General features: G+C 52.1%; 7 protein-coding genes and 1 long non-coding RNA gene across 30 annotated transcripts in view; 3 read left to right on the top strand and 5 right to left on the bottom strand.

The window, feature by feature from the left end:
• Positions 1-188, bottom strand: part of LOC105488038 (tripartite motif containing 28) — a 6,573-nt gene extending 6,385 nt beyond the window's left edge. The window contains exon 1 of the mRNA XM_011751683.3: positions 1-188. This exon is cut by the window's left edge and continues 848 nt beyond it. The gene's annotated coding sequence lies outside the window, so the exon portion shown is untranslated.
• A 28,452-nt stretch (positions 189-28,640) lies between these two features.
• LOC105488040 (zinc finger and BTB domain containing 45) lies at positions 28,641-35,746 on the top strand. Of its 7 annotated transcripts, none has more exons than XM_011751689.2 (3): positions 28,641-29,393; positions 31,599-32,877; positions 34,961-35,746. In XM_011751689.2, exons 2-3 carry the CDS (start codon positions 31,599-31,601, stop codon positions 35,215-35,217), a joined length of 1,536 nt encoding a protein of 511 aa, XP_011749991.1. In that variant the 5' UTR covers positions 28,641-29,393; the 3' UTR covers positions 35,218-35,746. The 7 variants fall into 7 exon arrangements, with proteins under 7 accessions (XP_011749991.1, XP_011749988.1, XP_011749989.1 ...); XM_011751686.2 differs by lacking the exon at positions 28,641-29,393 and adding an exon at positions 29,418-29,524; XM_011751687.3 differs by lacking the exon at positions 28,641-29,393 and adding an exon at positions 29,427-29,649.
• A 1,575-nt stretch (positions 35,747-37,321) lies between these two features.
• On the top strand, positions 37,322-76,803 carry LOC105488041 (solute carrier family 27 member 5). Of its 10 annotated transcripts, XR_011618015.1 has the most exons (13): positions 37,322-38,045; positions 38,400-38,609; positions 39,338-39,496; positions 45,991-46,115; positions 47,008-47,202; positions 47,289-47,379; positions 48,016-48,214; positions 48,489-48,586; positions 64,917-65,057; positions 67,687-68,535; positions 69,134-74,103; positions 75,206-75,297; positions 76,185-76,803. XR_011618015.1 is itself a non-coding variant. In XM_011751693.3 (10 exons), exons 1-10 carry the CDS (start codon positions 37,358-37,360, stop codon positions 49,191-49,193), a joined length of 2,073 nt encoding a protein of 690 aa, XP_011749995.2. In that variant the 5' UTR covers positions 37,322-37,357; the 3' UTR covers positions 49,194-49,367. The 10 variants fall into 10 exon arrangements, 5 of the variants coding, with proteins under 5 accessions (XP_011749995.2, XP_070944241.1, XP_011749996.2 ...); XR_011618013.1 differs by lacking the exon at positions 75,206-75,297; XR_011618014.1 differs by having other exon boundaries at positions 75,206-76,803.
• LOC105488044 (zinc finger protein 446) lies at positions 59,815-72,705 on the bottom strand. Of its 3 annotated transcripts, none has more exons than XM_071088144.1 (6): positions 72,364-72,705; positions 72,098-72,287; positions 71,743-71,837; positions 70,201-70,285; positions 69,920-70,009; positions 59,815-59,987 (listed from the first exon to the last, which is right to left on the bottom strand). In XM_071088144.1, exons 1-6 carry the CDS (start codon positions 72,703-72,705, stop codon positions 59,881-59,883), a joined length of 909 nt encoding a protein of 302 aa, XP_070944245.1. In that variant the 3' UTR covers positions 59,815-59,880. The 3 variants fall into 3 exon arrangements, with proteins under 3 accessions (XP_070944245.1, XP_011750005.2, XP_070944244.1); XM_011751703.3 differs by lacking the exon at positions 59,815-59,987 and adding an exon at positions 68,711-69,763; XM_071088143.1 differs by lacking the exon at positions 59,815-59,987 and adding an exon at positions 68,711-69,646.
• Positions 76,646-83,881, bottom strand: LOC105488190 (zinc finger protein 324A). Its single transcript, XM_071088141.1, is given in 5 exon segments — positions 76,646-78,285; positions 78,287-79,569; positions 80,776-80,892; positions 81,631-81,757; positions 83,717-83,881. Coding segments are annotated over 4 exon segments (1,692 nt in total). The 5' UTR covers positions 81,752-81,757; positions 83,717-83,881; the 3' UTR covers positions 76,646-78,114.
• A 5,569-nt stretch (positions 83,882-89,450) lies between these two features.
• LOC105488043 (zinc finger protein 324B) lies at positions 89,451-99,051 on the bottom strand. Its single transcript, XM_071088142.1, is given in 5 exon segments — positions 89,451-94,241; positions 94,244-95,527; positions 96,370-96,486; positions 96,887-97,013; positions 98,929-99,051. Coding segments are annotated over 4 exon segments (1,641 nt in total). The 5' UTR covers positions 97,008-97,013; positions 98,929-99,051; the 3' UTR covers positions 89,451-94,122.
• Positions 99,052-104,348: 5,297 nt separating this feature from the next.
• On the bottom strand, positions 104,349-125,136 carry LOC105488047 (uncharacterized). The gene is made up of 3 exons (XR_011618009.1): positions 124,394-125,136; positions 115,469-115,740; positions 104,349-108,047 (listed from the first exon to the last, which is right to left on the bottom strand). It is a non-coding gene; the product is annotated as an uncharacterized lncRNA (long non-coding RNA).
• On the top strand, positions 125,110-136,483 carry LOC105488045 (zinc finger protein 132). Of its 6 annotated transcripts, XM_071088127.1 has the most exons (4): positions 125,236-125,622; positions 127,935-128,045; positions 128,173-128,362; positions 130,152-136,483. In XM_071088127.1, the coding sequence occupies exons 3-4, from the start codon at positions 128,308-128,310 to the stop codon at positions 132,041-132,043; spliced, it is 1,947 nt and encodes a 648-aa protein (XP_070944228.1). In that variant the 5' UTR covers positions 125,236-125,622; positions 127,935-128,045; positions 128,173-128,307; the 3' UTR covers positions 132,044-136,483. The 6 variants fall into 6 exon arrangements, with proteins under 6 accessions (XP_070944226.1, XP_070944227.1, XP_070944228.1 ...); XM_071088125.1 differs by lacking the exons at positions 125,236-125,622; positions 127,935-128,045 and adding an exon at positions 125,110-125,234; XM_071088126.1 differs by lacking the exon at positions 127,935-128,045 and having other exon boundaries at positions 125,235-125,622.
• Positions 136,484-137,909: the final 1,426 nt, after the last annotated feature.

Below are 137,909 nucleotides of genomic sequence, written 5' to 3'. Positions count from 1 at the left end.
TCACTGCCGCAATTTAATCCGCCAGTGGGGTGTGCGCACCTTTATAGAATGTGATTCCCCTCTCAGCTCCACCTCCAGACCACACCGAAGCGGGCCGCTGTGCGCCCAAGCGCATGGGCAGTCCGTAACTCTTCCTCAACCCGCGTCTTTTCGCTCGCGTAGAGTCGTCTCCAGCCTCTGCGTCACTAAGCGTTCGGGATAGGGGGCAGGGCCAATGGAGAAGTAGGCGGGGCCAAGACGGAGTAAAGGGCTGTGCCCGGGGAGAGGGGAGGACAGGCTCCATCCCAGGAGGGAGGAAGCGCCTGTGTGAGAGCAGGGGCTGACTTTTGAATTTTAACCACGTTATGGTTAAACTTGAGAAACACAGAAAGTTGCCTAAATCAAATGTAGATCACAGACGGGCGCCGTGGCTCATACCTGTAATCCCACCATTTTCTTAGGCGAATCGGGAGGCTCCGTTTAGCCCAGGAGGCCGGGGCAGCAGTGAGCCGGGATTGTGCCACTGCACGCCAGCCTAGACAACAGATCGAAAAAAATGTGGCCGGGCGCGGCGGCTCACGCCTTTAATCCCAGCACTTTGGGAGGTCGAGGCGGGTCGATCACCTGAGGTCGGGAGTTCGAGACCAGCCTGGGCAACGTGGTGAAACCCGGTCTCTACTAAAAATACAAAAATTAGCCGGGCGTGGTGGCGGGCGCCTGTACTCCCAGCTACTCGGGAGGCTGAGGCAGGAGAATCGCTTGAACCCGGAAGGCGAAGGTTGTAGTGAGCCGAGATGGTGCCATTGCACTACAGCCTGGGAGAAAAGAGCGAAACTCCATCTCAAAAGAAGAAATCTTTTTGTGTTTGTTTTGAGACGGAGTTTTGCTCTGTTGCCCAGGCTGGAGTGCAGTGGCGCGATCTCGGCTCACTGCAACCTCTGCCTCCCGGGTTCAAGCAATTATCCTGCCTCAGCCTCCTGAGTAGCTGGGATTACAGACATCCGCCTCCACACGCCCGACTATTTTTTGTATTTTTAGTAGAGACTGACTTTCACCACTTTGGCCAGGCTGGTCTCCAACTCCCCACCTCAGGGGATCAACCCGCCTCGACCTCCCAAAGAGCTGGAATTACAGGTGTAAGCCACCACGCCGGCCCCCCTACCGCCCCCCGCAAAAACACACACACAAACTATAAATCACAAGAGGCTACAGAGCAATGAGTCTATGAAATCCCATCCAGCCCCCAAGGCGTCCCGTCCGCATGATTTAGTCAGTGGCTACCCTGACTTTGATGCTTTTCCAGATGGGGAAACTGAACCTCAACAGTGGGGAATCCCCAGGAGGGAAGGAAGCGGGTCCGTGTGGGGAGAATCCTGTCTGAGGAGGAAAGTAGGGTTTGTGTGGGGAGAATCCTGTCTGAGGGAAACAGGGTCTGTGTGGGGAGGTGAACCCTGTCTGAGGAGGGAAGCGGGTCTGTGTGGGAAGAATCCTATCTGAGGAGGGCAGCAGGGTCCGTGTGGGGAAAATCCTGTCTGAGGAGGGAAGTAGGGTCTGTGTGAGGAGAATCCTGTCAGTAGGGTCTGTGTGGGGAGGGGAACCTTGTCTGAGTGAGGACGGAAACAGGGTCTGTGTGGAGAGAATTCTGTCTGAGGAGGGAAACAGAGTCTGTGTGGGGAGAATCCTGTCTGAGGAGGGAAGTAGGGTCTGTGTGAGGAGAATCCTGTCAGCACGGTCTGTGTAGGGAGGGGAACCTTGTCTGAATGAGGAGGGAAGGGGGGTGTGTGGGGGGAGAATCCTGTCTGAGGAGGGAAGCGGGGTGTGTGGGGGGAGAATCCTGTCTGAGGAGGGAAGCGGGGTGTGTGGGGGGAGAATCCTGTCTGAGGGAAGCCGGGTCTGTGTGGGGAGAAGCCTGTCTAAGGAGGGAAGCAGAGTGTGTGGGGGGAGAATCCTGTCTGAGGAGAGAAGCGGGGTCTGTATGGGGAGAATCCTGTCTGAGGAGGGAAGCGGGGTGTGTGGGGAGAATCCTGTCTGAGGAGGGAAGCGGGGTGTGTGGGGGGAGAAGCCTGTCTGAGGGAAGCGGGGTCTGTGTGGGGAGAATCCTGTCTGAGGAGGGAAGTGGGGTGTGTGGGGGGAGAATCCTTTCTGAGGAGGGAAGTGGGGTGTGTGTGGGGGGAGAATCCTGTCTGAGGGAAGCGGGGTCTGTGTGGAGAGAATCCTGTCTGAGGAGAGAAGTGGGGTGTGTGGGGGGAGAAGCCTGTCTGAGGAGGGAAGCAAAGTGTGTGGGGGGAGAATCCTGTCTGAGGAGGGAAGCGGGGTCTGTATGGGGAGAATCCTGTCTGAGGAGGGAAGTGGGGTGTGTGGGGGGAGAATCCTTTCTGAGGAGGGAAGTGGGGTGTGTGTGGGGGGAGAATCCTGTCTGAGGGAAGCGGGGTCTGTGTGGAGAGAATCCTGTCTGAGGAGAGAAGTGGGGTGTGTGGGGGGAGAAGCCTGTCTGAGGAGGGAAGCAAAGTGTGTGGGGGGAGAATCCTGTCTGAGGAGGGAAGCGGGGTCTGTATGGGGAGAATCCTGTCTGAGGAGGGAAGCGGGGTGTGTGGGGGGAGAAGCCTGTCTGAGGGAAGCGGGGTCTGTGTGGGGAGAATCCTGTCTGAGGAGAGAAGTGGGGTGTGTGGGGGGAGAAGCCTGTCTGAGGAGGGAAGTGGGGTGTGTGGGGGGAGAAGCCTGTCTGAGGAGGGAAGCGGCGTCTGTGGGGGGAGAATCCTGTCTGAGGGAAGCCGGGTCTGTGTGGGGAGAAGCCTGTCTAAGGAGGGAAGCAGAGTGTGTGGGGGGAGAATCCTGTCTGAGGAGAGAAGTGGGGTGTGTGGGGGGGGAGAATCCTGTCTGAGGGAAGCGGGATCTGTGTGGGGAGAAGCCTGTCTGAGGAGGGAAGCGGGGTCTGTGTGGGGAGAATCCTGTCTGAGGAGGGAAGCGGGGTGTGTGGGGGGAGAATCCTGTCTGAGGGAAGCCGGGTCTGTGTGGGGAGAAGCCTGTCTGAGGAGGGAAGCAGAGCGTGTGGGGGGAGAATCCTGTCTGAGGAGGGAAGCGGGGTCTGTATGGGGAGAATCCTGTCTGAGGAGGGAAGCGGGGTATGTGGGTGGAGAAGCCTGTCTGAGGAGGGAAGCGGGGTATGTGGGGGGAGAAGCCTGTCTGAGGAGGGAAGCGGGGTGTGTGTGGGGAGAAGCCTGTCTGAGGAGGGAAGCGGGGTATGTGGGGGGAGAAGCCTGTCTGAGGGAAGCGGGGTCTGTGTGGGGAGAATCCTGTCTGAGGAGGGAAGCGGGGTGTGTGGGGGGAGAATCCTGTCTGAGGAGGGAAGCGGGGTCTGTGGGGGGAGAAGCCTGTCTGAGGAGGGAAGCGGGGTCTGTGTGCGGAGAAGCCTGTCTGAGGACGGAAGCGGGGTCTGTGTGGGGAGAATCCTGTCTGAGGGAAGCGGGGTGTGTGGGGAGAATCCTGTCTGAGGGAAGCGGGGTCTGTGTGGGGAGAATCCTGTCTGAGGAGGGAAGCGGGGTCTGTGTGGGGAGAATCCTGTCTGAGGAGGGAAGCGGGGTGTGTGTGAGGAGAATCCTGTCTGAGGAGGGAAGCGGGGTCTGTGGGGGGAGAATCCTGTCTGAGGGAAGCGGGGTGTGTGTGGGGAGAAGCCTGTCTGAGGAGGGAAGCGGGGTGTGTGGGGCGAGAAGCCTGTCTGAGGAGGGAAGCGGGGTGTGTGTGGGGAGAAGCCTGTCTGAGGAGGGAAGCGGGGTCTGTGGGGGGAGAATCCTGTCTGAGGAGGGAAGCGGGGTGTGTGGGGGGAGAATCCTGTCTGAGGGAAGCGGGGTGTGTGTGGGGAGAATCCTGTCTGAGGGAAGCGGGGTGTGTGTGGGGAGAATCCTGTCTGAGGAGGGAAGCGGGGTCTGTGGGGGGAGAATCCTGTCTGAGGAGGGAAGCGGGGTGTGTGGGGGGAGAATCCTGTCTGAGGAGGGAAGCGGGGTGTGTGGGGGGAGAATCCTGTCTGAGGGAAGCGGGGTGTGTGGGGGGAGAATCCTGTCTGAGGAGGGAAGCGGGGTCTGTGGGGGGAGAATCCTGTCTGAGGGAAGCGGGGTGTGTGTGGGGAGAAGCCTGTCTGAGGAGGGAAGCGGGGTGTGTGTGGGGAGAATCCTGTCTGAGGAGGGAAGCGGGGTCTGTGGGGGGAGAATCCTGTCTGAGGGAAGCGGGGTGTGTGTGGGGAGAAGCCTGTCTGAGGAGGGAAGTGGGGTGTGTGGGGGGAGAATCCTGTCTGAGGAGGGAAGCGGGGTGTGTGTGGGGAGAATCCTGTCTGAGGGAAGCGGGGTGTGTGTGGGGAGAAGCCTGTCTGAGGAGGGAAGCGGGGTCTGTGGGGCGAGAATCCTGTCTGAGGAGGGAAGCGGGGTCTGTGGGGGGAGAATCCTGTCTGAGGAGGGAAGCGGGGTCTGTGGGGGGAGAATCCTGTCTGAGGAGGGAAGCGGGGTGTGTGGGGGGAGAATCCTGTCTGAGGAGGGAAGCGGGGTGTGTGGGGGGAGAATCCTGTCTGAGGGAAGCGGGGTGTGTGGGGGGAGAATCCTGTCTGAGGAGGGAAGCGGGGTCTGTGGGGGGAGAATCCTGTCTGAGGGAAGCGGGGTGTGTGTGGGGAGAAGCCTGTCTGAGGAGGGAAGCGGGGTGTGTGTGGGGAGAATCCTGTCTGAGGAGGGAAGCGGGGTCTGTGGGGGGAGAATCCTGTCTGAGGGAAGCGGGGTGTCTGTGGGGAGAAGCCTGTCTGAGGAGGGAAGCGGGGTCTGTGGGGCGAGAATCCTGTCTGAGGAGGGAAGCGGGGTCTGTGGGGGGAGAATCCTGTCTGAGGAGGGAAGCGGGGTGTGTGGGGGGAGAATCCTGTCTGAGGAGGGAAGCGGGGTGTGTGGGGGGAGAATCCTGTCTGAGGGAAGCGGGGTGTGTCGGGGGGAGAAGCCTGTCTGAGGAGGGAAGCGGGGTCTGCGTGGGGAGAATCCTGTCTGAGGGAAGCGGGGTGTGTGTGAGGAGAAGCCTGTCTGAGGAGGGAAGCGGGGTGTGTGGGGAGAAGCCTGTCTGAGGAGGGAAGCGGGGTGTGTGTGAGGAGAATCCTGTCTGAGGGAAGCGGGGTGTGTGTGGGGGGAGAATCCTGTCTGAGGAGGGAAGCGGGGTGTGTGTGGGGAGAAGCCTGTCTGAGGAGGGAAGCGGGGTGTGTGGGGAGAATCCTGTCTGAGGAGGGAAGCGGGGTGTGTGGGGAGAAGCCTGTCTGAGGAGGGAAGCGGGGTGTGTGGGGAGAATCCTGTCTGAGGAGGGAAGCGGGGTCTGTGTGGGGAGAATCCTGTCTGAGGAGGGAAGCGGGGTGTGTGTGAGGAGAATCCTGTCTGAGGAGGGAAGCGGGGTGTGTGGGGAGAATCCTGTCTGAGGAGGGAAGCGGGGTGTGTGAGAGAACTCTGAGGGACGCAGGATCTGGGGGAGAGGAATCATGTCTACGGGGTGAGCAGGGTCTGAAAGTAGAGGCCAACCCGCCTAGGGACTGTCAGCGCGTTGAAAACCTGGGTGGGTGCATTGAGGCTGCCCCCGGGGAGGGGGTGGGCCTCAGCCCCTTGTGCAGTGCCCCTGGGGCCCTGAGGTCTCCGGTCCAGGTGACAACGGCTGGGGGCGGGGTAGGTGACAGCTTCCGGAGGATGTTTGGAGGCCGCGAGGACTGGCGCGAACCACCGTGAAACCCATTCGCCACTCCCAAGGCGCGCACAGGTAAAGTGGGCAGCCGGGCGGGGCGTGAGGGTAACGGGGCACAGCCTCCCCAGGCCCCGCTCCCAGGTGTCCGCACGTGGCTGCAGCACGGGTGCGTCGGCCGCTGGGCCGGGTGTGGCCTTTGTTCCTGATGGGGACTGGGGGCCGCGGGGCTTTGTCCCCGCCTCTGCCTTTGTTCCATCTCTGGCGCGCGGCCCCCCAAATCTGGGCCCGCCCCCTCCGCGGCATAGTCACCGCCTCCGCGCCCAGCCTGCCCCTTCATAGGGCCACGCCTCGCGAGCCGGCCCGCCCCCTCCAGCCCACCACCCTGAAGAGGCCCTGGCCTCTGGCTTCCTTCCTCTGATAACAGGGAAAGTTGATGCCACGGCTGACACCTTAAGACCGCTTGAGCCCAGGAGTTGGCTGCAGTGAGCTATGATCGCGCCCCTGCACTCCTGCCTGGGATGGCAGAGCGAGGCCCTATCTTTAAAATAAAATTTAGGCCGGGCGCGGTGGCTCAAGCCTGTAATCCCAGCACTTTGGGAAGCCGAGACGGGCGGATCACGAGGTCAGGAGATCGAGACTATCCTGGCTAACACAGTGAAACCCCGTCTCTACTAAAAATACAAAAACTTAGCCGGGCGAGGTGGCAGGCGCCTGTAGTCCCAGCTACTCGGGAGGCTGAGGCAGGAGAATCGCGTGAACCCGGGAGGCGGAGCTTGCAGTGAGCTGAGATCCGGCCACTGCACTCCAGCCTGTGTGACAGAGCGAGACTCCGTCTCAAAAAAAATAAATAAATAAAATAAAATAAAATAAAATTTAAAAAGAAAGAAAAAACAAAGTTGGTGCTGGCAGTGCACAGGGCGAGGTGTGGGCGTCCTTTAGGAATATTTGCTGTGGCCAGGCACGGTGGCTCAGGCCTGTAATCCCAGCACTTTGGGAGGCCCAGGTGGGCGGATCACCTGAGGTCGGGAGTTGGCCACCAGCCTGACCAATATGATGAAATCCCGTCTCTACTAAAAATACAAAAATTAGACGGGCATGGTGGCACACGCCTGTAATCCCAGCTACTCTGGAGGCTGAGACAGGAGAATCGCTTGAACCTGGGAGGCAGAAGTTGCAGTGAGCTGAGATTGCCCCATTGCACTCCAGCCTGGGCAACAAGAGCAAAACTCTGTCTCAAAAAAAAAAAAAACAAAAGAGGCCGGGTGCGGTGGCTCAAACCTGTAATCCCAGCACTTTGGGAGGCCGAGACGGGCGAATCACGAGGTCAGGAGATCGAGACCATCCTGGTTAACACGGTGAAACCTCGTCTCTACTAAAAATACAAAAAACTAGCCGGGCGAGGTGGCGGGCGCCTGTAGTCCCAGCTACTCGGGAGACTGAGGCAGGAGAATGGCGTAAACCTGGGAGGCGGAGCTTGCAGTGAGCTGAGATCCGGCCACTGTACTCCAACCTGGGCGGCAGAGCGAGACTCCGTCTCAAAAAAAAAAAACAAAAAAAAAAAAACAAAAGGAATATTTGGTGAGCATTTTCCACGGCCCTATCCTGCACTTGTCCCCAGAATCACCTGAGAGGGGGATATGTGACCCACACCTGCCTCTGGCCTCTAGGGCAGGCAAGGGTACCAGGGCCAGGTCAAAATATTAATATTATAGTACAAAGTGTGGAAATGTCTCTCCTAGGAGCTGCCCCAAACACTTGCAGGAAGGCAGTTGAGCAGAAACAAGTCCAAGGTCCCTGAGGCAATAGGGAGGCAATAGTGAGGAGTAGTGGGAGGTGCTCAGAGAGGTTACTACACAGCTAGCAGGGTCTGGGGTAGGTTGGATCCCCTGCCACCCTATCATCGGCTGCCCCTCATAACAGGCCCTCCCCTAGGCCCTGGCAACACGCCTTGGGGTTTCAGTGGCCCATCAAGGTCCATGCTCTTCTCTCTGCACAATAGAGAGGAACTGTAAGAGTACCCCTTTTCCTCCCCCTGGGCCCAGGACCTTCATCCCCAGTATGAGGCCGCCCCACAAGCAGCAGGTGTTACCCAACGCCAGCAGCAGACCTTGGTGCATCACTTCTCCACCAGGTGCCACACCACTGTGGAGCCCCATTGTCCACATGGAGAATCTGAGGCTTCAGGAAGTGCCAGGACACCAGTGGGGGAAGGGAGATTAACTAGAAAACAGGCTCAGGCTGACTCAGGGACAGCAGAGTGGGGCTTCTTACGATTGGCCAAGCCAGGGTGGGTATATAGGAGAATAAGACTAGGGACCTCACTCAGAGGTCCATAAGTATATGGCAGGACACTAGTGCACCTTGGTTGGCTCTGCTTCCCAGTTGGACCAGCAAAGAGGTCAGTGTCGCCTTATACTTCTGTCTTCCATGCTCCTTGCCAACCTTTTACCGCATCTCTCCCTTCCCAGTCCTGGATCATTGGGAACTGTCAATATTTTGGCTTTGCAGACAGGGCGTAAGACAGGTGTAGCAATATGCAGTGGTCAGGTCACTCAGACTGCACCCAGGCCAGCTGAGGACTGCCTACTGCCTGGTTGTGCCGCCTACCTGAATATAGCCATCGTTACCCTCTCTTTCTTCCTCAAACCCCACACCTGTGTGTGCTCTCCTTCCCACCCTTAGGTGTCACCCCCAAAGCCACTTTCTGAGGAGGCATTGTGGCTACATCACTCAAATTTATTTTTTCTTCTTTTTTCTTTTTTTTGAGATGGAATCTTGCTCTGTCGCCCAGGCTGGAATGCAGTGGTGTGATCTTGGCTCACTGCAACCTATGCCTCCTGAGTTCAAGCGATTCTCCTGCCTCAGCCTCCTGAGTAGCTGGGATTACAGGCGCCCACTACCACACCTGGATAATTTTTGTATACTTTTTTTTTTTTTGAGACGGAGTCTTGCTCTGTCTCCCAGCCTGGAGTGCAGTGGCGCAATCTTGGCTCACTGCAAACTCCGCCTCCCAGGTTCACGCCATTCTCCTGCCTTAGTCTCCTGAGTAGCTGGGACTACAGGCGCCTACTACCATGCCCGGCTAATTTATTTGTATTTTCAGTAGAGACAAGATTCACCATGTTAGCCAGGATGGTCTCGATCTCCTGAACTCGTGATCCGCCCGTCTCAGCCTCTCAAAGTGCTGGGATTACAGGTGTGCCCCATCATACCTGGCCAACTTTTGTATTCTTAGTAGAAAGGGGGTTTCACCATGTTGGCCAGGCTGGTCTGGAACTCCTGACCTCAGGTGATCTGCCTGCCTACCTAGGATTACAGGCATGAGCATGAGCCACCATGCCTTGCCTTTTTTTTTTTTTTTTTGAGATGGAGTTTCACTCTTGTTGCCTAGGATGGAGTGCAATGGCATGATCTCTGCTCACTGCAACTTCTGCCTCCCAAGTTTAAGAGAGTCTTCTGCCCCAGCCTCCCAAGTAGCTGGAATTACAGGTGTCCACCACCACACCCGACTTATTTTTTGTATTTTTAGTAGAGACAGGGTTTCACCATGTTGGCCAGTCTGGTCTCAAACTCCTGACCTCAGGTGATCCACCCACCTCAGCCTCACAGAGTGGTGAGATTGTAGGTGTGAGCTATCGCGCCGGGACTTCTTTTTTATTTTATTTTTATTTATTTATTTATTTATTTTAGAGACGGAGGCTCACTCTGTGACCCAGGCTGGAGTGCAGTAGTACGATTTCGGCTTGCTGCAAACTCCGCCTCCCGGGTTCACGTCATTCTCTTGCCTCAGCCTCCCGAGTAGCTGGGACTACAGGTGCCCGCCACCACACTCGGCTAATTTTTTGTATTTTTAGTAGAGACAGGGTTTCACTGCGTTAGCCAGGATGGTCTCTATCTCCTGACCTCATGATCCGCCTGCCTCGGCCTCCCGAAGTGCTGGGATTACAGTTGTGAGCCACCGCACCTGGCCTATTTATTTATTTTTTAAACGGAGTCTCATTCGGTCACCCAGGCTGCAGTGCAGTAATGTGAACTTGGCTCACTGCGACCTCCTCCTCCCAGGTTCAAGCAATTCTCATTCCTCAGCCTTCTGAGTAGCTGGGACTACAGGCACGCACCACCATGCCCAGCTAATTTTTGTATTTTTAGTAGAGACAGGGTTTCACCATTTGGGCCAAACTTGTCTCAAACTCCTGACCTGAGGTGATCTGCCCACCTCAGCCTCCCAAAGTGCTGGGATTACAGGTGTGAGCTACCATACCTGCCCTCAAATTTCTGTCTCTGTCTTCACATGACTTTCTTTGTGTCCTCTCTTCCTATTTATATATTAAATTTATAGAGACCATTTTGCTCTGTCACCTAGGTTGAGTGCAGTGGTGCCTCGAACTCCTCACCTCAAGGGATTATCCAATCTCAGCCTCCCAAGTACCTAGGTCTACACCATGTCCAGCTTTTTTTTTTTTTTTTTTTTTAGTAGAGATGGGGTCTTGTTATATTGCCCAGGCTGGTATCAAAATCCTGCTCTCAAGCAATCCTCCTGCCTTGGCCTCCAAAAGCGCTGGAATTACAAGCAAGAGCCACTGCACCTGGCCCCTCTTCTGTCTTTTCTGTCTTTTTTTTTTCCTTTTTTTGAGATGGAGTCTCACACTGTTGCCCAGGCTGAAGTACAATGGCGCAATCTCAGCTCACTGCAACGGAGATTGCGGTGAGACAAGGTCGTGCCACTGCACTCCAACCTGGGCAACAAGAGCGAAACTCCATCTTAAAAAATAAAAATAAAAAATCCGATTCTGGTGACAACTCTAGGGTATGGCCCTGCTGACCTCTGACTTCTGACCTCATCACTCTTCCAGTCACATAGGAGACCTGTTGTCCTCAACTCAGGGCCTTTGTACTTGCTGTTGCCTCTACTCAGAATGTTATTCTCTGGGCTCTCTTCCTTCCCATTTCAGCTAGAGAGAATCACAAGGATATTAGCTCCAAATCGTACTCACTGCTGCATCCACTGTGTTTAGCCCAGAGCCTACTTCACGGTGGATCAGTCATTAGCAAATGTGTGAAAGGACATGCAAATGGATGAAGATGATGACCATCTTGAGCCAGTTTTGTAGACCATAACATGAGGTTTGGTTTCTATCACTTTAAATTTTTTTTTTTTTTTTTTTTTTTTTTTTTTTTTTTTTGAGACGGAGTCTCGGCCGGGCGCAGTGGCTCAAGCCTGTAATCCCAGCACTTTGGGAGGCCGAGACGGGAGGATCACGAGGTCGGGAGATCGAGACCATCCTGGCTAACACGGTGAAACCCCGTCTCTACTAAAAAAATACAAAAAACTAGCCGGGCGGGGTGGCGGGCGCCTGTAGTCCCAGCTACTCGGAGGCTGAGGCAGGAGAATGGCGTGAACCCGGGAGGCGGAGCTTGCAGTGAGCCGAGATCGCGCCACTGCACTCCAGCCTGGGTGACACAGCGCGAGACTCCGTCTCAAAAAAAAAAAAGAGACGGAGTCTCGCTCTGTCGCCCAGGCTGGAGTGCAGTGGCCGGATCTCAGCTCACTGCAAGCTCCGCCTCCCGGGTTCACGCCATTCTCCTGCCTCAGCCTCCCGAGTAGCTGGGACTACAGGCGCCCGCCACCCCGCCCGGCTAGTTTTTTGTATTTTTTTAGTAGAGACGGGGTTTCACCGTGTTAGCCAGGATGGTCTCGATCTCCCGACCTCGTGATCCGCCCGTCTCGGCCTCCCAAAGTGCTGGGATTACAGGCTTGAGCCACCGCGCCCGGCCCACTTTAAATTTTTTTTTGTTTGTTTCTGGTAATTGAGTTAAAATGTATGGCCAGGCATGGTGGCTCTTGCGTGTAATCCTAGCACTTTGAGAGACCAAGGCAGGAGGATAGCTTGAGCCCAGGTGTGATCTCTGCTCACTGCAACCTCTGCCTCCTGGGCTCAAGTGATTCTCCTGCCTCAGCCTCCTGAGTAGCTGGGATTACAGGCACACACCACCATACCCAGATAATTTTTGTATATTTAGCAGAGACAAGGTTTCTCTGTGTTGACCAGGCTGGTCTCAAACTCCTGATCTCAGGTGATCCGCTGGCCTTGGCCTCCCAAAGTGCTGGGATTACCAGCATGAGCCACTGTGCCCGACCCCGTCTCTATTATTAAAGTATATATTTTTAAATGTAAAAAAAAAAAAACAGGCTGGGTACAGTGGCTCATGCCTATAATCCCAGCACTTTGGGAGGCTGAAGCAGGCGGATCACAGGATCAGAAGATCAAGATCATCCTGGCCAACATGGTGAAACCCCGTCTCTACTAAAAGTACAAAAATTAAGGCTGGGCATAGTGGCTCATGCCTGTAATCCCAACACTTTGGGAGGCCAGTGGTGTGAACCTGAGCTGAGATTGCGCCACTGCACTCCAGCCTGGGTGACAGAGCAAGACTCCGTCTCAAAAAAAAAAAAAATTAGCTGGGTGTGGTGGCACGTGCCTATAATCCCAGCTACTTGGGAGGCTGAAGCAGGAGAATTGCTTGAACCAAGGAGTCAGAGGTTGCAGTGAGCTGAGATCGTGCCACTGCACTCCAGCCTGGAGACCTGGAGACAGAGATTCTGTCTCAAAATAATAATAATAATAACAATAATAATAATAATAATAATAAAATTCGGCCAGGCGCGGTGGCTCACGCCTGTAATCCCAGCACTTTGGGAGGCCAAGGCGGACAGATCACGAGGATAGGTACCATAGAGACCAGATAGAGACCATACTGGCTAACATGGTGAAACCCCGTGTCCACTAAAAATGCAAGAAAATTAGCCGGGCGTGGTGGTGGGCACCTGTAGTCCCAGCTACTCCCGAGCCTGAGGTAGGAAAATGGCATGGACGTGGGAGGCAGAGCTTGCAGTGAGCCGAGATCGTGCCACTGCACTCCAGCCTGTACAACAGAGTGAGACTCCGTCTCAAAAAAATAAATAAATAAAATAAAATAAAATTGACATAACATGAAATTTATCATTTTAACCAGTTTAAAAGTGTACATTCTGTGGCATTTCATGCATTCACAATGTTGTGCAACCACCACCTCTATCTATTTCCAAGTGGTTATCATTACTCCAAAAGGAATCCCCATAACCATTAGCACTCGCTCCACAGTCTGCCTCCAACCAGCCCCTGGCAACCACTAATCTACTTTCTGTCTCTAGGGACTTTTTAACTCTTTGGTGGAGGCTTATGGTATGTAGAGATGCATGCAGGGAGCACCTCAGATAACCAGCTGTGATAGCAAAGAACAGAACATCTCCGGCTCCCAGAAGTCCATGTCCCTCGTAGCTGACACCCTAACTTCACAGACAAGCTTTGCCTACCCACAAAACACATGGGGCTTTACTTCTCTGTCTGGCTTCTCAGTGCACATTTATACAGCCATGTATGACCTTAGTTCCTCCCTGGCCCTTGTTGTGTAGGGTCAATGCTATAATATCCTTCAGTTTGCTTACATGTTCTCTTGACTGCATTCTCCCTCCGGCTTGGGCTGTTAGTAACACAGCTGCTACAGTGGGCAATACCGTATGGGGTTTTTGGCTGGGTGCTTCTTTAACTGTAATGAGAAGCTAACAGAAGGTTTTAGCAGAAGGTGGCATGATCTGATTCCCATTTCAAGGGTTCCAGTTGGGTAATGGGTGGGAGCAAAATGGAGAACAAAAGATGAGTGTTCAACTAGATCTTCTCAATTGCTCTTTGGAATCACTAGGATTCCTCTGTTAGTTTCCTGTGGATTTTGTAACATATTGCCACAAACATGGCAGCTTAAAAAAAAACTTTATTCTCTCAAAGTTCTGACGGCCATGAGAGGATCCTTCTTTGCTTCCTCCAGTTTCTAGTGGTCTGGGCTTGTCACCACATCACTCCAATCTTGAAGGCTAACAGCTTCAAATATCTCTGTTCTCATTTCATATTGCCTTGTCTTCTATGCATCATTGCTATGGACTGAATTGCGTCCCCTAAAATTCATATGTTGAAGCCCTAATCTCCACTGTGATGATATTCGGAAATGGGGCCTATGGGAAATAATTAGGGTTAGATGATATCCTGATAGTGGGGCTCCATAATGGGACTAATGCCCCATAAGAAAAAATGCCTTGGCTGGGCGCGGTGGCTCAAGCCTGTAATCCCAGCACTTTGGGAGGCCGAGACGGGTGGATCACGAGGTCAGGAGATGGAGACCATCCTGGCTAACACAGTGAAACTCCGTCACTACTAAAAAATACAAAAAACTAACCAGGCGAGGTGGTGGGCGACTGTAGTCCCAGCTACTTGGGAGGCTGAGGCAGGAGAATGGCGTAAACCCGGGAGGCGGAGCTTGCAGTGAGCCGAGATCCGGCCACTGCACTCCAGCCTGGGCGACAGAGCGAGAGTTCTGTCTCCAAAAAAAAAGAAGCCGGGCGTGGTGGCTCAAGCCTGTAATCCCAGCACTTTGGGAGGCCGAGGCGGGTGGATCACGAGGTCAGGAGATCGAGACCATCCTGGCTAACATGGTGAAACCCCGTCTCTACTAAAAATACAAAAAACTAGCCGGGCGTGGTGGCGGGCGCCTGTAGTCCCAGCTACTCGGAGGCTGAGGCAGGAGAATGGCGTGAACCCGGGAGGCGGAGCTTGCAGTGAGCCGAGATCGCGCCACTGCACTCCAGCCTGGGTGACACAGCGCGAGACTCCATCTCAAAAAAAAAAAAAAAAGAAAAAGAAAAAGAAAAAGAAAAAATGCCTTTGGGAGGCCAAGGCGGGAGGCTTGCCTGAGGTCAGGAGTTCAAGACCAGCCTGGCCAACGTGGTGAAACCCTGTCTCTACTAAAAATATAAAAATTAGGCCAGACGCGGTGGCTCACGCCTGTAATCCCAGCACTTTGGGAGGCTGAGGCAGGTGGCTCACCTGAGGTCGGGAGTTTGAGACCAGCCTAACCAACATGGAGAAACCCTGTCTCTACTAAAAAAATACAAAAGTAGCCAGGCATGGTGGCACATGCCCGTAATCCCAGCTGCTCGGGAGGCTGAGTCAGGAGAATCACTTGAACCTGGGAGGCAGAGATTGCAGTGAGTAGAGATCACGCCACTGCACTCCAGCCTGGGCGACATATCAAGACTTTTTCTCAAAAACATGGCTGGTGGTGGTGGCTCACGCCTGTAATCTCAACACTTTGGGAGGTAAAAGTGGGAGGATCACCTGAGTCAGGAGTGTGAGACCAGACTGCCCAACATAGTGAAACCTTGTTTCTACTAAAAATACAAAAAATAAACTGGGCGTGGTAGCACGCACCTGTAATCCCAACTACTCCCGAGGCTGAGGCAGGAGAAATACTTGAACCCGGCAGGCGGAGGTTGCAGTGAGCTGAGATCGCACCACTGCACTCCAGCCTGGGTGATAAGTGCGAAACTCCATCTGAAAGAAAAAGAAAAGAAAAAGTATGGAAGAGCTCCACCCCAGCTTCCCCCAACACAGCAAGAGGAGTGTCCGCAGAATGAAACTTACTTTGCCTGCACCTTGATTTTAGACTTTCCCTTCCAAAACTGTGAGAATAAATCTTCTGTTGTTTGCACCATGTAGCCTTATGTTATTTCCTCCTCTGCCTTTCTCTTACGATTCATGTTCATTTACATGTAGGGTGCACCAAATAATTCCAGGTAATCTCCCAATTTCAAGAACCTAAATCACGATTACAAATACCCTTTTTCCTAATAAGGTAACACTTCCAGGTTTCAGAGTTAGGATGTATATATCATTGGGGGCCATTTTCAGTTACTTCAGTCCCAATTTCACAGATAGGAAAACCAATTCCCAGAGAGTAGAACGGGCTGTTCAGAGCTCCACATTGTGACCGGTACAAATTCAACCCACTCCCGGACTTGGTGGTGCCCTCGCCCCTTCTGTTTGCTGCCTTCCCAAAGCATCCTGTAGCTTCCAGGGAAAGGAAGGAGAGGGGAGGACAGAAAACACTCAGAGTCCACAGTCTTATCCCTTTCCCTGCTAATAGGGCTCCTGGGAAAAATGGCTGATTCCAGGACGGTGCAGGGACAGACTATACAGGGAAAGTCCCAGCTGAGCCTGAGAGGTGCCCAAAGAATGGTGGAAATATGTTAAAAGGACATAGATGCCAAACCTGATCAAACAATTGGAGCATCAGAACAGTGACCGTCATTGGCTGATGCACAATAAATCCACACTACCCATGAGTCTTTAAGTGTTCTCCAAAAAAGAGAGATCCAGAAAAATAAACCCATCTGTCACCATATGATGCTGATTTTAAGCCAGCCCCTCACTCTGAGAACTTGGCATCCATCCTGCCTTTCCAAGGTGAACTGTATTTCAGGGGAACACATGGCCCCAGTTCTTGCTTACCGAAGAATGCCCACTGATAATTAGATGCTAGAATTTGAAAAAGCCTAATTTCCCAACCCATAATGAAATCCCTGCACTGGTCAGGATTATCTGCTTATGTTATGAGGTACATGGAGGGTGTGGTGTCAACATGGCTGCGTAGGGGGAACCTGTAAGTGGACAGGGGACAGTCAGGCTGTCAGTGCCCCACATTAGGGTTGATGACATGATCCCACCCTATAAGTGCTGTATGTATTTTATGACTTATAAATTAGACATCAATACAACTATTTAAAAAGGAGAAGGAGACGAGGTTCAAAGAAGATATACAAATGGCCAATAAATGCTCCACATCAGTGTTCATCAGGGAAATGCAAATCAAACCACAATGAAATACTGCTTCACGCCCACTAGGATGGCTATAAAAATAACTGAAAATGACAAGTGAGAGTGAGGATGTGGAGAAATTAGAACCTTCATACTTTGCTGTGGGAATGCAAAATGGTGTAGCCATCATGGGAAACAGCCTGGCAGTTCCTCAAACAGTTAAACACAATCCAGCAATTCACCTCCAAGGTATATACCGACTCAACTTGAAAACAGGTGTTTAGGCCGGGCGCAGTGGCTCACGCCTGTAATCCCAGCACTTTGGGAGGCCAAGCCAGGAGATCAAGACCATCCTGGCTAACACGGTGAAACCCCGTCTCTACTAAAAATACAAAAACTTAGCCAGGCATGGTGGTGGGCACCTGTAGTCCCAGCTACTCAGGAGGTTGAGGCAGGAGAATGGCATGAACCTGGGAGGCAGAGCTTGCAGTGATCTGAGATTGTGTCACTGCACTCCAGCCTGGGTGACAGAGCAAGACTCTGTCTCAAAAAAAAGAAGAAAGAAAGAAAGAAAACAGGTGTTCAAACAAATCCTTGTGCAGGAATGTTCATAGCAGCACTATTCATAATAACTAAAAGTAGGGCCAAGCACGGTGACTCACGCCTATAATCCCTGCCCTTTAGGAGGCCGAGGCAGGCAGATCACTTGAGGTCGGGAGTTTGAGACCAGCCTGACCAACATAGAGAAACCCCGTCTCTACTAAAAATACAAAATTAGGCCGGGCGCGGTGGTTCAAGCCTGTAATCCCAGCACTTTGGGAGGCCAAGACGGGAGGATCATGAGGTCAGGAGATCGAGACCATCCTGGCTAACACAGTGAAACCCCGTCTCTACTAAAAAATACAAAAAAACTAGCCGGGCGAGGTGGCGGGCACCTGTAGTTCCAGCTACTCGGGAGGCTGAGGCAGGAGAATGGCGTAAACCCGGGAGGCGGAGCTTGCAGTAAGCTGAGATCCAGCCACTGCACTCCAGCCTGGGCAACAGAGCAAGACTCCATCTCAAAAAAAAAAAAAAAAAAAATTAGCCAGGCATGGTAGTGTGTACCTGTAATCCTAGCTACTCGGGAGGCGAGGCAGGAGAATCACTTGAACCCGGGAGGCGGAGGTTGCGATGAGCAGAGATCATGCCATTGCACTCCAGCCTGGGCAACAAGAGCAAAACTTGATCTAAAAAAATATACACTAAAAGTAGAAACAACACAAATGTCCATTAGCTAATGAATTAATTAATGGATAAATAAATGTGGTGTATCCATAAAATGGAGTAGCGCGTGTGTGTGTGCGCATGCGCACACACTCTCATGGCAAGGTCTCTGTCATCAGACTGGAGTGTAGTGATGCCATCATGGCTCACTGCAGCCTCCACCTCCCAGGCTCAAGCGCTCTTCCTGCCTCAGCCTACCCAAGTAGCTGGACTACAGGCATACACCATCATGCTTGGCTAATTTTTGCATTTTTTGTAGAGACAGGGTTTTGTCATGTTGCCCAGGCTGGTCTCAAACTCCTGGGCTCAAGTCATCCACCTGCCTTGGCTTCCCAAAGTGCTAGTCTTACAGGCGTCATGAGCCACCACACCCAGCCATAATGGGATCTCATTCAACCATAAAAAGGAAGTCCTAATATGTGCTGCAACATGGTTGAACCTTGAAAACCTTATGCTAAGTGAAATAAGTCAGATATAAAAGTCACATATTGTATGGTTTCATTTATGTAAAATATCCAGAATCTGGGGTGGGGGGCTAGGGGAGGGATAGCATTAGGAGAAATACCTAATGTAGATGACGGGTTGATGGGTGCAGCAAAGCACCATGGCACGTGTATACCTATGTAACAAAACTGCACGTTCTGCACATGTATCCCAGAACTTAAAGTATAATAATAAAAAAAAATCCAGAATCAGCACATTTATTTAGATAAAAGGTTAGGTTAATGGTTTCCAGGGACTGAGGAGAGGGGAGAAAAGTTTTTATTCAGTAGTGAGGAAATTGTTTTAGAACTGGATGGAGGAGGTGGTACAGCATTGTGACCATACTAGAAGGCACTGCATTGTTCACTTTAAAATGGTTATTTATTTATTTATTTATTTATTTATTTATTGAGATAGGGTCTTGCTCTGAGTGCAGTGGTACGATCTAGCCTCACTGCAGCCTCAACCTCCTCGGGCTCCCATCTCAGCCTCCAGTATAGCTGGGACTACAGGTACATGCCATCATGCCTGGCTAAATTTTTTTTGTATTTTTTTTTGACACAGGGTTTGCCATATTGCTCAGGCTCTCATACTCCTGGGATCAAGAGATCCCCCTGCCTTGGCCTCCCAAAGTGCTGGGCTTACCGATGTGAGCCACCACATCCGGCACCATCCTTGTTTTCAAAAGATGCTTCATGAGAAAGGATGAGTTCATCGGCCAGGCACAGTGGCTCAAGCCTGTAATTCCAGCACTTTGGGAGGCCGAGATGGGCGGATCACGAGGTCAGGAGATCGAGACCACCCTGGCTAACACGATGAAACCCCGTCTCTACTAAAAAAGTACAAAAAACTAGCCGGGCGAGGTGGCAGGCACCTGTAGTCCCAGCTACTCGGGAGGCTGAGGCAGGAGAATGGCATAAACCTAGGAGGCGGAGCTTGCAGTGAGCTGAGATCCGGCCACTGCACTCCAGCCTGAGTGAAAGAGCGAGACTCTGTCTCAAAAAAAAAAAAAAAAAAAAAGATTAGTTCATCAATGTCTTCTTTTTTTTTGACATAGAGTTTCACTCCTGTTGCCCAGGCTGGAGTGCAATGGCGTGATCTCTGCTCACTGCAACCTCTGCCTCCCGGGTTCAAGCAATTCTCCTGCCTCTGCCTCCCAAGTAACTGGGATTACAGGCACCCACCACCACACCTGGCTATTTTTTTCTCTTTTAAATGTTGTTATTATTATTATTATTATTGTTTTTGAGACAGGGCCTCACTCTGTCACCCAGGCTGGAGTGCAGTGGTGCGATCTTGGCTCACTGCAACCTCTGCCTCCTGGGTTCAAGCTGCAAGGCTCTAGTATCGGTTCGAATATCGAGAGCGCGCCAACAACAACACAAGGCGGTGTGGAGCAACATGCTGCTTTTTTTTTTTTTTTTTTTTTTTTTTTTGAGACGGAGTCTCGCTCTGCCGCCCAGGCTGGAGTGCAGTGGCCGGATCTCAGCTCACTGCAAGCTCCGCCTCCCGGGTTTACGCCATTCTCCTGCCTCAGACTCCCGAGTAGCTGGGACTACAGGCGCCCGCCACCGCGCCTGGCTAGTTTTTTTTGTATTTTTTAGTAGAGACGGGGTTTCACCGTGTTAGCCAGGATGGTCTCGATCTACTGACCTCGTGATCCGCCCGTCTCGGCCTCCCAAAGTGCTGGGATTACAGGCTTGAGCCACCGCGCCCGGCCACTGCTTTATTTTTATTTTTATTTTTGAGATGGAGTCTCGCTCTGTCTCCCAGGCTGGAGTGCAGTGGCACGATCTCTGCTCACTGCAAGCTCCGCCTCCCAGATTAATGCCATTCTCCTGCCTCAGCCTCTCGGACTACAGGCGTCCGCCACTGCACCCGGCTACTTTTTTGTATTTTTAGTACAGACGGGGTTTCACCGTGTTAACCAGGATGGTCTCGATCTCCTGACCTCGTGACCCACCCCCCTCAGCCTCCCAAAGTGCTGGGATTACAGGAGTGAGCCACTGCACCCGGCCAACATGCTGTTTTAATGAGCGCCTGGGTGCAGAGGGGCTGAGGCCTAAAATGGCATCAGCCCCAAGTAAGGACAGGCCAGGAGTTTTATAGTCTCCTGTAAACAGGAAGTGTCCTAGTCCGATGTAACTGCTATGTGGTACCCAGGGCTTCTCTCCCTCCATCTTCAGGGGTATGTGTCTTCCGGCCAGCTCTCTTCCTGCTTCTGCTATCTTGCTGATGCACACTGCTGGCACAAATGGCCTTGTGTCTTGGGACTGGGCCTGAGAAGGGAGGAGTTATTTATCCCCCCAAGCTTTCAGGCCCCAGGGAGAATCTTTCACAAGGGATTCTCCTGTCTCAGCCTCCTGAGTAGCTAGGATTACAGGCACGTACCACCAGGCCCAGCTAATTTTTGTGTTTTAGTAGAGACGGGGTTTCACCATGTTGACCAGCCTGGTCTCAAACGCCTGACCTCAGGTGATCCACCCTCCTCGGCCTCCCAAAATGCTGGGATTACAGGCGTGAGCCACCATGCCCGGCCCAATGTCTTAAACACAAAGCAGGCAGGGTGGAGAGCAGCCCTTGTAAAGAGGGAGGGGACAAAGTCAGGGTGTGGCAAGTCTGGGCTGATCCCTCCTGGACTATGGCCTTGGCCACCATGGGTCCAGCAGGAAGATGGCTGGGAGAACAGGGCTGGGTGGCTGTTCTGCCTCAGTTGCCCACCTTAGTTGGGAAGCACTTCTCAGACTAGCCACTCGTGAGTGGAAAACACTGAACGATCTGACCAGAGAAAATTCACAACACCCGGGTGGCACAGGAACCTGACACAAAGTGACAGGGCTGGAGATGGTAGGGACCAAGACTTCATGTTGTGTGATTCCACTGATAGGAAATGTCCAGAGCAGACAAATCCATGGACAGATTCGTGGGGACAGGGGTGGGGACACTCAGGAAATGGGATGAGCAATCTCACGGAGGTGATGTAAATATTCTAGAACAGGAGAGTGGTGAAGGTTACACAACACAATAAACGGACTAAAAATGACTGAATTGTGCACATGGGAAATTATATGGCAGAGTTTGTGTCTAGAGGTGAGAAAGGCTGTCCCCTGGGGCCGTAAAACTGGAGCTGCCAGGCTTACACCTACCGTGGGTGTTGGAATTCCTCGCTCCAGGGCATCGAGGAGCAGTGGGTGCAATAGAGGAAAATTGATTAAATGGAGAATGGCTTTAACCTGGCTTCAGTGGATGTGTTATCTTCTGGTGATGGAGCTGAGCTTCGCTGTGGCTTTTCGGGATGGAACCATCCAGGTGTCCCACAATAGGGGGTTGGGGCTTTCCCCTTCACTTTAGAGCTTTACTCAAAACACATTTTGTGGCCAGGTGTGGTGGCCCACGCCTGTAGTCCCAACTTCTCAGGAGACTGAGGTGGAAGGATCCCTTGAACCTGGAAGGATGAGGCTGCAGTGAGCCGTGATCATGCCGCTGCACTTGAGGCTGGATGACAGAGTGAAACCCTGTCTCAAAAAAATAATAATAGCCAGGCATGGTGGCTCACACCTGTAATCCCAGCATTTTAGGAGGCTGAGGCAGGTGGATCACCTGAGGTCAGGAGTTTGGGATTAGCGTGGCCAACATGGTGAAACCTCATCTCCAATAAAAATACAAAAATTAACCGGATGTGGTGGCAAGCACCTGTAATCCTAGCTACTCAGGAGGCTGAAGCAGGAGAATCACTTGAACCCAAGAGGTGGAAGTTGCAGTGAGCCGTGATTGTGCCATTACACTCCAGCCCGGACGACAAGAGCCAAACTCTGTCTCAATAATAATAATAAGAAGAAGAAGACGACGACCAGGTGCGGTGGCTCACACTTGTAATCCCAGCACTTTGGTAGGTCGAGGTGGGCGGATCACGAGGTCAGGAGATCAAGACCATCCTGTCTAACATGGTGAAACCCCGTCTCTACTAAAAATACAAAAAATTAGCCGGGTGTGGTGGCGGGCACCTGTAGTCCCAGCTACTCGGGAGGCTGAGGCAGGAGAATGGTGTGAACCCAGGAGGCAGAGCTTGCAGTGAGCCGAGATTGCGCCACTGCACTCCATCCTGGGCGACAGAGCGAGACTCTCTCTCAAATAATAATAATAATAATAATAACAACAACAACAATTTGGTGTGTGTGTGTACAAAAACCAGAACGAAACAAGAACATGGGTAATTTGAGAATGTGAATTGTATACAATCAATGCTCCAGTCTATACTATATTGTCCTGTGTTTCTTGGGTTTTTTAAAAATTTGTTTGTTTGTTTTGAGGTGGAGTTTTGCTCTTGTTGCCCAGGCTGGAGTGCAATGGCGAGATCTTGGCTCACTGCCACCTCTGCCTACTGGATTCAAGCAATTCTCCTGTCTCAGCCTCACTAGTAGCTGGGATTACAGGCCCCTGCCACCGTACTCGGCTAATTTTTGTATTTTTAGTAGAGATGGGTTTTCACTATGATGGCCAGTCTGGTCTCAAACTCCTGACCTTAGGTGATGCACCTGCCTCGGCCTCTCAAACTGCTGGGATTAAAGACGGAAGACACTGTGCCCAGCCTGTTTCTTGGGCTTTTTAATTTATTTTATTTATTTATTTTTTTTGAGACAAAGTTTTGCTCTCACCCAGGCTGGAGTGCAATGGCACAATCTCGGCTCACTGCAACCTCCGCCTCCAGGGTTCGAGCAATTGTTCTGCCTCAGCCTCCCCAGTAGCTGGGACTACAGATGCGTGTCACCACGCCCAGTGAAATTTTATATTTCTTTAATTAATTAATTAATTTATTTATTTATTATTTTCTGAGACAGAGTCTCACTCTGTTGTCCAGGCTGGAGTGCAGTGGCATCATCTCAGCTCACTGCAACCTCTGCCTCCCGGGTTCAAGCAATTCTCCTGCCTCAGCCTCCCTAGTAGCTGGGGTTACAGGCGAGTGTACACGTCTGGCTAATTTTTGTATTTTTGGTAGAGACGGGGTTTTACCATGTTGGCCAGGCTGGTCTCGACTGGCTGGTCTCAAACTCCTGACCTTGTGATTCACCTGCCTCAGCCTCCCAAAGTGCTGGGATTACAGGCATGAGCCACCGCACCCAGCCTAATTTTTGTATTTTTAGTAGAGACTGGGTTTCACCATATTGGCCAGGTTGGTCTCAAACTTCTGACCTTGGGATCCATCTGCCCGCATCGGCCTCCCAAAGTGCTGGGATTGCAGGCGTGAGCCTCAGCAACAATTTTTTTTTTTTTTTTGAGAGGGAGTCTTGCTTTGTCACCCATGCTGGAGTGCAGTGGCATGATCTCGGCTCACTGCAACCTCCGCCTCCCGGGTTCAAGCAATTCTCCTGCCTCAGCCTCCCGAGTAGCTAGGATTCTAGGCACGTGCCACCACGCCCAGCTAATTTTTGTTTTTTCAGTAGAGACAGGGTTTCACCATGTTGTTCAGGCTGGCCTGGAATTCTTGACCTCAGGTGATGCACCCGCCTCAGCCTCCCAAATGCTGGGATTACAGGTGTGAGCCACCACGCCCAGCCTTTGGGTTTTTTAAACTCTTCAAAGTTAATCCAAGGGCACAGGACTGGTCAAGGTTCTGGGCCCCTGACAAAGTGCTCCTGGTTGTGTTGTTTTGAGTATTGTCTCAGCTTAGGTCTCCTTCCTCCTGAGGTCTCAGGCCTCTGTCCACAGGGCTGGTAGTACCTTCTTCTTTTTATTTTACATATGAAAGCACATTAAATCTTTTCTCTCTTGTAAATTTTCCTTGCCCCCACCCACCTTTCTTGACAGCCCTCAATACCTGTCTGGATGCTGTTACTTTTCTGATAAATTCCAGCCATTGCTTCTACCACCTCCTTGGTTCCACCAGGGCTTGGGGCTGGGCCTCCCTCCAGCCCCTCTCTAAGTTTCCTCAGGGGACTTTCTGGAGTATACAGGGGATCCTGCCGTTGCCCCTTCCCACCACCTCACACGACTCCCATGTCTTCTCTGTCCCATCAGAAGGGCTCAAGTCTTCACTGCTGCTATTTGCCTTGCCAGGGACGACTCCTCAGCCTCCACTCCTATCTGCCTTATACCAGGAAACATTTCTGCAGGTATATGCTTAGTGCCTGCTCCTGGGTATACTCATTTAGTACTTGAAATGCCCCCACAATCACTGTGCATGGATCATGGGACCTCTATTCCACACCTGGCACAACCCAATCCCACTAGGATGGGACCAGGTTTGTGGACACAAGGACTTGAGTGTGACTGCCACAGAGGGGAAGTCTGGATGAAAGGCTGCCCCGGAAGTGATGGATGATGGAGGGAGGTTGGGACCCTGACTGAGATGGAATCAGGCACAGCCAAGAGGTCCTGCGAGACTCCTTGGTGGGAACTGTCTGTTCTCTGAGCCATGCTGTCAGAGGGGCCCTGCCTTAGCCAGCTGAGGAGGCCCAGTCACCCTGGAGCTCAGTTTCTTCTGCTCCTTTCACATCTGCGGTCATTGTGCTCTCACAGAGTCTTCCCTCAATGGCCGCCATTTCCCATCTCAGGCCTTGGGCTTAGCCTGGAGTTTTTAATATTTGCAGGCCACACTGCCCTCCTCCCTATTTGTCAAACCTGTGTTCTCAGGTACACATTTATTCCTTGAAATGCCCCCACAACCAGTGATAAGGTCTTTGGGTTCCTATACACACACACACACACGTATACATATATACACACGTATACATATATACACATTCTTCTTCTTTTCTTCTTCTTCTTATTATTTTTGAGACAGAGTCTCTCTCTGTCGCCCAGGCTGGAGTGCAGTGGCGCGATCTCCATTCATTGCAAGTTCCGCCTCCCGGGTTCACGCCATTCTCCTGCCTCAGCCTCCCGTGTAGCTGGGACTATAGGCGCCCACCACCACGCCCGGCTAATTTTTGTGTTTTTAGTAGAGACGGGGTTTCACCATGTTAGCCAGGATGGTCTCGATCTCCTGACCTCGTGATCCGCCCGTCTCAGCCTCCCAAAGTGCTGGGATTACAGGCGTGAGCCACTGCGCCTGGCCTATTATTATTTTTTTGAGACGGAGTCTCACTCTTGTTGCCCAGGTCAAAGTGCAGTGGCGTGATCTCGACTCACTGTAATATCTGCCTTCCGGGTTCAAGCTATTCTCCTGCCTCAGCCTCCCGAGTAGCTGGGATTATAGGCGCCTGCCACCTCGCCCGGCTAATTTTTGTACTTTTAGTAGAGACAGGGTTTTGCCACTTTGACTAGGTTGGAACTCCTGACCTCAGGTGATCTGCCCACCTCAGCCTCCCAAAGTGCTGAGATTACATGCATGAGCCACCACACCAGGCCCTTTTTTTTTTTTTTTTGAGACGGAGTGCAGTGGTGCGATCTTGGCTCACTACAACCTCTGCCTCCTGGGTTTGAGGGATTCTCCTGCTTCAGTCTCCCAAGTAGCTGGGACTACAGGCGCCCGCCACCACACCCAGCAAATTTTTGTATATATATATGTGTGTGTGTATATATATACACATATATGTATATATGTATATATATGTATATATGTATGTGTTTATATGTGTGTGTGTGTGTATATATATATATTTTTAAGATGTAGTCTTGCTCTTATTGCCCAGGCTGGAGTGCAGTGGCACAATTTCGGCTCACTGCAACCTCCGCCTCCCGGGTTCAAGCTATTCTCCTGCCTCAGCCTCCAGAGTAGCTGGGATTACAGGTGCCTGCCACCACGCCCAGGTATTGGCCAGGCTGGTCTTGAACTCCTGACCTCAGGTGATCCACCTGTCTCAGCTTCCCAAAGTGCTAGGATTACAGGCATGAGCCCCCACACTCAGTCAATTTTTGTATTTTTAGTAGAGACAGGGTTTCACCATGTTGGCCAGGGTGGTCTTGAACTCCTGACCTCAGATGATCCGAATGCCTAAGCCTCCCAAAGTGCTGAAATTATGAGATTACAGACATGAGCCACCACACCCGGCCTTGTCATAAGATTTTTTTTTTTTTTTTTGAGACGGAGTCTTGCTTTGTCACCCAGGCTAGAGTGCAGTGGCCGGATCTCAGCTCACTGCAAGCTCCGCCTCCCAGGTTCACGCCATTCTCCTGGCTCAGCCTCCCGCGTAGCTGGGACTACAGGCGCCCGCCACCTCGCCCGGCTAGTTTTTTGTATGTTTTAGTAGAGACGGCGTTTCACCGTGTTAGCCAGGATGGTCTCGATCTCCTGACCTCGTGATCCGCCCGTCTCGGCCTCCCAAAGTGCTGGGATTACAGGCTTGAGCCACCGCGCCCGGCCTAGATTTTTAGAGAGAAAAGGAAAATAACCCTTGAAGCTGCAGCTCTCACCTCCCTTGGCTGCCTGAGAGAGGTCAGGGTCTGGGTTTCTCCTTCCGATGTTCATCCTAGCCTATTGGGCAGGCTCTTCCACCCACATTTTGCCCTAATCCTCCAGGCCCCATCCCTTGGGGTTGAGACTTTCTCTAAAGCCACCCGCGTCCTCTCCTTCCTATCCTGAGTCTGTCCCTTTCTGCCCTTCACTGCTGTCAGGGCAGCTATTGTTTCCTGCTAGGACTCCTGCGTTTGCCACCCCACTAGGTGCACTGTCTTTCCTACAGCCCCTTAAACATACTAATGGGGCTAATGGGACATGGCTTCCCCACCTCAACGCACTGCAATCTTGCCACTCAGCCCAAGGTTCACACATTTGTCTTGCCCAAGGGAGGGCCATCCTCCCTCCCTAGAGACCTCATGCATGCCTTCCCACCTACCCTTATGCTCTTCCCAAAACAGCCCAGTGAAAGCAGACCCCGTGGGTCCAGCAGGCCATGGTTTGAGTCTAAACAAAGACAATGATGATGGCAGGTTATTAGACTTGTGTTTTCTGTTTGTTTGTTTTGTTTTGTTTTGAGACAGATTTTCACTCTTGTTGCCCAGGCTGGAGTGCAATGGTGCAATCTCAGCTCACTACAACCTCCACCTCCAGGGTTCAAGAGATTCTCCTGCCTCAGCCTCCCTAGTAGCTGGAATTATGGGCGCCTGCCACCACACCCAGCTAATTTTTAGTATTTTTAGTAGAGACAGGCTGGGCACAGTGGCTCATGCCTGTAATCCCAGCACTTTAGAAGGCCAAGGCAGGCGGATCACCTGAGGTCAGGAGTTTGAGACCAGCCTGGCGAACATGGTGAAACCCCATCTCTACTAAAAATATAAAAATTAGCCAGGCATGGTGGTAGATGCCTGTAATCCCAGCTACTCAGGAGGCTGAGGCAGGACAATCGCTTGAACCAGGGAGGCGGAGGTTGCAGTGAGCCAAGATTGCACCATTGCGCTCCAGCCTGGGGGACAAGAGCGAGACTTCGTTTAAAAAAAAAAAAAAAAAGTAGAGATGGGGTTTCACCATGTTGGCCAGGCTGGTCTCGAACTCCTGACCTCGGGTAATCCATCCACTTTGGCCTCCCAAAGTGCTGGGATTACAGGTGTGAGCCACCGTGCCCAGCCTAGACTTGTGTTTTAATGGGGTTTCCCACCTGGCACATATTTTCCACTCCCGACCTCCTGACCTCCAAATACCACATCTACAACACAGCCACCCAGTAGCTGCCCTGGGTGAAGGACAGGCATCCTGACCTTGTCTGTATTCTAGAGGCTTTGTTCTAGTCATACATTTGGACAGTGGGTTCCCGCTTTCACTTCGGAGTCACTCTGTCCTCTGGGATAAGGGAAGTGAGAACTGCTCCCTGAGGAATGAGATCATGAAGGGGCCTGGTAACGGCTGGGAAGGCACAGAAATAAAGCTTTCATCAGAAATGTGAGGAATGCGTTCATCAGATGGGAAACAAATAGTGGCATTTATAGGACTCTCACTGTGTGGAGGCCCTGGGTCTCACCAGATGTATTTTCTACCGTTACTGTAACAAATTACCAGAAACTTCATAGGTCAAAACAATATCCATTTATTAGCTCACCATTCCATAGGTCAGAAGCCCAAGTAGGTCTTCTGTGGGTCTCATAAAGGCTGAAATCAAGGTGTGGTATGGACTGAGTTGCTGTCTGGAGGCTCTGGGGAAGAATTTGATTCCAAGCTCATTCAGGTTGTGGGCAGAATCTAGCTCCATGCACTTCTAGGGCTGAAGTCCGTTTTCTTTTCTTTCTTTCTTTTTTTGAGACGAGTCTCCTTCTGTCGCCCAGGCTGGAGTGCAGTGGCACGATCTTGGCTCACTGCAAGCTCCGCCTCCTGGGTTCATGCCGTTCTCCTGCCTCAGCCTCCTAAGTAGCTGGGACTACAGGCGCCCGCCACCACGCCCGGCGAATTTTTTGTATTTTTAGTAGAGACGGGGTTTCACCGTGTTAGCCAGGATGGTATCGATCTCCTGACCTCGTGATCTGCCCTCCTTGGCCTCCCAAAGTCCTGGGATTACAGGCCTGAGCCACTGCCTCCGGCCATGAGGTCTGTCTTCTTACTGGCTGTTGTTGCAGCTCTTCTCAGATTCTCAGCCTGACACTTGTCCCTCTCATGGACAAAACTCTTCTCCTACTTCAAGTTTCTCCACCTTCCTCTTCTGCCTTTAAGGACCCTTATGATTACCTTGGACCTAGCAAAATAATCCAGAATCATATTCTATTTTAAGATCAGCTAATGAGTAACCTTAGTTATGTCTGCAAAAACCCTTTCACCATGCAGTGTAACTATTCATAGGTGAGATTATCATATTTACAGGTTCTGGAGATTTGGGCACGGAATCTTGGAGGTGGCCATTTTCAGAATTGTTCCCCATAACAGATCGACTTGCAACGTCCCAGAATCTCACAGAGTCTAGCTCAGGAGAGGCCCAGAGCAGGGTGAGGCAGTTGTCTGTTCCTGTCTGCGTTGTAGTAGAAGGTGCCAAGGCCGAGATGGGGTCCGCTCCCCAATCCCACCCACAGCGGGCGGGCCTGGAGTAGGGGTAGCTCGCCTGCGCCTCCTGGCGGCCAGGGACCGAGACCTACTTCAGCTCTCACCCGTGTCACAGGAATAAGGCCACTTTCCCAGTTCGCAGTGGGGTTTAAACTGGCCAGAACAGGTTGGTGACTTGGGCCGGGAACTGCCTTCCCATTCTCCATCACACGGCGCCTGCGGATTGATCACGCAGGCCCCGCCACACCCCTGATCTCCTGGGCGACGCCGGAAGAGTGCTCTGGTCCAGAGATTCCTCGCAACGCGGCAGCCCTAGCCTCTTCGACTTTGGTTCCGACTGAGAGCCGCAGTCTGACGGCAGCTCATCGCCATAAAAATACCGGAAATGTGCTTCGGTAGGGTTTCCCCTGCGCCGCCGCGACCACGGGCTTTGGTTCCGCCGGCATAGGGGCCCGGAAGTGCGGCCTTGTAGTCCGTGAGAAGGAGGCGGCCACAGTAGAGCCTGGTGCCTGAAGAGGAGTCGGAGGTGGGGTCGGATGGGCATCCCCCTGCCGCAGGGCGGGCGAGGAGGCTGGGGCGTACCAGGGGAGGGGCACCTGCGCTCCGCTAGAAGCGCACGCTGCGAACGCGAGGGGGCGCTGCAGGACCGGGGTACGGCGCGGGCCAGGGTGCGGGGTGGCCGCGGCGGCTCAGAGGGGTGCTTTGGGCTTAGGGTGGTGCGCGGGCAATGGAGCAGAGATTGGGAGAACGCGCTCGGGGTAAAGCACACGGCGCGGCGAAGGCGTGGCGGGAGTGTGCGGCGCCGGACCCAGGAAGCTGGCCTGGGCGCCGGGTCTCGAAGGCTGGCCTTTGTTCTGAAGTGTCCAGATCGGCTTTGCGGCGTCGGGACTGAGGAATGGAGCCCGCCGCCGGGCGGGGCGGGGCGGGGCGGGGCAGGGCGGGAAAGGAAGGTTCAAGTCTCTGGGGTTGATGCGTCCCTATCGGCCGGACACAGATTAGAAGCCTTTCAGGTGCTAGGTGAATACAGATGGGGCGGGTGCTGCATGCTGAGTTAGCCTTTGCACGGGCACAGGCCTGGCTTTTTTGAGGCTCAGAGTGGGGCCGGGGGGCGGGGTGGTGTATCTGGATCTGTGGTCTGGAAAGGCTCCCTCTGGCTGCCATGTGGGGAACAGAAGGGGAGGCCAGGGGCGTGGAGAGACCAGCCAGGTTTCTTCATCCGTCCAGGACAGCGGGAACGGGGCAGTGGAGGTGCTCGAAGTAGTCTGAGGGTCAAATGTTGGGCATGCAAGAAAGGGAGGCGTCTGGCTGAGCAAAGGGACGGCGGATTGGGCATAAGGAGTTGGAGGGGTTGAATCTTGAGACCCCAGTAGAGCCCGGGGTGTAGGGGCAGCATCAAGCCGAGCCCACTCTGAGACACAGGCTGGTGGAGGCTATACGGATGTCAGAGTCCAGAGCTCCTACCCTCCTCCCTTAGACTGGAGGTGTGTGCAGTATGGGTGCAGGATGAGCTGAGTATCTCATCCCTTGTTTGACAGAAGGGGAAACAGGCCGAAGGATCACGGTTTACCTGCTTGATGGACGGAGTAGCAGAACTCCTCACATTCCAGAGTCCTCTGGGCACTACTCTCTCCCCTTTCTGGTACCTGATGTTGGGCCTTGTCCGGCTTGCTCAGTGGGCACCTATCCAGTCACACACCCCTGCTCATTCCACACTTCCCCTCTCTGTGCCACACCCACACCCTGGGCCCCACAGGCCCCATCGAGATGGCAAGAAGCTGGGGCTGCAGGAGGCACTTCCCTGCCTGCTATGCTAGGGGCTGCCAGGGACCAAGTACTGGTTTCCCTGGGGCATCTCCCAAGGTAATGCCCAACCTTTTACCCTCAGCCCTTAGTGACCAGGCACACCGAGAACCATGCTGCCCAGGAAGCAGGTCATGCCATCCCACTCCTGCGAAAGCCTCTGTATATACTAGTTAAGGTGACCTGGTTCTGAGGCAGCAATCCTGCCTCTGCACAGGGTCTCATACTGGGGGGATGTGGCTAAAGGAAACCAAAAGGAGCTGCCAGCAGGGGTGGAGGAGAAACTAGCTGGGTAGTGAGCAAGGTCTGCTCTGGGTGAGGCAGGTTAGCCAGTTGGGATGGGGGTCCTTGGCCTCTTCTACACACAGGGCTGCCCTCTTGGAGGGGCACATGGGGAGGCCTAGGGTTACTGGAGTTGGGATGGGGTGGGGTGGGTGGGTGAGTCAATGTAGAGTAGGCCAAGCCCTGAACCTTTTCGGGGGCTGTAAGCAAGACCCGGAGAGGGGCAGACCTTTCACATCCCCAACACCCTCTCCTAGGGGTGTGCTAAGGTTTGCCGCGTTAGTAGGGGGCTGTAGAGGGCCTGGCCGGGACTGAGATGGGAGGAGGAGGGAGTGCTGGAGTGTCCTGTGTTGGGAATGGGGACTGTGAAGGGCAGCTGAGGAGGGATGGGTTAGTGCGCCTTGGAGTGTGGTGCACTCTTGAGCCCCATCCTGCAGCAACGGGTGAAAAGATAGGGAGGTTGGGACAGAGGGGGGTCCTCAGTTGACCTCTTCCGGCCCTCCTCTTGTTCTGTGCAGATGGCAGCTGCAGAGGCTGTGCACCACATACACCTGCAGAACTTCTCACGCTCTCTGCTTGAGACCCTCAATGGGCAGAGGCTAGGGGGGCACTTCTGCGATGTGACTGTGCGCATTCGTGAAGCTTCACTGCGTGCCCACCGCTGCGTGCTGGCGGCTGGCTCGCCCTTCTTCCAAGACAAGCTGCTGCTCGGCCACTCTGAGATCCGTGTGCCTCCGGTGGTGCCCGCACAGACGGTGCGACAGCTGGTCGAGTTCCTGTACAGCGGTTCGCTTGTTGTGGCGCAGGGCGAAGCCCTGCAGGTGCTCACGGCCGCGTCGGTACTTCGCATACAGACAGTTATCGACGAATGCACGCAGATTATCGCCCGCGCCCGAGCCCCAGGCACCTCTGCGCCCACGCCCCTGCCCACCCCTGTGCCCCCGCCACTCGCACCTGCGCAGCTGCGTCACCGTCTGCGCCACCTGCTGGCTGCGCGCCCTCCGGGGCACCCTGGTGCTGCGCACAGCCGTAAGCAGCGCCAGCCCGCGCGTTTGCAGCTGCCTGCGCCCCCAACACCTGCCAAGGCCGAGGGGCCTGATGCTGACCCCTCACTGTCCGCGGCCCCTGACGACCGTGGCGATGAGGATGACGAGGAAACTGACGATGAGACCGATGGCGAGGACGGCGAAGGTGGCGGCCCGGGCGAGGGCCAGGCACCTCCTTCCTTCCCAGACTGTGCTGCCGGCTTCCTCACTGCTGCTGCTGACAGCGCCTGTGAGGAGCCCCCTGCACCCACTGGCCTCACTGACTACAGTGGTGCCGGGAGGGATTTTCTTCGGGGAGCTGGGGCAGCTGAGGACGTATTTCCAGACAGCTATGTATCCACTTGGCACGACGAGGATGGCGCTGTCCCCGAAGGCTGTCCCACTGAGACCCCTGTCCAGCCGGACTGCATACTGGCTGGACCCCGCCCGCCTGGTGTGAAGACCCCAGGGCCACCCGTCGCACTCTTCCCCTTTCACTTGGGTGCCCCCGGGCCACCCGCACCACCCCCTTCAGCACCATCAGGGCCAGCCCCTGCGCCCCCACCCGCCTTCTACCCCACACTCCAGCCCGAGGCAGCCCCCAGCACTCAGCTGGGGGAGGCCCCGGCTCCCTCTGCTGCTCCCACCACGGCCCCCTCAGGCACCCCTGCTCGCACAGCAGGTGCTGAGCCACCCACCTATGAGTGCAGCCACTGTCGCAAGACGTTCAGCTCCCGGAAAAACTACACCAAGCACATGTTCATCCACTCGGGTGAGCCAGGGCGGGAGAGGAGAGGGAGAATCTCTCATTGGAGAGTTAAACCTAAGGGGGAATTCAGCACTAGTTACAGGGCACTGGAACTGTTCTGTTACTTTTGGGTAGCAGGGGGCCTGGAAATTGAGCCTTTCTCCAAGTGCAAGGTATGTGGGGGAGGAGAAAGTCCCACTCTGTGGAGCAGCAGGCACTGGCTTCTGTGGAGGGGGGCCTGAGGCTGGGTTGGGAAGCAGGAGCCTGTCCTGGCCTTTGGAAGGGTGGTGGTGGAAAGTTTAGCAGCCTAGGATGCATGGGATGGGCATGGAGTCTTGGCAGGGGCTCCTGGGCAGGTTGGGAGACTATGCTCCAGGGAGCCTCCTGTGTCTCTCTGGTTTCCAGCAGTCCTGCCATGGCAGTCAGCAAGGGAGGGTGGGTTTACAGGCCCAGGGGTAGAAAGCCCTCAGAGAGGTGGTGCGATGAAGGAACTCCTGAGACTGGGGCAGGAGTAGGAAAACATGGGTACAGTGTGGGGACCCCACAGCTGCAGAGGACCCCGAAAAGCTGTGCGGAGGTTCCCTCGGACCTTGGCCGTGTCAGGGAGGCGGCTCTGCAGTGCTGCAGGAGAGGTAAAGAGTGGGAGGATGGTACTGAGGAATGTGAGGATGCTCCCTGGGGGCTGAGATGGAGGACAAAGGAATGGAAAGCAGAAGCCTGCTGGGCATTGTCAGTAAAAGCAGAAATTTGGCTGGAAGGCCACAGTGGTAGTGAGGGAGGTTTCTGCATGGGCTGGAACTTGGGATTTGACTGTGAGTGGTGGGGAAGCCATGGTATTCTAAGCTGGGGAGTGACTGAGATGTCAGTTTATAATCACCTCTGGCTGCCTTGGGGACAACTGGGAGGAGCCAGGGAACTGGGAATAAGGGAGTTGGGTGATTAGTCTCCAGGGTGGTGCCAGAGGCCCCAAGGTAGTGCTGGCTGTGTGAAGTGTGTGATCTGAGTCAGGTGCCTGGGCCCGGTTAGTCTGGGGTACCCCCTGGCAGGCACTGCCTTTCAGTACCGTGCCACTGAGAGAGGTTTTTTTTTTTTTTGGAGACCGAGTCTCCCTCTGTTGCCCAGGCTGTAGTGCAGTGGTGCGAGCTCGGTTTACTGCAACCTCTGCCTCCTGGGTTCAAGTGATTCTTGTGCCCCAGCCTCCTGAGTAGCTGGGATTACAAGCGTACACCGCCACACTTGGCTATTTTTTGTATTTTTAGTAGAGAAGGGGTTTCGCCATGTTGGTCAGTCTGGTCTTGAACTCCTGGCCTCATGCAATCTGCCTGCCTCAGCCTCCCAAAATGTTAGGATTACAGGTGGGAGCCACCATGCCTGGCTGAGATACGCATTTTGTTAATACCTGATGAATCTAGGGGTGGACTCAGCCTGCCTCCCCTCCCCTAACCTAGAATGAGGAGCTCTATCACACCAAGGACATTATAGTGGCCAGCGGGCAGGGGTTCTGGGCAACTGGGGCTTCCTGCAGGAAAGTGGCAGATGTGCCCAGGTCCCTCCTTATGAAAGGGCAATGGCCTTGTCAGACTGAGTTTAGGAGACTATATGGGCATTGGCGAGGGGGGCCAGGTCCGAGTGTCTCCCTGTGCCGGGTGGGTAGGGGCTGAGGGGGAGATCCCTGAGGGTAGAGGGAGAGCCCAGTGGGCAGTCCAGATGAGCAACAGATGTTCCAGACAGCCTGGGTTCCCTGCAGGCAGGGTACTTGCTGGATTTAGGGGAGCCCTGTCAGACAGTGGCATCTCAGGATAACAGAAAGGGGGTCCCTGCCAGGAAGGGATGGGAGAGAGGTACCTCACAGTGTATGAGGGTCCCTGTTGGGCAGGAAAGTCCCAACATGAAGGGAGGTCCTGGAGGGGAGGGGGTGTCCCTGCTGGGCGGGAAGATCCCATAGTAAGGGGAGGGTTCCCCGACAGGCAAGGGATCCCGGGATAGTGGTTTGGGAGGGGAGGGGAGCTCCTGCCAGGTCCAGGCGCCCAGGGTGGGGGTGGGGTGGGGTGGCGGCGGGGAGCTGTAGAGTCTGACTTGCGTTCGCGGCCCGCCCTGTCGTCCGCAGGGGAGAAGCCGCACCAGTGCGCCGTGTGCTGGCGATCCTTCTCGCTGCGCGACTACCTGCTGAAGCACATGGTCACGCACACCGGCGTGCGCGCCTTCCAGTGCGCCGTTTGCGCCAAGCGCTTCACGCAGAAGAGCTCACTCAACGTGCACATGCGCACTCACCGGCCCGAGCGCGCGCCCTGCCCCGCCTGCGGCAAGGTCTTCTCGCACCGCGCGCTGCTGGAGCGCCACCTGGCCGCGCACCCTGCGCCCTGATGCGGCTGGGGCCTGGCCTCGCCCACGGTGGATCCGAGGCCTCCCGCACGGTCGGCCACCCCCGCTACGGGACCCGTGGTTCCCGCCACTAGACCACGCTCCCTCCTGAGCGCAGGTTCTCTCTCTCCCTTCACCCTTTCTCCATACCGGGGCCTAAGTCCGCCTTACTCCTCTCCTCCATGTACTTGAACCCTCCAGGTGGTGCCGAGCTGGGGCTGGTTAGGGACCAGACCACCTCTGAGAACTAGACCATTTCCTGCCTAAACCGGGCGCTCAGGCGCTGGGACCCGGCCCAAGATATGACTCCGGTTCTCGCCCCGCCCTCTCCTGGGGTGGGGGTGGGGGTGGGGGCTGGTGCCGCTCCCCTGCCCCGGTGTGAGGCTGTTCAAGGTCCCTAGCTCCCTACCCAAGCTATCCCTCCCTCGTGGGGCGCCTAAGGAGGCTCAAGTGGACCCATCATATATGGGGGCTGGGCCTCGGGACTCTCACTCTAATAAAGGACTGTAGGCCATGGGGCCTAAACCACGAAGCTGTGAGCACCTGGATCAGTGCGTGCCTTGCTCTCATAGACAAGCTGTGGGTGTCGGGGCTCAGCGTCCTTGTTCTTGGGCGGCACCCATGCGGCCCACAGGCTGTCCTGGGCAGGGACAGGATGGTCCACTTTGCCATCTCGGACCTCTATTCTGTAGGGGCTAAGATGGGCTACATATATAACCGGCATTTGCTTCTCTTGTATCCCTGAGTCCTGTGGGGAGGAGGATAGGCAGGCCACATCTGAGATGGGTCTCCGAGAGGGAGGCCATGTGAAAGCCCCATCACACTCCTGATTGCTGCTGTCCACGACCTTTGAGGCCCCTCCCATAGATCTTCCAGCCAGGGTCTAAGGGCCTTTTGGACTTGAGACTTCCCCTCCCCCACTCTGATGGACATGGCTGAGCACCTTACTTGTGGTGAGCCCAGGGGGATCTTTGGGGCCAGGTTGCCCTGAGGGTATATGAGCCCCCATATATCTGCCCTTAGTGCTGGGGGCCAAGTTCAGGGAGGGCTCTGATGGCTGTATTGGGGACAGGAAACAGTGAGGGGTGGGATCCGGGGGCTGACTGCTGGGCAGTTGGGGACACTACCCCAGTGGCCAGCCATGTCCCAGGCCCCTGCATCCAGTGGAGAGAGCAGCCACTCTTCACCTTTCCCCTCTTCAGCACAATAGTGGCTCCTAGCCTAGGTGCCCTGCCCTAAGGATTTCGAGCTGGTGGAGTGGGGTATGTCCTGGAGGGCCATGCCCCAGCCTGACCTGCCAGGCTCCTAGGCCAATGGCAGCTCCTCTGGATTTACCTTCTGGGACTGCCTCCTCAAGGTGAAATGCCAAGGCTTTGATGATCCAACTGAGTGCATCATGGGCTGACTTCAGTCTCCTGAACCCCAGGACTCCATCGTCATCAAAGCCAGAGGTGGGACAGAGAGTCACAGAGCAAGCACATGGGTGGGGGGCAGAGCTGGTTTGAATCCAGGCGATGCGAGTGTTCCTCTATTTACTGAGCACTTGCTGGATGCCTGTCAGGAGGCTACGATTCCTTGGATCGTGGACAAGGGGCTTAGCCTGGCTGAGGCCCTCTCCCCAGGGTTTAAGTGGGTGTCACAGGAGGACCTCCCAGTGAGGTCCATCTTGCTGTCCTGTTGCTTTTCTCTTTGGCCTGATTGGAGTGTTCCCAAGGGCAGGGATTTCTGTGCTCTGAGTGCCTGATACACAGCAGGGATGGGAGGGGAGGCAAGGGAGTTAGACGCCAGCCCCGGAGGGTGGATGGGGCAAGCAGGACAGCAGGAAGGAGGCTAGTGGTGGTGCCCAAGGGGCAGAGACCTGGGAACCCAGAGGCCAATGATGGAAAGGGGTCAGACCTGGCAAAGGAGGGGGCTGATAGGGGTGGCAAACAGGCAGAGAGGGGCTGGAGCCACACACAAGACCAGTCAGAGCAAACAAACATGTAGAGGAGAAGGGCTGGGGGCAAAGTCCTGGAGAGAGGACCAGCCACTGTCAGCAGTGCCAGGGCCGCCACCCCTGGGGAGGAGCCATTGGGCTACTCTGAGGGGCCAGAGGTGAGCCTCAATATTCCACAGCTGCTGCTTCTAGGGAGGAGCTAGTACCATGGGTGTCAGGCGACGGTTGGCCTTGCTGCTGCTGCTGCTGCTCCTGCTCTGGGGCCTAGGACAGCCAGTGTGGCCAGTGGCTGTGGCCTTGACCCTGCGCTGGCTCCTAGGGGATCCCACATGCTGCGTGCTACTTGGGCTGGCCATGTTAGCGCGGCCCTGGCTCAGCCCCTGGGTGCCCCATGGGCTGAGCCTGGCAGCTGCAGCCCTGGCACTAACCCTGCTGCCAGCACGGCCGCCCCCAGGGCTACGCTGGCTGCCGGCTGATGTGGTCTTCTTGGCTAAGCTCCTCCACGTGGGCCTGAAGATCAGGGCATGCTTGAGCCGGCAGCCACCTGACACCTTTGTAGATGCCTTCGAGAGGCGAGCACGAGCTCAGTCTGGCAGGGCAGTCTTGGTGTGGACGGGGCCCGGGGTTGGCTCAGTCACCCTTGGCGAGCTGGATGCCCGGGCCTGCCAGGCGGCATGGGCCCTGAAGGCTGAGATGGGTGGCCGTGCGAGCCTGTGTGCTGGGGAGCCCGCCGCCCTCCTGGTGCTGGCTTCCCAGGCCGTTCCAGCCCTGTGTCTGTGGCTGGGGCTGGCCAAGCTGGGCTGCCCAACAGCCTGGATCAACCCGCATATCCGGGGGATGCCCCTGGTGCACTCTGTGCTGAGCTCCGGGGCCCGGGTGCTGGTGGTGGACCCAGGTGAGGGCCTTGGAGCCAGTGGAGAATGGAAGGGAGCGAGGGCAGGGACTGTAGGACAGGGGTCCTGGTGGGACTGGCAGAGGCCCTTGGTCCCCACCTGCCCACTTTCTCAGGCAGTTATAATCAAGACTTATGAGCAGAAAGTAGTTCTCAAGTCACCAGAGTTTAATTTTCCCACAATGGCTATTTCAATCCTTTTTGACCAAAAATACTAATGATGGGATTCTTTACCGAACAACATGGACGCTTTTCTATGCTAGCTGCAACTCTGCCTGCATCTCTGGGTCTCAGATCCCGCCTCGTGACCTCAAAGGTGAGCCTTGCCTCTGTTTCTCCTCTGACCCATCCCTGCAGACCTCCGGGAGAGCCTGGAGGAGATCCTTCCCAAGCTGCAGGCTGAGAACATCCGCTGCTTCTACCTCAGTCATACCTCCCCTACACCAGGGGTGGGGGCTCTGGGGGCTGCCCTGGATGCAGCGCCCTCCCATCCAGTGCCTGCTGACCTGCGTGCTGGGATCACTTGGAGAAGCCCTGCCCTCTTCATCTACACCTCAGGGACCACTGGTGAGGGTGCCCATTAGTACCAGCCTCTGAACTCTCAGGCTGACCTGACCCCACACTTGACTTGTGCCTCAGTGTTGACCTCTGAAACCACTTTACCATCTGATTTTGACATTTGTTTTCTGCTTGTTTGGCTGTTTTTTGTTTGTTTGTTTCTTTGTTTTGACTCAGAGTCTTGCTCTGTCACCTAGGCTGGAGTGCAGTGGTGTGATCTCGGCTCACTGCAACCTCCACCTCCTGGGTTCAAGCGATTCTCTTGCCTCAGCCTCCTGAGTAGCTGAGATTACAGGTGCCCACCACCACACCTGGCTAATTTTTGCATTTTTGGTAGAGACAGGGTTTTGCCACGTTGGCCAGGCTGGTCTCTAACCCCTGACCTCAGGTGATCTGTCCACCTCAGCCTCCCAAAATGATGGAATTACAGGTGTGAGCCACTGTGAGAGCCTTGATTTTGACATTTGGCCTGAACTCTGACCCCCAATGTAATTTGAGAGGTCAATGCCAGAATGCTTCCTGTGTCCAGTAAACAGCCACTGAAACCTTTGGTTTTAACATATTACTCTCAGTCCAAATTCAGCCTGTGAACCCAACCACAGATCCCTATACTTGACTGCTCTCTGAGAGCCTCAAACCCCAATGCAGGCCTGGCTGTTAGAGATCTATCCCTCTGGTCAGGACCCTCTCTGTGCTGTCATTTCACCACTCTGCCCTTGCCACGCCTTCATCCCAAGGCCTCCCGAAGCCAGCCATCCTCACTCATGAGAGGGTACTGCAGATGAGCAAGATGCTGTCCTTATTTGGGGCCACAGCTGATGACGTGGTTTACATGGTCCTGCCTCTGTACCACGTGATGGGACTTGTCGTTGGGATCCTCGGCTGCTTAGAGCTCGGTAAGCCCACTTCTGAGGATCTCTCCAATCAAAGGACCACTGGAGTAAGTGTCAGGGTGGGGCTGTCAAGGCAAAAAGACACTCTAGGTTACCCAGCACCCTGCGTTCTCACTTTCGAGAAGGGACACCCACCAATGAGTACCAGGGCCCCATGGACAGAAGCCTGGACGCCCACACAGTCCCTAATGGCTGTGCTTTGGTCAGGAGGTGACAAGACCTGATATGAGTGACAGTCACAGGCATCCAGGGAAGGTGGGGTGCTCAGGAGATGATGGGGATGCTGGCCCAGATTTGTGACATGGCCGCAGGGGGAGCTGGAGTAGGAGTGCTCTCAAGCACTCCATAGGGCTGTCTCTTTGGACTCTTGATTCAGAATCTAGACAGGGACTTCTCCATAGCTTGTTCTTTTTTCTCTTTTTTTAAATTTAATTTTAATTTTTATTTTTATTTTTGAGACGGAGTCTTGCTTTGTCGCCAGGCTGGAGTGCAGTGGCCCGATCTTGGCTCACTGCAACCTCTGCCTCCTAGGTTCAAGCGATTCTCCTGCTGCAGCCTCCCGAGTAGCTGGGATTACAGGCACCCACCGCTATGCCCAGCTAATTTTTGTATTTTTAGTAGAGATGGGATTTCACCATCTTGGCCAGGCTGGTCTTGAACTCCTGACCTTGTGATCCACCTGCCTCGGCCTTCCAAAGTGCTGAGATTACAAGTGTGAGCCACCGTGCCTGGCCATTTTCTCTCTCTTTTTTTTTTGAGACAGAGTCTCGCTGTATCACCCAGGCTGGAGTGCAGTGGCATGATCTCAGCTAACTGCAACCTCCACCTCCCGGGTTCAAGCAATTCTTCTGCCTCAGCCTCCTGAGTAGCTGGGATTACAGGCATGCACCACCATGCCCAGCTAATTTTTGTATTTTTACTAGAGACAAGGTTTCACCATGTTGGTCAGGCTGGTCTTGAACTCCTGACCTTGTGATCCACCAGCCTCGGCCTCCCAAAGTGCTGGGATTACAGGTGTGAGCCACCGCGCCCGGCCTCTTTGTGTTTTCAAACTTTTATCATGGCTAGGTGTGGTTGCTCATGCCTATAATCCCTGCACTTTGGGGTGCCAAGGCAGGAGGGTCACTTGAGCCCAGGAGTTCAACACTAACCTGGACAACATAGTGAGAGGCCTTCTGTTTAAAAAAGAAAAAAAAAGGCCGGGCGCGGTGGCTCAAGCCTGTAATCCCAGCACTTTGGGAGGCCGAGACGGGCGGATCACGAGGTCAGGAGATCGAGACCATCCTGGCGAACACAGTGAAACCCCGTCTCTACTAAAAAAATACAAAAAAACTAGCCGGGCGAGGTGGCGGGCGCCTGTAGTCCCAGCTACACAGGAGGCTGAGGCAGGAGAATGGCGGGAACCCAGGAGGCAGAGCTTGCAGTGAGCTGAGATCCGGCCACTGTGCTCCAGCCCTGGCGACAGAGCGAGACTCCGTTTCAAAAAAAAAAAAAAAAAAAAGAAAAAAGAAAAAAAAAAAAAAGCCGGGCGTGGTGGCTCAAGCCTGTAATCCCAGCACTTTGGGAGGCCGAGATGGGTGGATCACGAGGTCAGGAGATCGAGACCATCCTGGCTAACACGGTGAAACCCCGTCTCTACTAAGAAATACAAAAAAAAACTAGCCGGGCAAGGTGGCGGGCGCCTGTAGTCCCAGCTACTCGGGAGGCTGAGGCTGGAGAATGGCGTGAAACCTGGAGGCGCTCCAGCCTAGGTGACAGAGCAAGACTCTGTCTCAAAAAAAAAAAAAAAAAAAAGCCAGGCATGATGGTATCAGGGGAACCCGCCCCCCGTATTTCAACATAGGTTCTTTCTATTTTCCATAAGCGTCAGCCAGCTGAGAAATAAGGAGAAAGAGTACAAAGAGAGGAATTTTACAGCTGGGCCACCAGGGGTGACATCACATATCGGTAGGACCGTGATGCCCACCTGAGCCTCAAAGCCAGCAAGTTTTATTAAGGATTTCAAAAGGGGAGGGGGTGCAAGAACAGGGAGTAGGTACAAAGATCACATGCTTCAAAGGGCAAAAAGCAGAACTACTGATAAAGGTCCAACAAAGATCACAAGGCAAAGGGCAAAACAGAACTACTGATAAGAATCTATGTTCAGGCCGGGTGCGGTGGCTCAAGCCTGTAATCCCAGCACTTTGGGAGGCCGAGACGGGTGGATCACGAGGTCAGGAGATCGAGACCATCCTGGCTAACACGGTGAAACCCCGTCTCTACTAAAAAATACAAAAAACTAGCCGGGCGAGGTGGCGGGCGCCTGTAGTCCCAGCTATTCCGGAGGCTGAGGCAGGAGAATGGCGTGAACCCGGGAGGCGGAGCTTGCAGTGAGCTGAGATCCGGCCACTGTACTCCAGCCTGGGCGACAGAGCGAGACTCCGTCTCAAAAAAAAAAAAAAAAAAAAAAAAAAAAAAGAATCTATGTTCAGCGGTGCATGCATTGTCTTGATAAACATCTTAACAAGAGAAAACGGAGTTCGAGAGCAGAGAACGGTCTGACCTCATATGTACCAGGGCGGGATTTTTCCCCACCCTAGTAAGCCTGAGGGTCCTGCAGGAGACCAGGGCGTAGCTCAGCCCTTATCTCAACTGCACAGGACAGACACTCCCAGAGTGGCTGTTTATAAACCTCCCCCCAGGAATGAATTCCTTTCCCAGGGTCTTAATATTAATATTCCTTGCTAGGCAAAGAATTTAGTGATACTGAAAATACAAAAGTAGCCGGGCGTGGTGGCGGGTGCCTGTACTTCCAGCTACTAGGGAGGCTGAGGCAGGAGAATCGCTTGAACCCATGAGGCGGAGGCAGGAGAATGGCGTGAACCCGGGAGGCGGAGGCAGGAGAATCGCTTGAACCTGGGAGGCGGGGGTTGCGAAAAGAGTGAAGCTCCGTTGCAAAAAAAAAAAAAAAGCGAAAATAGTTTGATGACATCTCATGTATCTTCGCCCAGCCTCAATAATTTTTTTTTTTTTTTTCCTTGAGACGGAGTCTCACTCTGTTGCCCAGGCTGGAGTGTACTGGCGCGAGCTCAGCTCACCACAACCTCTGCCTCCTGGGTTCAAGCAATTCTATGCTGAGGCTGAGTCTCGTGAGTAGCTGGGATTATAGACACCTGCCACCACACCCGGCTAATGTTTGTATTTTTAGTAGAGACGAGGTTTCTCCATGTTGGCCAGGCTGGTCTCGAACTCCTGACCTCAGGTGATCCACCCGCCTCAGCCTCTCAAAGTGCTGGGATTACAGGTGTGAGCCACTGCACCCAGCCTTTTTGTTTTCAAACTTTTATCATGGCTAGGTGTGGCTGCTCATGCCTATAATCCCTGCACTTTGGGGTGCCAAGGCAGGAGGATCACTTGAGCCCAGGAGTTCAACACCAGCCTGGGCAACATAGTGAGAGGCCAGGCATAGTGGTGAGCACTTGTGAGCAATTCTCCTGCCTCAGTCTCCCTAGTAGCTGTTATTACAGGTGCCCACCACCATGCCTGGCTAATTTTGTATTTTTAGTACAGAAGGGATTTCACCATGTTGGCCAGGCTGGTCTCGAGGTCCTGACCTTGTGATCCGCCTGCCTCGGCCTCCCAAAGTGCTGGGATTAGAGGCGTGAGCCACGGCTCTCAGCCAATTTTTTTGTTTGTTTGTTTTTTTGAGATGGAGTTTCGCTATTGTTGCCCAGGCTGGAGTGCAATGGCACAATCTCGGCTCACCACAACCTCTGCCTCCTGGGTTCAAGCGATTCTCCTGCCTCAGCCTCCTGAGTAGCTGGGATTACAGACATGTGCCCCTGTGACCAGCTAATTTTTTTTATGTTTTTAATAGAGACGGGGTTTCTCCATGCTGGCCAGGCTGGTCTCGAACTCCTGACCTCAGGTGATCCACCCGCCTCAGCCTCCCAAAGTGCTGGGATTACAGGTGGGAGCCAGCGTGCCCAGCCACTTCCCTATTTCTTTCTAGAATAGATCGGAGCAAATCCTTGACACTATCTTTATGCTTGTAAATATTGCAGTACATATCTCTAATATATAAGCACTTAAGAAACTGTAACCAAATTATCACACCTATCAACATTAATAGTAACCCCTTAATATTATATGATGTCAACTATGTTCAGATTTCTCCAATGGGCTGTTTTGATTTGGTTTTGTTTTTAGAGACAGGGTCTTGCTTTGTCACCCAGGCTGGAGTGCAGTGGTATGATCTTGGCTCACTGCAACCTCTGCCTCCTGGGTTCGAATGATTCTCATGCCTCAGCCTCCTGAGTAGCTGTGATTACAGGTGTGGGCCACCACGCCCAGCTAATTTTTTTGTATTTTTAGTAAAGACAGGGTTTTGCCCTGTTGGCCAGTCTGGTCTTGAACTTCTGGCCTCAAGTGATCCGACCACGTTGGCCTCCTAAAGTGCTGAGATTACAGGTGTAAGCCGCTGTGCCCAGCCAATTGGCTGGGTGTTTTTTTTTTGTTTTTTTAAATATATAATTAAACAGTCTCCCCATTGTATTTGCTTGTAGGTCTCTGTTCCCCTTTCGTCTGCATTTCTTGTTAAATTGGAAACTTTCTCTAGAGGTGTTGTTAGATTCAGCTTCTTTTTTTTTTTTTTGAGACAGAGTCTTACTCTGTCACCCAGGCTGGAGTGCAGTGGTGCAAGCTTAGCTCACTACACTCTCCCCCTCCTGGGTTCAAGCGATTCTCCTATCTCAGCCTCCCAAGTAGCTGGGACTACAGGTGTGCACCACCACACCTGGCTAATTTTTGCATTTTTTGGTAGAGATGGGGTTTCACCATGTTGGCTAGGCTGGTGTCAAACTCCTGATCTTTCAGGTGATCCACCCCCCTCAGCCTCCCAAAGTGTTGGGATTACAGGCATGAGCCACCGTGCCTAGCCCCCTGTATCTTATTAATCCATGTGTCCATACATCAATACATCCATACATACATCCACCAACCCACCCATCCACCTACTCACCTACTTCTTCACTCATCCATTCATCCACCCACCCACCCATCTATCCATCCTTACCCTTATCCATCTTTCCACCCCCTGCCTCTGCATGTCACCACCCACCCATCCATCTACTGAGTCACAACTCCAACTGTCCATCCATCCATCTACTGACTCACTACTATGTCCATCCATCCATCTACTCACTCCTCTGTCCATCCATCCATCTACTCACTCACTACTCTAACTGTCCATCCATCCATCTACTCACTCACTACTCTAACTGTCCATCCATCCATCTACTCACTCACTACTCTAACTGTCCATCCATTCATCTACTCACTCACTACTCTAACTGTCCATCCATCTATTCACTCACTACTCTGTCCACCCATCAATCTACTCACTCACTACTCTAACTTTCCACCCACCCCTCCATCTACTTACTACTCTAACTGTCCATCCATCCATCTGTTCACTCACTACTGTAACTGTCCATCCATTCATCTTTCCATTCATCTACCATATCCATCCACCTGCCCACCCATCTGCTTAGCTGGGCATTCATTTATCACAATCAAGAGTGATTTGAGCTTTGAGTCAGTGACAAGTAAAAATAAAAATTAAAAAAGTGGGCCGGGCGCGGTGGCTCAAGCCTGTAATCCCAGCACTTTGGGAGGCCGAGGCGGGCGGATCACAAGGTCAGGAGATAGAGACCATCCTGGCTAACACGGTGAAACCCCGTCTCTACTAAAAATACAAAAAAATAGCCGGGCGAGGTGGCGGGAGCCTGTAGTCCCAGCTACTCAGGAGGCTGAGGCAGGAGAATGGCGTAAACCCAGGAGGCGGAGCTTGCAGTGAGCCGAGATCGCGCCACTGCACTCCAGCCTGGGGGACACAGCAAGACTCCGTCTCAAAAAAAAAAAAAAAAAAAATTTAAAAAAATGGCCGGGTGTGGTGGCTCACACCTGTAATCCCAGCACTTTGGGAGACTGAGGCAGGTGGATCACCTGAAAGGTCAGGAGTTCACGACCAACCTGGGCAACATGGTGAAACCCCGTCTCTACTAAAAAAATACAAAAATTAGCCAGCCGTGGTGGCGGGTACCTGTAATCCCAGCTACTCAGAAGGCTGAGGCAGGAGAATCGCTTGAACCTGGGAGGCAGAGGTTGCAGTAAGCCGAGATTGCACCACTGCACTCCAGCCTGGGCAACAGAGCGAGACTCTATCTCAAAAAAAAAAAAAAAATTAATTAATTAATTAATATTTGCAGCCCTTATTTAGCATTGATCACTTTATACCAGGCACGGAGCTTTCCAGGCATCCTGGAGACAGCATTTGAACCCAGGCCTGCCTATGCTCTTCTAATGACAGCAGTCCTGGCTGGGCCAAGGACACAAAGATGAACTTAGTATTGTCTTGTATTTCAGGGTGTGGGGGTGGGTGAACACAGGTGCTAAAAGCAGCTTCTTACAACAACTTGGAAGCATGACCTGAAACACCGTCCCCTCTCATCGCCCAGGAGCCACCTGTGTTCTGGCCCCCAAGTTCTCTGCTTCCTGCTTCTGGGATGACTGTCGGCAGCATGGTGTGACAGTGATCCTGTATGTGGGCGAGCTCCTGCGGTACTTGTGTAACATGCCCCAGGTGAGGCTCTAAGATTAGGGCTCCATGGTGAACACCCAAGTATGAAATCTCAGATGATATCTCAGGTAAAGATTCAGGTACTGAACTCAAGCAAGTCCCTCAGATAATCCACCTCAGGCAAGAACCCAGACAAGGAGTTCCAGACAAGGCTTCCAACAGTGGTTTCTCTGATAGCTGTGCTACCTTGAGCCTCAGTGTCCTCATTTGGGAAACAGGAATAATAGCCCCTACACCTATCGTGAGAATTTCCATTAAAAATTAATTAATTCGGCCGGGCACGGTGGCTCAAGCCTGTAATCCCAGCACTTTGGGAGGCCGAGATGGGCAGATCACGAGGTCAGGAGATCGAGACTATCCTGGCTAATACGGTGAAACCCCATCTCTACTAAAAAATACAAAAAAAAATAGCCGGGAGAGGTGGCGGGAGCCTGTAGTCCCAGCTACTCGGGAGGCTGAGGCAGGAGAATGGCGTAAACCCGGGAGGCGGAGCTTGCAGTAAGCTGAGATCGCGCCACTGCACTCCAGCCTGAGCGACAGAGCGAGACTCCGTCTCAAAAAAAAAAAAAAAAAAAAAAAATTAATTAATTAAAATTAAATCTCCATGAAATTAAAGTTCTAGGTAACTACTCTTAGGTGAGACCCCAGATGAGGCCTCCAGTCATCTCTGGTAACGTCCCCTAGGCAAAGCTCTCAGGTCACCCCTGCAGGTAACCCTCTATTTGAAAAGACTCCAGTAACTACTCTCATGTAAGTAACCCAGGTAGATCCCTTAAGTAGTCACCTTCCAGGTAACTCCCAAGGTAAGGACCCAGGATAACACCCCCTCTAGGTAAAGGTTCCAAGGCATGCCCCAAAGCACCTCCTCCTCACCCTTCTGGGGACATTCCTGTAGCAACCAGAGGACCGGACACATACAGTCCGCATGGCGATGGGCAATGGACTCCGGGCTGATGTGTGGGAGGCCTTCCAGCAGCGCTTCGGTCCCATTCGGATCTGGGAAATCTACGGCTCCACAGAAGGCAACATGGGCTTAGTCAACTATGTGGGGCGCCGCGGGGCCCTGGGCAAGATGAACTGCCTTCTTCGAGTGAGTGTGCGGGTGCCTGGTGTGCAGCTGCCCCGACTGAGGCTGAGCCCACAGGACCTATGTCGACACCCCACCCTCTACCCCAGATGCTGTCCCCCTTTGAGCTGGTGCAGTTCGACATGGAGGCGGAGGAGCCTGTGAGGGATAATCAGGGCTTCTGCATCCCTGTAGGGCTAGGTATGGGGGTTGAGGAGCCTTTCCTGGGTGGTGGGGGTGGCGACCCTCAGTCTTTTCTTTGGCTGGAACGAGCTGCCCAAAACCTTAACACTGGTGCTCACTAAAGGGGTATGCAGCCTTCATCTGGACCCTGAGCCAGTGGCCTGTCTTACCACCATCTGGGGCCTCTGCCTCAGCTTCTCCGCTCTGCCCAGCTCCCCTGCCTTGATCTCTCGCTCTGATTTACTGGGTCTCTGGGTGTCCCTCTGATTTGTTCTCTTGAGCTTTCTGTGGAAGACGGCATTCCAGCCATTGGTCTCTTGTCCTGTACCTTGTTAGTGTCTTCTCCCAGGGCCTTGCAAGGTCCTGGTCATGTGTATTCTCACTGCCATTTGTCTGTCCGTCTCCACCCCTTGTCATCCTTTCCCTGTTTCTCATGGGCTCCCCGATACCGCCTGACCTAGACTTCTCCTTTTCTGTGTCGCCCGTCGCCGTCTCTCAGGGTCTCTGTCTCTGAATCTGTGGATCTCCCTGTCTCTCTTTGGGTCTGACCTTGGCAGGGCGCTGGATGATGAAGAGTCCACCGTTGTTGAAAACCTCCAGCAGGGGATTTGGCTGGTGGGCTCCAGGGGTTCTTGTTCCTGCTCCTACCCCCAGGGGAGCCGGGGCTGCTGCTGACCAAGGTGGTAAGCCACCAACCCTTCGTGGGCTACCGCGGCCCCCGAGAGCTGTCGGAACGGAAGCTGGTGCGCAACGTGCGGCAATCGGACGACGTTTACTACAACACCGGGGACGTACTGGCCATGGACCGCGAAGGCTTCCTCTACTTCCGCGACCGCCTCGGGGACACCTTCCGGTTCGAGGCGGGGTTTCTCAGGGCGGGGCTGGGCCAGGACCTCGGAAGCCTTCAGATCCTAGAGGGAGCCAGGCTGAAGAGGCGGGACTTTCCTATCGTAAGAGGGCGGAGCTTGGAGTCCGGACTTCCCACGCGAAGGCGGGGCTTCTCGATTTTAGAGGGGGCGGGGTTGACCGGGCCTCCTAATCCCCAAAAGGGGCAGGCGGGGCGGGGCAAGAGGCGGGGCCGCTCCTTGCCGGGGGCGTGGCCACAAGCGTCGGCTCCAACCCCGCAGATGGAAGGGCGAGAACGTGTCCACGCACGAGGTGGAGGGCGTGTTGTCGCAGGTGGACTTCCTGCAGCAGGTTAACGTGTATGGCGTGTGTGTGCCAGGTGCGGAGAGTTCTCATTTTAAACTTCCAACAGCTTTGTGGGTGGAGGGGTCGTTATTCTGATTTTACAGGTGGGGAAGCGCTAGGGTACAGAGAGGTTTAGAAACTTGCCGCATCTCACAGCCAGTGAGCAGAGCTGGGCGAGGCTGGAGGGTCAGCTGTGGGCCCTCCAGGTGGGTCAGCCGAGAGTGACCAGACTGCTCCCTAGGGTGTGAGGGTAAAGTGGGCATGGCTGCCGTGCAGCTAGCCCCCGGCCAGACTTTCGACGGGCAGAAGTTGTACCGGCACGTTCGCGCTTGGCTCCCTGCCTACGCTACCCCCCATTTCATCCGCATCCAGGTGAGGCCAGGGTGGCAGGGAAGGTGGGTGGAAGATCATAGCCGGGGGGGGAGGGGTGTCACAGTGAGGGGACCATGATCACTGCCGTGCAGGACGCCGTGGAGGTCACGAGCACGTTCAAATTGATGAAGACCCGGCTGGTGCGTGAAGGCTTCAACGTGGGGATCGTGGTTGACCCTCTGTTTGTACTCGACAACCAGGCCCAGTCCTTCCGGCCCCTGACGGCAGAAACGTACCAGGCTGTGTGTGAGGGAACCTGGAGGCTCTGACTATCTGGCCAACCCACTGGGGCAGGGATCAAAGCCAGACACCCCCACCCCAACACATTCTTTCAACCTGGGCCTGCGTGAATCCCAGTCTGGCCATACCCTCAACCTCAGTGGGCTGGAAATGACAGTGGGCCCTGTAGCAGTGGCAGAATAAACTCAAATGTGTTCACAGAAGTCTGTATGTCTGCGTGGATGAAGGAGCAATGGAAGAGTGCAGGGGCTAGTGCCCTGAAGACCTCAGTTTAGGGTCTTCCCTCTCTCCCAGCCAAGAACCTCAGCCATCCTTGTGGGATGACCCTGTCTGTGTAAGGCCACGGGCGTGGGAGGAGCCGGCCAGCCTCGCAGCTGCTCTAAGGTAGAGAGATGAGAACACTGATTCCATCTGTGGGTCTTTAGTGGGCCACTGAGGCGGTGGCTGGGCCAGTGGATGTGGATTATTTTTCTGTGAAGTGCTGTGGATACACGATCTGACAAAGCCTGGAGGTTGCTGGACTGAGGCTAGAAGGGTAAGCAGGAAGTAACTGGGCGAGGAGTGTCCCTGGCAGTGTGAACGGCACGTGTGAAGGCCCTGGGGCAAGCTTTGTAGGTGAGAAGCAGCAGGAGCAGAGGCCTCTGGAAAATGGGAGTCTGCACAGTCTCAGGAGTTGGACGTGCTACCCAAAGTCTAGTGGAGATGTAGGTGGGGGTGTGTGGGTGCTGAGCCTCTGGCTCAAAGGCCATAAGTGCTTCTCAGGGCGCAGTAGGAACTGTAGGTGAGGCTGCAGACACTGGAACAGTTGTGGTGGTGCCGGGCCGGTGGTCCGCGGGTCAACTTTGGGAGCAGAACTGGGGTGATGAAAAGGAACCCCACAGCAGGAACCCCTGTATGCAAAGGGCTGTCCGTGGGCCGTGCTGCAGGCTGCGACCTTCCCATCCCTTCTCACGTGCTTAGTAAACACACCCCATGGCAGTGGCTTAAGCATACCTGAAAATGGCCCTGTGTGGCAGACGCACCTGAGTGTGGTTCACAGTTCCTGGCTGAGGAATCTCAGAGATTCGTTCCTTATTTTTGAGGAACATCTGGGTCCTTGGCCCTGTCCCATGGAACGCTGGCGGTACAGGGGATCCTGGCCTTTTGCTTTCAGTTAAATGAAGGTTGCCGGGGGAGGATATTAAGTGAAAATGCTATATAAACTGCATGCTTTTTGCAAGTGGTTCTCCTGCCCAGCCCACCACCCCTGGACTCTCCCCAGTACGTAAGCCGCCAGTAAAACCCTATATCTTGTTTTCTGGCTCTCAGTCGCTTCTTTTGCCTCTTGAACCTGGTGCCACCCCATTGGAGTCAGTAGGGGTTTGGCACAATACTGTGCTCTCCCGTGCCTCAGCCTCCTCATCAGGCTATGGGCCATGTCGAGAACAGAACCAGCCTTCAAAGGGAGCGGTGCAGGCAGCACCCCACGTGGGCCGTGAGGCAGCTGGGCTTCACAGAGCTCCTGGTAGCATTTGAGGCTCTGCTGTCAGCCGTGCAGCCTCCAGCTGAGACAGTACCCTTTTCAGTTGGGGTCCCACTAGGAGCATCTGTTTGTCATTGGCGGTGGCTATGCACGGTAGTTATCTTCTGCAAAGTGATAGTTGTTGTGACTTGCCATTTCTCTGCCCTGTGTGGCCAGTGGAGCCCCACGTGTTCCCGGAAGAGCCCTAGCCCTTTCATACAACTGGACTGGGATCCGGGCCATCTGGTCCTCCCCTGCACACAGTGGGTTGTTCAGTTCCTTCATACTCCTGTTTGCTCCAGGAGAGACCCTGGCCAGGAAGGGAGCTAGAGCTGTGTGAACAGAGCAGCAGAGGCCCAGGCGTTGCCACCTCTCGGGGCACTAAGGAAACAATAGGCAGGGACAAGTGGATACCAAGGCCTGGTATCACATGTGTTCACAGAATTCTGTGTGTCTGTGTGGATGAAGGAACACTGGAGGAGTGCAGGGGCTGCTGCCCCAAAGACCTTACTTTGGGGTCCTTCCTGCCTTCCCACCAGGGACCTGAGCTATCCCTGTGGGATGACCCCATCTGGGCTTCCTCCTCCTGTTGCAAATTAGGTTCTCAAGTTCGGTGGCATTCTTACTTCCTTCAGGAAGGACCCTGGCCAAGAAGTGAGCCTGCGGTTATGTGAACACAGCAGCAGAGGTCAGGCTGGTCACCCTTGCTGCTCCTTCAGCTTTGCCTTCCCAGATGCACAGTAGGTTCAATATCATGTGACAGCTGGAGCCTGGGCTCTCTTGATGGCCCATCCCTCCTGCCCTGAACACAGTAGGTTCTTGTTATGTTAAGGCCCTTGTACCCTTTGGGACCAGAGACCAGCCTAGAAGGGAGCTTGGAGTACACAGACAAAGCAGCAGAGGTTGGCACTGGCCGCCCCTACTGTGGCCCCATGGTCTACTGTGTCTTGTGATCATCCCTTGAGACATGCTGGGCCCTGTTCTTCAGGCTTTCCCATACCACTGTGCTCATGGCCTGGTGCCAACCTGAGCCCAGGTATCTCTACTTTTCTTGTGTATGCCATGTTGTGGGTCGACGGTAAGTTTTGACTGTGTCCCCATGAGGAATGCTGCATTCCTCTGGTGCCAGTTCAAGGAGCCCTGGCCCATGGGGCTATCTCACGCGTTTTCTATCAGACAAAGCCAGCATCTGGAATGTGGGCTGAAGAAATCCACTCAGTCAACAGATTGTCAAATGCTTGATATGCTGGGAATGCAGGGGAGGGTGGGCACATGTGTTAGATTTGAATGTGGGCATGTAGATCCCAGAGCTTGCAGTGTGGAGAGCGAGGCAGACACTTACAAGCTAGAGATCTACTTAGATCTACCTGCTTCTCATGCCTCAGTTTTCTCCAATGGAAATGCCTACCTCGAAGGATGTTTGTGGGGAAAAGTACAGGGAAAGTTCCCCACAAAGGTTCCCTGTTGTCCCTGCTATTGCCATCTTGGCTCTGGCCATCAGTCAGAGCCTCAGTTTCTCCATCTGCAGAGTAGGCATGTTGACCCCACTTTGCAATGTCATTGGAGGGGATTGTTAACAACAATAGAAAGAAACTTGTGTCTAAGAACCCTCACGTCCTTGTGTTTTTTTTGTTTTTTTTTTTGTTTTTTTTTTTGAGACGGAGTCTCGCTCTGTCGCCCAGGCTGGAGTGCAGTGGCCAGATCTCCGCTCACTGCAAGCTCCGCCTCCCGGGTTCGCGCAATTCTCCTGCCTCAGCCTCCCGAGCAGCTGGGACTACAGGTGCCCGCCACCTCGCCCGGCTAGTTTTTTTGTATTTTTAGTAGAGACGGGGTTTCACCGTGTTAGCCAGGATGGTCTCGATCTCCTGACCTCGTGATCCGCCCGTCTTGGCCTCCCAAAGTGCTGGGATTACAGGCTTGAGCCACCGCACCCGGCCCCTCACGTCCTTGTTAAGAAGAATAACCCTCGTGGACTCCCCTGGGGCCAGGCTAGAGCTGACTTTTTTTTTTTTTTTTTTGAGACGGAGTCTCGCTCTGTCGCCCAGGCTGGAGTGCAGTGGCATGATCTCGGCTCACTGCAAGTTCCGCCTCCCGGGTTCACGCCATTCTCTTGCCACAGACTCCCGAGTAGCTGGGACTACAGATGCCCACCACCACACCCAGTTAAGTTTTAGTATTTTTTTTTTTTTTTTTTTTGACACGGAGTCTCGCTCTGTAGCCCAGGCTGGAGTGCAGTGGTCGCATCTCAGCTCACTGCAAGCTCCGCCTCTGAGGTTCACGCCATTCTCTTGCCTCAGCCTCCCGAGTAGCTGGGACTACAGGCGCCCGCCACCTCGCCCAGCTAGTTTTTTGTATTTTTTAGTAGAGATGGGGTTTCAGCGTGTTAGCCAGGATGGTCTCGATCTCCTGACCTCGTGATCCACCCGTCTCAGCCTCCCAAAGTGCTGGGATTACAAGCTTGAGCCACCGCGCCCGGCCAAGTTTTTGTATTTTCAGTAGAGACGGGGTTTCACTGTGTTAGCCAGGATGGTCTTGATCTCCTGACCTCGCGACCTCGTGATCCACCCACCTCGGCCTCCCAAAGTACTGGGATTGCAAGCGTGAGCCATCGAGCCTGGCCTAGAGCTGATACCTCTTAACTGACAGCTCGTCTCATCTTCACCACATCTCATGGGATGAGTTGTTGTGTTGCTCCTACCATTGTCAAGGAAGCCCCAGCCAAGAGAGGTGCTTTCACCATGAGTTACTTGCCAACCCCATTGTTGCAGGTGTGGGGTCAGAGGGTGTGGATGTTATAAAAAGAGCTCACTGTGGATCCTCAGCTTTACAAGTTCACTAGCACTTTATACAAATCCATGCCTCCCTAAACCCTAGCTAGCTTGGGGCATTCATGGTTTTTGCTATTACATTTGCCAGGATTAAAAATAATATTTGATTAGCTGGGCATGATGGTGTGCACCTGTAATCCCAGCTACTCGGGAGGCTGAAGCAAAGAATCGCATGAACTTGGGAGGTGGAGGTTGCAGTAAGCCAAGATCGTGCCACTGCACTCCAGTTTAGGCAACAGAGCCGAGACTCTGTCTCTAATAATAATAATAATAATAATAATAATTATTATTATTATTATTTTTGAGACTGGGTGCAGTGACTCACGCCTGTAATCTGAGCACTTTGGGAAGCTGAAGTGAGTGGATCATGAGGTTAGGAGTTTGAGACCAGCCTGGCCAACATGGTGAAACCCCATCTCTACTAAAAATACAAAAAATTAGCTGGGCGTGGTAGTGGGCGCCTGTAGTCCCAGCTACTCAGGAGGCTGAGGCAGAAGAATCACTTGAGCCTGGGAGTCGGAGGTTGCAGTGAGCTGAGATTGTGCCACTGCACTCCAGCCTGGCAACAGAGCGAGACTCTCAAAAAATAAATAAATAAAATATAAATAAATTTAAATAATAATATAATAATTGTTGGCTGGGTGCAGTGGCTCATGCTTGTAATCCTAGCATTTTGGGAGGCCAGGGTGGGAGGATCACTTGAGCCTAGGAGTTTAAGATCAGCCTGGGCAGCATAGTGAGACCATGTCTCTAGAAAAAAAATTAAAAAAGTGAAAACATTAGCCAGGAGTGGTATTATGAACCTTTATTCCTAGCTACTTGGCAGGCTGAGGCAGGAGGATGGCTTAAGCCCAGGAGTTTGAGGTAACAGTGAGCTATTATTGTGCTGCTGCATTCCATCCAGCCTGGGCAACAGAGGTAGGACCCTGTCTCTAAAATAAATAAAAATTTTAGGCCAGGCACGGTGGCTCACGCCTGTAATCCCAGCACTCTGGGAGGCCGAGGTGGGCGGATCACGAGGTCAGGAGATTGAGACCATCCTGGTTAACACGGTGAAACCCCCTCTCTACTAAAAATACAAAAAAATTAGCCGGGCGTGGCCGGGCGCGGTGGCTCAAGCCTGTAATCCCAGCACTTTGGGAGGCCGAGACGGGTGGATCACGAGGTCGGGAGATCGAGACCATCCTGGCTAACACGGTGAAACCCCGTCTCTACTAAAAAAATACAAAAAACTAGCTGGGCGAGGTGGCAGGCGCCTGTAGTCCCAGCTACTCGGGAGGCTGAGGCAGGAGAATGGCGTGAACCCGGGAGGCGGAGCTTGCAGTGAGCTGAGATCCGGCCACTGTACTCCAGCCTGGGCGACAGAGCGAGACTCCGTCTCAAAAAAAAAAAAAAAAAAAAAATTAGCCGGGCGTAGTGATGGGCGCTTGTAGTCCCTGCTACTCAAGAGGCTGAGCAGGAGAATGGTGTGAATCTGGGAGGCGGAGCTTGCAGTGAGCTAAGATTGCACTCCAGCCTGGGCGACTGAGTGAGACTCTGTTGCAAAAAAAAAAAAAAAAAAATTAAAACTTTTTCTTATTCCCCCACTAGCCTACAGATGTATGAAGTGTTGTTTATTCAATGTACCACACACTTTATTCCTTTTCTCTTTTACTTTCCAAACAATTTTATTTAAAAAACCTTCAGTACAGTATTGAAAAGCAATACATTCAGCAGGAGTGACAACTGACAGAAAGAAAGGGGGAGGGGATGGAACACCAGGAACCTACCTCAACTGATCCCCAGGACTGGAGGCCAGGGGCAGACTGGGAAGGAGCAGGGGTGGTGCGGAAGGGAGAAAAGGCCACCCTTCAAAATGAAGAGGCAGAACAAAACATTTATATAGGAAATGTCTAGTTGAACTCAAGAGGATCTTGGGGAGATGGAAAAACACCTTTTTTTTCCCCAAAAAATATCCTGGGCTATCCGGGAGGGTTGGCCTCCTGGGGTGAAATGAGCAGGCAGAGTCCTACCCCATACTCGACTATTGTGGAGTGGATGTGCTGGGGCAGGTGACACACACTTTATTCCTTTTTTTTTTTTTTTTTTTTGAGATGGAGTCTTGCTCTTGTTGCCCAGGCTGGAGTGCAGTGGGACGATGTTGGCTCACTGCATTGAGTGTCTGCTCTCTAGTCAAATAAGAGAACTGCTTTAATGCATTGAGATGCTGGAAACTGGACATTTGCTGGTCCAAATCCCATACCCCAGACCCTTCAATGTCCTCTCTCCCAGAGCTGGGCAGAAAGCCAGTTGAGTTGTGTGCTTAACAGAATAATGACCCCAGATGTGTCCAGGTCCTAATCCCTGGAACCTGTGAATATTTTAGCTTCCATGGCAAAGGAGAATTAAGGCTGATAATCAGCTGACCCTTAGATGGGGAAGCTGCTGTTGATTATCTGGATGGATCCAACATAATCACAACGGGCCTTATAAGTGGAAGAGGGAGGCAGAAGAGGAAGAACCAGAGAGATGACAGCATGAGAAAGGACTTGGCCTGGCATGGCTGGCTTTTTTTTTTTTTTTTTTTTTTTGAGACAAGGTCTCACCCAGGCTGAAGTGCAGTGGTGTGATCATAGCTCACTGCGGCCTGATCTCCTGGGCTCAGGTGATCCTCCCACCTCACCCTCCTGAGTAGCTGGCACTGCAGGCCTGTGCTGCAACACCTGGCTAATATTTTATTATTTTTGTAGAGTTAGGGTCTCTCACCATATTGCCCAGGCTGGTCTTGAACTCGTGGCTTCAAGCAATCCTCTTGCCTTGGCCTCCCAAAATGCTGAGATTACAGGCGTGAACCACCGCACCTGGCCTGTTGCTGGCTTTGAGGATAGTACAGGGAGCATGCTTCTTGGTCTTTTGGCTAAGATCAAGTAGAAGACCATGAGCCAATGGGTTGCAGACAGCTGCTAGAAACTGGGAAAGTAGGGCCGGGTGCGGTGGCTCAAGCCTGTAATCCCAGCACTTTGGGAGACGGAGACGGGCGGATCACGAGGTCAGGAGATCTAGACCATCCTGGCTAACACGGTGAAACCCCGTCTCTACTAAAAAAAATAGAAAAAACCAGCCGGGCGAGGTGGCGGGCGCCTGTAGTCCCAGCTACTCGGGAGGCTGAGGCAGGAGAATGGTGTGAACCCGGGAGGCGGAGCTTGCAGTGAGCCGAGATGGCGCCACTGCACTCCAGCCTGGGTGACAGAGCGAGATTCTGTCTCAAAAAAAAAAAAAAAAAAAAAAAACTGGGAAAGTCAAGGAAACAGATTCTTCCCTAGAGCCTCCAGAAGGCATGTAGCCCTGCTGTCATCTTTAGTTTAGCCCCATGAGACCCACTTTGGACTTCCGACCTCCAGAACTGTAAGATAAATGTATATGGTTTTAAGCCACTATGTTTGTGGTAATTTGTTACAGCAGCCAGAGGAAACTCACACAGACCGTGTGTCCTGGTTCTGGGTTTGGAGTCTGATATAGAGAGGGTTGCTTCATTCAACGTTGCACCAATGTAGGGGGCCACCACTCATGAGGTTAGGCAGAGTGGAGGCCCTGTATGCCTCCTGCCTTCTGTGTCTCCCCACCGTGGCCTGTCTGTGGTCCCTTGGTTTCCTGGGCTGGGCGGCGGAAGTGGGGAAAAGGTGTGGAGGTCGTTGGCCACTGGGGGACCCAGCGGAGTCTGTCCTCACATGCTCTGTCTTCACACTTTATTCACAGACGTTTCAGGTTCCGAACCTGCCCAAGTCTTCCTGTCTAGGTCCCCCTTGGTAGCATTCAGGGGGACAAGCAAGAAGGGACAAATGCAAACAGGCTTGAATGATTAGCGACTTCTGCTTTGGATGACTATGTCTCTGCCTTCGGACTGGTCTGTTTTATGACCCTCCGTAGAGTTTTGGTTTCTCCACTTAGTCTTTTCATATTTATTTCTAGGCATTTCTCTTTTTTTGAGACAGAGTCTTGCTCTGTTGCCCAGGATGGAGTGCAGACGTGCGATCTCAGCTCACTACAACCTCCGCCTCCCGGGTTCACGCCATTCTCCTGCCTCAGCCTCCTGAGTACTTAGGATTACAGGCACACGCCACCACACCTGGCTAATTTTTTGTATTTCTAGTAAAGACAGGGTTTCACCACATTGGCCAGGCTGGTCTTGAACTCCTGATCTCAAGTGATCTGCCCGCCTCAGCCTCCGAAAGTGCTGAGATTACAGGTGTGAGCCAGCGCACCCAGCCTCTTTTTCCTTTTTTCTTTTTCTTTTTTTTTTTTGGAGATGGTCGTGCTCTGTTGCCAGGCTGGAGTGCAGTGGCACGATCTCGGCTCACTGCAACCTCTGCCTCCCGGGTTCAAGCGATTCTTCTGCCTCAGCCTCCCGAGTAGCTGGGATTACAGGCGCGTACCACCACACCTGGCTAATTTTTGTATTTTTAGTAGAGGCGGGGTTTCACCATGTTGGCTAGGATGGTCTCAATCTCCTGACCTCATGATCTGTCCGCCTCGACCTCCCAGAGTGCTGGGATTATAGGAGTGAGCCACCGTGCTCGGCCTAATTTTTGTATTTTTTTTTTTTTTCCAAGACGGAGTCTTGCTCTGTCACCCAGGCTACAGTGCAGTGGCATGATCTCGACTCACTTCAACTTCCGCCTCCAGGTTCAAGCAATTCTCCTGCCTCAGCCTCCCAAGTAGCTGGGATAACAGGCGTGCACCACCACGCCTGGCTAATTTTTGTATTTTTAGCAGAAATAGGTTTTCGCCCTGTTGGCGAGGCTGGTCTCGAATTACAGACCTCCGGTGATCCGACCGCCTCGGCCTCTCAAAAGTGCTGGGATTACAGGTGTGAGCCACGGTGTCCGCCAAGAGCTGCATGCTTTAAAAGGGATCATGTAGCTAGATCAGCCCCCCCCACACCCCCAGATAATCATATAATCTCCTATTTTAAGGTCAGCTATGGGGCCAGGTGTGGTGGCTCATGCCTCTAATCTGAGAGCTTTGGAAGGCTGAGGCAGGAGGATGACTTGAGGCCAGAAATTTGAGACCATCCTGGACAGTATAGCAAGACTCTGTCTCAAAAAAAAAAAAAAAAAAAAAAAAAAAAAAACGCCAGGCGTGGTGTCAGGTGCTTGAAGTCCTAGCTACTGGCTAGGCTGAAATGGGAGGATCACTTGAACCCAGGAGTTCTAGGTTGCAGGGAGCTATGACTCTACCACTTTGCTCCAGCCTGGGTGACAGAGTGAGACTCTGTCTCAAGAAAACAAAACTACAGCTGGTGAGGTGGCTCATGCCTGTAATCCCAGCACTTTGGGAGGCCAAGGCCAGGCATGGTGGCGCATGCCTGTACTCCAGCTTCTTGGGAGACGGAGGCACAAGAATTGCTCGAACCTGGGAGGTGGAGGTTTCAGTCAGCCAAGATGGCGCCACCACACTCCGGCTTGAGTGACAGCAAGACTGTCTAAAAAAAGAAAAAAAAAAAAAAGAAAAAAGGGCAACCATGCCATCTGACATAATCCAATCACAGGAGCAACAGTGTAACTGCCCAGTGGATTCACCTTTCCTGCTGCCTAGACAGAGCTGATTTCTCAAGACGGGGGAATTACAGTAGAGAAAGGGTAATTCACGCAGCGCCAGCTGTGCAGGAGACAAGGGTTTTACTATTACTCAAATCAGTCTCCCCGAACATTCAGGGAGCAGAGTTTTTGTTTTTGTTTTTGTTTGTTTTTTTGAGACAGAGTTTCCCTCTGTCGCCTGGGCTGGAGTGCAGTGGCGCGATCTCGGCTCACTGCAAGTTCTGCCTCCCGGGTTTACGCCATTCTCCGGCCTCAGCCTCCTGTGTAGCTGGGACTACAGGCGCTCGCCACCTCGCCCGGCTAGTTTTTTTGTATTTTTTTAGTAGAGACGGGGTTTCATCGTGTTAGCCAGGATGGTCTCGATCTCCTGACCTCGTGATCCGCCCGTCTCCGTCTCCCAAAGTGCTGGGATTACAGGCTTGAGCCACGGCGCCCGGCCAGGGAGCAGAGTTTTTTTTTTTTTTTGAGACAGAGTCTCGCTCTGTCGCCCAGGCTGGAGTGCAGTGGCGCGATCTCGGCTCACTGCAAGCTCCGCCTCCCGGGTTCACGCCATTCTCCTGCCTCAGCCTCCCGAGTAGCTGGGACTACAGGCGCCCACAACCGCGCCCGGCTAATTTTTTGTATTTTTAGTAGAGACGGGGTTTCACCGTGGTCTCGATCTCCTGACCTTGTGATCCACCCGCCTCGGCCTCCCAAAGTGCTGGGATTACAGGCGTGAGCCACCGCGCCCGGCCAGGGAGCAGAGTTTTTAAGGACAACTTGGTGGGCTGGGAGCCAGTGAACCAGGAGTGCTGACTGGTCAGGGATGAAATCACAGGGAGTCGAAGCTGTGTTCTTGTGGGGAGTCTGTTCCTGGGGGACTCAGATGAGCCAGGTTATGGATCTGGGTGGGGCCAGCTGGTCCATCAAGTGCAGGGTCTGCAAACTATCCCAAGCACTGATCTTAGGAGCAGTTTAGGGAGGGTCAGAATCTTGGAGCCTCCAGCTGCATGACTCCTAAACCATCATTTCTAATCTTGTGGCTAATGTGAGTCCTACAAAGGCCGTCTAGTCCCCAGGCAAGAAGGAGGTCTGCTTTGGGAAAGGGCTGTTATCCTCTTTGTTTTAAATTATAAACCATATAGTTATGAACTATAAGTTTCTCCCAAAGTTAGTTCAGCCTACGCCCACGAATGAACTAGGACAGCTTCGAGGTTAGAAGCAAGATGGAACTGATTTAGTCAGATCTCTTTCGCTTAGTCATAATTTTGCAAAGGCAGTTTCAATAGCTCATCATATACACAGGGCCTGGTATTCACTTCCTCACCAATACTTGTTATTGGCGGGTTTTTTTTTTGTTTTTATTTTTTATTTTTGACAGAGTCTTGCTCTGTCACCCAGGCTGGAGTACAGTGGCGCCATCTCGGCTCACTGCAAGCTCCACCTCCCGGGTTCACGCCATTCTCCTGCCTCAGCCTCCCAAGTAGCTGGGACTACAGGCACCCGCCACCACACCCGGCTCATGTTTTGTATTTTTAGTAGAGACGGGGTTTCACTGTGTTAGCCAGGATGGTCTCGATCTCCTGACCTCATGATCTGCCTGCCTCGGCCTTCCAGAGTGCTGGGATTACAGGCATGAGCCACTGCGCTCGGCCTTTTTTTTCTTTTTTTTTTTTTTTAATCATAGTCACGTTTATGCCTTTTTTTTTTTTTAATGGAAGGGTTTTTAATTGCTATTTTGAAGGCTGAGAAATCCATCATGTTATATTGATGTGTATCTTGTTTGTTGACAATGCTGTGAATACCAAACAGTGCTAGGAACAGGGTGTGTGGCCACGAGTAAGGCAGGTGAAGCCCTGCCCTCGTAGTGCTGGGGTTTCTCTGATTACTGCTAGGCATGTAATGCTAAGCATGTTTTCTTTCTGGTTCATCAGCCCAGTTTCTTCTGATATGTATTCATGCCTTATAGCCTTTCTCCATGTTTCTATCGTGTTTTAGTCCTATTCATATTTATTATTTTTTGAGATGGAGTCTTGCTCTGTCACCCAGGCTGCAGTGATGTGATCTCAGCTCACTGCAACCTCCACCTCCCGGGTTCAAGCGATTCTCCTGCCTCAGCCACCTGAGTAGCTGGGATTACAGGCGCCCACCACCAGGGCTGGCTAATTTTTATATTTTTACTAGAGACAGGGTTTCACCATGTTGGCCAGGCTGGTCTTGAACTCCTGACCTCAAGTGATCCCCTTGCCTTGGCCTCTCAAGGTGCTGGGATTACAGGTGTGAGCCACCGCGCCTGGACTTACTTGGAATTAAAAATACCTTCTGGGTTTGTTGAGTTTTTTTTTTTTTTGGTTTATGTTTTCCTCCAATATTTTGCTTATCTTTTATTTATTTTTACACTGTCTTTTCATAGAGATTTAAATTCGATTTATTAAACTTATCAGCTGTTTCTTTAGTCGTGAGGTAGAGGTGGACAGATTGCTTGAGACTAGGAGTTCCGGGTTGCAGTGACCTATGGTTTCTGAAGGGGTGGCCAGCCCCTCCATACCTGTGGGTATTCTCGTCAGGTGGGACGAGAGACTCAGAAAAGAAATAAGACAGAGACAAAGTATAGAGAAAGAACAGTGGGCCCAGGGAACCAGCGCTCAGCATACGGAGGACCCGCACTGCGCAGGCACTGGTCTGAGTTCCCTCAGACAGGAGGATGTGGCAGAACAATAGGGTAATGGTGGGGAGAGGGTCAGCAGGAAGACATGTGAACAAAGGTCTCTGTGTCATTAATAAATTTAAGGAAAGTTGCCGAGCCTTGATGTGCACGTATACAAACATCTCCGTGCATTAAAGAGCAGTATTGCCGCTAGCAGGGCTCAACTCCAGCCTTAAGGCAGTTTTCTCCTATCTCAGTAAATAGAACATACAATCGGGTTTTACACCAAGACATTCCATTGCCCAGGGAGGAGCAGGAGACAGATGCCTTCGTCTTATCTCAACTGCAAGGAGGCCTTCCTCTTCCACTAATTCTCCTCAGCACAGACAGTTTACTGGGTGGAGCTGGGGGACTGGACGGTCAGGTCTTTCCCTTCCCACGAGGCCGTATCTCAGGCTATCACATGAGGAGAAAGCTTGGACAATACCTGGCTTTCCTAGGCAGAGGACCTCCCTTCCGCAGTGTATTGTGTACTTTTAACAAGCATACTGCCTTCAAGCACTTGTTTAACAAAGCACATCCTGCACAGCCCTAAATCCATTAAACCTTGAGTCAGTACATCACATGTCTCTGCCAGCACAGGGTTGGGGCTAGGGTGACAGATGAACAGCATCTCAAGGCAGAAGAATTTCTCTTAGTACAGAACAAAATGGAGTCTCTTATGTCTGCTTCTTTCTACACAGACACAGTAACAGTCTGATCTTTCTCCCCCCCCCCCCACCCCGTTTCACCACTGCACTCCAGCCTGGGTAACAAAATGAGACCCTGTATCAACAAAACAAAACAAGGACATCTATGCCACACGACATAATCAAATCACAGGAGTGGTAACTCATCAAATCCACAGGTCCTGTTCTGCACCGCCTAACCAATACTTGTTATTGGCAGGGTTTTAGTGGTCTGTATACTTTGTGTTATTATTTAAGAAATCATTTTCAACTCTTGAGGTCATAAAATTTTTACTTTCAGCTTGGGCAACATGGCGAGACCTCATCTCTCAAACAAAACAAGACAAAAACAAAAACACACACACACAACGAAAGTTAGCTGAGTGTGGGCCAGGCACGGTGGCTCACGCCTGTAATCCCAGCACTTTGGGAGGCCGAGGTGGGTGGATTATGAGGTCAGGAGATTGAGACCATCCTGGCTAACACAGTGAAACCCTGTCTCTACTAAAAATACAAAAAATTAGCCAGGCGTGGTGGCACATGCCTGTAGTCTCAGCTACTCGGGAGGCTGAGGCAGGAGGATCACTTGAACCCAGGAGTCGGAGGTTGCAGTGAGCCGAGATCACACCACTGCACTCCAGCCTGGGTGACAGAGTAAGACTCTGTCTCAAAAAAAAAAAAAAAAAAAGCAAGTTAGCTGAGTGTGGTGGCAGGTGCCTGTGGTCCCAGCTACTCAGGAGGCTGAGGTGAGAGAACTGCTTGTGCCCAGGTCAAGGCTGCAGTGAGCCACGTGCGCACGACGGCACTTCACCCTGGGTGACAGAGCGAGACTCTGTCTCAAAACAAACAAAAAACAAAACAAAGTTTTACATTTTCCTGATATTTAAAAATAACTATCAGGCTGGGTGCGGTGGCTCAGCCTGTAATCCCAGCACTTTGAGAAGTAGAGAAGGGAGGATTGCTTGAGGCTAGGAGTTTGACACTAGACTAACATATTGAGACCCTGTCTCTACCAAAAAAAAAAAAATATTGAAAACATCATTTAAAATATCCTAGTATTTAATCTGGAATTTAATTTCGAGTGTGTGTAAAGTGGAAATCCATTTTCTTTTGTATGAGGAGTTCAGTTGTTCGCCAATATTCAGTGAACGTCCACCTTGTCTTCACTGATCAGTTGAGTCATTTCATGTATATCAAGTTCTAGAAGGTCTGTTCCTAGATTGACCTAGTTCTCCACTCCTGTGCCAGTACCACAATATTTTTTTTTTTTTTTTTTTTTTGAGATGGGAGTCTCACTCTGTCACCCAGGCTGGAGTGCAGTGGCACGATCTCAGCTCACTGCAATCTCTGCTTCCCGGGTTCAAGGATTCTCTTGTCTCAGCCTCCTGAGGAGCTGGGATTACAGGTGTGTGCTACCATACCTGGCTAATTTTCTTTTGTATTTTTACTAGAGATGGGGTTTCACCATGTTGGCCAGGCTGGTCTTGAACTCCGACCTCAGGTGATCCGCCCGCCTCGGCCTCCCAAAGTGCTGGGATTATAGACATGAGCCACCATGCCCGGCCACCACACTATTTTAATATTATGTAACTTAACAGTGTTTTCATTTACAATATGACAATTCTTCCCTACTTGTCATATTTTTCCAAATTGTCTCAGCAATTCTTGGACTTTTCCACATGCATTTTAGAATCTTTTTTTTAGATCATATAAAATGTGTTTCATTTTTTTGAGACAGGGTTTCACTCTGTTGCTCAGGCTGGCACGATCATGGCTCACTACAGCCTCTGCCTTCCAAGGCTCAGGTGATCCTCCTGCCTCAGCCTCTTGAGTAGTTGGGACAACAGGTGTGCACCACCACACCTGGCTACTTTTTGTATTTTTACTAGAGATGGAGTTTTACCATGTCGCCCAAGTTGGTCTTGAATTCCTGGGCTCAAGCAATCTCCCCGCCTTGGCCTCCCAAAGTGCTGGGATTACAGGAGTGAACCACTGCACCCAGCTGAAATGTGGTGTATTTTACTTGTGTTTCATTTACTTTATAGATTAACTTGGAGAAAATTGGCTGATTGGCTTTTTAAATTTTTAAAAAAATTTTTATTGAAAAAAAGTAGAGACAGGGTCTTGCTATGTTGCCCAGGCTGGTCTTGAACTCTTGGGCTCAAGCAGTCTGCCCACCTTGGCCTCCCAAAGTTCTGGGATTACAGGTGTGAGCCACCACATGGGGGAAGGGGCCATGAGCTACAGAACAGTTTTCCCCCTAGTGTTTACAGAAGGAATGCAACCCTGCCAATGCTTTTTTTTTTTTTTTTTGAGATGGAGTCTCGCCCTGTTGTCCAGGCTGGAGTGCAGTGATGAGATCTTGGCTCACTGTAGCCTCAACCTCGTGGACTCAAGTGATCCTCCTGCTTCAATCTCCCAAACAGCTGGGACTACCGCTGTGCACCACCACACCCAGCTAAAAAATTTTAATTGTGTTTTTTTTTTTTGTAGAGACGGGGTCTCACTCTGTTGCCCAGGCTGGTCTCAAACTCTTGGCGTCAAGTGATCCTCCGGCCTCAGCCTCTCAAAGTCCTGGGATTACAGGGGTGAACCACTGTGCTCAGACCCTGCCAACACCTTGGGATTAGCTTGGTGAGATGGTGTTTAACTTCTGGTCTCCAGAATTGCACAATAAATTTTTGCTGTTTTAAGGCAAAAATAAATCTCATGTTCCCTGTAACTCACCAATCCCATTTTGAGCAATTTATCCTACAGAAATAGCCACAGTAGTATCCAACTGTTTACTCAAGAGAATTAATCACAGGACTGTGTACCGTGGGGTGAGGAGGGAACAAGAAATTCTTTGGTCTTGGTAGAGATGATGGTGCTAGCCAGAAAATGGAAGATTCATCCAGGCATGAAAAAAAAAGTTAAGTGCTTGCTCACTTCTATAGCACATATACTAAAACTGGAACGGCCAGCATGGCCCCTGTGCGAGGGTAAACACACATTTGTGAAGCATTCCATAGGGTGGGGTCACCTCTCTCCCATTTTGAATATTTATGGTTACTTTATCCATCATCCCTCTGTCTGACCTACCCTTCCATCTCCCATTTCCATATTTTTTTTTCCAGACAGGGTCTCATCCTGTTGCCCAGGCTGGAGTGCAGTGGTGTTATCAGAGCTCACTGCAGCCTTAACCTCCTGGGGTCAAGTGATTCTCCCACCTCAGTCTCCCTAGTATCTGGGACTACAGGTATGCACCACTGTGCCTGGCTAATTATTATTATTATTATTATTATTGAGACATGGTCTCGCTCTGTCACCCAGGCTGCAGTGCAGTGGTGCCATCTTGGCTCACTGCAGCCTCTGCCTCCCAGGTTCAAGTGATTCTTGTGCCTCAGCCTCCCAAGTAACTGGGACTACAGGCACCTGTCACCACGCCTGGCTAATTTTTGTATTTTTTTTTAGTACAGTCGAGGTTTCACCATGTTGGCCGGGCTGGTATCAAACTCCAAGTGATCCACCTGCCTTGGTCTCCCAAAGTGCTGGGAATATAGGCATGAGCCACCATGCCCAGCCTATTAGTATTATTATTATTATTATTATTATTTTTTTTTGAGACGGAGTCTTGCTCTGCCGTCCAGGCTGGAGTGCAGTGGCCGGATCTCAGCTCACTGCAAGCTCCGCCTCCCGGGTTCACGCCATTCTCCTGCCTCAGCCTCCCGAGTAGCTGGGACTACAGGCGCCCGCCACCTCGCCCGGCTAGTTTTTTTTTTTGTATATTTTAGTAGAGACGGGGTTTCACCATGTTAGCCAGGATGGTCTCGATCTCCTGACCTCGTGATCCGCCCGTCTCGGCCTCCCAAAGTGCTGGGATTACACAGCCTATTATTTTTAATTTTTCTTTTTGGAGACAGGGTCTCACCATGTTGCCCACATTGGTCTTGAACTCCTGGTCTCCCGAAGTGAAACAACGTAAGTTGCCTTACAAGAAACTACTTTCAAACACTTCGATGTGTAAACTTCTAGAGTAAGCATTGCCATGAGACAGTTGAATTAGGGGCCATTTTCACGATCTTCTGTGCCATCTTGTATATTTCAGATTTTTCTAAGTGGGCATAAATTACTTCTAAATGTGAAAAAGTTTATTAAAAAACTACCCTCATGCCGGGCGCGGTGGCTCAAGCCTGTAATCCCATCACTTTGGGAGGCCGAGACGGGCGGATCACGAGGTCAGGAGATCGAGACCATCCTGGCTAACACGGTGAAACCCCGTCTCTACTAAAAAATACAAAAAACTAGCTGGGCGAGGTGGCGGGCGCCTGTAGTCCCAGCTACTCGGGAGGCTGAGGCAGGAGAATGGCGTAAACCCGGGAGGCGGAGCTTGCAGTGAGCCGAGATCGCGCCACTGCACTCCAGCCTGGGTGACAGAGCCAGACTCCGTCTCAAAAAAAAAAAAAAAAAAAAAAAAAAACTACCCTCATGGCCGGGCGCGGTGGCTCAAGCCTGTAATCCCAGCACTTTGGGAGGCCGAGACGGGCGGATCACGAGGTCAGGAGATCGAGACCATCCTGGTTAATACGGTGAAACCCCGTCTCTACTAAAAAGTACAAAAAAAACTAGCCGGGCGAGGTGGCGGGCGCCTGTAGTCCCAGCTACTTGGGAGGCTGAGGCAGGAGAATGGCGTGAACCCGGGAGGCGGAGCTTGCAGTGAGCTGAGATCTGGCCACTGCACTCCAGCCTGGGCGACAGAGCGAGACTCCGTCTCAAAAAAAAAAACAAAAAACAAACAAAAAAAAAAACCACCCTCACCCCTGCAGCATTTCCTGCATGATCTGGCCCTTTCACAGCCTTCTATACCCTGGCTCTCCCTTCTGGGGCTGGGGCCTGGCTGGAGCCCCTGGGTACGCTCTGTCCTCTTCCTCTCTGTCCCCAGCACAGCTCTCGCCTCCTGCTTGCTCACAGATCACCCACCCACAGCTCCATCTCCAAACTGGCCCTGTTTCGGAGGCCTGAGCACGGGAGCAGTGGGTTAGAAGGTCCTCAGAAAAGGGGATGGGGAAGATAGGCCTCTGAGGAGAGCCTTGCTCTTGCAGCTTCAGGCTGCAGCAGGGTTCCTGCCCCTGTCCCAGGGAGCCCCTCCTGGGGTAACCACAGTTGCAGCTCCCCTCAATATCTACCTGTAACTTGTGCATAAACCAGCAGCTGGCGAGGGCTCCTTCCGAGAGGGCACCTGTTTTCTGAAACCATCCCCTGTGAAAATGCCCCTTGTTTTCAGAGTAGGAAGGAGAGTGCTGAATCAAGGGGCCCAAGGACTCCCCATTGCAATCCCCAGAAGCCGTGAACATCTCATACAGCAAAAGGGATCCTGCAGGTGTGACTAAGCGTGCAGGTAGGGGACAAGGTATGATGAGGGTCCTTAAGAGAAGGAGACCAAAGGATCGACTGGTGCCAGAGAGCTGGCAGCCTAGGCAGCCTAAAGAAGACGTGACTACTCATGGCTGGCTTTGAAGACGGAGGAAGGGATCAAGAAAAACAAAAGGAACGTGGGCTGACTAGAAGATGGAAAAGGCAACAAAACAGATGATTCTCTCCTAGAGCCTTCAAGAGGAACCAGTCCTGTTAAAACCTTGATTTTAGCCCAGTGGGACCCATGTCAGAGTTCTGACCTTCAGACTATGAGAATAAATCTGTTGTTTCAAGCTGCCAAGTCTGTTAAAGCAGCAGCAAGAAACTAATACAGTGCACTGGCGAGTCCCCAGTGACTGCCCGGAGATCCGGTGCTTCCCGGGGAGGCGAGTCCCCAGTGACTGCCCGGAGATCCGGTGCTTCCCGGGGAGGCGAGTCCCCAGTGACTGCCCGGAGATCCGGTGCTTCCCGGGGAGGCGAGTCCCCAGTGACTGCCCGGAGATCCGGTGCTTCCCAGGGAGCTGACCCTTTGCCCTCCTGCTGCACGACCAGCTAACTATGGAGGCTGCGACCTGACCTGGAAGTAACCATGGCCTTGGCAACACCTGCTTGCAGCCCCTCTTCTCAGAGGTCCCCCTTGTCCAGCCGTGCTTGGAAAGGAAATCCCCTTTGTGTCTACTCAAGCTGGGACTGATGAGTTCCAAGGCCAGTGAGGCTGGTGAGTGATGTGGACGGCTAAGGAGCAAGGGAGGCTGGGGACCTGGGTTCTGGGGCAACAGAGGTTTGGCCATTCCGGGACCAACTGCCCTGTGGCTCCAGCTACTGGGCAGAGACAGCAAACTGCCTATTTCCCAACCAGCAGAAGCCAGAAATCAGGATTCTTATTCAGGAACTCTGTATTATGGAAGTGGAATTTATGTTAAAATTCTCACACACACATGGAGGAGAAACGGAAGCCAATTGGGCTTTCCGGGGTCTTCTGCCCTCCACACTGAAACCTCAGGCCCAGCCTCTGCGCAGAGGGGTGGGAAGGCACAGTTTGTGAACACCCACCTGAGGCAAGGAGGTCCCAGAGAGGGAGTGCTGTCATCCCAGGGCCATGTCGCGGGGAGGGAGGGAGCCTGGTGCTTGGCAGTCACCCCACAGGCACTGGTCACCCACAGAAAGGAACTCAGACCTCCCTCCAGGAGGCGGGGGCAAGGAGGGAGGGAGCAGCTCCTTTTCCTTGCACCCAGGTCTTTTGGGGGAGACCAGACCAGGGGCAGGGAACTGGCTTAGGACCCCCTGTTCACTCCGGCATCCCCTTCTGCCTCCAGAGTCTTCTACTGGTGCCCCAGAGGCTGCATCCAGGCCGTGAGAACAGCGAGGTCCCGAGTGACTGCGCCACGTGGCTGCTCACGGAGCCTCCGGCCGGTGGCCCTTGCGGTGGATGACCAGCTGCGACTTCCAGTCGAAGGCGCGGCCACAGTCACTGCAGAAGTGGCGCCGCTGGCCCGTGTGGCCCTTGCGGTGGATGACCAGCTGCGACTTCCAGCTGAAGCTGCACCCGCACTCCTCACATGGGTAGCTCCGGGGGCCTGCGAGTGAATGTCGGGGGTGGCGCGGAAAGGCCAGCTCCCCTTGCGGTGGCTTCTCTGTGCCTTCCCCGGCGGCTAGCCCTGGGGACTGCGCACCTGGCCCACTCATGTGTGTCCGGTGGTGGATGACGAACACTGACTTCCAGTCAAAGCCGCGGCCACACTGCTCGCACGTGTAGGGCTTCCTAGGGGTGGTACCCGGCTCCAGTCTCGTCTCTGTGGGTGTGGGCTGAGTGGGCACTGGTGGTGTCCCTGGGCGCGCAGTGGGGGCAGGAGTGGTGGCCTCAGGCAGGCCCTCCCAGGCTGCAGGCCCTGGGCCCTGGGGCGGCTGGGCCTCTGGGCAGCCGGGTGGACCCTCACTCTCATTTCCTGGGGGCAGGGGCAAACCAGGTGAGTTCCGGCACTCGGCACCCCCTCCCTCAGGCTTGTGGCTGTGGCACAAGCTCCCATCCCCCTAAGAGTGGGTGGCTCAGGTCCCACCCATACAGGAGGGGTGATTCAGGCTGGATGGTGTGGGGCACTCACCTGAGCGCAGGCTTCTGCAGACGCCTGTCCCCATGAGCAGCATCCCCAGCTCTGACTGGGCCTGTGCCTCTGGCTGGTGGGGCGGTAACCCTGCCCGGGTGGGGGGCACAGTTAGGCGCAGAGTTTGCATGAAGGAGGGGTGGGGTGGGTTCTGGCAGGAGACAGGGTGTTCCTTTGGAAGGTGGGAGAGCTGGGTAGGGCTGGTAACAGAGAGTCCCTGCCCAGCTAGGGTGGGTGCAGGCCCCAGGGAGGGGGGCGGGGTGGGGCTGGCTGGTCCTCACCCAGGGAGACCACCGTGCCGTACTTCTCCAGCATCGTATCCCAGTACAGTTCCTTCTGTGACCGGTCCAGCAGCCCCCACTCCTCCTGCGGATGTGGCCCATCACTGTAGGTGTCCTTCTACTCCTCCCCTACCCTATCTGGGTCACATTCTTAGTACCCGGGGGAGTCAGCAGGTTACCTATGCCTCATCTGCCCCTCCTGCTGAGAATGATCTCGAGGTGGGTGTTTGTTAAGTGCTAGGGTCCTCTTTCAGATCACCTGACCAGTGCGGCTGCTAGCTCTCATCCCCCTCCACTACCCCACCCTGCTGAGAGGGAGGGCCTGGCAGCATTACAGGGACCTGAGTGAGTTTATCAAGGAATGAACTCCCTGCTTGGGGGTCAGCTCTCCTTGCCTCCTGAGTCCCACCATCTGGGGCTTTGCTGGGTTGGGAAAATCATCCTGAGGGACAAGCTGTGGCAAGTCCAGGCGCAGGAAGGTGGCAGCTGTGAGGAGCCACAGCCAGAAATGGTGCTGGCTGGACGTGAGGACACTGTGGGAAGTGCAGCCTACCCACCCTGGCTCACTTTCTGATTGTGCCATGGGGCTGTGGAGGGAGCCTGGAAGGACTTGTCAGCCTTGAAACACATCTCAACCAGCAATGCTGCTGAAGCTCCCAGTGGAGGTGTTAGAAGCAGAGGAGCTGGGAGAGGAAAAGGCCTTGCTGCCCACACTTGGGAACCAAGTGATCCAGGTAGCAGGGGCCTCAAGCTGAGCTTCCAGGGCCAACAGGTGGCCTCTGAGGAAACCCCTGGGAGAGAAGGGACTTTGGGCATGTCCCAGGAAGAGTGTCTCCATCTGGTCTCAGGTGTGGGGGAGTCTTGCCACAGCTGGTCATCTTGTCCCCTCCCCAGCTACACGCAAACGTTCAAATCCCCAGGTTCTGGCTCAGGACCTCTGGGAGCAGCAAACCTCCCACCTGATTTCTCCGGAGGTGAGGAAGCCAAGCCCACCAGTTCCAGCCACTCTAAACTGCATTTTCATGGCTTGAGGCCCAAATCCTTTTTTTTGTTTGTTTTTGACACACAGTTTTGCTCTTGTTGCCCAGGCTGGAGCGCAGTGGTGCGATCTCGGCTCACTGCAACCTCTGCCTCCTGGGTTCAAGCGATTGTTCTGCCTCATCCTCCCTAGAAGCTGGGATTACAGGCGCCTGCCACCACTTCTGGCTAATTTTTGTATTTTTAGTAGAGATGGGGTTTCACCATGTTGGCCAGGCTGGCCTCAAACTCCTGACCTCAGGTGATCCACCCACCTCGGCCTCCCAAAGTGCTAAGATTACAGGTGTGAGCCACCATGTCCAGCCCCAAATCCTTTTCAATAATAGATTACCAGTCTGTCCCTCTGCCCCAGGGCCTGTGGAGGGGTACAGCTGTTACACACTCCACTTCTGGGTAGCAAAGAGTCACTAGCCAAGGAGCCTGGAAAACCACCAGGCAGAGGGCAGCCATGGGGACACTCCCTTCCCACACCTGGGGCCTACGCTTCCCACCTGGAGCGCTCACCTGAATCCTGGGAGGGTGGAAGGATGTGGAGGCTGCTTCTTGGTGTCCATGGTGCCCCTCAGGGGACTGCACTGCAAGTGGAGGGCTGGAGGGTGCTGAAAAGTGGGGCAGATGGAAAGGTGGTGTCAGGGGCTGCCCACATGAGCCATGGCAGACAAGGAAATCCTCTGCTGTGTGACATGGCACGTAGCCAGCCCTTGGCTCCTGCCTCCCAGGGCCCCATCCCAGACAGGGACATCCACATTCATTTCAGGAGTCCTGGCCTTGACACAACCTCTCCTGGGACTCCCACCCTAGCCAGGAGTGTCCACGCTTCCTCCAGGAACCTTCCATCCCGGGTGGACCCCAATCTCACCCATTTCCTGTCCATCGACATTGGGCTCCTCCTTCACACTGCAGCTGAGCTGGACAGACCCCTCTATTCTGGTGTCCTGGGGACCCTCTCCAGGGGACTCCACTGTCCCTGAGGGGTGGGGGCTCCCCAATGGTTCCTCTGTTTTCTGAGCTGCAGGGAGCACCTCCTGCTTCAGGATGTGGGCTGTGATCTGAGGAGAAGAAATAAGTCAAAAGGGTTCTAGCCAGGGTCTATCCCTCCAAGAAGCTGATGCCAGCCACACTCACCCAGCCCAACAGTTGCCCAGGGTCATGCTGTAGTCCTTCGACTAGGGCAGCGGCCTCCTCAGGACTGCCTGGCCGCTGACCGCGCACCCAGGCCTGGATCTCGGGAGGCAGTGTGCCCAGAAACTGCTCCAGCACCAGCATCTCCAGCATCTGCTCCTTGGAGTGTGCCTCAGGCTGCAGCCACTGGCGACACAGCTCACGCAGCCGGGCCAGGGCTTCTCGGGGACCTGCCACCTCCTGGTAGCGGAACCCTCGGAAGCGGAGGCGGGCAGTCTCAGGCTCCTCGAGGGCAGTCTCTGGGTCCATGAGGGGCAGGCATGGGGGACCCAGAGGGGATGGCATTTTTGCTCAAGGGGGTGGTCTTGGAATCGTCAAGATGGGCCTAAAGAAAAGGAAGGGTCAGAATGTCAGCCAAGAGAATCTGGCCAGGGAAAGGCAGACACCAGGCCCCGCCCAGGGAGCTGAGACCAGGACCAAGTGTACTCTGAGGCCAGAGGAGGTAAAGCCAAGAAAGCGTCATGGAAGGAGGAGGGTCACGGGAGCTAAACAATGATGGCAAATAAGGGCAGGAGGAAGTCTCGGGGACAAATGCTTGGACGCAAGGTGTCCAAGGAGCTTCCCGGAAATTGCAAACAGGTCCAATAGGTGACTGCTGGAAGATGACGGTAAAGAGGTGGAGAAGAACAGTCATCAGAGTTCCAGGGCCAGGCTGAGGAGCCACAGACAGTGCCTAGCCGAGGTGGGAGGAGAGTGGTCCAGGGAGGCAGGGGCTAGAAGGTGGAGCCAGGCTGTAAAGTATGGGGGCAAGTCTCCCTCCACAATCTCGGGGATGTTGACTGGGTGGGACCTCCCTTAGGACTGGCTCTGGGGAGGGGTCACGTGGGTCGTATGGGGCAAGGCAAGGGCCGATGTGGACACCGTGCTCGCTGACCACAGCGAACCGTGGATGACTCACACTGCCGGGACCCGTGCATGTAAAAACGAAAGGCAAACGCCAAGAAAAACGGGGCCAACGCTCCACGTTGTGTGAGTCGAGGGATGCCCACAGCATCCCGGCCCTGAGGGTCTGGAGTGAAACACGCCCACCTGGACTGGCCTGAGAGACCAGGCCTGATACCCGGCCTATCCGAGGGATGCTCGAACTTCGGGGTCTGTTTCCCAAAGGGGAAGGCAAGAGGGAGGTGTTCCAAGAGGACGTGCCCGGGCCGGCCCCCCGGAGCGGTGTTGAGGGGGAGGAAAGGCCCGTGTGAAGGCTGAGCCAACGCGCGGGGCCTGTCGGGAGGTGGGCGGGCCCCCAGGGCGCCGAGAGCAGGAGCTGTGCAGGCCCGAGGGCGGCCCCAAACCCTCCCACGGGGTGGAACGGCTGCGCCGCCTCTGGAAGCCTGCGCTCACCTCTACCCCGGAGCCGTTGCTGGGAGGCCGCTTCCCGGAAGCGGCGCCGCGCAACGCGGGGAGCCTTAGCCGGGAGTTGCCCCGGCGACGCCGCGCCGACCAATCTCTCGCCTGCACCGAAGGCACCACCCACGCCCTTTGAACTACGTTTCCCATGAGCGTCCGCAAGACAGGCGCGGCCGTGGCCCGCGGACTACCATTTGCAGCGGCCTCTGACGCCTGAGAGCGCTCTGTTCCTCTAGGAGGTGCCGCAGAGACCGCGTTATGTGGACTCCCTCCGCCCTGGGAGCAGCTCTCCCCATGCTGTAAACCCGCGCGTCTGTACAGTGGACCGGTTCCTATTGGCAGGTGAGGGGAGAGGCAGGAGGTTTTACCCAATCAGAGGGGGCGCTTGCTTGGCCCTCGCCGCTCCCACGCCATTTCCCGCGGGCAGCCCCCAGAAAACAGGGCATATCCGCCCGCCTCCAGCTGTTCCCATGGCAACCTTCAGGCGCGTTGCCTCGACTCCCGAAGAGGCTGGAAGTGGCGGCCCAGTGGTTTCCTGGGTCGAGTAGTTCGCTGGCGCTTGCTTCCAAGTGGTCCCGGGAGAGGCGGTGGTGTGGAAGACCACCCTGAGCCTGGGCTTTCTCCCGGCGGGAGGGTGCGAGGGCCGCCTTTGACCTGTTAAGCGCCCTGAGGAGGTACCGACGGTTGTGACCGCAGTCTCTGACGTCTTCAGATGTCAGTCCTACAAAGTTGGGGGCGGAAGTTTCCCTCCAGGCTGATGGGACGTGCTCAACTGTTTATTTCCCTTTAATTTGGGGAGCAGAACTAGACAGGGTGACACTAGTGTCTCCCAATAAGCAGTGTTAGTTTTCTGTATCTGTGGGGTCAGTTTTGCTTCCACACTTAAAGTGGCCGAGCCATGAATTATTCAGTCCTAAATTACACCGCCTGTTTTGGTTGCTTTGGATACCTGGGAATCCCTGCTGCCTGCTCCGGATGAAAAGCAATGGCCTTAATCGCTGATTGAAAGCACTGAGCATGTGCGTGGGTAAGACCTGTGAACTCGGAGCTTTCCAGAGGCGGCCTCAGGTTGTTTTTGGGGATGAGGTGCTTAGGTCTTTTTTCTGGGACTATGCGTAGTCTCAGAAAACAAAAACACTTTCACCCTCCACCAGGTGGGGAGAGCAGTGGGGCGTTAAGGGCTTCTTCAGTAGCTGTTCCCCAGGCAGCTTTGTTATAGGTCTCCCGTCTCTGGGCTGCTGGTTCTCAGCCTTCTGCAGTTCTGGAGTCAGCCTGGTGGGAACTCTCTCCACTTCCCCATGTCGCCACGCAGTATTTGGCCTTCCCTAACGTAGTGACAGCTCTCATCCATGTCTAGCTTAGGCATGCCATTGCTCCTGACTCCTCTTTCACCATCCTCATACTTGTGGGTTTGTGTGTTTTAAATACTGCCCTCTGGTTTCAGTGGATTTCTGAGCCCACTGAGATGCAGGTGTTCAGTCTGACCTTTTGACCTAGAAGCCCGGAGATACTTTTACAGTCACTACCTACTCAAAAGTAAGAGCAGAGAGGGAGGTTGGAGGGGCCAAGACCTGCGTGGAGGCGGGAGCCTAGGCTGGGGGCCACTGACCAGTCATGGGTTTGGGGAGGGGGCGATTGGAAGAGGGTGGACAAACTGAGGGACAACAGGGGCACAAGCAGATACGGAAAGGAGCCTGATGGAGGGAGGAGGCTGGTGGGAAGACAAGGTAGGGCACTGAGCCCAGCCTGAGGGGTCAGGCGCGCTCAGGGCAGAAACTTTGTTCAAGAAGCATCTATCGGCCGGGCGCGGTGGCTCAAGCCTGTAATCCCAGCAATTTGGGAGGCCAAGACGGGCAGATCACGAGGTCAGGAGATCGAGACCATCCTGGCTGACACAGTGAAACCCCGTCTCTACTAAAAAATACAAAAAAACTAGCCGGGCGAGGTGGCAGGCGCCTGTAGTCCCAGCTACACAGGAGGCTGAGGCAGGAGAATGGCGTGAACCCGGGAGGCGGAGCTTGCAGTGAGCCAAGATCACGCCAATGCACTCCAGCCTGGGCGGCAGAGCGAGACTCTGTCTCAAAAAAAAAAAAAAAAAAAAAAAAAAAAAAAAAAAAAGCATCTATCAAAGGCACAGAAATGATTTCATGTAACTCTCTGGGTATATACTTGACAGATGCTTTTGCTCCTGACTCCCATGGGCTCCCCCAGAAAAGTGCTCTTTCAGGCAGGGAAGGGTTATTGTCTGCATTTCACAGCTCTGCAGACTTAGTGGGGGACAGTGGTTCAGGGACCTACTGGGATTCTGGTGGCCCAAGTCTTGCAGCCTCTGGGGGAGCTGGGTCCTGTGTGTCTCCTCACAGGTGGAAGAATCTGGCCCCAATATCAAGTAAGTGGGGCCTGAGTCTGCTCTTTGTGTATAGGGCAGGATAGCTGCAAGATTTTGGAAGATGGGATGGAGTGCCCACTGGTCTGGAGGCAGCCTTGCAGGGTCACCACATGGCCACGCCCTCTATCTCAGCAGCAGAAGGGACACAGCCCCTGCCTTGGTTTCTCCACCTACCATCCTCCCACTGCCAGGATCCACCAGGACTCGTCTCCTAGCCCAGCTGCTGCTCCAGGCAGCCCCACTCTATCCCATTTCATCGAGCTCCTGGCTCCCACAACCCCACCTCTGGCCCTGAAAAGGATACAGGTATCCCACTCCCTCCCTGGGCCGCAGACAGGCTGCATCTCTACTCTGTGGCCTCTTGAGGGTACCCAGGTTGAAGCCAAGTCCAGGAACTTCTGTGATGACGACAAACGCTGATGGCATGTCAGGGTATGTTCAATACCATCTGCATTGTATGAGGGTGAAATGGGTGTCAGGTTGCTACCGTTCACACACGTTTAAAAAGAAACCTTTATCAGAGAAGCTCTTTGAACTGTTATTGAAAACAACCATGCTCTGGAGGTCCCAACTGCTGTACAGGAAACTGCAACACCTATTCCGAGTTGCAGAAGCTAGTCGGTTTTTTTTTTTTTTTTTCCCATTAAGGAGAACATGAATTTGCTTGGAGGTGAGGCTCCAGGTAGGGACACAGCCTGGTCTGCTGAAGGCCACAGGAAGCAAATGGCCCCCAGTCCCGGCCATGCAGGGCCATTACACTGGGGTGGGGAGGTCCTCAGGAGGGTGTCACACATGGCCTTAGGTAACAGCAAGTCCTTCCTATTCAGCTCTCTGTCCAGCCTCCAAATGAGGAGGGATAACGGGGGTAAGGTGAGACAGGGGCTGGGGGGGAAGTGGCCACCACACCCAGCAAAAATGAGCAGCTCCATCTTGTCTGAAGTTAACATCATCCCCTCAGGTGTAAAGGCTCCTCATCACATCGACTTTGGTAAGCGAGTCAGTGACAGGCCTTGGCCAAGCTGAGACTTGGGCGAACACCTGAACAAGTGCCACTGGAAAGCCATCATCCTAGCTCTGTCCTTCCAAAGCTGAGAGTCACATGTTTCCCCATGGGCATCCCTCTCCTGAGTCGGCTGTGTGTGTGAAGCCAGGCCAGGCCCTCATACCTGACCAACTAGAGTGCAGCCCAGGAGATGAGGCATCTGGATGCTGGATCAGTCCACCCGGACTTGGGTGCCGACTCCACTGTGTGCCATGGGAAACTCACCTTCCCCTTTGTGTCAGTTTCCTCATCTTCCAAGTCAGGATACCAGCCACAGCAGCCATCTCACAGGGCTTCAGGAGAAATTTCCCAGCACTCAGGACAGGAGCTGGCAGTGAGCACGTGTTGGCTCTCATTAGGACCCCACCTGTCAGCATCTGCAAACATGTTCAGTGGACCCAAACCTTTTCTTTTCCCAGAGGAGGTGGCTGACACTGAGAGCCCACACCCTGATCCCCAGTCCCTTGTGGTCTCTTGTCTGCTAGGCTGGCCTCTAGGAAGCCTTGGATGAACAGAGGCAGTGGTGGGTTGAGAATACCCTCAGTGGGCATCTATCCAGCAGCCAGTTTGTGTGCAGCTGTCGTAAGTTTCTCTAGGCCACCCCCAACCCATGCCCGCATCCCCCTCACCTTAGCACCCACTGTCAACACATGAAGCAGCACCACAGTGCAGTGCTGTGACTGTCCACCTCCTACTGGCTCTGAATAGTCTCGGCCCCACTAGAGTTCAGCCACCACATCCTCCCCATGAGGCTTCTGTAGTGCTACCTCTTTGGGGATGGAGGTGTGATCTGTGGGTGAACTAGCAACTCCTGTCCCCAAGTGCAAATGAAATCACAGCCAAAGCCCTGACTAGCAAGCACGGGGCTTTTTCTCTGCTGTGGATCTGCAGAGGACATATGCCCTTTAGCTGTGGACAGGATTCACACAAGGCCAGGGCTGCAACCTGTGACCTCAGACCTCCCCTGGCTCCGAGACTGCGGCTGGGCCCGAGGCGGAAGTGGGCTCGGTTTCCTTCCCTGGCGCACCTTCTGATGATGTCGCGGAAACAGACCTGGCCTGGGGGTGCAAGCTGGCCCTGGATCGCCGGACGGGCTTCTCGCCGGTATGGATCCTCTGGTGGTGGAAGAGGGCCGGGCGCTCACGGAAGGCGCGGCCACACTGCGTGCACACGAAGGGCTTCTCGCCCGTGTGAATGCGCCGGTGGCTCAGCAGCACAGCGCCCTTGGCGAAGGCCTTGCCACAGTCCCCACAGCGGAAGGGCCGCTCGCCCGTGTGCAGGAGCTGGTGCTGGGTGAGGTTGGAGCTGTGGCTAAAGGCGCGGCCGCACTGTGGGCAGGCGAAGGGCTTCTCGCCTGTGTGCACGCGCTGGTGCTTAAAGAGCGAGGAGCCCTGGCTGAAGGCGGCACCACAGAGCGCGCACACGAAGGGCTTCTCGCCCGTGTGCGTACGCTCGTGCTGGATCAGGTGCGAGTTGCGGCAGAAGCGGCGGCCACACTGTGCGCAGGCATAGGGACGCCCGCCCGCGTGGATCTTGCGGTGCTGGCTGAGGTTGGAGCCGTGGCTGAAGGCCTTGCCGCACTCGGAGCAGCTGAAGGACTTCTCGGCCGTGTGGATGCGCTGGTGCCGCACCAGTGAGGAGCTGTGCCGGAAGGCCTTGCCGCACACGGGGCAGGCGTAGGGCGTCTCGCCGCTGTGGATGCGCTGGTGCTGCGTCAGGTGCGACGTCTGGCTGAAGGCCTTGCCGCACTGGGCGCACTCGTAGGGCCGCTCCCCGGTGTGGGTGCGTAGGTGCTTGAGGAGGTCGGAGCTCTTCACGAACACTTTACTGCACGCCCTGCATTCGAAGGACTTCTCCCCAGCGGGGAGAGCCTCGCCCAGCTCATCCCAGGTGGAAGGTTCCTGGCCACCAAGGAGTCTCTGAGGCTCCTGCCAAGTCGGACCCATTCCATGATGCCCTCGACCGCTGGTGGCCTCCAGATCCGGGGCATTCCCGAAGGCTCTCCCAGGGACCTCCTGTGCACATGGCTTCTGCCGCTCAGGGGTCCTGGGCCGCCTCCCAGGCACCGGGTGCTCTGTGAGGGTCTTTTCCCTAAGCTGGCCGCCCTCGTGAGGCCTAAGCGGGGAGGTCAGTCGCAGGCTGACGCTGGCTTGCCCACTGCCCGAGCCTAGCAGGAGTCTCTCCCAGTAGATCACCGACACCCCTGTGGGTTTTCTCTCCCGAGATGGGGAGGCACCCCGTTGTCCCTGCAGGCTTTTTACACTGTGGTAGGCACCGGCAACTGGGAAGATGCTAGTAGTCATCCCAGGTGGGGTATCTGAGAAAGCTCGTGGCCATTCTCCAGAAACATCTCCATCCTCTGCCACACTCCAGGAACCTAAAGGCAGAGAAACGGTGGTTGCCGGGGGCATCCTGGTTAGGAGAGGACCAGGGCAGGTTGAGTGGACAGGCAAGAAGGAACCGGGGCGGGGGGCGCTGACACAAAAGCTTAGGGGAAAAGTAGAGGCGAGGCCGGCCCTCCAGGAGAGGGCTGGGATTTAAAGGAACCATCTGCCCTGACAGGTGTGGCACTGACTACACTGGGGACTCCCATGAGCAAGACGGCAGCCCCCAGACACCCGGGATGTGAAGCTGAGAAAACTGAGCGGCTGCTGTATGCCACGTACATCTCCACACTGGCTATTCCGCCCACCTCCTGTCCATTGCTCATCTATGGTCCCCCCGGCTCAGGCACCCACTCCCCAACCTGCTCGTGCAATGACTTCCATCCAGTGCTCTATACTCCTGAATCCTGCTTACTGCCTCCCTCTCCCACCACACCAGGAGCCCCAGAAAAGCAGGACTAGGATCATCCTGATTGAGGCTGTGCCTACATTGCCTGGAATGGGCCTGGCCACCGTGAGCACTCAGGAAACGTTTGCTGAACACAAAGATGAATGATGGGTGAAAGATATGACCTATTAATTATGGCAGTGACGCCGGGCGCAGTGGCTCACGCCTGTAATCCCAGCACTTTGGGAGGCCGGGGCGGGCAGATCACGAGGTCAGGAGATCCAGACCATCCTGGCTAACACAGTGAAACCCTGTCTCTACTAAAAATACAAAAAATTAGCCAGGTGCTGTGGCGGGTGCCTGTAGGCCCAGCTACTTGGGAGGCTGAGGCAGGAAAATGGCATGAACCCGGGAGGCGGAGCTTGCAGTGAGCCAAGATTGCGTCACTGCGCTCCAGCCTGGGCGACAGAGCAAGACTCAGTCTCAGAAAAAAAAAGAAAAAAAAAAAAAAAAAAAATTATGGCAGTGACTAGCCATGGAGGGTTTGAGGCCAGCCCAGCTGATGGCAGGACTCTTAGATGGTCTCACCACAGCCTGAGTACCCTTCTGTGTCAACCCAGCTCCTGTGCCCTTGGAGCGCCACCCTCAAGGGCAGCTAAGGCTGCAGCCTCCAGGAGGGGCTGATGACAGAAGGGAAGGGAATCAGGTGGGAGGCAGGTGAGGAGGGTGCTTCTGGGGAGTCTGGGAAGCAGGGACAGAGGCGTGGCCACAGGTTGCTCCCGAGTTCACCCCACCCTGAGCTCCCACTCACCAGGGTTGCGCCTCCTGTAGGTGTTCCTGGACAGGATCGTGTCCGTTCCGCTGGGAACCCAGGGCTCCTCGCCACGCTCAAGTTGGATGACCACACGAGGTCGAGAGGTGGAGAGTCCTGTGAGGAGGAGGTACAGGTTAGAGTCCAGCCCCAGCTCAAGACAACCGACCTCCAAACAGAGGGCAGGAGTCAGGGCTTCATGGAAACAGAAAATGTCATCTGTGCAACAGGAGAATCTAAAGATGGCACAGGACAAGAGGCTCACAGGAATAGCTCACTCACCCCAAGGCAGCAACTGTGCCCAGAGCACCAAAGGAAGGGGACTGAGCCCAGGCTTGGAGAAGCCACAGCCGGACAGGGCCAAAGGAAGTGGTTGAGCCAACCAGACTGCATGTCTACAGGACCAGACCCCTATTCCACATGACCCCTGGCTGCAAGGTATGGGCCTGCTCGTCAGCCACCAGGGAGGTGAGGGGCAGTCCCGGCTAGTCAGCTTCTCATCAATTTGCCCGTTTCTTTTTTTTTTTTTTTTTTTTGAGACGGAGTCTCGCTCTGTCACCCAGGCTGGAGTGCAGTGGCCGGATCTCAGCTCACTGCAAGCTCCGCCTCCCGGGTTCACGCCATTCTCCTGCCTCAGCCTCCCGAGTAGCTGGGACTACAGGCGCCTGCCACCTCGCCCGGCTAAGTTTTTGTATTTTTAGTAGAGACGGGGTTTCACTGTGTTACCCAGGATGGTCTCGATCTCCTGACCTCGTGATCCGCCCGTCTCGGCCTCCCAAAGTGCTGGGATTACAGGCTTGAGCCACCGCGCCCGGCCTTCAATTTGCCCATTTCATAGAGTATCCAGGGCCTTACCCAGCGAGGCCACAAGTGCAAAGTTGTCCAGCATCACACGGCGGTACAGGGCCCTCTGGGCTGTGTCCAGGAGCCCCCACTCCTCCTGGGAGAAGTACACAGCCACATCCTCGAAGGCCATCTGGTCCTAAAAGAGCAGGGAGGAGGAGACAGGCATGGTGTAAGGCTGGGTTATCCAATCTTTTGGCTTCCCTGGGCCACACTGGAAGAATTGTCTTGGGCAACACATAAAATACACTAATGACAGCTGATGAGCTAGAAAAAAAAATTTGCAAAAACATCTCATGTTTTAAGAAAGTTTATGAACTTGTTCTGGGCTGCATTCAAAGCCATCCTGGGCCATGGGTTGGACAAGCTTGGTTTAAGGTATGGCTGTGAGCCAGGACCAAGCTCCCCATCCCAACAGCCACCTCCCATGATGTCCCTCAGACACTCACCCTCCTTCCCTGGGTTCTGCCCCCACCATCTTCAGATGGCACTTCCCTCACATGTCTGGGAACCCTCCCCTCTGCCCTCCCTGACCAGACCCCAGATGCCTTCTTGGCCTCCCCACTGGCCACACCATACACAAGCAAACTAGAGCAAGCCCTGGCTGAGCCCTCAGCTGCCACACCAAGGGCAGCCCCAGGTATCCACTCATGATTCAGCATGACCAGATGCGCCTTTCCTGTTCTTGGAACAAGAAACTCTGTAAGTCCCAGCTGGGGCTTCCCAGGCATACCCGTCACTGGGACCCTCCCCTGCTGAGCCTGCTTGCCAGACATTTCCAGGCTGCTCATCCAACCTGAGGGACTGGATGATTTTCACCAGTCTCCACAGGGGAGCAGCCCCAAGAACCTGTGAACACAGGAACTCAATCCCTTCCTCTTTCCACGGTGTCCCCTCTCTTCCCCTCTGTTGCCACCCTTCCCTCCTCAGCTGGGTGCTAGGCTCTTCCCAATAGCCCCAGTCATCCCAGCTGGTCTTCTTCACACTCAAGCCATAACTGCCCACACCTGGCTGAGTCCCTACCCATTCCTTAGTCCAGTTCATAGGCCCTGTTCTCAGCCCAGGACACCAACAACGTCAGGTCCGGTGACATGACCAACCTGGGACATCCCAGACTCCTGAGCTTTCCCCCTAAAGGAAACCTGCTTTCCCTTCAATTCTCCTGTCTACAGCAGCTCCCTTCTTCCAGGCGCTCAGGCTGAACCACATGGAGCAGTTCGTTCTTCAAACAGCCCACACCTGATGCATCCGCAGATCCACCAGAATTCACCTGGCCGCTCACCTCCACTGCTGCCCAGACTGTGGCAGTTGGTTCTTCCCTTCATGCCGACACCCCTGGCATGTCTGTTCTCCACGCAACAAACGGTGGAACCGTTTTAAAACCCCAACTCAGAGGATGTCCTGATTCTGTTCAAAACCCGACGACCCCGAGAAAAAACCCACCTCCTCGCCTGCTACTGCAGCCACACACGTCCCCTCTCCCCCAGCTCCACATCGAGAGCGCTCAGTCCCAGAAGCACCTGGGCTCCGGCTCCCCTCCCAGGTTTTGCACACGCAGGACTCTCCCCTCGGAGCTTCCTTCAGGACCTCAGCCCCCTGACTGCCGGAAGTCGGGAGCCCACCGGTGCCCTGGACACAGGGATTTACACTGACCCCCGCAACCCCCTAGGGCGGGGAGAGGAAAGACAACGAGGCGAGGTCTAGGAAGCGGCCTCCCTCCGTGGGGGCGCGGTCTGTGGGAGCAGGGACTCCCCTGCCTCCCCGGCGCGGGTCTGTCAGCGCCGCCGCCGCCAGCGGAACCCGCAGCTGGGAGGGAAGAAAGGAGTGAACCACCCGGCACCGCCATCCCCGCCCGCAGCGTCCCAGGGCCGCCCCGCGCCTCAGCCTCCCCGCCAGTCAGGGACGTGGAACGCCCAGCGCGCAGCCTCCTGGCCTGCCGCACCGTGGGAGAGCGCATGGCTCCCGCCGCGGCCCGACAGTCCCCGGGACGCCCACAACGCACTCTGAGAAACAGAGGCTTGGGGGCGCGGCCGGTGGCCGGCGCCCTTGGTCACGACGCGTGCGCAGGGCGGGCCCGACGCGGGCCCTCAGCCAGTACCTTCCTCGCCGCCAGCCTCGGGCCCCGGGAACCTCCTGGAAACTGGCCCCGACCCGCGGGCCCCAGCACAGACCACCGGTATGGCCTGACGCGGGCGGCCAATGACAGTCCCACCGCCGGAACTCCAGCCCTTCGGTTCTCATTGGCCCAATGCGCGCCGCGGACGCTTGCGCACAGCCTTCCGGGTCATGTGGTTCCCGCCTGTTTCCCGGCGTGGAGGCGGGGCCACTGCCGGTCTCCTTGGCAACGCCCAAGCCCCCGCCGCGCGGGGCGTTGGGAAATGGAGTCGCGCGGCGGCCTCGGGTTTTCAAGGGTTTGGTGGCGCTGGTGCACTCGCCCGGTGTGTAGTCCTGCCTTCTGCATTCCTGGTGTCCTCCCAAGCAGCCCGAGACTAAACCCTGCAGGTGCAAAAGCAGAAACTGCCGAGGTTCCAGAAAGCACCACCAGCAGGCAGCACGGAGGAGAAAACGCACCGGGTAGGGCAGGTGTAAGTGGAGGCGCCGAAGCCTGGAGCTCAGGGTTCCCTTCCCAGCTCCGCCTCACTGACTGTGCGTCCTGGGCGCGGGTTCGACCTCTCTGTGTCAGTGTCCCGTAAAGGTTTAAGGTCAGTTTTTCAACCTTTACACCAAGAATTCTCAGCCCGTAACCCTACATTTGCCTCAAGACTGTGATTGTTCTTGGACTCTTGCCCAAAGCATCTGTTTTCCTTGTAATTTGGATGGGCAGAAGGTACTTCCCCAGCCTTGCTTGTCCTTAGACCATCTAGTTCTTGTCTTGCCCTACACATCGCAATATTGATTCTTTTTTCCTTTTTTCTTGGGACCCATTTAAGTGTCTTTTTTTTTTTTTTTTCCACAGGGTCTTATTCTGTTGTCCATGCTGGAGTGCAGTGGCACGATCTCAGCTCACTGCAACCTCTGCCTCCATGTTCAAGTGATCCTCCCGCCTCAGCCTCCCTAGTAGCTGGGATCACAGGTGCGCGCCACCGCGCCTGGCTAATTTTTTTATTTTTAGTAGAGACGGAATTTCACCATGTTGGCCAGGCTGGTCTTGAACTCCTGACCTCAGGTGATCCACCCGCCTCGGTCTCCCAAAGTGCTGGGATTATAGGCCAATTTAAGTGTCTTTGACACATAAAAACGAAAGGCAGAGCAGTATCAATAGAGATTGTCCCTCTTGGCAGAGAATAAAAGGTTCTCTCTTTGTCTTGTTTTTGGAACCTGTAGACAGTTCTCAGGTGTCCAGTTCCTTAACTCTTTTTTTTTTTTTTTGAGACGGAGTCTCGCTCTGTTGCCCAGCCCAGGCTGGAGTGCAGTGGCGCGATCTCGGCTCACTGCAAGCTCCGCCTCCCGGGTTCACGCCATTCTCCTGCCTCAGCCTCCTGAGTAGCTGGGACTACAGGCGCCCACAACCGCGCCCGGCTAATTTTTTATATTTTTAGTAGAGACGGGGTTTCACCGTGGTCTCGATCTCCTGACCTTGTGAACCGCCTGCCTCGGCCTCCCAAAGTGCTGGGATTACAGGCGTGAGCCACCGCGCCCGGCCTAGTTCCTTAACTCTTTTTGCCTCCTTCCCTCTATACCTACCTCCATCTATAACTATCTCTCTGTCAAATGTCAGCTATAACTGTCCACCTAATTGATTCTACTTGTAAATCCTTGTAGAGCAAGGGAGCTCATCATGTTTTGAATGTTTTAATATAAATTTTGCTACTTTGAAAGAATTTAAGAACATTTCAGGACTGGGTGCAGTGGCTCACACCTGGAATCTGAGCACTTTGGATGGCCAAGGTGAGCGATCACTTGAGCCTAGGAGTTTGAGACCAGCCTGAGCAACAAAATGAGACCCCATCTGTATTAAAAAAATAGAAAAATTAGCTGAGCATGGTCTTGCAAGCCTGTAATACCAGCTACATGGGAGACTGAGGTGGGAGGATTGCTTGAGCTCAGGAGTTGGAGTGTTCAGTGAGCGATGATGGAGCCACTGCACTCCAGCCTGGGTAAGAGAGACACCCTGTCTCAGGAAAAAACAAACAAACAAAAACCCTGAAGAAAAAAAAAACCCAACACTTAGAAGTATTAAAGTTGTGATTTAATCAAATGCTTAGAGGCATTATTACCATTTCAAGCAGTGTATGCATGTTTGGAGGCATTTTAACTCTTTAAACGTTTCATTTTTAAATTTTTTATTTAATTATTTATTTGAGACAGCATCTTGCTCTGTGACCCAGGCTGGAGCAGAGTGACGCAATCTCAGCTCACTGCAATCTCTGCCTCCTGGGCTTAAGAGATTTTTGTGCCTCAGCCTCCCGAATAGTTGGAATTACAGGTGCATGCCACCACACCCATCTAATTTTTGTATTTTTAGTAGAGATAAGGTTTCACCATGTTGGTCCGGCTGGTCTCGAAATCCTGACCTCAAGTGATCCACCTGCTTTGACCTCCCAAAGTGCTGGGATTATAAGTATGAGCCACTGCACCTGGCCTGAGTGCTAGTTTGATATTTTCTTTTTTAGTTTTTTTTTTTTTTTTTTTTTAGATGGAGTCTTGCTTTGTGGCCCAGAATGGAGTGCAATGGCGTGATCTCTGCTCACTGCAACCTTTGCCTCCCAGGTTCAAGTGATTCTCCTGCCTCAGCCTCCCAGGTAGCTGGGATTACAGGTGCCTGCAACCATGCCAGACTAATTTTTGTATTTTTACTAGAGACAGGGTTTCACCATGTTGACCAAGCTGGTGTTGAATTCCTGACCTCAGGTGATCCACCCGCCTTAGCCTCCCAAAGCGCTGGGATTACAGGCATGAGCCACCGTGCCCAACCGCCTGAGTGATATTTTCTTTTTTTTTTTTTTTTTTTTTTTTTTTTTTTTTTTTTTTTGAGACGGAGTCTCGCTCTGTAGCCCAGGCTGGAGTGCAGTGGCCGGATCTCAGCTCACTGCAAGCTCCGCCTCCCAGGTTCACGCCATTCTACAGCCTCAGCCTCCCGAGTAGCTGGGACTACAGGCGCTGCCACCTCGCCCGGCTATTTTTTGTATTTCTTAGTAGAGACGGGGTTTCACCGTGTTAGCCAGGATGGTCTCGATCTCCTGACCTCGTGATCCGCCCATCTCGGCCTCCCAAAGTGCTGGGATTACAGGCTTGAGCCACCGCGCCCGGCCCTGAGTGATATTTTCTAACACATTTTCTACTTCTCATGCTGGTGTGAACTATAAGATGACTGGTATATGGTATGCTATCAGTCACAATGATGATTATTGAGTTCTTGGCCACAAAAAATAAAATGGCCAATTTTTTTTTTTTTTTTTTTGACAATCACATCTTTAACCATGCCATTTTAAGTTTTGTCCTCTTCCTTCTTGGGGAATGGGACTGCCTCAGTTGGAGATCTGGAATGATCGAAGATGTCTACTCAAGCAGGGCTGCATTTTTTAAAAATGAAAAATCTGCGAGTCAATGCCTTTGAGTTTAGCTTGCACAAGGATTGGTTAAGAATACCTGACATAGGCCAGGCGCGGTGGCTCACGCCTGTAATCCCAGCACTTTGGGAGGCCGAGGTGGGCGGGTCACGAGGTCAGGAGATCGAGACCATCCTGGCTAACATGGTGAAACCCCGTCTCTACTAAAAATACAAAAAAATTAGCCGGGCGTGGTGGCGGCGCCTGTAGTCCCAGCTACTTGGGAGGCTGAGGCAGGAGAATGGCGTGAACCCAGGAGGCGGAGCTTGCCGTGAGCCGAGATCGCGCCACCGCACTCCAGCCTGGGGGACAGAGCGAGACCCCACCTCAAAAACAAAACAAAAAAAAGAATACCTGATGTGCCTCCCCCAACTTTTTTTATTTTGAGACAGGGTCTGGCTGTTTTGCCCAGGCTGGAGTACAGTGGCACAATCCACCTCACTGCAACCTCTGCCTCCTGGGCTCAAGTCATCCTCCCACCTCAGCCTCCCAAGTAGCTGGGACTACAGGTGCATGCCAGCTAATTTTTGCTTTTTTTGTTGTTATTGTTGAGATGGGGTTTCATCATGTTGCCCAGGCTGGAGTTCTCTTCAACATGGTTGTAGGGAGTCCTTTATTAGATGGCATTTCTCATAAACAGAATCTCCACCTTGGAGCCCTTGATCTTTGATATTTTGTCTCACCGGAGCTCACATTAAGGAGAGTTGGTTTGTAGGCTCCTTCATTCAGGACCATTGGAAAAGCCTTAGGCCACGGAAGGTTAAAAGTTTCTGTAAGCTTTGTAAATTGATTTTTTAATTACATTATTCGTACATTCCAACAATCTGGAAGACTGAGAGTAGTATGCAAAATGGGAATTCTAAATAACCAGTCATATGTTAAAGTAGATTGAATTGTTTCATCAGTGAAATAGATTCCTTGGTTGCTGTGAAGCTTCAAAGGAACTCCCCAAGAAGGAAGAGGACAAAACTTTTTTTAAATTTAATTTCTTTTTTTGAGACAGAGTCTTGCTCTGTCACCCAGGATGGAGTGCAGTGACGTGATCTCGGCTCACTGCAAGCTCCGCCTCCAGGGTTCATGCCATTCTCCTGCCTCAGCTTCCCAAGTAGCTGGGACTACAGGTCCCCGCTACCCTGCCCAGCTAATTTTTTTGTATTTTTAGTAGAGACGGGGTTTCACCATGTTAGCCAGGATGGTCTTGATCTCCTGACCATGTGATCCACCCGTCTCGGCCTCCCAAAGTGCTGGGATTACAGGCGTGAGCCACCGCGCCCAGCCAACTTTTTTTTTTTGAGATGGAGTTTTCCTCTTATTGCCCAGGCTAGAGTGCAATGGCTGGATCTCGGCTCACTGCAACCTCCACCTCCTGGGTTCAAGTGAATCTTCTGCCTCAGCCTCCTGAGTAGCTGAGATTACAGGCATGGGCCACCACGCCTGGCTAATTTAATTTTTATCTCTACTAAAAATGTAGAGATAGGGTTTCTCCATGTTGGTCAGGCTGGTCTCGAACTCCTGACCTCAAATGATCTGCCTGCCCTGGCCTCTCAAAGTGCTGGGATTACAGGCATGAGCCACTGTGCCCGGCTGAGGACAAAACTTAAAATGGCCATGGTTAAAGATGCAATTGTCAAAAAAATTTTGGTCAATTTTTTGTGGCCTAAAAGTCAACATAGGCCAGGTACGGTGGCTCACGCCTGTAATCCCAGCACTTTGGAAGGCTGAGGTAGGCAGATCACGAGGTTGTGAGTTTGAGACCAGCCTGACCAACATAGAGAAACCCCATCTATGTAAAAAACTGGCACAGTTGAAAGGCAGAGCATCTAGAGCTTTAAAAAATTAAGAATTCCAGGCTATGCGCAGTGGCTCACTCCTGTAATCCCAGCACTTTGGGAGACCGAGGCAGGCGGGTCACGAGGTCAGGAGATTGAGACCATCCTGGCTAACACAGTAAAACCCTGTCTCTACTAAAAACACACACACATACACACACAAATTAGCCGGGCATGGTGGCGGGCACCTGTAGTCCCAGCTACTCGGGAGGCTGAGGCAGGAGAATGGTGTGAACCGGGGGCGTGGAGCTGAGATCGTGCCACTGCACTCCAGCCTGGGTGACAGAGCAAGACTCCGTATCAAAAAAAAAAAAAAAAAAAAAAGTCAAGGATTCCGCTTTATTTTATTTTATTTTTTGAGATAGAGTCTCACTCTGTCACCCAGGCTGGAGTGCAGTGGCCGGATCTCAGCTCACTGCAAGCTCCGCCTCCCGGGTTCCCGCCATTCTCCTGCCTCAGCCTCCCCAGTAGCTGGAACTACAGGCGCCCACCACCACGCCCGGCTAGTTTTTTTTTGTATTTGTTAGTAGAGACGGGGTTTCACCGTGTTAGCCAGGATGGTCTCGATCTCCTAACCTCATGATCCACCAGTCTCGGCCTCCCAAAGTGCTGGGATTACAGGCTTGAGCTACCGCGCCCGCCGGATTCCACTTTTAAATGGAATATTGAGGCTCCCACAAGATGGAAATACCACAGGACAGGGCTGTGTTTCCATAGCGCACCTCACTGCATGGACATTCCCTGAGGCTGGTGGGAGACCCAATACCCATTAGCCCACTCTGTGATCAGCCCATCTCCCACAGGATTCTTATCCCTTGACAGCCACCAGCCACAACTCAGCCCTTGCTAGGAACTTGCCAGCCACTGCACACCCAAAGATCATGTTCTTTCATACAACAAAGTAACCCCTGGCACCCCCCAAGCCAAAAGGTCAGAGAACTCAGTGTAAAAGAGATTAGAGCTTTAGACCTAAGATAAACTGCCTGATATTCTTAGGACTCCATGAGGAAGACAGAACTCCATAAAAGGTATATGTGACACTTTTTTCTGTGTTCCTCAAAGGGTCTCAGAGACATCAGAAGACTCTTCTAGATTTCCTTATGTGGTACCAAAGATAGCTGAAGGAAGAAAGAGTAGAAGAAAATGGGAGAACAACTCTAAGCCAATTTGGAGAGATTTTAAGTTTTTCAGAAGGTCAATAGAATTTCACATCATACTAACAAGAAAAGAAGCAAACAAAAGGATCAGACATATTTAAAGAGGGGTTTCAGTCAACTGAAAAAAAAAAAAATTCCCAGAAACAGGATCCAAATGAGAAAAAGCAGAAAGGCATTTTTTCTTTAAAAGAAAAAAAAGCCTGAATATCAGCTTTTAATTAAGCTGACATCTGATCAAACAGTTCATTTTATTTACTTACTTTTGTGACGGACTCTTACTCTGTCACCTAGGCTGGAGTTTGCTGTAGTTTGATAGTTCACTGCAACCTTTGCCTCCCAGGTTCAAGTGCTTCTCCTGCCTCAGCCTCCCAAGTAGCTGGAACTACAGGTGCACACCATCATGCCTGGCTAATTTTTGTATTTTTAGTAGAGATGGGGTTTTGCCATGTTGATCAGGCTGGTCTCGAACTCCCGACCTCAGGTGATCCGCCCACCTTGGCCTCCCAAAGTGCTGGGATTACAGGCATGAGCCACTGCGCCTGGCCTATAGAGCTCTTTTTTAAAAGCCTTTAAATATCTTATTATCAGAGTATAGCCTGCACAAACAGAAAGTAGGGCTCCCATCCAATTTGTCTGATTTTAGAACAAACATATTAGTTTCCTATTTTGCACACAAATATATTAATTTAGGAATTTCAAAAGATCTCCATTTTGGCCACTGCGTTTTAGGGTCATCTCGAGTGACCTGGGTCCATTTACCTAAGTATTTGCAAATTGGAGCTCCATAGGTATTATACATAAATCCAGGTGACGTTTCGAAGGGTGGGTGGTTTGCTCCTCAAGGGAAAGCTCAGTTTTGATGAGCAGTTTCCCATAATTGTAGAAATATCTTTTCAAAAGTGACCAAGGTTAGTACAGTGTATTTAGACGACGTGTATTGCTTTGTGAGCATCACTCTTCAAGGAGTCACCAGTGAGTCGTGATCCACTCTTTGATGTGTCTTGGAATCTATGATCACCTGTGTTGGCAGAGTGCTCAAGGTGCCAGATGACCAACCTTTATGTGAACCTTCTGGCTGAGCTGAAAGTCCCTTCTTGAGGAAGAAGTAGGGAGACCCTATGAGGCCACTACACATCAGGAACAAACATCCCGACACCTTCATAAACCTCTAGTCACCTAGAATTGGGTTTAGAGGGAGCAAATGCCTCTTCACTTAGGGACAAGAGAACTGATATGGTTTGGATGTGTGCCTCCTCCAAATCTCATGTTGAAATGTGATCTCCAATGTTGGACGTGGGGCCTAGTGGGAGGTGTTGGATCATGAGGTATATTAGGCCATTCCTGCATTACTATAAAGAAATACCTGAGGCTGTGTAATTTATAAAGAAAAGAGCTTTAATTGGATCACTGTTCTGAGGGCTATACGAGCATGGCTTCCGAATCTGCTTCTTGGGAGGTTCTCTAGAAGCTTACAATTGGTGGGTGCGATTACAGATCACACCTGTAATCCCAGCAGTTTGGGAGGCCGAGGCAGGTGGATCATGAAGTCAGGAGATCGAGACCATCCTGGCTAACACCCGTCTCTACTAAAAATACAAAAAATTAGCCAGGTGTGGTGGTAGGCACCTGTAGTCCCAGCTACTTAGGAGACTGAGGCAGGAGAATGGCGTGAACCCGGGAGGCGAAGGTTGCAATGAGCCGAGATCGTGCCACTGCACTCCACTCTGGGCGACAGAGCAAGACTCCTTCTCAAAAAAAAAAAAAAAAAAAAAAAGTGTGTGACACTTCCCCCTTCTCTCTCTTGCTTCCTGTCTTGCCATGTGATATGCCAGCTCTTCCTTCATGTTCCATCATGATTGCAAGCTTCCTGAGGTCCCACCAAAAGCCATGCAGATGCTGGTGCCATGGCTGTACATCCTGCAGAACCATGAGCCAATTAATCCTTTCTTTATAAATTACCCAGCCTTAGGTGTTCCTTTATAGTGACACAAAACAGACTAATACAAGAACTCACCCCTCATGCACCTTTCAGTTTAAAACAGAAATTGGTTACCATTGGAAAAACAACTGAGTTACAAGCAATAGGAAACAGCTGCAACTTTAAAATCATGGTATGTAGGCAGGTGTGGTGGGTCACGCCTGTAATCCCAGTACTTTGGGAGGCCGAGGTGGGCCGATCACTTGAGGTCAGGAGTTTGAGACCAGCCTGGCCAACATGGTGAAACCCCGTCTCTACTAAAAATATAAAAATTAGCCAGGTGTCGTGGCGCAAGCCTGTAATCCCAGCTTACTGGAGGGGCTGAGGCAGGAGAATGGCTTGAACCCAGGAGGCAAAGGGGAGTCGCTCCATTGCATTCCAGCCTGGGCGACAGACTGAAATGCTGTATCAAAAAACAAACACAGTGGTTCATGCCCTAATCCCAGCACTTTGGAGGCCAAGGTGGGCTGATCACTTGAGGTCAGGAGTTTGAGACCAGCCTGGCCCAACATGGTGAAACCCTGTCTCTACTAAAAATACAAAATTAGCTGGGCATGGTGGAGGGTGCCTGTAATCCCAGCTACTCAGGAGGCTGAGGCAGGAGAATCGCTTGAACCTGGGAGATGGAGGTTGCGGTGAGCCGAAATTGCACCATTGCACTCCACCCTGGGCAACAAGAGTTGCCTTGAGACTCTGTCTCAAAAACAAACAAACAACTGAACCATGCCCTGGAATACAGACAGGAGGCTGTAAAGGAAACTACATCTATTTTAAATTGCAAATGCTAGTTGTTTTTTTTTTTCTTCCCCATTGAAAAGACCATTAATTTCCTTGGAGGTGAGGTTCCAGGTAGGGATGGGGCCTAGTAGGCTTCAGGCCACAGGAAGTAAATGACCCCGTCTACCCTTTTGTCTCTGCCATACAGGCCCATCACACTGGGGTGGGGCAGTCACACATTGCCTTAGGTAATGGCAAGTCCTTCCTATTCAGCTCTCTGTCCAGCCTCTAATTGAGGAGGCATAACAAGGGAAAGGTGAGATAGAGGGGGTGGGGGTGGGGTGGGGGTGGGGAATGGCCACCAAACCCAGCAGAAATTAGCAGCTCCACCTTATCTGCTCTGAAGCTATCACTGTCCCCACCGTTGTAAAGTCTGCTCCTCACATCGACTTTGGTAAACGAGTCAGTGACAGGCATTGGCCAAGCTGAGACTTGGACGAAAACCTGAACGAGTGCCACTGGAAAGCCAGCATCCTAGATTTGTCCTTCCAGTGCTGAGAACCACGGGCATCCCTCTCCTGAGTCGGCTGTGTGTGTGACCACAGGCCAGGCCCTCACACCTGGCTGACCAGAGCACAGCCCAGGAGCTGAGCACACATTGACTCTCATTAGGATCTCACCCAGCATCTGCAAACATGAGGCTGAGTTGACCCAAAGCGTTTCTGTTTCCCAGAGGAGGAGGCTGACACTCACAGGCCACACCCTGATCCCCAGTCCCCAGTGGTCTCCTGTCTGCTGAGATGGCCCCCAGGAAGCCTTGAACAGAGGCCTCAGGGGGCAAATGTCCTCAGAGTCCATCCAGCGGCCAGTTTGTATGCAAATGTGGTAAGTTTCTCTGGGCCACCCCTACCCCATGTCCGCATCCCCCTCACCTCAGCATCCACTCTCATAACACATGAAGTAGCACCACCATGCAGTGCTGCCTTTGTCGGCCTCCTATGGCCCCAGCTGCAGCCTCAGCCCCACCAGAGTTCCTGCTGACATGTCCTCCCTCTGATGTTTCTGCAGTGTTACCTCTTTGGGGATGGAGGTGTGAGCTATGGCTAAACTGGCAAATCCTGTCCCCACCTGCAAATGGAACCACAGCCAAAGGGTCTCCCTCGTCCCTGACTCTCAGGCACAGGGTTTTTTTCCCATCGTGGATCTGAAGAGCACACGGACCCTTTAGCTGTGGAAGGGATTCACAGAAGGCCAGGAAAGGGTGGGGCTGTGAGCTAGGACCTCAGACCTTCGCTGGCTTCAGGACTGGGCTTGGCATCCCTCCCCGGCGCACCTTCCGATGTCGCCCCTGAAGGAAACCTGGCCCGGGGGTGCAGTCTGGTGCTGCCGCATGGGTCTTCTCTGTGGTGTGGATCCTCTGGTGGTGCAGGAGGGCCGGGCGCTCACGGAAGGCGCGGCCACACTGCGTGCACACGAAGGGCTTCTCGCCCGTGTGAATGCGCCGGTGGCTCAGCAGCACAGCGCCCTTGGCGAAACCCTTGCCACAGTCCCCACAGCGGAAGGGCCGCTCGCCCGTGTGCAGGAGCTGGTGCTGGGTGAGGTTGGAGCTGCGGCTAAAGGAGCGGCCGCACTGGGCGCAGGCGAAGGGCTTCTCGCCTGTGTGCACGCGCTGGTGCAAAAAGAGCGAGGAGCCCTGGCTGAAGGCGGCACCACAGAGCGCGCACACGAAGGGCTTCTCGCCCGTGTGCGTACGCTCGTGCTGGATCAGGTGCGAGTTGCGGCAGAAGCGGCGGCCACACTGTGCGCAGGCATAGGGACGCCCGCCCGCGTGGATCTTGCGGTGCTGGCTGAGGTTGGAGCCGTGGCTGAAGGCCTTGCCGCACTCGGAGCAGCTGAAGGACTTCTCGGCCGTGTGGATGCGCTGGTGCCGCACCAGTGAGGAGCTGTGCCGGAAGGCCTTGCCGCACACGGGGCAGGCGTAGGGCGTCTCGCCGCTGTGGATGCGCTGGTGCTGCGTCAGGTGCGACGTCTGGCTGAAGGCCTTGCCGCACTGGGCGCACTCGTAGGGCCGCTCCCCGGTGTGGGTGCGTAGGTGCTTGAGGAGGTCGGAGCTCTTCACGAACACTTTACTGCACGCCCTGCATTCGAAGGACTTCTCCCCAGCGGGGAGAGCCTCGCCCAGCTCATCCCAGGTCGAGGACTCCTGGCCACCGAGGAGTCTTTGAGGCTCCTGCCAAGCCGCACCCATTCTGCGATCCCCACCACCACTGGCGGCCTTCAGGTCCGGGGCATTCCCGAAGGCTCTCCCAGGGACCTCCTGTGCACATGGCTTCTGCCGCTCAGGCGTCCTGGGCCGCCTCCCAGGCACCGGGTGCTCTGTGAGGGTCTTTTCCCTGGGCCGGCTGCTCTTGGGGGCCCTGAGTGGTGAGGTCAGTCGCAGGCTAATGCTGGCCTGGTCACTGCCCGAGCCTAGCAGGAGTCTCTCCCAGTAGATCACCGACACCCCTGTGGGTTTTCTCTCCCGAGATGGGGAGGCACTCCGTTGTCGCTGCAGGCTTTTTACACTGTGGCAGGCACCGGCAACTGGGAAGACGCTAGTAGTCATCCCAGGTGGGGTATCTGGGAAAGCTGGTGGCCATTCTCCAGAAACATCTCCATCTTCTGCCACACTCCAGGAACCTAAAGGCAGAGAAACGGTGGTTGCTGGGGGCTTCCTGGTTAGGAGAGGACCAGGGCAGGTTGAGTGGACAGGCAAGAAGGAACCCGGGGGCTGACACAAAAGCTTAGGGGAAAAGTAGAGGCAAGGCCGGCCCTGCAGGAGGCGCTGGAGTTTTGAGGAAGTATCTGCCCTGACACGTATGGCACTGACTGCAGTGGGGACTCCCATGATCAAGGTGGCAGCCCCCAGACACCCAGGATGTGAAGCTGAGAAAACCTGAGCAGCTGATGCATGCCACCCAGGTCTCCACACTGGCTGTTCCACCCCCTCCCTTTCCATAGCGCACTGCCTTCTCCCTTGGTGCCCTGTCTCAGGAACCCACTCCCAAACCTGCTCTTGCAATGACCTCCATCCAATGCTCTAGACTGTACTCCTGAACCCTACTTACTCACTGCCTCTCCTCTGGCACCATCAGCCCCACGAAGGCAGGACCATGAGTGTCCTGGTCAAGGCTGTGTCTACAGTGCCTGCAAACCCTCAAGAAACATTTGATGAATACAAAGATGAATGATGGGATAAATAAATGACCTATCAATAATGGCCGCTAGTTGTGGAGGGTTCAAGGCCACACAGCCCAGCTGAGGGTAGGCCCTTCTGTGTGAACCCAGCTTCTGTGCCCTTGGAGCTCTCCCTTCAAGGGCACCTACTAAGGCAGCAGCCTCCAGGAGAGGCGGATGATGGAAGAGAAGGGAGTCAGATGGGAGGCAAGAGAGGAGGATATGTTTCCAGAGTTAGAAATGCAGGGACATGGGCTTGGCCACAGGTTGGTCCTGAGTTCACCCCACCCTGAGCTCCCGCTCACCAGCATTGAGCCTCCTGTAGGTGTTCCTGGCCAGGGTCATGTCCTTTCCACTGGGAACCCAGGGCTCCTCACCACGCTCAAGCTGGATGACCACATGAGGTCGGGAGGTGGAGAGTCCTGTGAAGAGGAGCCCCAGGTGAAGACTCCACCTCTCAATAGAGAGCAGGAGTCAGGGCTTCATGGAAATAGACAGTTATCTGTGCAACTGGGAGAATCTAAAGATGGCACAGGGCAAGGGGCTCATAGGAATAGCTCATGTGTCCTCAGAGCAGCAACTGTGCCCAGAGCACCAAAGGAAGGGGACTGAGCCCAGGCATGGGAGAGGCCACAGCTGGACAGGGCCGCAGGGAGTGGTTGACCCAACCAAACTGCATGTCTACAGGACCGGACCCCTGCTCCACATGGCCCCGGCCAGAAGATTTGATCCTGCTCATCAATCAGGAGGGAAGTGAAGAGGCAGTCCTGGCAGGTCAGATGGTCACCAAGTGCACTTTTCATGGAGCACCCAGGGTCTTACCAAGTGAGGTCACAAGTATGAAGTTTTCCAGCATCACGTGACGGTACAGGGCCCTTTGCGCTGTGTCCAGGAGCCCCCACTCCTCCTGGGAGAAGTACACAGCCACATCCTCGAAGGCCATAAGGTCCTAAAATAGCAGGGAGGCGGAGGTAGGCATGGTCTAAGGTATGGCTGTGAGCCAGGACCAAGCTCCCCATCCCAACAGTCACCTCCCCTAGTGTCCCGCCTTCCCTGGGTTCCACCCCGGGGTTATATTCAGGTGGCACTTCCCTCATCTGTCTGGGACCCTTCCCCTCTGCCCTCCTGGTCCAGGCCCAGATGGCTTCTTGACTTCCCCACTACACAAGCGGGCTAGAGCAAGCCCTGGCTGGGCCCTTAGCTGCCACACCAAGGGCAGCGGCAAGTATCCACTCATGACTCAGCATGACCATTCATGACCCTCCCCATGGCCCTTCTTGCTTTTGTAATAAGTAACGGTGTAAGTCCCAGCTGTGGACACCCCAGGCATGCCCATGACTGAGACCTTCCCCTGCTGTGCTTGCCTGACATTTCCAGGCTGCTCATCCAGCCTGAGGGACTGGATGATCCCCACCAGTCATCATAGGGGAGCAGCCCCAAGAACCCGTGAACACAGAGGAACTCAATCCCTTCCTCCTTCCACATGGCGCCCCCTCAATTTCTTCTTATTTTTTTGAGACGGAGTCTTGCTCTGTCACCCAGGCTGGAGTGCAGTGGCGCGATCTCGGCTCACTGTAAGCTCCGCCTCCTGGGTTCACTCCATTCTCCTGCCTCAGCCTCCCGAGTAGCTGGGACCACAGGCGCCTGCCACCACACCCGGCTAATTTTTTTGTATTTTTAATAGAGACGGGGTTTCACCGTGTGAGCCAGGATGGTCTCGATCTCGGCGCCCCCTCACTTTCCCACATTGCCACCACCCTCTCCTACTCAGTCACCTGCCAAACTCCTCCCCTGATAGCCTCAGGCACCCCAGCCAGTTTTTCTTACCCTCAAGCTGTAACTGCCCACGCCTGACTGCTCATCGGTTCATCACCTTCCTCAGTCCAGTTCATAGGCCCTGTCCTCAGCCCAGGACACCAACAACGTCAGGTCCGGTGACATGACCAACCTAGAACATCCCAGACTCCTGATCTTTCCCCGAAGGAAACCTGCTTTCCCTTCAAGTTTCCTTTCTGTCTACAGCAGCTCCCTTCTTCCAGGCGCTCAGGCTGAACCACATGGAGCAGTTCGTTCTTCAAACAGCCCACACCTGATGCATCCGCAGAGCCACCAGAATTCACCTGGCCGCTCACCTCCACTGCTGCCCAGACTGTGGCAGTCGGTTCTTCCCTTCATGCCGACACCCCTGCATGTCTGTTCTCCACGCAACAGACGGTGGAACCGTTTTAAAACCCCAACTCAGAGGATGTCCTGATTCTGTTCAAAACTTCTGTCTCCCGACGCCCTCGAGAAAAAACCCACCTCCTCGCCTGCTACTGCAGCCACACACGTCCCCTCTCCCCCAGCTCCACATCGAGAGCGCTCAGTCCCAGAAGCACCTGGGCTCCGGCTCCCCTCCCAGGTTTTGCACACGCAGGACTCTCCCCTCGGAGCTTCCTTCAGGACCTCAGCCCCCTGACTGCCGGAAGTCGGGAGCCCACCGGTGCCCTGGACACAGGGGTTTGCACTGACCCCCGCAACCCCCCAGGGCAGGGAGAGGAAGGACGACAAGGCGAGGTCTAGGAAGCGGCCTCCCTCCGTGGGGGCGCGGTCTGTGGGAGCAGGGACTTCCCCGCCTCCCCGACGCGGGTCTGTCAGCGCTGCCACCGGATCCCGCAGCTGGGCGGGGAGAGAGGCGTGGACCACCCGGCACCGCCATCCCCGCCCGCAGCGTCCCGCGGCTGCCCCGCGCCTCAGCCTCCCCCGCAGTCATGGGCGCAGAATGCCCAGTGCGCTGCCTCCGGGGCTTCCGCAAGGCAGGAGAATGCGTGGTTCCCGCCGGGGCCCGACCGCCCCCAGGCCGCCCACGTCATACTCGAAGATACCGAGGCTTGGGGGCGCGGCCAGCTGTTCGCGGTCAGTACCTTCCTCGCCGCCAGTCTCGGGCCCCGACCCGCGCGCCACAGCCCAGACCACCGGGGTGGCCTCACGCGAGCAGCCAAGTGACAGTCTCAACGCCGGAAGTCCAGCCCCCACAGCTCATATTGGCCCAATACGAGCGCGGACACTTGCGCACAGCCTTCTGGGTTGTGTGGTTCCCGCCCGTTTTTCGGCGTGGAGGCGGGGCCATTGCCAGTCTCCATGGCAACGGCCAAGCGCCGCCGCGCAGGGCGCCGGGAAGTGGAGTAGCGCCCCTGCAGCGGGTTTCCAAGGGCTCCGTAGCACTGGTGGAGTCGCCCATCGGGTTGTCTAGCATTAGGGATTCCCGGTTCCTGGAGCCCACCTAAGCAGCCCCGGAGACTAAACCCTGCAGGCGTGAAAGCAGAATCTGCCGAGGTTCCAGAAGGCAACACCAGCAGGGAGCACGAAGGAGAAAACGCACCGGGTAGGGCAGGTGTAGGTGGAGGAGCCGATGCCTGGAGCTCCGGGTTACCTTCCCAGCTCAGCCTGTCACTGATGTGCATCCTGGGCGCGGGTTTGACCTCTCTGTGTGTCAGTGTCCCGTAAAGGTTTAAGATCCGTTTTTCAACCTCTACACCAAGAATTCTCAGCCCGTAATGATGCTGTCCGCTTGTCATTTGTCTTGAGTCTGTGATTGTCCTTGGACGCTCGCCCAAAACCTCTGTTTTCCTTGTAACTTGGATGAGCAGAAGGTAATTCCCCAGCCCTGCTTGTCCTTAGATCATCTAGTTCTCGCTTTGCCCCACACATCACAACATTGATGCTTTGTTCCTTTTTTCTCTGGACCAATCTAAGTGTCTTTGACACAAAACAACGAAAGGCAGGGCAGTCTCAATGTAGACTGACCATGTTATTGGCAGAGAATAAACGGCTCTCTCTTTGTTGCTCCCCTGCGAGGGTCTTGTTTTTAGGACCCCTAGTTCCCAGATGTCAAGTACGTTAATTCATTTTGCCTTCCTCTAAATCCACCTCCATCTATAATTATCTGTTTGTCAGCTACAACTGTCCACAGAATTGATTCTACTTGTAGATCCTTGTAGTGTAAGATAGCTCGACAATTTTTGAATGTTTTTATTTAAAATTTTCCTGCTTTGAAAGAATTTAAGAACACTTAAGGTACTATTGTGATTTAATGAAATCCTTAGAGACATTATTAAGATTTCAAGCAATTTTATTTTTTAATTTATAAAGAAAAAGAGGTTTAGTGGACTCACAGTTCCACGTGGCTGGAGAGGCCTCACAATCATGGCAGAAGGTAAAAGGTATGTCTTACATGGCAGTAGGCAAGAGCGAATGAGAGTCAAGCAAAAGAGGAAACCCTTATGAAACCATCAGATCTCGTGAGACTTATTCACTACCACAAGAAGAGTATGGGGGAAACTGTCCCCATGATTCAATTACCTCTGACTGGGGCCCCTTCCACAATACATGGGAATTATGAACGCTACAATTCAAAATGAGATTTGGGTTAGGGACACAGCCAAACCATATCATTCTGCTCTTGGCCCCTCCCAAATCTCATGTACTCACATTTCAGAACCAGTCATGCCTTCCCAACAGTTCCCCAAAGTCTACTTATATCAGCATTAGCTCAAAAGTCCACAGTCCAAAATCTCATCTCAGACAAGGCAATTCCCTTCTTCCTATGAGCCTGTAAAATGAAAAGCAAGTTAGTTACTTCCTAGATACAATTGGGGTACAGCCATTGGATAAATACACCCATTCAAAATGGGAGAAGTTGGCCAAAACAAAGGGGCTAAAGGCCCCATGGAAGTCTGAAATCCAGCAGGACAGCCAAATCTTTTTTTTTTTTTTTTTTTTTTTTTTGAGACGGAGTCTCGCTGTGTCTCCCAGGCTGGAGTGCAGTGACGTGATCTCGGCTCACTGCAAGCTCCGCCTCCCGGGTTCACGCCATTCTCCCGCCTCAGCCTCCCAAGTAGCTGAGACTACAGGCGCCCGCCACCACGCCCGGCTAGTTTTTTGTATTTTTAGTAGAGACGGTTTCACCATGTTAGCCAGGATAGTCTCGATCTCCTGACCTCGTGATCCACCCGCCTCGGCCTCCCAAAGTGCTGGGATTACAGGCTTGAGCCACCGCGCCCGGCCTGGACAGCCAAATCTTAAAATTCCAAAATAATCTCCTTTGATTCCATGTCTCACATCCAGGTTCACGCTGATGCAGGCAGTGGGTTCCCATGGTCTTGGGCAGCTGCAGCTCTGTGGCTTGGCAGGGTACAGCCTCCCTCCTGGCTGCTTTCATGGACTGGTGTTGAGTGTCTGTGGCTTTTCCAGGTGCATGGTCCAAGCTGTTGGTGTATCTACCATTCTGGAGTCTGGAGGACCTTGGTCCTCTTCTCGCAGCTCCACTAGGCAGTACCCTAGTGGGACTCAGTGTGGGGTCTTCAACCCCACATTTCCCTTCAGCACTGCCCTACCAGAGGTTCTCTGCTCCTGCAGCAAACTTTTGCCTGGTCCAAATCCAGGCATTTCCATACATTTTCTGAAATCTAGGTGGAGGTTCCCAAACCTCAATTCTTGAGTTCTGTGCACCCACAGGCTCAATACCACGTGGGAGCTGCCAAGGCTTCAGGCTTGCATCCTCTGAAGCCATGTCCTAAGCTGTACCTTGGCTCCTTTTAGCCATGGATGGAGCAGCTGGGATGCAGGGCACCAAGTCTCTAAGTTGCACACAGCAGGGGGAAGCCCATGAAACCATTTTTTCCTCCTAGGCCTCTGGGCCTGTGATGGGAAGGGCTGCTACAAAGGTCTCTGACATGTCCTGGAGACATTTTTCCCCATTGTCTTGGCGATTAACATTTGACTCCTGGTTACTTATGCAAATTTCTTGAATTTCTCCTCAGAAAATGGGTTTTTCTTTTCTGTTGCATGGTCAGGCTGCAAATTTTCTGAACTTTTATGTTATATTTCCCTTTTAAAACTGAATGCTTTTAACAGCACCAAAGTCACCTCTTGAAAGCTCTGCTGCTTAGAAATTTCTTCCACCAGATACTTTATTTTTATTTTTATTTTCTTTTTTTTTTTGAGATGGAGTCTCACTCTGTCGCCCAGGCTGGAGTGCAGTGGTGCAATCTTGGCTCACTGCAAGCTCCACTTCCTGGGTTCACACCATTCTTCTGCCTCAGCCTCCTGAGTAGCTCGGACTACAGGCGCCCGCCACCACGCTTGGCTAATTTTTCTTTTACTTTTTTAGTAGAGACTAGGTTTCACTGTGTTAGCCAGGATGGTCTTGATCTCCTGACCTCATGATCCACCCACCTTGGCCTTCCAAAGTGCTGGGATTACAGGTGTGAGCCACCGCACCTGGCCCAGATTCTTTAAGTCATCTCCCTCAAATCCAAAGTTCCACAAATCTCTAGGGCAGGAGCAAAATGCCACCAGTCTCTTTGCTAAAACATAGAAAGCATCACCTTTACTCCAGTTCCCAACAACTTCCTCATCTCCATCTGAGACCACCTCAGCCTAGAGTTCATTGTCCATATCATTATTAGCATTTTGGTCAAAGCCATTCAACAAGTCTCTAGGAAGTTCCAAACATTCCTACACTTTCCTGTCTTCTTCTGAGGCTTCCAAACTGTTCCACCCTCTGCCTGTTACCCAATTCCAAAGTTGCTTCCAAATTTTTGGGTATCTTTATAGCAGTGCCCCACTCTACTAGTACCAATTTACTGTATTAGTCTATTTTCACATTGCTGATAAGGACTTACTCGAGACTGGGTAATTAATGAAGACAAAGAGGTTTAATGGATTCACAGTTCCATGTGGCTGGGAGGCCTCATGATTATGGCAGAGGGTGAAAGCCATGTCTTACGTGGTGGCAGGTAAGAGCAAATGAGAGTCAAGCAAAAGAGGAAACCCCTTATAAAACCACCGAGTCTCTTGAGACTTATTCACTACCACGAGAACAGTGTGGGGAAACTGCCCCCATGACTCAATTACCTCCCACCGGGTCCCTCCCACAACATGCGGGAATTATGGGAGCTACAATTCAAGATGAGATTTGGGTGGGGACACAGTCAAACCATATCACCTGACTAATTTTATGTACTTTTTTTTTTTTTTGAGACGGAGTCTCACGCTGTTGCCCAGGCTGGAGTGCAGTGGCGCGATCTCGGCTCACTGCAAGCTTCGCCTCCCGGGTTCCCGCCATTCTCCTGCCTCAGCCTCCTGAGTAGCTGGGACTACAGGCGCCCGCCACCGCGCCCGGCTAATTTTTTGTATTTTTAGTAGAGACGGGGTTTCACTGTGGTCTCGATCTCCTGACCTTGTGATCCGCCCGCCTCGGCCTCCCAAAGTGCTGGGATTACAGGCTTGAGCCACCGCGCCCGGCCTAATTTTATGTACTTTTTTTGTAGAAACGGGGTTTCACCATGTTTCTCAGGATGATCTTGAACTCCTGTACTCAAGCAATCAACCCGCCTCAGCCTCCCAAAGTGCTAGGATTACAGCCATGACCCATCATGCCCAATCTCAAGCACTGTTTAATGTTTGGAGACATTTAACCTCTTAAACACTTTATTTTTACATTATCCATCTAATGTGTAATTCTTTAGGCAAATGTTAATTACTTAATACTTAGAAAAATGCTAACTGTTTGAAACATTCTTTTTTTTTTTTTTTTTTGAGACGGAGTCTCACGCTGTTGCCCAGGCTGGAGTGCAGTGGCGCGATCTCGGCTCACTGCAAGCTCCGCCTCCCGGGTTCCCACCATTCTCCTGCCTCAGCCTCCTGAGTAGCTGGGACTACAGGCGCCCGCCACCGCGCCCGGCTAATTTTTTTTTTTGTATTTTTAGTAGAGACAGAGACGGGGTTTCACTGTGGTCTCGATCTCCTGACCTTGTGATCCGCCCGCCTCGGCCTCCCAAAGTGCTGGGATTACAGGCTTGAGCCACCGCGCCCGGCCAAGAGCCTCCTCTTTTTGGCTCAGACCTCTACCCTGCACAGGACTGCACTAAGGGTGGTCACGTGGGGCAGCTGATTTAACCTAGCCAACCTAGTCCTTTGGTTAAGCTCCTGCATTGTCAGCCGGGCACGTGGCTCACACCTGTAACCCCAGCACTTCGGGAGGCAGAGGCGGGTGGATCACCTGAGGTCAGGAGTTCAAGACCAGCCTGGCCAACTTGATGAAACCCCGTCTCTACTAAAACTACAAAAAAATTAGCCAGGTGTGGTGGCGGGCGCCTGTAATCCCAGCTACTCGGCAGGCTGAGGCAGGAGAATCGCTTGAACCCAGGAACTGAAGGTTGCAGTGAGCCGAGATTGCACCACTGCACTCCAGCCTGGGCCACAAAAGTGAAACTCCGTCACAAAAAAAAAAAAAAAAAAAAAAAAAAAAAAAAAAAACATTCTCCTGCATTGTCGTCTGTAAAACAGAGATAGTACTAAATTCTTGCAAGATTCTGAAGTGTGCCGGGCTCGGCTCTATGTTCTTTACACTTATCACTGGGAAAGTCATGCCATTAGGCATCCATTCTAATATTGGACAAACGGAGACACATGCTGTAGAGCACAGAGGTGATTGATTGTCAGCCAGGGGGGGATGTGAACCTGTAGAGTCTAACTCGAGTCTATGCCTTTAACCATGTCACTGTCTCTAGGACTCATCTGCAGAACTGTTGTGAACTTTAAACCAAATAAAGGTTTAAGTTGAAACCACAATGCCTAAGATTTACTTAGCTCTCAGTAAGTGTTAGCTGCACCAACAAAGACCTAGAAGCTGGACATTAGGGTGGGAGACAGGTCATGTCTGGCCAATGGGGCTTCCTGAGTGGGAGGGTGAGCCTAGGCAGGGGAGTGAGGGAACGGGCTAGAGCCTGAGGAAGAGGTTTCTGGACACCTTTGGATTTTTATCCTCGAGCCAGGGAAAATCAAACCAGGGGTTACCCTCCCTGGTCCCACATGCAGGTCAGGAGACTCAAAGAGGCACCCAACAAAGGGACCAGGGCAAACTGCCCCACGAGACCAACCTCCAGGAGGCCCATTGCTGTGCTTCTCAGTCTACAGCAGACCATGTGCAGGGCTGCTGAGAAATCACCCAGCTTCTAGATTGTGGCAATGGACTGGACCTATTGAAACTGATCTGATTTTTTCCTCATAAAACTGAAGCTTGAGAAATTTACATTAGTCATATGTGAGTTCCTTTCTCAGGAAACCAACCTATGTGGGGAACTGATGCTTTTGAGATGACATCTGGACAGTGAGATGCACCTGCTACCCATGTTGACCAACTCCTCTTCCTTGCCCCTCCCGTTTTCCTTCCCTGCTATATAACCTCTAACTTTAGTCAGTAGGGAGGGGTGGATTTGAGACTTGTCTTTCTTCTCCGGCTATATGCATTGTCTCAGTGATTGAATTTCAGTGTGGCAAACAATGAGACCTAGGCTGAAACACTGATGTTTGGCAATGCTCCTAAGTGTTATTTATTTTTAATAAGCTGTCTGGAAAATTTTGATCCAGTCTACCACCTCTGGCTTGAGCTGGACTCCCAGGCCATCCTAGTTGGAGGTGAGGCCCCAGGACAGAAAAGGGCCAGGACCTGAGAGCAATGAACACCACAAGCCAGAGTGCCAGCTTCCTTCTGGGGAAGGTCCTCATAGAGAAGAGTCAGGGACGACTCCTTGAACATGGGGGCACTAATGTGAAGGGGGATGATCTCACATGGCAGGAATTGCAGTTGCTCTTCCGGCTTTCAGTCTACGGTCAGTTGGTGCAAATGCAGGGAAAATGGGTGCATTTAGTCATAACTGCAGAGAAGGTGCAGTCATAATGAGACTTCTTTTCACTAAAAGGAGAGTGTCAATTGCTGTGGTCACCTGAGCCCCTAGAAGACAGAAAAGAGGACTGATCCAGAGGTCCTGAAATGCAGAGAATCAAGGGGAGCTCGATCAACATCCAACAAAGATGCCACCTTTATACCCCCGATCACAGTTGCCAGTTTACATTTACTAGTGTGATTTGATTAATGTTGTCAACACACTGCTGACAGAGCAAAGGTTCAGTCAGTAAAGAGACAATAAGCTCCATACGGATTTAGATAGTTTATGGTTTACATAGGCATTAAAAAGTAGCCAAAGGTGCCAGCTCTCTGGTCCTGTCCCACACACCCAAAAAGGACACTAAAATGAAGGGGGCCAGAGAACTGCAACACGAGTTGGGGGACATCCCTTTGCTGAGAGTCCAATTCCAGACTCCAGCTAAGCAGCTGTATTGTCTGCACCTGTACCCCGAGGGCGAGGGAAAGGCAGGTATCCTCACGCCTCATCAGAAGGTTGGGGGCAAACAGAAACAGTCACATGATAGCCTCACAGTCAGAAACAGGCAAGCAGGAGACGGCCTTGTAGCAGCTCCTCCTAAGCTTCCCATTCTCTCCTGTTCTGGGAGGATCAGGAGGCAACTGCTAAGTCTAATAAGTCGTGACTCAGACCTTTGGTGGCCTGGTCCACCTCCTGGGTACCCGGGAGGTGGAGCTGTTCTACACATGCTTACCTCTCTCACTGAAAGTCAGCTCCCTGGGGAAGGGCACTTGTGCATTTTGTTCGCTGCTGAGCCAGTCCACTGCCCACCACAGTGGGGCTGAGGCAGCACATGTTAGGTAAGTGAACATGTACAAGATACTTGCTTGGGTGCAGCAGGGTATAGGGCATTTCAATCACCCCTCACAGTTCCCTTGTGCTTCCCTGCAGTCAACAACTCCACCTCTGCCCCATCAGAAAACTGGTTTGGGAGCCAGGTTCAAATCTATTTTAGCTTCTTGTCAGTATGGATTAGTTTTGACTTTTCTAGAACTTCTAATAGATGCAATCACAGTAGTACAAACTCTTCTGTGCCTGGTTTCTTTTGCTCATCATTTTGTTGATAATGAGAGTTATCCATGATCCCCTTTATTGTGAAGTAGGATTCCATTATATGGATGTAGGACAGTTGATTTTTCCATCATCCTGTGGTTGGACATTTTGGTTGTTTTCAGATTTTTTAGCTATTGAATGAAATTACTATGAACATTGTGTAAAATTTTGGTTTGGGACACAGGTTTTCATTTTTCTTAGGTGAAAACTAGAAGTAAGCAATTATATGTTTAACTTCATAAGAAACCAAGGAACTATTTTCCAAAGCTATTTTACTACTTATAGTCCCACCAGCAATGTATGAGTGTTCCAGTGGCTCTGCATTCTTTCCAACACTTAAAATATTTTAAAATTATTTTATTTTTTTTAGACAGGGTCTCATTGTGTCACCCAGGCTGGAGTGCAGTGGCGTGATCTCGGCTCACTGCAACCTCCACCTCCTGGGTTTAAGTGATTCTCCTGCCTTAGCCTCCCCAGGAGCCAGGATTACAGGTACACACCACCATGCTCGGCTAATTTTTTTTTTTTTTTTTTTTTTTTTGTATTTTTAGTAGAGACAGGGTTTCGCCATGTTGCCTAGGCTGGTCTCGAACTCCTGGACTCAAATGGTCCACCTGCCTCAGCTGCTCAAAGTGCTGGGATTACAGGCATGAGTCATCCTGCCCGGCCCAAACTATTAATTTTAATTGTGGTAAAATACACACAAAATTTACTATCTTAATCATTTTAAAGTATACCTATTAACCAATAACTTCCCGTTCCCCCTCCATGCCCCTGACAAACACCATTCTACTTTCTTTCTCTATGGATTTGGCTACTCTAGGTACCTTATGTAAGTGAAATCATTTGCCAACACTTTTCAACTGTTATAGTGGGTGTGTGGCAGGACCTCACTGTGATCTTAATTTTCATTTCTCTGATGATTGCTGATATTGGGGATCTTTTCATGTACTTGGTGCTATCTGAGCTTCCTGAATCTGTGCTGTTTGTCATGAATTTTAGAAAATTCTTGCCACCATTTTTCGGTTATTATTTTTTCCTGTGTGCATTTTAGCTTCAGAAGTTTCCATTGGTCATGCACAGTGGTTCTCACCTGTAATCCCAGCACTTCAGGAGGACAGGGCAGGAAGATCACTTGAAGCCATGAGTTTGAGACCAGCCTGGGCAGCAAAAGTGAGACCCTATCGGTACAAAAAAAATTTTTTTTTTTTTTTTTTTTTTTTTTTTTTTTTTTTTGAGACGGAGTCTCGCTCTGTCGCCCAGGCTGGAGTGCAGTGGCCGGATCTCAGCTCACTGCAAGCTCTGCCTCCCGGGTTCACACCATTCTCCTGCCTCAGCCTCCCGAGTAGCTGGGACTACAGGCGCCCGCCAGCGTGCCCGGCTAGTTTTTTGTATTTTTTAGTAGAGACGGGGTTTCACCGTGTTAGCCAGGATGGTCTCGATCTCCTGACCTCATGATCCGCCCGTCTCGGCCTCCCAAAGTGCTGGGATTACAGGCTTGAGCCACCGCGCCCGGCCCAAATATCTTTTTTCAACAAATGGTCCTGGAAAAACTAAACATACACATACAAAAAAAAAAAATCTAGACATAGACTTACATCCTTTCCGAAACTTAGCTCTGCCCTGGTCTCTCAGCAGGTCGGAAAATACACCAAAGTTCCTGGAAGCTTTCCCATGCTTGACACTCCCAGAGTATCCCTCCACTGGAGACAGACATGTGATTCCACATCTGGCTGAGGGAAATTTCAGAAATGCTCATACTGTCTCTCACATGCAATTCATTTTTTTTCTTCTTTTTTCCAAGGTTCATTTTAAGTTCAGGGGTTGCATGTGCAGGTTTGTTACATGGGTAAATTGCATGTTGCTGGAGTTTGGTTTACCAATGATGTCACCCAGATCGTGAGCATAGTAACCTCTTCCTCAAGTTTTTTGTTTTTGATCCTCATCCCCCACCCTCCACTCTCAAGTAGGCCTGGGTGTCTATTGTTCTGTTCTTTGTGTCCATGTGTACTCAATGCTTACCTTCCACTTAATGAATATGTGCAATATCCGGTTTTACGTTCTTGTATTAAGTTTTTTTATTTTTAATTTTTTTTTTAGACAGTCTCACTCTGTTGCCCAGGTTAGAGTGCAGTGGCAGGATCTCGGCTCACTGCAACCTCTGCCTCCCTGGTTCAAGCGATTCTCCTGCCTCACCCTCCCGAGTAGCTGGGACTACAGGCACCCGCCACCATGCCTGGCTAACTTTTGTATTTTTAATAGAGACAGGGTTTCACAATATTGGCCAGGCTGGTCTCAAACTCCTGACCTTGTGATCCACCTGCCTTGGCCTCCCAAAGTGCTTGAATTACAGGTAATTTGCTTAAGTTAATGGCCTCCAGCGGCATCATGTTGCTGCAAAGGACATACTTGCATTCTTGATTAATCCATGTGTAGTATTCCATGGTGTATATGTACATTTTTAGAAATCCAATCCATTGCTGATGGGCATGGAATCTAGGCTGATTCTATTCTTTGCCATTGTGAATAGTGCTGCAATGAACGTACAAGTGCATGTCTTTTTGGTAGAACAATTTATATTCCTTTGGGTATATGCCTGTAATGGGATTGCTGGGTCGAATGGTAGTTAAGTTTTTGTTTGTTTGCTTGTTTTGTTGTTGTTGTTTTTGAGACAGAGTCTTGCTCTGTCGCCCAGGCTGGAGTGCAGTGGCACAATCTCAGATCACTGCAAGCTCCGCCTCTTGGGTTCACGCCATCCTCCTGCCTCAGCCTCCCAAATAGCTGGGACTACAGGTGCCCGCCACCACACCTGGCTAATTTTTTTGTATTTTCAGTGGAGACAGGGTTTCACTGTTTTAGCCAGGATGGTCTCCATCTCCTGACCTCGTGATCCACCCGCCTCAGCCTCCCAAAGTGCTGGGATTACAGGCTTGAGCCACCGTGCCAGGCCCAAGTTTTTTGAGAAATCATCAAATGGCTTTCCACAGTGGCTGAACTAATTTACATTCCCATGAGCAGTGTGTAAGTATTCCCTTTTCTCCACAACCTTGCCAGCATCTATTATTTTTTGACTTTTTAATAATTGCCATTCTGACTGGTATGAGGTGGTATCTCATTGTGGTTTTGATTTGCATTTCTCTAATGATTAATGAACTTGAGCACTTTTTCATATGCTTGTTTCATAAATGTACGTCTTCTTTTGAGAAGTGTCTGTTCATGTCCTTTGCTCATATGTTAATGTTTTTGTTATTGCTTGTTAAATTCCTTATAGATTCTGGATATTAGAACTTTGTCAGGCCGGGCGCGGTGGCTCAAGCCTGTAATCCCAGCACTTTGGGAGGCCGAGGCGGGCGGATCACAAGGTCAGGAGATCGAGACCACAGTGAAACCCCGTCTCTACTAAAAATACAAAAAATTAGCCGGGCGCGGTGGCGGGCGCCTGTAGTCCCAGCTACTCAGGAGGCTGAGGCAGGAGAATGGCGGGAACCCGGGAGGCGGAGCTTGCAGTGAGCCGAGATCGCGCCACTGCACTCCAGCCTGGGCAACAGCGTGAGACTCCGTCTCAAAAAAAAAAAAAAAAAAAAAAAAGAACTTTGTCAGGTGCATAGTTTGCAAATATTTTCTCCCATTCTGTAGGTTGTCTGTTTACTCTGTTAATAGTTTATTTTGTTGTGCAGAAGCTCCTTCCTTTTTTTTTTTTTTTTTTTTGCAATTGCTTTTGGAGACTTTGTCATGAAATCTTTGTCAACGCCCCCGTCCAGGATGGTATTTCCTAGGTTTTCTATAGTTTTAGGTCTTATATTTGTCATTAATCCATCTTGAGATGATTTTGTGTACATGGAGTAAGGAGGTTCAGTTTCAATCTTCTGCATATGGCTAGCCAGTTATCCCAGCACCATTTATTGAATAGGGAGTCCTTTCCCCATTGGTTTGTTTTCCCCATTGATTTGTTCCCCATTTGGTTCAGCTTTGTTGAAGACGAAATAGATGTAGGTGTGCAGCTTTATTACTGGGTTCTCTAACATGTTGCATTGGTGTATGTGTCTGTTTTTATACCAGCACTATGCTGTTCTAGTTACTGTAGCCTTCTAGTGTAAGTTTGAAGTCAGGTAGTGTGACGCCTCTGGCTTTGTTCTTTTTGCTTAGGATTGCATTGGCTATTCAGGCTCTTTTTGGTTCCATGAGAATTTTAGAATAATTTTTTCTAATTTTGTGAAAAATGACATTGGTAGTTTGATAGGAATAGCATTGAATCTGTAAATTCCTGTGGACAGTATGACCATTTTAACAATATCAATTCTTCCTATCCATAGCATGGAATGTTTTTCCATTTGTTTGTGTCATCTCTGATTTCGTTCAGCAGTGTTCTGTGGTTCTCATTGAAGAAATCTTTCGCCCCCTGGTTAGCTGTATTCTTAAGTATTTTATTCTTTTTGTAGTTATTGTGAATGAGATTGAATTGTTGATTTGACTCTCAGCTAGGATATTATTGGTGTATAGAAATGCTACTGATTTTTGGCCAGGTGCGGTGGCTCACGCCTGTAATCCCAGCACTTTGGGAGGCCAAGGCAGGGAGATCACGAGGTCAGGAGATCGAGACCATCCTGGCGAACATGGTGAAACCCCGTCTCTACTAAAAATACAAAAAAATTAGCCAGGCGTGGTGGTGGGCGCCTGTAGTCCCAGCTTCTAGGGAGGCTGAGGCAGGAGAACGGCGTGAACCCGGGAGGCGGTGGAGCTTGCAGTGAGCGGAGATCGCGCCACTGCACTTCAGCCTGGGTGACAGAGTGAGACTCTGTCTTAAAAAAAAAAAGAAAAAGAAAGAAAAGAAAGAAATGCTACTGATTTTGGCACATGATTTTGTATCCTCAAACCTTACTGAAGTTGTTCATCAATTCTGGGAGCCTTTGGGCACAGACTAGGTATAGAGTCCTATGGGCACAGACTAGGTATAGAGTCCTATGATCTGCCAAGAGAGAGACTTTGACGTTCTATCTGGAAATCTTTATTCTTTCTCTTGACTGACTGCTCTGGCTAAGACTTCCAGTACTATGTTGAAAAGGAGTTGTGAGAGATGGCATCTTTGTCTTTTTCCAGTTCTCCAGGGAATGCTTCCAGCTTTTGCCCATTTGGTATGATGTTGACTGTGAGTCTGTCATAGATGGCTCTTATTATTTTGAGGTATGTTCCCTCAATGCCTAGTTTATTGAGGATTTTTAACATAAAGGGCTGTTGAATTTTATGAAAGGATTTTCAGCATCTATTGAGATGATCATGTGCTTGTTTCAGTTTCTGTTAATGTGACGAATCACATTTATTTATTTGTGTATATTGAACCAACCTTGCATCCCAGGATTAAAGCCTTCTTGATGGTGGTGGATTAGCTTTTTGGTGTGCTGCAGAATTCACTTTTTATTTTATTTTATTTTTTTTTTGAGACAGAGTCTCACTCTGGTGCCCAAGCTTGAGTGCCGTGCCATGATCTCGTCTCACTGCAACCTCCGCGTCCTGGGCTCAAGCGATCCTCCTGTCTCAGCCTCCTGAGTAGCTAGGATTACAGGTGCCCACCACCACACCCGGCTAATTTTTGTATTTTTAGTAGAGACGGGATTTCACTATGTTGACCAGGCTGGTCTCGAACTCCTGGCCTCAGGTTATCTGCTTGCCTTGGCTTCCCAAAGTGCTGGGATTACAGGCGTGAGCCACTGTGCCCGGCCGGGAATTCATTTTTATACTGACAGGATAATAGCAGCAGGGCTCTGAAGTGTCACTTAGGTTTTATGTTTGTTTTTAGAGCCAGGGTCTCCTTATATTGCCCAGGCTGGTCTTGAACTCCTGGGCTCAAGCAATCCTCCCACCTTAGCCTCCTGAGGAACTGGGACTACAGGTGTATCCTATTGCATCCTGCCCATTTTTATACTGAAAATGTCACAACAGCAGTTGCAGGGGTTTCTAGGTTCACTGCACTCATATGCCTTTTTCTAACACAAACCTTGGTGCTAAACGAGTGCACTACATGGGCTAAACATTTTCTCACATTTGCCACATTAATAAAGCCTTTCTCCAGCATGAACTATTTGGTGCCTGTTAGGAACAGAGAAGGGACTGAGATTTGACCCTTATGGCAAGTTACAAGTTACCCTGACAAACTATGAGAGCCAAGCTTTGAGCCTCCAGAATAGGTCTAGAATCCACACTCTCAACTTCCTTTTTTTTTTTTTTTTTTTTTTGAGACAGAGTCTCACTCTGTCACCCAGGCTGGAGTTCAATGGCATGGTCTCAGCTCACTGCAACCTCAGCCTCCCGAGTAGTGGGGATTACAGGTGTGCACCACCACACCCAGCTAATTTTTGTATTTTTAGTAGACACGGGGTTTCACTATGTTGGCAAGGCTGGTCTCCTGACCTCGTGATCTGCCCGCCTCGGCCTCCCAAAGTGCTGGGATTACACGTGTGAGCCACCACGCCCGGCCCATACTCTCCACTTCTTATCTCATAAGATTGTAGGGAGGATACAATAAAATAATATGAATTAAGTGAACATGAGCATAACTGGTCCAGAATAAGCAGTCAGCAAACAGTACTGATGTTGGGGCTGGGTGTGGTGGCTCATGCCTGTAATCCCAGCACTTTGGGAGGCTGAGGTGGGCAGATCAGCTGAGGTCAGGAGTTCAAGACCAGCCTGGCCAACATGGTGAAACCCTGTCTCTCCTAAAAATACAAAAAATAGCCAGGCGTGGTGGCAGGTGCCTGTAATCCCAGCTATTTGGGAGGCTGAGGCTGGAGAATCACTTGAACCTGGGAGGTGGAGCTTGCAGTGAGCCGAAATCACACCATTGCACTCTCCAGCCTGGGCGACGGAACAAGACTCCACCTCAATAAGCATAAAAATAATAATAGTATTGATGTTATTAACATCATGGCTATTCCTTTTGTTTGATCAATGTACATTGGTTTTTCTAGGTCATAAGGTATGGAACAAGTATGTCCATCCTAACAGCATGTGAACTAAGGCCTGGAGGCTAACAGCCTGGGCCTCTAGATAGGCGTCTTCTGTGGATTGAGTGGGCTGAGCTGCTAAAACAAGGGGTTAAAGGGAAGGATTGAAGCTTGGAGGGCCTTCCCCCACCCCCTTTCGGGTTTGGACTTCAGTGAAGAGAACTGGAAACCAAAAGGTAACGCTCTCTGCACTCTCAAAGGCAGGATGGGTGGCAAACGAAGGTCCAGGTCTTGGATAGAACCAAGGCGAATTGCAGAGCCAGTTCCACCTCCAGGGGGCACTGCAACTGACATGCCAGCCACTGTGGCTGGCTTCCTCAGATGCCTCACAGAAGCCTCAGATTCAGTCCCCTGCTGTGCAATCATCCTACTTTTAGGTAATGGCATCTTAAAATCTTGACTATTTCACAAAAATTAGCTGGGTGTAGGCCAGGTGTAGCGGCTCACGCCTGTAATCCCAGTACTTTGGGAGGCTGAGGCGGGCGGATCATGAGGTTAGGAGTTTGAGACCAGCCTAGCCAATATGGTGAAACTCCGTCTCTACTAAAAATATAAAAATTAGCCAGGTGTGGTTGCATGAGCCTGTAGTCCCAGCTAGCTATGCGGGAGGCTGAGGCAGGAGAATCACTTCAACCTGGGAGGCAGAGGTTGCAGTGAGCCGAGACCACACCATTGCACTCCAGCCTGGGTGACAGACTGAGACTCCATCTCAAAAAAAAAAAAAAAATTAGCTGGGTGTGGCAGCACATGCCTATAATCCCAGGTACTAGGGAGGCTGTGGCAGAAGAACTGCTGGAACCCAGGGGGCAGAGGCTGCAGTGAGCCGAGATAGCTCCACTGCGCTCCATCGTGGGCAACAGAGTGAGACTCTGTCTCAAAAAACAAACAAAAAAAAGGAATCCTGAGTATTTCACAAGCCCTTTGGGGAGCCTCAAAAGCAACTGTTACCTTGGAGCTGGATTTCCCAGACAGCCTTGGATCAGGAGAAAGCCTGGGAGGTGGAGATCGGTCAGGTCCTAAGAGAATGGGTAATTACTGGGCTTGGTAGTGGTGGGGATAAAGACAGAGCCTGGGGCATTCACAATACCTGTGTCAAAGGTTTTCCAGAGACAACTTGGCAGATGACTGCAGTCAGGCCTGAGTCTAGGTGTCAAGGCAGGGAGTGGGGAAAACAATATCATCTCCTTTTAGGGAACCACAGGGGCTTGTGGGTAGAGGAACAGTATTGGGAGAGTCAGGGGTTGTTGATGTGGCCCCTGGCACTGAAGTCTGCAGGCAAAGGTGCTCAGTGGATTCCACATCCAGGAATCTTGGTGTCCCCATAAGGCCAGCATGGAGGCTACAGTAAGCGTTCACAGCATCTCTGGACTTCTGGGCAGGTCAAAGGATAAGGTCAGCAGGCTGTGGCATGGGCTGTTCTGGCATCACCATGGAAACATCCCCACTGCACTGACCCCCAGCATGGCTGTTACCTAATGGCCCAAGTGGAGAGATTAGAGCACAGAATGGGAGCAAGGTGTTCAAGATCTAACCGTGGCTGCCCAAGCAATGTACAATTAAGCTCTGATGGCCCATGCCACTCTCCCACCCTTCATGCAGCTTACCTGGACATTTACTCAGGCTCCACTGACCTCTGTCTCCAGTAGTGTTGAGAGAAACTTCAGAAGGTATGTTTTTCAGGGCACATACTTTTTGGCGTGGATGTCATTTCTTCCTCTAGACGGGTAGGTCTGAAGCAACCTGAGTGGTCCAGAGGACTTCTGGAATTACCAGGGAGGTGTCAACTTGGCTGACTGTGTTTTTGCCAACAATGAGACTGGACAGGGTATATAAGTCCTTCCATGGGTGATGTCATCTCCTTCCTCTCTTCATGGTGCTAGGTAGGGCAGACAGGCACAAGGGCATGAGAGACAGCAGCAGTTGCCACTCACCCAGTGACATAGTATGGGGCAGACTTGGGACTCTCCATCCTTCTCAGACCAGCCCTTTTGAGGGCAGGGTGCGTTTAGGGGGTTTAACCCTTATCTGGAAGTCATAGCGTAGCCCGGGGATCATTCATGGACTATACATTGGTTTTGCTGAATAGAACCTTTTCCTAACTCCTTAAGTGTTTTGTAAATAGGTAGGAACTTTTACAAACGAGGTGATTTCCACATACAGTTACCTATCTCCCATTCCTCTTGGAAGTCTGGAGAATCCAACAGTCTTGTGTTACCTTGCCCACCCTCTTCCCATTCCTTGTTGGGGTTAGCCCTGCCTCAGTGAGAATGTAACCAGAAAGGAATGAAGATCACAGCTGCTAGAGTCCACCAGGAAGCCTCGCTGAGTCTCGCCTTTCTAACAGTCCTAGAGTTCCTGACCACATAGTGATGCCCAAAAGGTGCCTGGTCCAAGGGAGCATGACAGGAAGGTATAAAAATTATTTTGGTGGCCGGGCACAGTGGCTCACACCTGTAATCCCAGCACTTTGGGAGGCCGAGGCGAGCGGATCATCTGAGATCGGCAGTATGAGACCATCCTGACCAACATGGAGAAACCTTGTCTCTACTAAAAATACAAAAAAAAAAAAAAAAAAAAAAAATTTTTTTTTTTTTGAGACGGAGTCTCGCTCTGTCGCCCAGGCTGGAGTGCAGTGGCCGGATCTCAGCTCACTGCAAGCTCTGCCTCCCGGGTTTACGCCATTCTCCTTTCTCAGCCTCCCGAGTAGCTGGGACTACAGGCGCCCGCCACCTTGCCCGGCTAGTTTTTTGTATTTTTTAGTAGAGGCGGGGTTTCACCATGTTAGCCAGGATGGTCTCGATCTCCTGACCTCGTGATCTGCCCGTCTCAGCCTCCCAAAGTGCTGGGATTACAGGCTTGAGCCACCGCACCTGGCCAAAAAATTGGTTTTTTTTTTTTTTTTTTTTTTGAGACGGAGTCTCGCTCTGTCGCCCAGGCTGGAGTGCAGTGGCCAGATCTCAGCTCACTGCAAGCTCCGCCTCCCGGGTTCACGCCATTCTCCTGCCTCAGCCTCCCGAGTAGTTGGGACTACAGGCGCCCGCCACCGCGCCCGGCTAGTTTTCTGTATTTTTTAGTAGAGACGGGGTTTCACCGTGTTAGCCAGGATGGTCTCGATCTGACCTCGTGATCCGCCCGTCTCGGCCTCCCAAAGTGCTGGGATTACAGGCTTGAGCCACCGCGCCCGGCCCAAAATTGGTTCTTTAAAAGGCCAGGAGCGGTGGCTCATGCCTATAATCCCAGCACTTTGGAGGCCGAGGCAGGTAGATCACGAGGTCAAGAGTTTGAGATCAGCCTGACCAACATGGTGAAACCTCGTCTCCACTAAAAATACAAAAATTAGTTAGGCGTAGTAGTGTGCACCTATAATCCCAGCTACTCAGGAGGCTGGGGCAGGACAATCGGTTGAACCTGGGAGGCGGAGGTTGCAGTGAGCCGAGATCGCACCACTGCACTCCAGCCTGGGTGACAGGGCGAGACTCTGTCTCCAAAAAAAAAAAAAAAAAAAAAAAAAAAAAAAAGCCTTTTGGCATTTGTATGGCTTTGATAGATGTGCAAGTCTGCAGGTCCTGAGAACCTTACCCTGCATGGACTCAACCATCAAAGCAAAGTTTTGGCTGTCCCTATGGACTGGATACAGTTCCTTCAGGTCACTGATCTCACTCACTCCCTAATTCCTCACACCCGTATTTCCTTACCATTTAGTATACCGACTTGGCCACTGTCTGAATACAAGGAAGTGACACTGCCTAACACAGTCGGTCATCCAGATGGCAAATGTTCATAACAGCATTATTTATAATAGCCAAAAACTGAAAACAATCCAAAAGTCCATCAACTGGTGAATAAATAAAATGTGGCATATCCATGCAATGAAATGCTATTCAGCAACACAATAAATAAAAGAGTGATTTATAATATGTATGAACCTCAAAAACATTCCAGTAAGTGATAAAAGCTGGACACAAAAGGCCACATATTACATGATTCCATCTACATGAGATATCCAGAAAAGACATAAAAAGGATTAGTGGTTGCCAGGGGCTGGGGGCGGATCTTAGCTGCAAAGGCTGTAAAGGAACTTTTGAGTCTGACAGGAATGGGCTAAGATGATGTTTGTACAACTGTATAAATTTGCTTAAAATCATTAAATTGTACACTTATAATGGGTGAACTTTATATGTATATTATTTGACAGTTCAATTAAACTGTTTTTTAAAAAGGAGGTATAGAGGATGTTTGTCACAGTCCTGGAGTTCCTGACCACATGGTGGTAACCAAAAGTACCCAGCCCACTAGGAAATGACAGGAATTCATAAAACCTTTTGTTATGAGTAGAGCTGTGGGAGATAAACGGGTGGACAGGCCTCAAGACATTGCACATCCTCATTCTGCAAGGGTTCAGTCACCAAGCAGTTTGCTAGGCTCCCCATGCTCTATTTCCTCACATCCAGTGTTTCCTTATCCACCTATGATACTTGACCTAGTGCTTGTATGAATACCAGAAGGTAATATACTACCAAGGTGTGGCCTCCAGAGGGCTTGCTTTCGACATTGCTGGGGGAGACATTCCTTGGAAGAGAGGCCACTTTCTTGCTTCTTCCAGACCAACCACTCCCCTCTCCAGGCAAACTCCAGGTCAGAAGCTTCAGAACACAGCCTTTCATTCTTTCCCAGGGGCAGCCACAATTAGACAGAGAGATGCTCCCTGCTGCTGTGCTCTGAGTCAAGTGCACAGGGGCTCCTGGTGGCCAGTCTGAGAACACCTCCATGCTCAATTCACTCCATCCTCTAAACAGGACTCCAATACCAAAGGTGAACCAATGAGTGATGAATGCATTATGACACAGTCCAGTGTACTCTCTGAGGTAAGGGCACCAGGGCTAGGTGATGACAAGAATGCATAAAACCTCTGTTATAAGTACTTAATGAAGACATCATGGATGTCAAATGCACACTTTTCTTTTTTTTTTTTTTTTTTTTTTTGAGATTCTTTTTTTTTTTTTTTTTTTTTTTGAGACGGAGTCTCGCTCTGTAGCCCAGGCTGGAGTGCAGTGGCCGGATCTCAGCTCACTGCAAGCTCCGCCTCCCGGGTTCACGCCATTCTCCGGCCTCAGCCTCCCGAGTAGCTGGGACTACAGGCGCCCGCCACCTCGCCCGGCTAGTTTTTTTGTATTTCTTAGTAGAGACGGGGTTTCACCGTGTTAGCCAGGATGGTCTCGATCTCCTGACCTCGTGATCCGCCCGTCTCGGCCTCCCAAAGTGCTGGGACTACAGGCTTGAGCCACCGCGCCCGGCCAAATGCACACTTTTCAATGTCTGTGGAAAATGGGAAACTTACCCACAAGTCCCTCAGAAACTATCCAATCAGGGCTGGGCGCGGTGGCTCACGCCAGTAATCCCAGCACTTTGGGAGGCCGAGGTGGGTGGATCACTTGAGGTCAGGAGTTTGAGACCAGCCTGGCCAATATATGGTGAAACTCCATCTCTAGTAAAAATACAAAAATTAGGCAGGCATGGTGGCACCACCCTATAATTCAAGCTACTTGGGAGGCTGAGGCAGGAGAATTGCTTGAACCTGGGAGGCAGAGGTTGCAGTGAGCCGAGATCACACCACTGCACTCCAGCCTGAGCAAGAGTGAGACTCTGCCTCAAAAAAAATAGAGAGAAGAGAAGAGAAGAGAAGAAAAGAAAAAGAAAAACAGAGAGGCCGGGCACAGTGGCTCATGCCTGTAATCCCAGCACTTTGGGAGGCCGAGGCGAGTGGATCACGAGGTCAGGAGATCGAGACTATCTTGGCCAACGTGGTGAAACCCCGTCTCTACTAAAATACAAAAAATTAGCCGGGCGAGGTGGCACGTACCTGTAGTCCCAGGTACTTGGGAGGCTGAGGCAGGGGAACTCTTAAACCTGGGAGGCAGAGGTTGCAGTGAGCTGAGATCGCACCACTGCACTTCAGCTTGGGGACAGAGAAAGACTCTGTCTCAAAAAAAAAAAAAAAAAAGAGAGAGAGAGAGAGAAATTATCCAATTAGGCTCCTTACTTGGAATGGGGTCATGTCCATATCAGAGCCCATCACGAGTGAGCATGATACCACCCCAATGCGTGCAAGGCCCCTACCATCCCTCCAAGGTAGTATAAGCAAGAAACAGGGAGTGACTTACATTGAACAACTAGGAAGTCACCATCAAACCCAGATGGGCTTCCACCACAGGACCCAGTGGTGTCATAGCTCTGCCAAGGTCCCTCAGTGGGCTGCAGAACATGGGTTCTGCCGGCTTCTCCACATGCAGGGCCATCATGGAGTGTCTCCTCAGGGAGGAATCTTCTACACAAGGTTTAGCTGTGGCCGAAGGCTACTCATGTAGGGCTTTTTGTTGTTGTTGTTGTTGTTTTGAGATGGAGTCTTACTCTGTTGCCCAGGCTGGAGTGCAGTGGCATGATCTTGGCTCACTGCAATGTCTGCCTCCCGAGGTCAAGTGATTCTCCTGCCTCAGCCTCCTGAGTAGCTGGGATTACAGGCGCCTGCCACCACGCCCGGCTAATTTTTCTGTTTTTAGTAGAGACGGGGTTTCACTATGTTGGCCAGGCCGGTCTCGAACTCCTGACCTCAAGTGATCTGCCTGCCTCGGCCTCCCAAAGTGCTGGGATTACAGGCATGAGCCACCATGCCCAGTTGTGTCTTTATTTTTTTTTTTTTGGTGGGGGAGACAGGGTCTTGCTCTGTCACCCAGGCTGGGGTGCAGTGGCTCCAACTCAGCCCTCTGCAACCTCAGCCTCCTGATGTCAAGCGATTCTCCTGCCTCAGCCCCTGGCGTAGCTGGGATTACAGATGCGCGCCACCACGCCCAGCTGATTTTTGTATTTTTTGTAGAGAGGGGGTTTTGCCATGTTGGCCAGGCTTGTCTTGAACTCCTGACCTGAGGTGATGCCCCTGCCTCAGCCTCCCAAAGTGCTGGGATTACAGGCATGAGCCACCACACCTGGCCAGTGTGAATTCTTTTATATTAAATAAAGGAGCTGAAGACTTTCCTACATTTGCTATAATAAAAAGGCTTTTCTCCAGGGTGAAGTTTCTGGTGCCAAGCAAGGCAGGAGCTGTGGCTGATGCTCTCCCACACTGGCTGCACTCCTAGAGGTTTTTTCCCGGGTGAATCACTTTGTGCACATCAAGGCAGAAGCTGCAATTTTTTGCTCTCCTACATGCTGCACTCACAATGCTGTAAAGTAGCTGGTGCTAAATAGGATTAAAACTGTGAGAAGAGGCTTTCCAACATTAGCTGCATGCACTGGGCCTTTCTCTGGTGAGAATTCTGCAGGATGAAGTTTCATACTTCCCTGAAAGCTTTCAAGTAGTTATTGCATTTGTACAACCATTCTCTGGTGTTAATTTGTTTTTGCTAATGAAAGCAGAGCTCTGAATATAACATTTATGAACCTCAAGTCAGGTACCAGGGAAGCCACCAGGACAGCTGGCACTGCCCCACTTTCCCTGAACTTAGGAGTCCTTCATAGGGTATGACCATTTTGGTGCAGAAGAGTTTTGCAAAATTTTGCTCACGGCTGGGCCACACTCCTTGCGCTTATGGGGACTTTCTCTGGGGTGAATATTTTGGGCTCAAAGGAGGTAGAGTTCTGGCTGGAGGATTCCCCATGTTACTACACTTGTAAGGCCCTTCGAAGATGTGCGTGTACTCCTGCTTTCTCAGGATGAAAACAAAAGTGAAGGCCTTCCCATGCTCATAACACACTTGCAATTTTTCCCACTGTGAAGTTTTTTGGTAGGAGAAAAGGTTTGCTTCTTCTCAAACACCTTTCCATATGCTATGTATTTATCAGATATCTCTTCAGTGTCAGTTCTCTGTAGGTTCTGCAAAATGTGGAGCTGCAGGGCCCTCGTGTCTGGTGACAGGCCAGTACCATGCAGTGAGCGAAGCCCGGGTCTTGAACCATTGACACCTATGCCCACACTCCTCAAATGGAACAAGCCAGTCTCATGGAAGAACGGGTTTTCAAAAACTATGTATTTATGTTCTATTTATATTGGAGATAGGATCTCGCTCGCTATGTTGCCCAAGCTGGACTCAAACTCCTGGACTCAAGCGCTCCTCCTGCCTCAGCATCCCAAGTAGGTGGGACTATAGGTATGAGCCACCATGCGCAGATAACAACTATTTAAAGATACATTATCAGTTCAAGACACATTACAGGGAGGCCAATGGTAGATCTGGCCATTGGAGGGGAGGAGGGGAGAAGGGGAAAGAATGAGTCTTGGAAGACAAGAGAGGAGGCCATCCAGGGAACAGGAGTCAGGGGAAAGTAGGATAGAGTGTCAGAAGAACGTCAGGAAAATTTTTTAAAAAGGCACGTCTGGCCAGGCTCACGCCTGTAATCCCAGCACTTTGGGAGGCTGAGGTGGGCAGATCACCTGAGGTCAGGAGTTCGAGACCAGCCTGAACAACATGGAGAAACCCCGTCTCTACTAAAAATACAAAATTAGCCAGGTGTGGTGGTGCATGCCTGTAATCCCAGCTACTTGGGAGGCTGAGGCAGGGGAATTGCTTGAACCCGGGAAGTGGAGGTTGCAGTGAGCCGAGATCATGACATTGCACTCCAGCCTGGGCAACAAGAGTGAAACTCTTGTCTCAAAAAGAAAAAAGAAAAAAAGGGCATGGCTATACATCCTGGTGCCAGGACAACAGAGGTCATAACTCAGGTACCAGGTGAGCCACCAGGGCACTGCCAACAGCTCTCTCACAGCTGTCTTCCATTCAACAGAACTGGTGCACCATGGGGCCTCTCTGTCCATGGCCTAATTCAAGCCACCCTGTCCACCAGCCGGGTCTCTTCATTAGTTCTAGTTAGGTGATCACACGGCACGGGTGGCGGCAGTGATCCTATAGAGCTCTGATCGAGTGGTTTGTGAGAAGGCAGCCCACGTCAAGGTGATCCACCCCATGACAAACCACCGTAGGCGAAGATCACCTGTCCAGGTATATAGCTGGGAAGAACTGAACCTCACAAAGTCAATGCTCAGTGACCCCACCATCAATGACCATGTCAGTGCCCACTGGGACTCGCAAGGGACAGCTGGCAGAAAAATTCTACTAGAGTGAGGGGATGTGGCAGAAGGGACAGAAAAGTGACAGATCCTGACAGCGTAACCTAGCCAGGAAACGACCCAGCTGCATGTGATATGCTACACAGGTTTTGAGACTTATGATTCCAGGTCGGCGTTGAGGGGCGGGACTTCCGGCACCGCCATAGTGGTCCTCACTTTGCGGCTGGTGTGTTGGGCTACAGGAGACCTCGGGAGCCGGACAAGGGCGAGGGAGTGGGTGCAGGGGCCGTCACTGCAGCTTCACAAGGTTGTCAAGGTCCCAGGGCAGAAGGTGTGGGGGTTTATGAAGCAGCCAGGGATAAGTCGCAGAACACTGGCCAGTGCCAGGGCCAGCAGCACCTCCCACAGGGAACAAGGGAAAGGCGGAGGAAAACCTAGATTTCATGTGTAGTGGAAAGAGGAGACACAGTAGCCTTACCTAGTGAGCACAGGAATACAAAGCTCTGTAGCATCACGTCACTATAGAAGCCCCCCTGGACCTCACTAAGGAGCCCCACATTTTTGGAAGATGTACTGACCCTGCCCTTAAAGGTCACTAAGCCCTGCAACACCAAGTCAATGGGCAGACAGATGTGATCTAAGCACTGGGCATGAGCCCTAGCCACTGGTCCTTAGTCTCAACACTTCACCGCGAGGGCCCATCTGTAACTCCAACCTAAAACCCCCCTTCCCAAATCCTATCCTCAGGCCCTTCCCTGGTCCAGGCCACCAACATAATGCAGTCTGGAGGTCCAGAAACCACACCAGAATGCTATACATCCAGAGGCCCATTTGACTCCTCCACTCACAGGCCTCCAGACAATTCAGACCCTATAACTACAAAATCCATCACTAATCTTCCAAGAAACGTCCTCCTCCTGCCAACTGCCAACCTCTATTCTCCACAGGAGGCATCCTAATTCTTCCTAACTACTTGGGATGGTCCTTCACCCCTACTCATGCTTATTCCACTTATCTAAGGTAGCAAAAAATTCCATTAGCTCTATCTTGAAGATCTATTGGGAATCAGATCACTTCTCCCATCTCTCTTGCTTCCGTTCTGGACAGGCCACTATCATAACTGTCTGGAACAATACTGCAATAACCTCCCCACAGTCTCCCTGCTTCCAGCCCCGCTACAACCACCTTCTCCAGTAGTGTGTTCATTCAGCAGCCACTGGAATACTTTCCAAATTCTAAGTCAGGTCATGTCCATCCCTTTTCTGTCCAACACCTTTCATGGCTCCCAGCGCCCTCAGTGTGCCAGGAGAGGCAGGACTCCTCTTACGCTCTCCACTCACTGCCGAGGGGGCACGAGATCCTTCCTGAACGCTCAGGTCAGTCTCACGTCCAAGTCTTCGCATATGCAGATCCCTCCTTCTGTACCCTCCACGTCTCAACAAACTGGATTCTGAAATGGTGACCCCCCTACCTGTGAACGCTCCACACTGTTCGGTGGGGCTGCAGAGGACCTGGGGAAGGTACTTCTCAATTGGAGACTTAGGGCAATGGTGCTGAGTCCAGCCGAGTGGGTGCCAGGAGACCCTTGGCACACGCTCCAAGCCTGCAGCCGGGCGCACGCTGGGTCAAGACCTCCCAACGCGTGGCTTTTCTTGGCCTCGGCCTCGCGCTCCTTAAAGCCGACACAACGCCAAGGGCGACCACTCCCGGGAGCCGCGGACACCTCCGCGCGGTGCGACCTGAGGGTCCCATTGGGCCGGCTTTATCTACGGCCGGGGGGAACACTGGGGCTCGGGGGGCGATATTCGCCGCGGTCGGGGCGCTTATATATCACGGAGGCGGAACTTCCCCGACTCTCGTGCCTTCCTCACTCCTGTTTTCATGGGCCCAGGGAGCCTCCAAGATTCCGTCCCTCGCCTGACAACGCGGTGCCTTCAGATGCAGACAAAATCGAGAAATGCCAAAGTGACGGTCCGAGGACGACGACAGAAGTCCCGCTTGCAGACTGATTGGCCCGCGTCTTCCACCCCGCCCGGAAGTGCCCTTCTCCTGAGCTGCCAATGGCCAGCCCTGAGGCACGGCGAGGGTCCTTCTGGATAATGTAGTTTGCGTTGCGTGAGCGGCGACGCGATAAACGCCTTTCCTCAATCACCTTGGCAACGGCCTAGCGGCAGCGTGACGGGCATTGGAAAATAGCGTCATAGTCGGCGGGGAGCCTTGAGCCAATGAAGGCGCGGACCAGGAGCAAGTCAGAGCCGGCATTGAGGGGCGGGACTTCCGGCGCCGCCATTGCAGTGCTCATTTTGCAGCTGGTGGGTTGGGCTACAGGAGGCCTCTGGAGCCAAACAAGGGCGCGGGAGTGGGTGCAGGGACCAACAACGCGCCTTCGCACGCACCATAACCCCCGGCTAATTACTATGCTTTTATGAGCCAAGGTGTTCCCGAAAGTGGAGCCAGCGCCACGCGTCTCAGGGGTCTCCATCCCCAGCCTTCGTCCCTGCGGTGCCCGGAGGCCTTGCGCGCATTTTGTATTAGGAAAGACAGGTCCTGAGTGCGACCGTCACCCAGCGTTCGCGCCACTCAGTGGAAGTGTGAGGGTTCGGCTGAGCGGCAGGGCTAGCCCTAGCGCCTCCTAATATGGCCCTGCCCAGCCCACAGGTTCCAGTGGGGTTGCCAGCGTCGCTGATGGGCCCGGCGCAGGTGAGTGGAGTGTGCCCCAGGCCCTCACCCGCTGGGATTCCGGCCCTTAGGATCCTGAAGCCCAGATAGAGGGGATGTTGGTGTCCTGGGGCGCCTGGCCGTGCCCTGTCCTTACACGTGGGTCTTGGGCCCTGCCCTGGGAGTCACTTACCCTTACCATCCTGAATCCAGGCCAGGCGTTATATCGAGGGATTCCCATTTCTGGAATCCTGTGTAATGAGATCTGGAAGGCTGTCCCAGGCACAGGGACCAGCATGTGCACCTTGCTTGGTTGTGATGAAATGGAAGCATTCCAGGGACTGCAGGTCTCCTTTTAGTCTGGTGGAAACAGAGCAGGAAAACCAGAGTTAGGCCTGGAATGGCAGCCTGAGGAGCTGGGCCTGTATTCTGATGGTGGTGGGAGCCATGGAAGGTTTGGAGCAAAGGAAGGAGGTGCTCTGACTCCAGTCTTAACAGACTCCCTATAGATGCCTAGTGGGCAGCAGACTGGAGGGATGGTGAGGGTGGAGCAGGAAGGCCAGTGAGGAGCTGACAGACGTGGTCCAGATGTGTGCTTTGGGTAGCTGGACAGAGGGGTGCCCATGGAGGTAGGACAGATGGTTGGCTTCTGAATCTGCCCAAATTGGGCCATAGATTACCGGATGTGGGACAGTGAAAGAGAGTGAAATGTTAAGATTGACTTTAGGCTGAGTGCAGTGGCTCACACCTGTAATCCCAGCACTTTGGGAGGCCGAGGTGGCCGGATCACTTGAGGTCAGGAGTTCAAGACCAGCCTGGCCAACATGGTGAAACCCCGTCTCTACTAAAAATACAAAAAAATTAGCCAAGGCATGGTAGTGCGCGCCTGTAATCCCAGCAACTTGGGAGACTGAGGCAGAAGAATCGTTTGAATCTGGGAGATGGAAGTTGCAGTGAGCTGAGATCATGCCACTGCGCTCCAGTCTGAACGACAGCGAGACTCTGTTTAAAAAAAAAAAAAAAAAAAAAAAGGTTTCTAGGCCCAGTGGCTCGCGCCTGTAATCCCAGCACTTTGGGAGGCCGAGGCGGGCGGATCACGAGGTCAGGAGATCAAGACCATCCTGGCTAACACTGTGAAACCCTTTCTCCACTAAAAATACAAAAAATTTGCCAGGCGTGGTGGCAGGTGCCTGTAGTCCCAGCTACTTGGGAGGCTGAGGCAGGAGAATGGCATGAACCCGGGAGGCGGAGCTTGCAGTGAACCGAGACCACGCCACTGCACTCCAGCCTGGGTGACAGAGCGAGACTTCATCTCAAAAAAAAAAAAAAAAAAAAAAAAAAATTGACCTTAGATCTTTCAGATGTGGAAGTTGGTGTGAGGAGCAGATTTCAGGGGGAAGATAAAGAGTTGGATTTTGTTGTATTTGAGATGTCCCAGACACTACCAAATTGAGTTGCCAAGTAGACCCCTAAACATGCGATTATGAAATTACGTCGGGTTTAGGCTGGAAACATCCAAGGGATGGATGCTTGTGGGTGGGCACTGCATGCAGTTGTGGGTTGGGTTCAAGATAGTGGCCGAGCCTCCTAAACAGAGAGTAGGTCTAGGACAAAAATGAAGCATAGCGGCAGAAGTAGGATGAGAGTTGGGCTTTGGTTTAGGTTGATTTATCTCTCTACAGCTCACTATATTGTCGTGGCCATCCTTGTGGTCAGGGCATGTTACCTCCTCTTAAGTAGGGTCCTGGGGTTTTTGTCAGGCTGGTGTAGTGGCAGGATCAGAAAGGATCAGCCTAAGCTGAGTCCCCAAGCCAAGGTGGGGGCCAGTGGGTCTTGGATTTGAGTGTTAGGAAGAGCAAGGACAGCTATGACTGGGAAGGAGACAACACATACAAAGGCAGAGATATAAGAGGGAAGAGATATTTGAGATCTGCTTATGGTTCTGGGCAGCTGATGGTTGAAGAAATAGGGAAAGGACGGGAGGCATTGACTTGAGGGGCTATGGCTGCCTCTGGCAGTGGGGTTTTTGGAGCCCTGTTGTTGGCTTGGACCAGGATTGGATCCTGGTTGCGTCTGTCAGGTATGCTATGTGCATGGTGAGATGCTAGGGAGAATACCTACAGTGTGAACAGGGAGGAGGTGGAAATAGAAGAACTGTATGGTCTGAGGAGTCACGTGTAAAGGTGAGGGAATGTGAACCATTGGGCCCATGGCCCTGGTACAGGCGTCTTAAGAGAAAGGGAAGCCCAAATTTTCTTACGTTTGGGAGGTATGAGCCAGAAGTCACAAGGAAAATTGGCCAGCAGGAGGGAGGAGGCAGCATCCATCTGCCCACCTGCCTGTTGTTCCTCTAGGTTGGATTGGCCTGGATACAGTGACCAGTGGGACCACTAGGAGAGAGGGGCACCATTAATTCCAGGGCATGTTAGGCGGGGGCCCTGAGGAAGAAGATAAGCTGCGGATGGGTGAGTAGTGGATGGACTGAGAGGATCATAAGAAAAAGAGATGTTAGTGGTAGATGTGGCAGGATTCCGAGTCACACGGCAAGGGCCTGCATATTTCCATTTGACCGATTGTTTGTTTCTTTGTCAGCATACCTCTTGGCCCTGTGGCTCAGCTGTCCCCGCATTGAAGAGCCTGGTAACCTTTGAAGATGTGGCTGTATATTTCTCCCAGGAGGAGTGGGAGCTCCTTGATGCAGCCCAGAGGCACCTGTACCACAGTGTGATGCTGGAAAACCTCGAGCTCGTAACCTCACTTGGTAATACCCTGTCCCAGCATGGTGATGACCAGCTTATGCCCTGTGTCTTTTCCTCATAGAAAGCTCTGTTCATCCCAAAGCCAGATCACGGGTACTGCTTCCTTCTCAGGTTTCCTGTTGTAGGTGCTGGGGTGCTGAGACTCTGCTGTGTGTACTTCCCCTATCGCTCTCTGAGCAGCCTCATGAGCTTTCCTAATAGCTGTTGCCCAGAAGCCTTGTGGAGGCAAAGGTTGGGGATCAGACATCTCCAGTCTGCCTAACAGATCCCACTGAGCTTCACCAAATCCCTGGTTGGGTTACCCAGTATGAAGCCATGCCCAGATTTTGTCTCTGTCTCCAGTGAGATTTTTTTTTTTTAGATGAACTCTAGCTCTGTTGCCCAGGCTGCAGTGCAGTGGCGTGATCTCGGCTCACTGCAAGCTCCAGCTCCCAGGTTCATGCCATTCTCCTGCCTCAGCCTCCCAAGTAGCTGGGACTACAGGCGCCAGCACCACGCCCGGCTAATTTTTTTGCATTTTTAGTAGAGACGGGGTTTCACTGTGTCAGCCAGGATGGTCTCGATCTCCTGACCTCTTGATCCACCTGCCTCGGCCTCCCAAAGTGCTGGGATTACAGGTGTGAGCCACCGCGCCCAGCCCTCAATGAGATATTTTTTAAAAACAGCTTTATTAAGATAAATCATACAATTCACCTTTTCAAGTACACAGTTTAGTGATTTCTGTATGTTTTCACATGGTATAATCATTGCTATAATGTAGTTTTAGCATGTTTTCATCACCTAAAGAGAAACTATAGGTCTCATTAGCAGTCCCATTAGCTGTCACTCCCCATCTTTCCTTATCCCTTTCCTTCCGGTCCTAGGCAACCACTAATTACTTTCTGACTATATAGATTTACCTTTCCTAGACATTTTATAGAATACTATGTTTTTCTGTGACTGGCTTTCTCTTAGCATGTTTTTGAAGTTCATCAGTGTTGTAGCATGTATCAGTATTTCGTTCTTTTTTACAGCCAAATATTCCAGTGTGTAGATGGACTACAGTTTGTTTATCCATTTATCAGTTGATGAGCATTCAGCTTGTTTCCATTTTTTAGGTGTTAGAAAAAATGCTACTATAGAAGCTGGGCGAGGTGACTATAATCCGGCTACTCAGGAGGCTGAGGCAGGAGGATCACTTGAGCCCAGAGGTTTGAGACCAACCTGGGCAACGTAGCAAGACTCTATCTCAGTTTTTAAAAAATACTGCTATGAACAGTCTTGTACACATTTTTGTGTGGATGTGTTTTTAGTTCTCTTGTGTAGCTCTGTAGGAACAGACTTGTCAAACTATTTTCCAAATTGGCTGTACCATTTCACATCCCTATCTGGAATGTATAAGTGCTCCAGTTTTTCTACTTCATCTTCATGTATTGTTGTTTATTTTTTTATTATTATTTTAGCTATGTTAGTGAGTGTGAAGTGATATCTCATTGTGGTTTTGGTTTGCATACTCCTCATTATTAAGGATGCTGAACTTCTTTTCATATGCTTATTGGCCATGTGTGTATATATCTTCTTTTACAGAAATGTCTAAGTCCTTTGACCCATTTCTGTGTCCTTGCCCCTAGGGAGGTCTCCCTTATTCTGTTGCTTGGCTGGTCCCTATCCTGCCAATAGTAGTGGGCCCTTCCTCACCCTGATGGCCCTGTTGGCCTATCAGCAATCCCTGGGACCTCTTCTTGAGTGTGAATTCCTGGGTAACATTTCTAAGGAAGTCACCCATTCCCACCAAGTAGAATAGTTAGTTAACTGGCATTTCTGTATTTTCAGGTTGTTGGCATGGAGTAGAGGGTGAGGAGGCCCATCCCAAGCAGAATATTTCTGTAGAAGAGGTGTTACCAGTCAGGATCCCCAACGCAGATTCTTCCACCAAGAAAGCTAACTCCTGTGACATGTGTGGGCCATTCTTGAAAGACATTTTGTACCTGGCTGAGCATCAGGGAACACACTGTGAGGAGAAACCCTACCCATGTGGAGTATGTGGGAGAGACTTTTGGTTGAATGCAAATCTTCACCAGCACCAGAAGGAGCATAGTGGAGGGAAGCCCTTCAGATGGTACAAGGACAGGGATGCACTTATGAAGAGCTCTAAAGTCCATCTGTCAGAGAACCCCTTCACTTGCAGGGAAGGTGGGAAGGTCATCCTGGATAGCCAGGACCTCCTCCAGCTTCAAGCTGTTGACTGCGGGCAGAAGCTGTATTCCAATCTTGGGCAGCTTCCAGAAGTCTGTACCACACAGAAACTCTTCAAGTGCAGTAACTGTGGAAAAGCCTTCCTGAAGAGCTCCACTCTCCTCAGCCATCTGAGAACTCACTCTGAAGAGACACCATTTGCATGCCCAACAGGTGGAAATTTCTTAGAGGAGAAATCAACCCTTGGTAATCAAAAATTTCACACTGCAGAAATACCCAATGTGTGTAAGGAGTGTGGGAAGGCCTTTAGTCACCCATCTAAGCTGAGGAAGCACCAGAAATTTCACACTGAAGTAAGATATTATGAGTGCATTGCGTGTGGGAAAACCTTCAATCACAAACTCACATTTGTTCATCATCAGAGAAGTCACTCAGGAGAAAGACCTTATGAGTGCAGTGAATGTGGGAAAGCCTTCAGTAACAGATCACACCTCATTCGGCATGAGAAAGTTCACACTGGAGAAAGGCCTTTTGAGTGCCTGAAATGTGGAAGAGCCTTCAGCCAAAGCTCCAATTTCCTTCGGCACCAGAAAGTTCACACACAGGTAAGACCTTATGAGTGCAGTCAATGTGGTAAATCTTTCAGCCGAAGCTCTGCTCTCATTCAGCACTGGAGAGTTCACACTGGAGAAAGACCGTATGAATGCAGTGAGTGTGGAAGAGCTTTTAACAATAACTCCAACCTTGCTCAGCACCAGAAAGTTCACACTGGAGAACGGCCTTTTGAGTGCAGTGAATGTGGAAGAGACTTCAGCCAAAGCTCCCATCTCCTTCGACATCAGAAAGTTCACACTGGAGAACGGCCTTTTGAATGCAGTGATTGTGGTAAAGCCTTCGGTAATAGCTCCACACTCATCCAGCACCAGAAAGTACATACTGGGCAAAGGCCTTATGAGTGCAGTGAATGTAGGAAATCCTTCAGCCGCAGCTCCAGCCTGATCCAGCACTGGAGAATTCACACTGGAGAAAAGCCTTATGAGTGTAGTGAGTGTGGGAAAGCCTTCGCTCACAGCTCCACTCTCATTGAACACTGGAGAGTTCACACAAAAGAAAGGCCTTATGAGTGCAATGAATGTGGGAAATTCTTTAGCCAAAACTCCATTCTCATTAAGCATCAGAAAGTTCATACTGGAGAAAAGCCTTATAAGTGCAGTGAATGTGGGAAATTCTTTAGCCGAAAATCTAGCCTTATTTGTCATTGGAGAGTTCACACTGGAGAAAGGCCTTATGAATGCAGTGAATGTGGGAGAGCCTTTAGCAGTAACTCCCACCTGGTTCGTCATCAGAGAGTTCACACACAAGAAAGGCCCTATGAATGCATCCAGTGTGGAAAAGCCTTTAGTGAAAGATCTACACTTGTTCGGCACCAGAAAGTTCACACCAGAGAAAGGACTTACGAGTGTAGCCAGTGTGGGAAACTCTTCAGCCATCTTTGTAACCTTGCTCAGCATAAAAAGATTCATATTTGAGTAGAGCCTTATGGAAGTGGTCTTCGTGAGAAAATCTTCAGCCAAGTCAAACTTTATGCAGCAGTATCCCCATACCAGAAAAATTACCTACATGTACTGCTAATGTGGAAAAGCCTTCAGAAGCTACCCTGTTTCTGACCAGCCCAGGAACCTTTGCAGGGCCATCTCACCCATGCAGCATAAGGCAGAAGCCATGGCCACTTTCCATCTTGCCTGGATCCAAAAATTTGCAGCAGTCCTGTCCTCTGGCTTGGGGAAAACAGTACCCTGAGCCTCCCTTCACCTGTCCTGTAGGGATTCAGGACTGTCCTCAGCTCACTGGAATGGTTTAATTCCCATTGCTTCTGAGAGGGTTAGGCAGTGAACTGAATGCATGCTGGCCGAGGGGCCTTGAGGGAAACCTAATTTGAGCTCAGGAAGATGCACATTCCTCGTGGATGTAGTCAAGTCTGTGTTTAACCCCTAAGATGTGTCCATTGAGACCACAAATCACCTGCCACTAGAATCACCTACCTTGTCTGCACCATACGCATGATAATAAAGACCTTATTGATCAGGTCACCTTTAATCTTAGGGGTTCTGTTGGGGTAGGTTGAGAAAATGAATGGATAGAGTGGGGAGTGCCTTTTCAGGGCACAAAATCTGCCTGAGGGCACAGTAGAAGAGCAGGTAGTTGCTCTGTCCTGTTGTAGCCTACTTTGCATTGCTATGTGAAAGACTGAAAGGCTCTGGATTGAATGTAGTGGCCTATGTTTCAGTTACCACAGGGCCCAGAGCTTACCCTGAGGAAAAATAAATCCGTCTACAACACTAATGTGTCACAGGGTCACCAAGGCAAAGACCTAGAGGGGTCCAGGGAGGACTCTGTGCATAGAGAAACACTGGATGTGAGGTAATAACTAGGAATTTAGGGAGACTGTGGTGAACTAGGGCACATGCCATCATGGACAAAGAAGCAGCCATAGTTCCCCATCAACTGGGACTCTGCAGGGTGAGGGTGTGCAGAACAACTGCAGAGCTGCAGACCTTTGTATTTGCCATGTTAAAGTTTTTGCTATAGTTAAAGCAGATAAATGCAATATTGTTTACATTCACTTCTCTCAAACTGTATCTTGGCACCCATCACTCCCCAGGTAGGAACTGGGGACTGAGAGAAGCAATAGCCTGACGTCCAGGAAAGTGTTTTTTGTAGTCTGGCCAGGGTTTCTGGTCACTAACACACACTTCATGCCTTCACAGTCTTGCTGGCCAACAGAGTGGGCACAGGCAAATGGGGGCGTTTAACACAGTTGACAGAGCTGGTATTTTAGAAGGAGATTGAGATTTGGAACCTTGCAGAATATGGTGTTTAGCACCTATTTTAAAAAGCTTATTTACCATGTAATTTCATCATCATCACATGTGAGTTGTTGCTGTTTCTTTGACCTCCCCCATACAAGGAAGTACTCATGAGAGCACTGGCTGGGATGTGAACAGGAGTCCCCATAAAGGAGAGGCCTGGCCAGGTGCAGTGGTGCACACCTATAGTCCTAGCTGCTTGAGAGGCTGAGGCAGGAGGATCTCTTGAGCCCAGGAGGTTGAGTACATCCTGGACAACATAGCAAGGCCCCATCTCTAAAAAAGAAAAGAGTGGCCTGGGCTCACATCACTGAACAGCAGTTTCAGTAGCCACTGCCAGCTGTCCTAGATCCCTCTGTTCTCCCTGCCCATGTGAATGTCACCTAACAGGCTCAGCAGTGGGGTATGTGACAGGACCAGTACTCCATGACTGGTCGTTCCTCACCCTGACCATGGCACCCTTGCCCTGCCAAAGATTGTACTCCTGGCTGAACGTTAGGCAGTATACTCCAGATAGAAACCAAACAGAGTAGTGGATCAAACTTTTCACCAACAACAGACCATTTATGGTGGAGACCACCTTTTCAGATGTGACATGGCTCACAGTCTCATTTGTAAAGAGCACTTTTCAGTTCATGCACAGCAGGATTCATAAGTGAGAGGACTCAAGGACCAGGCATTTGTGAAGGCTTTCCAGGGTAACTACCCACTTCTGGCACTGGAGTACCCGAATAGTGAGAAGCTCAAAAGAGAATATGGAAATGCCTTCCTTTCTCCATCACCACAGCACTCATGGCACAGGGAAGCCATGAAAAGTTGAGTGGGAAGATCCTGCCACACAGCTCCAACATCAGATAACACCAGGCAGGCCATGATAGGGAGAAGCCCTTCAAGAGCAGTGGCTATGGGAAGACATGAAGACTTTTGCCCTCTTCAACCACCTAAGAACCCACACTGAAGAGAAATCTTTAAACACTTGGTATGAAAAAAGACCCTCAAGAAGAAATCAATCCTTATCTATAACCAAAAAATTCACAATAGAGAAAACCCCCGCATGTAAGGAATGTGGGATGGTCTTTGGTCACCTCTCCTGTGTGAGAAAGCAATATAAAGTACCTGTGGGGAAAAGGCATTACAAGTGCAGTGAAAATGGGAAAGCCTTCAGCTGTAGACACCCCCTTTAAAGAAAAATCACCAGAGAATTCACGACAGAGTTTTGGGCAACAAATGTGGGAAAGCCGCAGCTCCCAGAATCTTAGGCAGCACTGTATTACTGCTATTGCAGAAACCATCTGTATTAGTTACCTATTGCTGTGTAACAAATTACTCAAAACCTAGTGGCTTAAAACAATAGTTATTATCTCACAGTCTCTATAGGTCAGAAACTTTGGTGCAGCTAGCTGACTCCTCTTCAGGGTTTCTCACAAGGCTAACATCAAGATGTCACCTGGGGGGTGTGGTCATCTGAAGGCTTGCCTGGGGAAGGCTCTGCTTCCAAGCAAACTCACGTAATTGGCAGCATTCAGGTTTTTTTTGTGGGCTGCTGGACTGAGGGCCTGTCTGTTGGTCTGAGACCTCCTCCAGTTCTCTGCCACATGGGCCTCTCCAAAATGGCAGCTTGTGGATCAAAGCTTGCAAGCTGATAATGCAATGGAGAATACCAACAAGTCAATCATTTGTAATCTAATAATGGAAGTGAGATCCCACCATCTTTGCTATGTTTTATTTGTTAGAAGCAAGTCACTTGGTCCAGCCCACAGTCAAGGGGAGAGGATTACACAAGAGCATGAATACCACAGGGCAGAGATCATTGGAAGCCATGTCAAAAACTGCCTGCCACACTGTGTCATCTCTGCCACCTGGCAAGATCTCATGATGTGTCAGTCTCCTCCACTGTGCTAAGGGAAGGCAGCCTACCTTTCCATTCTCTAGAGAGAATTTCATATAGTCTGAGCCCTTTGAGTACCCTCATTTTCTTTCCCACTGATGGCTTTAGATTTTGGTATGACACAGTTCTTGCTAAGATCTGAGCTGGTGTCTTCTGGAGCTTTCCAGAAAAGGCTTCTTGCCTGGGCATGGTGGCTCACGCCTATAATTCCAGCACTTTGGGAGGCCAGGGCAGGCAGATCATGAGCTCAGGAGATTGAGACCATTCTGGCTAACATGGTGAAACCCCGTCTCTACTAAAAATACAAAAAATTAGCTGGGCGTGGTGGTGGGCGCCTGTAGTCCCAGCTACTTGGAAGGCTGAGCAGGAGAATGGTGTGAACCCGGGAGGCAGGGTTTGCAGTGAGCCAAGATTGCACCACTGCACTCCAGCCTGGGTGACAGAGCGAGACTCCGTCTCAAAAAAAAAAAAAAAAAAAAAAAAAGAAAAGGTTTCTCTTCGTGGACACATTGTTTGCATCTACATGTGACACTTGGGAATGATTTGTTTAATCTCAATCACCCAGTCCTGGATCTGCCTGTCTCTCACTGAGATAATAAAGGCCTTAATGTGTAGCCACTTGCATCAGAGGTGGCGAGGTGAGTTGAAACAATTCATCCTAATAAAAAGAACAGCTTGTAGGGGGCACTGAGTGTCTCAAACAGCCGCATGGGCAGGAATAACACTCAGTCCAGTTTTGGTTGAATTTGCCTTGTTGCCCTAAGGCCTCCTGTGAAAAACTGACAGGCTCAGACTGAATCTTGTGGTTTAGACACCAAGGGTCACCTGTGGACCCAGAGCTGGCTCTGAAGAATGGGGTAGTTTCTTTGAGAACCTTCACAGCAAAAATTTGGTCCTCTGTTCCCAGTGCATGTCCTACTTTACTAGCTATGTCTCCCAGTACCTGCCCATGGCTCATGACTCATGAAATATAGAGCTCAGTAGGCAGGTATAACTGGTTCAGACCTGCCAGGGCTATGTGGAAACTATCATTGGTACAAAAACAGTGTGGAGAAGACTGTGGTAGACAAGAGGGGACATGTCTGTTCTAAGGGCATATCAGAAACTTCCAATGACTATGGCCAAGTGAGATAAGGGTGTATAGGACTTCTCAGGACATGCAGACCTATGTGTCACTCATAGCTGAAATTCAAATAAATGTTTTGTGGATTTCCTGTGGACTCCCTGGGGTGTTCATCTCATGGCCATCCCTGCACAGGTAGGAACCTCCAGACAGGGAAGACAGAAACCATGGTCTGGAGGGGCTTATGTGAGTAGCCAGGGTTTCTTGAGACTCACATGGCCGTGGCCTTCATCATTCCACTTCTGGTGGCCACCAAGCAGGTCTGTCCCTCTTAAGGGGTGGGGAAACAATATGGTGGAGTCAGTACAGATTTCCCATATCTCCTGCTTTTCCAAGAAGAGCCAAATATTCAGATTTTTATGTGGCATGTGATTTTATAAATGTTGAAAATCATTTCCAAAAACATTTCAATGCAAACTCAGTTCACCAAAACTATAGGTTGGCTTTAGATATTTCCCTGGGTCCTCCTGAGGCCTAGGGGAGAAAAGACCAGAAATCCTCTGACATGAGAATCTTTGGCCTGTGGTGTCCATCCATACTGTATGATGGATCAGAGGCCACTGCAGCTGCCATCTCTCCCAGAAGCCCCTGAGGGGATGGACAATGATAACCACATTGTGAGCAGAAGCCACAACAGTTTTGCAGTTAGCAGAGTTTACAGCAGGGCTTCTCAAATACTCCCCAGCACAGTGAGGTGTCTGGGGGATCCCTACCCTGCTTGGGCCTGCCTTCCTGAGTGTAATGTCTCCAATATGGAAGACGCATGTGGGATCAGAATTAAAGGTCAGTTGAGCCACATGGGGCTCAGGCTTCTAAGCTAATAAAGTTAGGGTAGACACATCATCAGAGCTCAGTCCTCTGTGTGAGTGGCCAGGATTAGATCTGATAAGATGGTGCTGGGCATGATGGTGGCATGCCTGTTCCCAGCTACTTGGGAGACTGAGGCAGGAGGATCACTGGATCCCAGGAGTTCAAGACTGCAGTGAGCTATATTTGCACCACTGCACTCCAGCCTGGGCAACAGAATGAGACCTTGTTTCTAAAACAGGGAAAAAAGGTCCGGGCACGGTAACTCACGCCTGTAATCCCAGCACTTTGGGAGGCCGACACGGGTGGATCACCTGAGGTTGGGAGTTTGAGACCCGCCTAATATGGAGAAACCCTGTCTCTACTTTAAAAAAAAATAAAAAATAAAAGCCAGGCATAGTGGCACATGCCTGTAATCCCAGCTACTCAGGAGGCAGGAGAATTGCTTGAGCCTGGGAGGTGGAGGTTGTGGTGAGCTGAGATCGCGTCATTGCACTCTAGCCTGGGCAACAAGAGTGAAACTCTGTCTCAAAAAAATAATAAAAAATAAAAATAAAAAAGGGAAAAAAAGGTTCCTAAAACATGAGTAGAGTCCTATGTGTTTCTATTGAACCTGCCTTCTGATCTCCGACTGGGTCTCAGTATACAGCACCCAACCTGTTAGGGGAAGAGAGAGAGATGTTTGCCAATAACGCCAGAGTATTCCAGGC

The sequence above is a fragment of the Macaca nemestrina genome, chromosome 20 (genome assembly GCF_043159975.1).
Source record: "Macaca nemestrina isolate mMacNem1 chromosome 20, mMacNem.hap1, whole genome shotgun sequence".
NCBI lineage: Eukaryota > Metazoa > Chordata > Mammalia > Primates > Cercopithecidae > Macaca > Macaca nemestrina.
The sequence above is the reverse complement of the archived record's forward strand: the minus strand, read 5'-3'. Positions and strand labels throughout refer to the sequence as shown.

Coding starts and splice junctions, on each gene's coding strand:
- LOC105488040 (XM_011751689.2), top strand. CDS start 31,599: ATGGCAGCTGCAGAGGCTGTGCACCACATACACCTGCAGAACTTCTCA. Junction 32,878..34,960: donor GCACATGTTCATCCACTCGG/GTGAGCCAGGGC, acceptor TGTCGTCCGCAG/GGGAGAAGCCGCACCAGTGC.
- LOC105488041 (XM_011751693.3), top strand. CDS start 37,358: ATGGGTGTCAGGCGACGGTTGGCCTTGCTGCTGCTGCTGCTGCTCCTG. Junction 38,610..39,337: donor CTACACCTCAGGGACCACTG/GTGAGGGTGCCC, acceptor CTTCATCCCAAG/GCCTCCCGAAGCCAGCCATC. Junction 48,215..48,488: donor CGCCTCGGGGACACCTTCCG/GTTCGAGGCGGG, acceptor CCAACCCCGCAG/ATGGAAGGGCGAGAACGTGT.
- LOC105488044 (XM_011751703.3), bottom strand. CDS start 72,705: ATGCCATCCCCTCTGGGTCCCCCATGCCTGCCCCTCATGGACCCAGAG. Junction 72,288..72,363: donor CTGGGCAACTGTTGGGCTGG/GTGAGTGTGGCT, acceptor TCTTCTCCTCAG/ATCACAGCCCACATCCTGAA. Junction 69,764..69,919: donor CTGCAGAAGCCTGCGCTCAG/GTGAGTGCCCCA, acceptor CCCTGCCCCCAG/GAAATGAGAGTGAGGGTCCA.
- LOC105488045 (XM_071088125.1), top strand. CDS start 125,148: ATGAAGGCGCGGACCAGGAGCAAGTCAGAGCCGGCATTGAGGGGCGGG. Junction 125,235..128,172: donor CAGTGCTCATTTTGCAGCTG/GTGGGTTGGGCT, acceptor TTTCTTTGTCAG/CATACCTCTTGGCCCTGTGG. Junction 128,363..130,151: donor TAATACCCTGTCCCAGCATG/GTGATGACCAGC, acceptor CTGTATTTTCAG/GTTGTTGGCATGGAGTAGAG.